The 121,896-nt window shown below is 44.6% G+C and overlaps 2 protein-coding genes across 6 annotated transcripts; one reads left to right on the top strand and one right to left on the bottom strand.

Moving 5' to 3' along the window:
• The first annotated feature begins 232 nt into the window (after positions 1 to 232).
• On the top strand, positions 233 to 17,777 carry POLR2E (RNA polymerase II subunit E). Of its 3 annotated transcripts, none has more exons than XM_033956511.1 (8): positions 233 to 382; positions 3,356 to 3,530; positions 3,641 to 3,756; positions 5,184 to 5,264; positions 11,263 to 11,321; positions 16,773 to 16,851; positions 16,975 to 17,053; positions 17,282 to 17,777. In XM_033956511.1, the coding sequence occupies exons 1-7, from the start codon at positions 326 to 328 to the stop codon at positions 17,038 to 17,040; spliced, it is 633 nt and encodes a 210-aa protein (XP_033812402.1). In that variant the 5' UTR covers positions 233 to 325; the 3' UTR covers positions 17,041 to 17,053; positions 17,282 to 17,777. The 3 variants fall into 3 exon arrangements, with proteins under 3 accessions (XP_033812402.1, XP_033812403.1, XP_033812405.1); XM_033956514.1 differs by lacking the exon at positions 233 to 382 and adding an exon at positions 445 to 746; XM_033956512.1 differs by lacking the exon at positions 5,184 to 5,264.
• Positions 17,778 to 18,753: 976 nt separating this feature from the next.
• ARHGAP45 (Rho GTPase activating protein 45) lies at positions 18,754 to 112,577 on the bottom strand. Of its 3 annotated transcripts, XM_033955161.1 has the most exons (24): positions 112,332 to 112,563; positions 111,553 to 111,691; positions 107,986 to 108,322; positions 97,118 to 97,261; positions 82,972 to 83,056; positions 74,930 to 75,002; positions 71,593 to 71,665; positions 71,312 to 71,449; positions 70,790 to 70,851; positions 70,358 to 70,468; positions 68,502 to 68,582; positions 64,245 to 64,424; positions 64,025 to 64,162; positions 63,280 to 63,470; positions 54,961 to 55,103; positions 51,047 to 51,148; positions 50,233 to 50,334; positions 46,547 to 46,716; positions 44,685 to 44,873; positions 44,374 to 44,511; positions 31,707 to 31,933; positions 31,034 to 31,289; positions 30,530 to 30,638; positions 18,754 to 20,328 (listed from the first exon to the last, which is right to left on the bottom strand). In XM_033955161.1, exons 2-24 carry the CDS (start codon positions 111,682 to 111,684, stop codon positions 19,784 to 19,786), a joined length of 3,726 nt encoding a protein of 1,241 aa, XP_033811052.1. In that variant the 5' UTR covers positions 111,685 to 111,691; positions 112,332 to 112,563; the 3' UTR covers positions 18,754 to 19,783. The 3 variants fall into 3 exon arrangements, with proteins under 3 accessions (XP_033811052.1, XP_033811051.1, XP_033811053.1); XM_033955160.1 differs by lacking the exon at positions 112,332 to 112,563 and having other exon boundaries at positions 111,553 to 112,184; XM_033955162.1 differs by lacking the exon at positions 111,553 to 111,691 and having other exon boundaries at positions 18,755 to 20,328; positions 112,332 to 112,577.
• Between the last annotated feature and the right edge of the window lie 9,319 nt (positions 112,578 to 121,896).

Here is a 121,896-nt window from a genome sequence, read left to right as displayed (position 1 = left end):
ACAGACCTACACCCTCATAGGAGCCAACTTTTCAAAGTGATTGGAAATTACCTTTCCCTGGACTGACACAGTAAAAGTTTGCACAAGCAGCCACATAGCTGGCTCCTGTCCTATGCACACGAAAAAGTTTGTTTTGCAGATGCATGCGCAGACAACCATTGGCCGAAACTAATGGGCTTGTAAGCAGCTAGTCTTTGTGAGACCCGGAGAACACATGCGCAAGCAGTCGTCGTAGTCACGTGCCTGACACTTACGTCGTATTCTGTGGGGCACGTTGCGGACGCATGCGCCGACGATTGTAGGTGCTTGATTTGCTGTGGTCGGCATGGATGATGAGGAAGAGACTTACCGGCTGTGGAAGATTCGCAAAACAATTATGCAGGTGCCTGGGATGCGGAGGGGACATCGCCTTGTGACGCTTTATTAAGTGGTTTTGCTAACGTACCTCGGGGGAAGGAAAGAGAGATGATCCGGGAGTCGGTCGCCGATCTTTGCCTTAAGGCAATGGAGGGTGATCTGACTTTTATAGCATCACAAACAGTGTCTGTGGGAGAAGCAGAATTTGAATCTTGTTTTTCGTGGTTCAAAACCTGCTTACATAACTCCTAGGCTGGAGCAGAATTCCTACTACTTACGAGTATCATTTCTATAGCGCAACTAGACGTACGCGGCGCTGTACATCAAAATATAGAAGAGGCAGTTCCTGCTCAAAAGAGCTTGCAATCTAGTCAAGGCAGACAAACTGGGTAAGAAGGTGCATGTGTGCACAGTGCTCAGGTGGTGGTGGGGGGAATTACAGAGACAATGATGACAGATATTGGTACTTATCAGGTGGGTTAGAGTTTGGAATTGAAAGCAGCTTCAGCGAAGTGGGCTTTGAGTCTGGATTATAATATTGCCAAAGATGGAGCCTGACTAGGTTTACCAGGTGAGTTTTGGAAGGCTCTGAGCTCAGGGCTGCACCTGGAGGGCCTCTGTGCACATGTGGGCATCAATGTGATGATGCACTGAGTCAGGCAATTTGTTCCAAGCATATGGGGCAGCAAAGTAGAAGGGATGGAGTCTGGAGTTGGCAGTAGAGGAGAAAGGTACAGGTAAGAGAGAGATCTGATGAGCCTGGGGGGAGTGTGGGGAGAGAATTCCCAGTTTTGACGATCTACAGGAAAGGGATGTTACCTCAAAGTTCTGTTCTTGGGCCTATTCCTTTCTAACATTTTTATAAGCGATATTGCTGAAGGTATGATTTGCGTCTTTGTAGAGGATACCAAAATCTGCAATAGAGTAGATCCCCCGGATGGTGTGAATAACATGAAGAAAGACCTAGCAAAGCTTGAAGAATGGTCTGAAATTTGTCAGCTAAAATGTAATACTAAGAAATGCAAAGTCATGCATTTAGGCTGCAAACACCCAAAGGAATGGTAAAGTTTAGGGGGTGAAGAACTTATGTGCACGACAGAAGAGTGGGACTTGGGTGTGATAGTATGTGATGATCTTAAGGTGGCCAAACAGGTTGAAAAGGTGACAATGAAAGCTAGAAGGATGCTAGGGTGCATAGGAAGAGGTATGACCAGTAGGAAAAAGGATGTATTGATCCCCTGTATAAGATTCTGGTAAGACCTCATTTAGAATATTGTGTACAATTCTGCAGGCCGCACCTTCAAAAGATATAAAAAGTATGGAGTAGGTCCAGTGGAAGGCTACTAAAATGGTGTGTGGTCTTCGTCATAAGGCGTATGGGGACATACTTAAAGATCTCAATATGTATACTTTTGGAGGAGAGGTGGAAGAGGGGAGATATGATAGAGATGTTTAAATACCTTCATGACATAAATGCACATGAGTTGAGTCTCTTTAATTTGAAAGGAAGCACTGGAATGAGAAGGCATAGGATGAAATTAAGAGGTGATAGGCTCAGGAGTAATCTAAGGAAATACTTTTTAACAGAAAAGGTGGTAGATGCGTGGAACAGTCTCCCGGAAGAGGTGGTGGAGAAAGAGACTGTGTCTTAATTTAAGACAGTGTGGGATAGGCACGTGGGATCTCTTAGAGAGAGATAGAGTCAATGGTTACTGCGGATGGGCCATTTGGCCTTTATAAGTTACAGATTGGAACTTGTTGAGCCAAGACCCTTAGATCCCCACACCTGGATGGCCTTCCCTGAATCTCTGTGATATTTGGGTCATATATTCCCAGTAGTTTTTTAGGACAAGTTACTTTCAGACACTGTTGTTTTTCCCATATCTCCAGTAGGCTTATAATTTGCTTATAACTGAGGCAGTGGAGGATAAAATGACTTATCCAAGGTTATGAGAGGCATCAGTAATTGTTAAAACCTGGCTGTACAGGTTCTTGGCTTGCTACGCCATGTCACTTTGCTTTACTTTGTATTTGTGTACAATATTTGACCACGGTGCAGTATTCATCTAATTATTTTATTAATCCAAAGTATAGTAAGACATTTACACTAAAAATTGTACTCAGAATTTCAACACTCATTACTCCGGAGGTTTAAGAAAAGCCCTCTGCCTCTCTTAGAGGGTCTTTTACTAAAGTGTACTTAGCATGCCTTAACAGCAAGAATTAAAATGCACTAAGTGCAAAGGCTGCAGCGTAATTGTTGGGAATTACTGCACTGAAAATTGCACTAGTGAGAGTGAACCTGATTGTAGTTATCTTGGATGCACTTAGCTCCTCCTATTGAGGAGGCACTATGTGAACCTGTGACAGCGTATAATAAGTACAGTATGTTAACTATGGTATGCAGTCCATGTCCATTTTCTGCCCATGTCCTGTCCAGTTCCCATCCCTTAACACAACATGAGCAAATTTGTTTGTGCAAACTGCCATGGTAATGGTGCACTTGTGCAGAAGTGGTTAATGGGCTAATTCTTACACTAACTGCTTTAGTAAAAGGGCCCTTTACAGTTGTCTTGGGAAAGGGGATGGGATTTTAAATACTACTTTTCTTGATTACAATCAAAACAGTTTACATTTTAAATACATGTATTTGTGTACCTGGGGTAGTGGGACTCTAACCTAGTTCTCCAGGTTCTTGGGCCACTGCACCAATCATTAGACAGCTACTCTACTTTTGTGGTATGGAGAACTCTCTCACTGCTCTGGAAACAAGTTATTGTGTAACTTGATTGGATAAGAGATCTGAATGTGATCTCTCATTTTGCATTTCTGAGACTTTAAAGTTCAGACAGTCCTCGCTGTTGGATGGTAGTTAAAGTCCACTCATTAGTAAACTTGTGGATTCAAGCTTATATTAAGATTGTTTTTTGTCTGCAGCTCAGCTCATGGACGTCTAGCTTTGACTTTAGGGTTTTTAACACAGACTTGTCTTTCCCAGCTCTGCCATGACCGAGGTTATTTAGTAACCCAGGATGAGCTGGATCAAACATTGGATGAGTTTAAAGCTCAGTTTGGGGACAAGCCCAGTGAAGGACGCCCACGACGTACTGACCTCACAGTGCTGGTGGCACACAATGATGACCCAACAGATCAGATGTTTGTCTTTTTTCCAGGTGAGGCAGTTACCCAAAATCTCTCTTAATATGTATTTATGGTTATAGTAAGGAATAGTTAGTCCAGTTTTTTGTGTGAAATAAACTTCTTTGTTGTTTTTCTTTCTCAGAGGAGCCAAAGGTTGGCATTAAAACTATCAAGATGTATTGCCAGAGAATGCAAGAGGAGAACATTACGAGAGCTTTGATTGTTGTGCAGCAGGGCATGACACCTTCAGCAAAACAGGTACCTTGTGCTCAGCTGAGCAGGGGGTGCACTGCTTATTCTGACTGCATTGCTTTGTTCTTCTCATGTGTTTTATAAATATGGTGCCATTCCTTCATAATAAAATGGTTTTCAAATTAAAGTACAAACAAGCACTCAGGGCATAGCCACAAATCAAAACAAGTCTCATACAGAACTAGAACAACAAGCATGAGTAAACAGCTGATACCTCCCCACCCCATACCCAAAGCAGGGAGCATCCTCCAGAATGCGGTACTAAAATACTAAGACAACAGCAAGAAAGTGAACCACATCCCACAGGATAAAGACCCAAAAGGCAGACAAATTAAGAGACACAATGGTGCAGTGCAACAGCAATTCCAACATGAAAAAAAGAAAACCGACATCTCAATGACCCAGACTATAATACCCCCAACCCACCCATTGTCATCGCAAATTGTTATCGTAGCAAAAACTCGGAAAACTACGAGCTCTGCTAGTCTTCCGAGATGCATCTCCCGCATTCCAGAAGTGGGAAGACAAGTAAACCCCAACCCAGATAGAGCAGAGAGAGAGAGATTAAAAAAACCCTCCCCTCATGCACCTCTGACAACCCCACCCACCCTCCTGCACAACCTCAAATTTAAGAAAGAGAATTTAGGACCTCACTGTGTGCCCCTGGGGCTAAGGATTGGATGTAGGGATCCCAGATCTGAAGGAATTGTTTGCGTTTACAACTGGCAAAGGCTACTCTCCGCTCAAAAAGCAAAAGTGTATGAAGTCTATTCCTCCAAGCCCAAAAGGAGGGAGCCGCATCAGTGGTCCATACCGACAGGATGATTTTATTTTTCCCCCAAAACTCCAACCCGCCTCATAAACTGTCGTTGTCCCCTCCTTCTAACAGTGGCCAATCTAGGTCCCAAGTACCTGGCAGAAACCCAAATAGTAGCAACATTCCATCCTACTAATCCCAGGGCAAGTAGTGGCTTCCCCCAGTGACTGCTGCATGGGAGGGATGATTTTAGTTTGTATTTATAGTCCTTGTAATTGTTTATCAAGGATTGTACGAATGTAAAAGTTGGAAAAAAATGACATGGAGGGGCATCTACACATGAATGCGCCAATGTCAACCTTCTGCTAGAATCTTGACTCCAATATGCTTTTATAGAGCTGTCACTAAGCGCATGGCATTGGGGGTTCATAGATGAGGTGCCAGTTTCTAGAATTCTCCTTTTTATCTACTTAAAAGTGAGTAACTCTTGTATAAAATTATAGTGTCCTTATTGTTCAGGACGGTCTGATTTGTGTAGTGGCTTAGTTATGTGAGATTTTGTTATTTTTTTGGATTAAATAAAAGGTAAAAAGAACTCCAATGTAAATGTTTTATTCCCTGCTGTGAATCTTTAATTTCCGCTTCGTAGTGATCTTTCTCTGTTGGTTTGTTTCAGTCACTTGTAGACATGGCTCCAAAATATATCCTTGAGCAATTTCTACAACAGGAGTTACTTATCAATATCACAGAACATGAGGTGAGCATCTCCTGCTTGTATAGTTCTTCTGTTATAGAAAATATGCTGTGTGAATTCCCAGTGCTTTGCTTATCATGAGAAAGCAAAGTATCGTACTGGGCATGTTGTAAACTGAGCTTATCCCAGGACAAGCAGGCATGATATTCTCACATGTGGGTGACGTCATCTACGGAGCCCCGATGCGGAAGCATTTTCAAGCAAACTTGGTTGAAGATTTAAGTTTGCTCTGCTGCTCCACGCATGCGTGCCTTCCTGCTCCACTAGGGGGCGCATCCCCTCGTGGTCTCCAGTTCAAAATTTTCCGCTGAGCCTAGAAGTCGTGTTTTTTCAGGCTCTGCCCCAACTGCCTTCTAGCACCGCAATTTTTTCTTGTTTTTCTCGATTAAGTCGCTGTGCGCGAATTTTTTCCTTTTCAACTTGATTCCTGCTTCGTTTTTGACCGACCCGGAGGCTTCCGGGTCCCCGTGGCCCGTGGCTACTCGAGCCGCGGCCACTTTCGATTCTATGTCCCGGCCTTTGACCGGCTTTAAAAAGTGCACCCGGTGCGAGCGGCTTCTTTCCATCACAGACCCGCATCGCCGGTTCATCCTCTGCCTGGGGGCCGCTCATCCAACCGACTCCTGCCCCCAGTGCGCTACCTTCCAGAACCGGGCGGATCTTTTTGCCCCAGACCAACCCTCTACCTCGGCCTCGAGGTCGGCCCCGGCCTTGACCTCGGCCCCGAATACCTCGGCATCGCCTCGAGACTCGACTCCGAAGTCCTCGAGACAACAGAAAGCCTCGGCTCCGGGTAAGTCCCCTCTTCCCTCTTCAGGTTCTTTACCAGCAAAGAAACCAACCTCGGGGACACCGGCGACGCATGGCGGAAGCCCCATGCTTACAGCCCCGGTGAAGCCCTCCAAGCCTTCGGGCCGTGCCTCCACCACACGGGAATACTCTGATACGAGGTCGCCCCCGGTGGAGTGCACCGAGGCAGTGGACATGCCTTCGATGCTGTCCGTGCCTGTCTTCCAGGACCTACTCCGAGCAATGATCTCGTCGGAGCTGTCCGCTGCAATGGCCCATCTACAACCGGCCTCGACCTCGACCTCGCATGTGCCAGACCAGCCTGAGCCTCGCGTCGAGCCACCTCGGGGAAAAGTGCGCAAGCTTCGCCGCATCTCATCCTCCTCTGACTCCTCGCCGAGGCACCCGAGGCGCTCTCCCTCCACAGACCGCCACAGGGCAAAACGTCGTGCTAAACCGACAGAAACCTCGAACCGCCGTACCTCCAAGAAGGCCCGGAGTTCCCCCACTCTACGAGGCCGTTCCCCTACACCTCGTACGGGACCGCTCAGGGTGGCGGAGTTATCACTCTCCAACCCGCGCATCCTCCGAACTCCCCCTCGGACCGGGGCTCTGATCCGAGGTGTCAGGCTTTCACCGAGGGAGTCCGGGTCGAGGTCACCGATTCGACATCGATCGGTATCCCGAACCCCAGCATCGTCTCCGAGGGGCTCCTCGAGACGTCGGAGATCCCTGACCCCGGAACACTTTCACAGTGCTTCCCCGGTCTCGGAACGTGGATCGGAGCGGGAACCTCGATACTCGAGGGAAGCCTCCCCGTCCTTCTCCACCCGACGGATGTCTCGTTCACCGACCCCACACGGGGCCTCGGGAACATCCCACCCATCCTTCACTCGCTTTGTCCAGGACATGGGCCACGCTTTGAACTTAGACCTCCAGTCCGACTCCAGATACTCAAAGGAGTACCTAGCGGAGCTGGACATGCCATCACTGCCCAGAGAGTCCCTTCGCTTACCGTCTAATCCAGTACTCCAACAGGCTTTCTTCAGGAACCTGGAGACCCCCTACATGGTCACAGCCGTCCCCTCCAAAATGGAGGCCAAGTATCCTACGGTACCCTACCCGGGGTTTGAACAACCGCAGCTCTCCCACCAGTCGCTGCTGGTAGAATCATCCCTGAAAAAGGCTCACCCCTCCCGGGTCTCAGCCACGGTCCCCCCAGGTCGGGAAGGCCGAACCCTGGACAAGTTCGGCAGGAGACTATATCAAAATGCGATGATGGCCTCTAGGGTGCAAAGCTACACTTTCACCTTCACATCCTACCTCAAACACCTCATCGGACTACTGAGAACCTTTGAGACTGACTTACCAGCCTCTCGCCAAGGAGCGTTTAGCCTGCTTGTAGAGTCCCTCTCCAACCTACGCCTCCATCTATTCCACGCGGCCTACGATGGCTTTGAACTCTCCTCCAGAGAGGCAGCCTTTGCTATCGCCATGCGCCGACTAGCTTGGCTGCGCCTGGTCGACATGGACCCCAACTTACAGGACCGGTTGGCTAACCTCCCCTGCGTGGGAAAAGAGCTGTTTGACGACACTATCGAGGTGGCTACAAAACGCCTCTCTGAACATGAACACTCATTTGCCTCCCTTGTCCGGCAAAAGCCAAAACCGCCTGCGTCCAGGCCATTCAGGGCCCCTCCGCGCCGCTACCCGCAAAAATCCACTCCTGCCTTCTCCCAGCCTCCGCCCAGGCGTCCGCAAGCCCACCACCAGGCCTCACCCAAATCCCAACCGCCTGCAACTACCAAACCATCCCCGTCCTTTTGACAGGATACGCGGAAGGGGGCTGACCCCCTCCACCAGAGTTCCAAGCTCCCTGCCTATCGGGGGCCGCCTCAGAGCTTTTTACCCTCACTGGGAACAACTCACGTCGGACGCATGGGTCCTTGGCGTGATCTCATCAGGATACTCTCTCAACTTTCGAGCCATTCCCCCAGACAGCCCCCCAGGGAAGTGCCCTCCCAACCGAACGCTACTACCCCTACTCCTCTCAGAAGCTCGAGATCTGCTTCACCTGCGAGCAGTGGAGGAGGTTCCCCCGACCAACGGGGGAAGGGCTTCTACTCCCATTACTTCCTGAAAACCGGAGACCTACGCCCAATACTAGACTTGAGACGACTCAACAAATTTCTGGTACTGGAAAAATTTCGGATGCTTTCCCTACCGATCCTCTACCCCCTGATCGAAAAAGGCGATTGGCTCTGCTCCCTCGATCTGAAGGAGGCGTACACACATGTTCCAGTGCACCCCGCTCACCGCAAGTTCTTGCGTTTCCAAGTAGGGGACCTGCACCTACAATACTGAGTCCTCCCCTTCGGCCTAGCATCGTCACCCCGGGTCTTCACCAAGTGCCTCGTGGTGGTCGCAGCTGCCTTACGCTCCCAGGGCCTTCAGGTATTCCCCTACCTGGATGACTGGCTGATCAAAGCCCCGTCCAGGGAAGGGGTTATCTCAGCGACCCAACAGACTATTATCTACCTACAGAGTCTGGGGTTCGAGGTAAACTTCCCAAAATCCCAACTGAGCCCCTCACAGTCCCTGCAGTTCATCGGGGCCACGCTGGACACGGTTCGCCTCCGTTCCTTCCCCCCCCTCCACGTCTAGAGGCGTTAGTAAATCTGAGTCGAAGGATCTCACTGCTACCCTCGGTATCAGCTCGACAGATGATGACTCTACTAGGCCACATGGCCTCCACCGTCCACGTCACACCATTCGCCCGTCTCCACCTGAGAATCCCTCAATGGAACCTAGCCTCTCAATGGCGTCAAGATCGGGACTCGATCGATCGCCCCGTGACAGTGACTCCTTCCTTGCAACGATCGCTCCGCTGGTGGGCCGACTCTTCAAATCTTTCCAAAGGTTTGCTCTTCCTCGCCCCCCCACACAACAAGGTGCTCACCATGGACTCATCGGAGTACGCTTGGGGAGCCCATCTGGATGGCCTACGCACTCAAGGGATGTGGTCAGCAGAGGACCGTCGCTGCCACATCAACGTGCTAGAGCTTCGGGCCATCTATCTCGCAGCTGTAGCTTTTCAACATCTGCTCCACGACCGGGTGGTTCTCATCCGAACCGACAACCAGGTAGCAATGTACTACGTAAACAAACAAGGGGGAACAGGGTCTTGGCCCCTCTGCCGGGAAACCCTGCGCCTCTGGAAATGGGCAATCTTCAACAATACCTTCCTTCGAGCGGTGTACATACAAGGAGAACAAAACTGTCTGGCGGACAGACTCAGCCGCCTCCTCCAGCCACACGAGTGGTCACTGCACTCTCAGACCTTACGACAGGTGTTCGAACAGTGGGGGACACCTCAAATAGATCTGTTCGCATCCCCCCACAATCACAAACTGCCTCTCTTCTGCTCCCGGATGTACTCCCCAGACCGGCTCGAGGCCGACGCCTTCCTCCTCGACTGGGAGGGAAGGTTCATGTACGCGTTTCCTCTGATCCTGCGGACGCTTGTCCACCTGAAAACAGTACAAGCCATCCTGATCCTGATTGCTCCTCGCTGGCCACGCCAGCCTTGGTTTTCCCTTCTACTTCAACTCAGTGTCAGAGATCCACTGCCTCTGCCTCGGTTTCCCTCTCTACTATCACAGGGTCAGGGTTCGCTGTTACATCCCAATCTTCAATCTCTTCATCTGAATGCTTGGTTTCTTTCCCCCTGACTTCTCTCCCCGTGTCTCAATCAGTCAAGGAGATATTGGAGGCCTCTAGAAAGACCTCGACGAGAACCTGCTACTCCCAAAAGTGGACCAGATTCTCAACCTGGTGCTCCTCCCACAGCCAGGACCCAGTGTCGGTCCCCGTCCCTCTGGTCCTTGACTATTTACTTCAATTATCTCACTCCGGCCTAAAGACCAACTCCATTCGAGTACACCTCAGTGCAATTGCGGCCTTTCACCAGCCCCTGGAAGGGAAAGCCCTCTCGCTCCATCCCTTAGTCTCTCGCTTCATGAAGGGTCTCCTGAATGTCCACCCTCCTCTCAAACCTCCTCCGGTGGTTTGGGACCTCAACGTGGTTCTGGCTCAACTAATGAAACCTCCATTTGAGCCCCTAGACAAATGCCATCCAAAATTCCTCACTTGGAAGGTAATTTTCCTGCTTGCGCTCACTTCCGCTCGGCGGGTTAGTGAGTTACAGGCTCTGGTAGCGGACCCACCCTTCACGGTATTCCATCACGACAAGGTGGTACTCCGCACTCATCCAAAGTTCTTGCCTAAAGTAGTGTCTGATTTTCACCTCAATCAGTCCATTGTCTTGCCTGTGTTTTTTCCCAAGCCCCACTCTCATCCCGGAGAGATGGCGCTCCACACTCTTGACTGTAAGAGAGCGTTGGCCTTCTACCTCCAACGCACTCAGCCACACCGGAAAGTCCCGCAATTGTTTTTGTCATTCGACCCAAACCAGTTAGGTCACCCAGTTTCCAAGCGCACCTTGTCCAACTGATTGGCCGATTGCATCTCCTTCTGCTACGCTCAGGCTGGTCTCGCGCTGCATGGTCGAGTAACGGGACACAAGGTCCGAGCGATGGCAGCCTCCGTAGCGTTCCTCAGGTCCACACCTATCGAGGAAATCTGCAAGGCTGCCACGTGGTCTTCGGTTCATACTTTCACCTCCCACTACTGTCTGGACTCACTGTCCAGGAGCGATGGCCGATTCGGCCAATCGGTTTTGCGAAATCCATTTGCTTAAATTGCCAACTTCCCTCCATCCCTTTTCAGTTAGCTTGGAGGTCACCCACATGTGAGAATATCATGCCTGCTTGTCCTGGGATAAAGCACAGTTACTTACCGTAACAGGTGTTATCCAGGGACAGCAGGCATATATTCTCACAACCCGCCCACCTCCCCGAGGTTGGCTTCTTTGCTAGTTAAGTGAACTGGAGACCACGAGGGGATGCGCCCCCTAGTGGAGCAGGAAGGCACGCATGCGTGGAGCAGCAGAGCAAACTTAAATCTTCAACCAAGTTTGCTTGAAAATGCTTCCGCATCGGGGCTCCGTAGATGACGTCACCCACATGTGAGAATATATGCCTGCTGTCCCTGGATAACACCTGTTACGGTAAGTAACTGTGCTTTTTCCTAGCATCACTTCAGAAGAATTGGAGCTGATTTCTTTATTGAGCTTTCTTTTCTGTATTTGCAGCTGGTTCCAGAACATGTGGTGATGACAAAAGATGAAGTGACAGAGCTATTGGCCAGATAGTATCCTTTCTGCAGGTTGGTGTGCCTTCTCTGAGGTGGGGAGCAGGTGGTAGTGCCCCAGGTTCAGCAGAAGAGCTTCTCTGGATGCTTCTAGTGTCTTGACATCCTGGATTTAGAAGCTTTCCTACTGGTACTCTGACATGCACTATTCAGCCTTGTTCTTTAATTCATAGCCTGTAATAATTTTAACTAGTCAGAGGCACTCCTAAGAGTCTGGAGCTCATACCATTAGCTTTCTATCTATTTTCAGATTATTACGCTCAATATGTCCATCACAGATTTATTGCTAATTTTATGAGTGACAAGTTCCCTTACCATCTCAGCTTCTACCTTCACAAGTTTAACCAGGTAAGAAAGTGACTGGGATGGGCTTCTAAAATGTAACCAGATAACACAATATCTGCAATATTCAGCTATGTTCTGTGAGGTAGATATCAGGATGAACATAACTGGGTCAGTTTACTTCTAGATCTGTCTACTAGCAAGTTGTGATTTTTTTTTTTTTTTTTTTAATCTAGGTTTTCTGAGGTTTATATTCAATTTGAAACAACTATACCAGTAATCTGAATTTGGCTCAGATGGTTTACTTTTGAGATAAAACCCCAAGTATGAAACTTATTAACAGCCCCAATAATATCATGCTGTCTGGCTATGTTTTAGAAGTATGAAAAGCAGGAAGACCTGATGTTCCAAAGGAAGAGGAGCAATCCAACAACAAAACAAACTGTGGATGAAACACAATGTTCTTGACCTTCCTTTATTTCTTCAATCAATGTTAAAAAAAATATCCATATTAACCGTATTAAAAGCTAACAGACCCGACATGGGTCGTGTTTCGGCTAACAAAGTCTTTCTCAAGGGTCCGGTCGTCAAATAATACACTGGTATTATGGAATTAGTGTCCAAATCGAAAATGCTGTGTGTAGAACAAGGCTGGGCTGACCGCTGATAAACAGAACTGCTCTGTGAAAGTGAAAAGCCCACCGCAGGAACACACTGATCCCAGCTACTTTCTTACCTGGTTAAATTTGTGGAGGTAGTGATTTTACCTGTATAAACTGAGCTGGGTAAAGGAGAAGGTTGAGCACTGACTATCTCAAAAGTTAACCATCTGAACTAAATACATATATTTAGATTTAGTGTTGCATGTGCTAAGTGCTGCAATGACATTATCTTCATCAGTTTTCCTGCTTATGGGAACCATCTTAATTCTCATATTCAGTTGTCACAACATATGAGAAACTTATACAAGGGCAGAATTATCTCATATTGAATATAAACCTCAGAAAACTTAGATCCAAACAAAAATAAAAAAATTACATCTAGCCAGTGGCCAGATCTGTGAGTAAACTGACCCAGTTGTGTTCATTCAAATATTTAGTAGCTATGTCTACCTACATAAAATGTAGCTAGCTAGTGTAAAAAGTAAGTTTATCAGCAAAGAAAATGACCTAGTTATCTGGCATCCATGGGGATTGATGAATACCAGATAACTTATAGCTTCTGGTTGCTTTAGAGTTACTGTAAAAATAGTTTTGCCTCCCCTCCCACCTCCCTCTATCATGCCCCTCCCCCACTTGTAGGTCCAGCATGTGTTTTTCCCTTCTTTCTGGGTCACTTTCTCCCCCCACTCTTATGGGTCCAGCATCCATCCATCTTCCCTCCACCCTGTAGGTCCACTATCCATGTCCCTTCCTCACCCCCCCCCCCACACACTTTTGGTCCACCTTCTCCCCTGGGTCTGCCCTCTCTCCCTCAGCATGAGTCGCCCCCCCCTCCTTACAGCCACAAATCTCCCTCCCTCCTACCTTAAACATTTTATTAAAACAAAAAAATCATTGATTTTTGTCCACCCTGTTTAGATTATTGATAACTTTATGAGCAGTAATCTGGGGCCACAGGCCAAGGACCTAAATGCCTAAATAAGAGCTTGAGAAACCATTTTCTGGATTGGGTGCTGCTTTCCAAGGGGAAGATTTTGTTGGCTATGCCTTCAGCAAGGGAGTTCAGATCAGTAAATATGCTGGAAAGGATATTGGCAAGTTGAGCTCCCTTGGCATGAATAGATTATCAAGGATATTAAGAGTATTATCTCTTCCAAGAAATCGAACAGCTGGTTGTACCTGCTGAGCTAGAATGGATTTCCTTATTGTAGAAGGTAAATAGCTGTTAAAGGATTAGAGTGGTTATATTTAGAGCCCGACTGAATTTCAGTTTCAGCAGTGAAGCTGACACCGACCCCCATTTCCCTTACCCTTATGCCTCACAATCATTCTCCACACTATGTCTCTTCACCCAACCACCCCCATACCCACTCCCATGCCCACCTTTAAACCTGGTGGTCTAATGGGTCTTCAGTAGTGCTGCCTGAGTAGTGCTGCCTGATTCAGGAAAAAAAATTTTGATTTGATTCAGCCTATTGAATTGGTTATTTGATTCTCCTGCCCAATTGGGTGTTTTTTTTCAAACATCCTGGTGGGTTTATTTTATAGCCTCTTCACCCTCTTTGCCTTCTCCTAACCACAAACCTAACAAACAAAAAAGACTTTTCCTCTCTCTGTTAAATCCTAGCTCATGTTTGCGGTCTAACACCTGCTCTGGCAGGATACACGTTTCAAATCTGATATATTGTAATCACAAAACAGAAAATAAAATTAGTTTTTCTACCTTTTGTTGTCTGGTCATTATTCAGATCTTGTTGGTCCCAGGCTCTTGTTGTCTTCTGATAACTTGCTTGAAGGCCTGTCTCCACCCCCCCTTGAAGGCCTGCCCCACCCTCCACCCCAAAGGACTGCTCACCCCCCGGGAAGGCCTGCGTGTTCCCCCTGGCCTCCCTGCACCATTTACCTTAAAGAAGCAGCCTGCAGACAAGATCATGATGCTAGCGATCTTTGCAAACTGCTTCGAAACTGTTTCCTCTTCCGCAGTCCCGCCCCTTCTCTGACGTCAGAGGCGGGATCATGGCAGAGGAAACAGCTCAGAAGCAGTTTGCAAAGATCGCTAGCATTGCGATCTTGTCTGGAGGCTGCTTCTTTAAGGTAAACGGTGCAGGGACGCCAGGGGGGGGGAACCGGACGCCAGGGGGGGAAGCTGGACGCCAGCACTAACCGGCTGACCCTCCCTCCTCGCCTTCTAAAGCAGGTGCGGCAGTTGCTGGCCAGCAAGAGCAGCGCTGCTGCTCCTGCTTTAGGGGGTGAGGGGGGAGGGTCAGCTGAATCGGGAAGCCAATTTTTTTTTTTTTTTTTTTTTGTTTTAAATCGCTTCAAATCAATTCACCCAAAGTGAATCGGTGAACCGATTCGAATCGTGAATCGGGCAGCACTAGTCTTCAGGGCAAGAGTAATCCCCAATTACTCTTGCCTCTGCTGGTTTCACAGTCATAATGGCTGCCTTGCAGGTTTTCTGGGGGGAGGTCCCAGTGGCCATTTTGAGATTGGAAACATCAAAAACAAGAGCAAGAACTGCAAATATTAGTTTTGGTCGAAACCAAGAATCCTGTTTTTTGATCAGCCTCTAATTGTAGTTGCTATTTGGTGAGGGTGGGTAATTTACTTATTTTATTGAGTTGTTTTTTGTTTTTGTTTTTTATTATTTATTCATTTTCACATCAAAGAACAGAAAGCGTTGATACAGAAAATTAAATGTACATCTTAAAAGAAAATAATACCAATGGATAAAAAAGGGGTGAAAACATTCACACCTATTAATAATACCATGAACATAGTCCATAAGAGAAGTTGAACTTAAGAAATTTTTCACGGTCATATATACACATAACCTACAGAAATACAGAGTTCTTTTGGTTTTATACATTTAGGCCTGAGTGGCGGAAATCATGAAGGGGTCTGGAACCGTTATGGCAGCCTTACTTTCCAGAAAACATTGCAATTGATCTAGTTCATAGAAAATATATTTGTTTGCCTGATAAGTAATACAACATTTGCAAGGGAATCTAAGTTGATAGGTTGCTCCTAGGCCCAAAACTGACTGACGAAACGTCAGAAATTTCTTCCGTCTAGCCTGCGTCCACTTTGAAACATCTGGAAAAATGGCAATCTTGTGGTCATAAAATTCAACATTCTCAGTTCTGTAAAAGAGATGAAGAACAGCTTCTTTGTCTTGCATAAAGACAAAGGTCACAAGCAGAGTAGCTCTCGCTGAGATTTCAATCTGTGAGGATTCCAACATCCCAGTAAGATCCAAATCTCCAGGATGTGTAGATGACTTATCTTTTTCTTTCAACAAATTAAGATAATACAATTTCTGCAGCAGTGGCATATTAGTCTCAGAAAATTTCAAAATCGATGTAAAAAAAGAATGGAAAAGTTCTCTAGGCGATTACATTCTAGAAACTCAATTTTCCTAATTAATAGATTTTTGTCTTTCATCTGAAGATTAGAAGCAACTTTTAATTCTGAGACTGAATTATCTACTTGATCCAGTGTACCAGACTGCAGTTGAATTTTTTCCTCACAATTTTTAATCTAAATTGCAGTTTGTTGAATTGAGGTAATAAACTGGGAGCATATCTGATGAAGGCTCTCCATGGCTCCCCACAACGCCTCCATGTCCACCACTGCTGGCTTAATCAGGGGTCTCAGAGGCTGAATTGGAGAGACTGCTCCATTTTCTGCACTCGTCGTACCTTGAGTGCCTCCTCCTCCTACTGCCGCTTGATGGTAACTCGGCAGAAATCGATCTACCTCCAGGGTCAAAGATGATACCGTCGGCTCCGGAGACACACACCCCAACACTTCCTGCTGGGCCAATGGATTCCTCAATATCATCCCGGGACAGGGAGGCATTGCAAGCCCAATCGGGCTCAGCGACAAGTCACTGTCCAACTCCAAGGTCAACTCCCCTTGGAGTGCAGATCCGCTCAATCCAAAAGGGACAGCATAGATAGTAATAGCTGTCTGGCGTGTAACTGAAGAGGCAGAGAAATCACTCCTCTGTTTCCCCCTGCATTTTGGCATTGCAGAGAAGAAAACTCTGCTAAAAAAGCAGGTAGGCAAAAACTTAATAAAGAGAAAAAAACATCGAAAGTGGAGGAGCCTCTTGCAACACGTCTCACCCTGACACCTCCTCAAGCTTACTGGGGTTTTAAAAAAAATTTGAAAGAGATATTTTCCCATGTCTTATTGTAACTTAGCCTGATAAAATCCATCTAGCTGCTAATTTGACAAGGGTCATATTGTGATTGAGGATATGTGGATTTAGATTGAGTAGTCAGGCTTGTATTGTTAGTTTTTTTTTATTATTATTTTTAGTTATATTTTATTATGTTTTGTATTATTGTAACATTTATAAACACTGTTGTAATCTACTTCCAGTCTTTTAGAGGTTGGCTTTAAAGTTTATTTTAAATTAGGGCTGTGCATGTTTAAACCCTGAAAGGGTACAAATCAGTACTGCTATGCTATTGCTCTTTTCCTTACCTGTGCCCCCTAGCAAGCTGAGAGAGTCACAGCTGCCCAGAATTCAAGCAGGAGACCCTGTGGCACGCTATTTTGGGATAAAACGTGGACAGGTGAGCTTGCAGAGCCTAGGCTTTGATTTTCCAAATAAAAGAGCAAATAAGCAATGAATGAAATTGAAGGAGAGCTTAAGTTGTAAACCATACCCATAAACATGTCTGTCTTTCCCACTGTAGGTAGTGAAGATTATTAGACCCAGTGAAACAGCTGGGCGATACATCACTTACAGACTAGTCCAGTAACTGGATCTGCCAGGTAGGGAGACATTACCCCATCCTGCTGCTGTATAAACAATTGGCATATCAGGCTAGGGAAGGAGGCTTGCCCTTGTAAAAATGAATCAGACAGCACACGCTCTTGGTCTGTATGAATATGTTTTGTGAGATTTGCTGTTTACTTATGGATCACCTGTGGTTTCTGGGGTGGGGGATTGAGTTACAACCAGTGATTTTTATTTCTTTATTTAATTTTTTCCCTTTTAAGCATTCAATCTGTTTACATTGAAAATGAAGTGGCTCGTCAAGTTCTTCACTGCTGCTTTTATGGTGGAAGATTTCCCTGGGGCTTAATGTGAGAACGACAGTGGAGCACATCACCGCTGGGACTGTATTTAATCTTACTCCTGATTTTTATTTTACTCTTGTGACTATTTTTCTTTTGGCTCCATTTTTTTCCTGGAATTGTTAAAATAAATTGTGTTTCCCTTGTACTTGTGATGTTTCTGGTCCGAGTTGAGTGATAATAATTATTCGTTGGATCTGGGTCTAGATTTTCTGCAGCTTTACACTCCATACTGTTCATCTGTAATAACTTTTTCCTAATCTACATGCTGATGCTGTTTGAGGGAAGCTGATTTGAAACCACCTCGGGGGACAGGAGCCACGGTCATGCTTTAATCTGAGTAAGGAAGGGTAGGAGTATTATTCATTCCAGCTGCCTTTTCTAGCCATTACTACTACTATTTATTATTTCTATAGTGCTATCAGCGCAGAAAAACTACTTCACCCAACTGTCGTCAAAGGACAAACGCCAAAAAGTGGAGCGGGTATATGATCAAAATTATCAAAAATCAATTCTTCAATAAACTTAATAAATACATTCAAAACCAATAGTTATGTGTTGACTGTAAAATGTCACAATAATATTTCAAGGGGGTGAAAGGACCTCAGACTCCCCTTCCCAACTCACTATAGAACAGCACATGCTGGTCCATTCAATGGGTTATCTTTTCAATTATTGTTCTACCACCCCTTCTCATCATACATTAAATGTGCAACAAATCCAATTCATGAAATGAAAAATCAAAACAGGAACTTAGCTTAAATCAAAGAACTTAAAATCTCCGATTCCGACAGGGCCTGTTCCGCCCTAAGCTTTCTCAATTTGTAGTTCTTATCCCTCTCTTCCCTTATGTTCTTAGTTTTGTTACGTTTGTCAATAGTCTTGTCAGACCTGATTTTTGTTGTTTATTGTATTATTCCCCACATTTTGTAATTTTATTATTATGTACATCGCTTAGAATTATGATTAAGCGATTAATCAAATCTCCATTAAACTTGAAACTTGAAGAGATCAGGTAATAATCATCTGCATACAGCCATGTTGCAGGTAATTCTTAATAGAACAAAAATGTCCACAACGCATACTTAACAGGGTAGAATAAAGCACATCTCTTTCTCCCAGATAATTTGGGCACTAAAACTTTCAAAGCCTCGCAAATACTATCTTATTGCATAAAATCCCATCTTCAATAATGGCTGCCATTATTGAAGATGGGATTTTGTGCAATAAGACAGCATATGGACTAGCATATGCTCTTCTATATAGTGAGTTGGGAAGGGGAGTTTGAGGTCCTTTCACCCCCTTGAAATATTATTGTGACATTTTACAGTCAACCCATATTTTGATGGTTTTGAATGTATTTATTAAGCTTATTGAAGAATTGATTTTTGATAATTTTGACCATATACCTGCTCTACTTTTTGGCGTTTTGTCATTTGATGATAGTTGGGTGGAATAGTTTCATTTTTTTTGTGGTATATATGTGGGAACATCTCTTTGACGTATTTTAAACAATGTACAAAAAATTTTGAACTGAATTCTAGCTTCAACATATGCAGTTTCGGCATATGTGGTGTAATCCTATCTTCTTTTTGCAATCCAAATATAAGCTTAATAGCCGTGTTATGCAAAATTTGTATTTTATGCAATATAAATTTAGGGTCATCCAAAAAAAGTGATAGTACAATAGTCTATTAATATTAAAAACAGAGATTGTACTAACAGAACCAATAGTGATCGAAATACAAAATATGAACATGATTGCATAGGAAGTAGTCCGACCCGTCTGCTTTCTAGTGCATATAAGTATCTGGTTACACACATATAGAACATTAAGCCTTATATACAGACCCTGAGGAAGTTCCTGGCACCAGCAGCATGCACACTTTCAGCTGATAAAAAGAGGACTGGAAAACAGCTGTAGCTGTACCGTATCCTGGCTATGGACATATTTCCTCCCGATTAACAGTGGCATGATCTGCCATGAATTTAGAGTCCAGAAACCAAATTGTCACTCTCTGTTTAGACTGTTTTTAATTGAGGCTGTGTTGCATTTCCTTTCAGTATGTTCTTTGAAGTAATGCAATATCATTCCATACTTATTCATCCAGAGAATTAAGAGCCTTTCTCATATTAGACCCAGTACAGATGTTTCTGACACTTCCAATCAGAAGACACCTTTTGCTACGTGTGTACCTATGTATAAGCATTCTGAAAATAATGAGTGGAAATTTTGTACATTTCAATAAGCAGAACTCCTAATCCTTATAGAGCTGCTGAGGAATCATAGGGCAGTCCTAGTCTTGTGATGACAGCCTGGTTAAGGGTTTTCCCACAAAGTTAGTTTCACTTGTAACATTTCCCTTCTGGGTCTGGGGAGTCTTTGTTTTTTGGATGGGGCAGTATATTGGTTGCTCTAATTTCTCAGTTCTGTTGGACTCTGATGAACTCAGGCTGCCTGCTCTGTACTGTATTTAGCCCAGTGGTTTCATTACACAGAAGAACAGGGGGCAGCTGCAGTCCGCAGCAGTATGGCTTTAGCTGACCCTCAATGAACAGCTGTTTGTTATTTGACTGATTCATGTTATATTGGGAAAGTGAGTTTTCCCTGATCCCAGGCTCAGCATCTAACTGCCCTTCAGAATTCTGTAAGCATTGGGATATAGCAGTGTCCTCCGTCTTTTTGAGCTCTTCTGCAGTCGGCTGTTGGATGCAAGTGAAGACAGCATCTGCTTGGCCCAGGCTGCAGGTGCGGCTTCGCTGCCCCTCACTGCTGTCATCTGCATATGGAATGTCATCTGTACTTGTCTCACTTTCTTGCTTAGTGAGTTGACTTTTTTTTCTAGTTTGTAAAGTCACATCTGTTGATGCTGTCTGATGTTCAGGGACTCCATCACATAGCACATCATCCAGCTCAGAGTCGGAGTCCTCTGAATGGTCTCTGAGTTCTGTAGAATGCAAATAATTTTCTGGAAACAAGAGAATAAACAGCATGAGTGAGATCTATCTCGTGTTCTAGTGCAGTGTTTCTCAACCTGGGGTACACGGACCGCCTGTTGGGGGCATGCGGGCTGGCCGCCAACTGTGATCTCTCCCTGCCTGTCCCCTCGCTGAAACCGCCGCTACCACAACAGCCACCCGACACGCTCCATTCCTACCCCCAACAGCCATCCAACACGCTCCATTCCCACCGTCGCAACAAGACCGGGCCAGGTGTGTGCAGCGACTGCAAGCAGCCACCCCACAAACCTTCCCCCATTGTCAATTCTACCGTCAGAGAGAAGGTTCCGGCCCAGCCAATCCTGGTCTGGAACCTTCTCATTGACGTCAGGAGGAAGGCTTGTGGGCTGGCTGCATGAAGTCGCTGCATGCACCTGACCCATTCCTGTTGCGGCGGTAGCAGGGAGGGTTGGGTGGAAATGGAGTGTGTCAGGTGCCTGTTGCAACGTCGGCAGGGGGAGTGGAAATGGAGCGGGTGGAGAGGCAGGGAGAGAGGAAGAAAAAGTTGGTCTTGTGGAGGGATAGAGAGAGATGTTGGTTGGAGATTGGAATGAGGTCTGGAGGAGAGGAAGCATGCAGGGGGCAGAAAGAAGGGAAGAAATATTGGATGCACAGTCAGAAAGAAGTGCAACCAGAGACTCATGAAATCACCAGACAACAAAGGTAGGAAAAATGATTTTATTTTCAATTTAGTGACCAAAATGTGTCAGTTTTGAGAATTTATATCTGCTGTCTATATTTTGCATTATATTTGTCTATTTTTTCTATAGTTGTCACTGAGGTGACATTGCATATTTTAAAGTCATCTGCCTTAACCTCTTTGAAAAAACTCCAAATATAAAAAATAATTAACATTTTCTCTGCGTACAGTGTGCTTTGTGTTTTTATAATTTTGTGCTTACCATTATGTATTAATAAGATTATATTGTGTATATATGAAAAATGGATGGAAGAAATTATATTACAGTTAGTACTGTTATTATGGGGGTGGAGTCAGGGGCGGCGTTTGGGCGTGGAACTCGGTTGGTATTTGTTAGGCTTAGGGGTATTTGGCTTGAAAAGATTGAGAAACACTGTTCTAGTGCAATAGGTGTATCATTCTGGACAGTAGGATATTCTCCCCATGCTTGTGAGCTGTGCAAAAGGAATCCCTTCTAGGTTTTCAACTCCTCCTCCTCCTTCTCCAGAGGGCTCTGCTGCCCCCTTCAGTTTTTTCTTTTGAATGCGAGTTGGAAGGTGTCTTTCTGAACTGCTCCGTATATTTCTTTATTATTTTCGGTGTTTTACACAGTGTTTACAGCTGTTGGTACACCAGAGCTCTGCCTGCTTGGAGAACAAGCAGACTTGGGTCTGCAGCCGGCAGGTTAATCCCTTGGGGACTTGTTTGGCCAGCCTGTAGAAAACTTTGCAGAGCTCAGAGACCATATCCCTAGAGCAGGGGTATCAAACTCAATGACATAAGGAGCCAAAATCTAAAACACAGGCTAAGTTGTGGGACAAATTTTTTATTAAGATACTTAGTCTTAGTACAAGTATTGGGTTACAACCTCTCCAACCCCATGCCAGCACTGTGCTGATGTCGCCCTCACCTTCTGTCACCCTGAAAAATCTGCCAGCCTTGGCAGTGAATCAGCAATGTTACCCGCAGCTCCCCTTCCTGCTTTCCATCTGCCATAGTCTATCTCCAGTGACGCAACTTCCTGTTTCTGCCTGGGTGGACCAGGCAGATGGATAGCAGAAAGGGGAGTTGCGGGCAACGTTGCTGAATCACTGCCAAGGCTGGCAGGTTTTCAGCGTGACAAGATAAGGATGACATCGGATCGGTGCGGAGAAAAGAGGGAACTACCTAAAGCTTTGGGGCCAGTCTATGAGAAGGAGAAGTTCCCAGACCATGACTCCAAAGCAGGGAGCACTGCCATGGGCCACATAAAATGGCCAGGCGGGCCGGATTCAGCCCGCAAACCTTGTGTTTGATACGTGTCCTAGAGGCTTAGTTTACCTACTGAATAGCAAAGGCTCGAGCATAGGCTGTTAGGCATCTGCAGAGGGCTCAGTGGGGCTCTTCAGGGTGCCAGCTGTGACTTTGCCTCCCCCCTTCATATACGTGGTTCCATGGAGGGTTGAGGATCGGTCCTACTGGCAGCCTAAAGATCTCAGCGTTTGGAGGATTGGCTGATTGAGGCAGAATTTATTCTCCCAAATCCAGCTGCTTCTTAGAGCTGAGGCAGGCTGCAGCACCTTCAGCAACCATATCACAGGCTATTACAGTCTATGGGCAAAATCAGGGAGGGGAGTCTGAAAAACCTATTTTTAAGGTTTCTGCCACATTCCTGAGGGTCCCTCACCTCTAAAATACTGAGGTTTTTAAAAAAACTTTAAGTTAAACTGTTTTTGAGCCGGGGTTTTTTGCGCTAAAACACTGCCGCAGCAGCAATCTTGGATTTCCCAATTTTTTTTTTCAAAGTTCTCCAGATCCTTCAAATCACCTTGTTTTGCCTCAAAACTGGCAAGGATGGAGTCCTCTCCTTACCCCTAATTTATGCCAGATTTGCACTGGATGGACTCCGGAATAGTGCTCTTGCACCACATGCTGTACAGCATGTAAGGGGGGGGGCAGGAGCTTTGGACTTAGCCTCCCTGTTATTCTCTGGGGCTTAGGAGCCCCGGAACAGCAGCATTTCTAAGGGTAAGAAAATGACATCCACAGAGCCAAAGAGATGTAATCTGAGTTACCTAAAGGGCACGCAATGCTGCCTAGTAAAGCTTTTTTTTCCTGAATTTGTTAATTTGATATGGAGAGCTTATTTGTCTAGCCGGGATCAAGGTCTGGCAGTGAGCCAGGGGTTGTGCAAGGGACAAGGTCCAAGGGCGCATCAGGGTCATTGATGACCAGGATCATGTGGACCTTTCTGACAGGGACTCAGAAGGCGAGGGATCAGTCTGTATGCCCTTGCTGTCACAGTGTGAGTCTTTCCTGCTGGGTGATATAGGGTCGGAAGTAGTGGTGGCCTTCAACTAAAGGAGGATCTCACAGTTTGCTGGCTGTTCAATCTTTTGGTGCTATTAGAGTTCATTACTGACAATGCAGGAGTTACAGTTAGACTCTCAGTAGGCCCCTTCCACTCTATGTTCTATCCTGAGCTGAGTAAGGGTGTAGCCAGTGTCTTTTCTTTGGCATCCTGATATGAGTGTTTTAGTCATGAGCACTGGGATGCTTCTGAGGGTTCTTTAGAGGTAGCCAAAACAATGACTTGGCTGTGTCCTGTGCCACAGGAATATCAATAGATGTTCACTCAGCCTAAGGTGGATTCCTTAGTTGCTCAGGTAACCAAGCACACATCCTGGCCAAGTGAAGGAGGCATAGTATTAAAGGATATGCAGGATCACAGAGTGAATGTGGTCCTAAAAAAGCAGTTTGAAGCTGTGGCTGTAGAGACCAAAGCAGCAACAGCAGCCTCCTTTGTGGCACATGCTGGTTATACCAAGATGCATGGGCTCACCCTGGCAACGGACAAGCTGTTGCCCCAGCTCATGCTGGCAGGGGTGGATTAGGTGGCTGACACTCTCCGACATCATCAGAGTCGTGAGCAAAGTTTCAGTTTATTTGATTTCAGCCCACTGAATCCTCTGGATCAGGCAATGGGCAGGAGATTCTACTTCCAAGGCTACTCTCAGCAGACTCCGTTTCAAAGGTCAGATGTTATTCAGAAAGGGTCTGGATGATCTGATAACCAGTGTGTCAGACTGCTGGTCAAAATCTCTGACTGGCAGCAGACTGCAAACTAGAGAGCTGCACGGGAACGGGGATGATGGGAATCGCGCGGGACCCGCGGGTTCCCCCTTCGGGTCGCGGGGATCCCATGGGGATGCCCCCTAGGGTCGCGGGGATCCCGTGGGGACGCCTCCGAGGGTCGCGGGGTTGGATGCGTGGCTCGTCTTCTCCCTACCTGCCCTGCCGCAGCACACAGCCGATCGGAATGGAAGTCTTCCACGATGTCAGCGCTGACGTCGGAGGGAGGGCTTAAGCAAAGCCCTCCCTCCCTCTGATGTCAGCGCTGACATCGGGAAGACTTCTGTTCCGATCGGCTGTGTGCTGCGATCGGCAGTGGTGTACCAAGGGGGGGCGGGGAGGGCGGTCCGCCCCGGGTGCAGCCATAGGGGGGTGCATAGCTGGCCAGGTCCCCTTACCTTTGTGGCGCTTCCTCTGACCGACCGACAACAGGCCCGGTCCGACAAACCTCCCTGCCCTGTAGCCGCAAATCTAAATTACTTTCTTACAGCAGCTTCAATACTCCAGCTGGTGTAAGAAGGTAATTTAGATTCGCGGCTACAGGGCAGGGAGGTTTGTCGGACTGGGCCTGTTCTGTTGTCAGTCGGGCGGGGAAGCGCCACAAAGGTAAGGGGCAGGGAGGGAGAAAGGGAGGAAAGGTGGAGTGGAGAGGAAAAGATGCTTAAGGTAAAACTGAGGGGGAGAAGGACGCTGAAAGCACTGGGGAAGACGGGTGGAGAAGGACACTGAAAGGACATGGGGAAGACGGGTGGGGAGAAGGACACTGAAAGGACATGGGGAAGACAGAGGGGGGAGAAGGATGCTGAAAGCACATGGGGAAGACAAAGGGGTGGAGAAGGACGCTGAAAGGAGATGGGGAGAAGGACGCTGAAAGGACATGGGGAAGACGGAGGGGGAGAAGGACGCTGAAAGGACATGGGGAAGACGGGGGGAGAAGGACGCTGAAAGGACATGGGGAAGACAGGGGGGAGAAGGACACTGAAAGCACATGGGGAAGACAGAGGGGGGAGAAGGACACTGAAAGCACATGGGGAAGACAGAGGGGGGAGAAGGACGCTGACAGGATATGGGGAAGAGGGGGGGGGAGAAGGACGCTGAAAGGACATGGGGAAGAGAGAGTGGGGAGAAGACGCTGGCAGGGAAGAAGACAGAGATGCCAGACTATGGGGGGAGCGGAGGGAAGAAGATGGGTGCCAGACCAATTTGAAAAGGGGGAGAAAGGGAGAGGCACAGTAACAGAGCAAATGGAAGACTCAGAGAGAAGAGAGATAGTGGATGGAAGAAATTGAATGAGAACATGAGGAAAGCAGAAACCAGGCAACAAAGGTAGGAAAAAAATTCTATTTCTTTTTTTTTTTTTTTTGCTTTAGGATAAAGTAGTATATTAGTTGTGTTGATAAAAATTTATAAACATTAGAGGCTCTGGTGAAACCCGTTTACAAAGTATGTATTCTTCCCAATTAATATTTCCAAATTAATAAAGTCTTTTTGCTTATTTGTAAATGGGTTTCTACCAGAGCCTTTAATTCAGTAGCATAATTAAATGAAATAACTATTTCTGTAGTTTATAGGGACGGAGGGGATTCCTCGCGGGGACGGGTGGGGATGGAGGTATTCCTCATGGGGACGAGTTGGATTCCTCATGGGGACAGGTGGGGATATCTGTCCCCGCACAACTCTCTACTGCAAACCTCTAGAAGTTCTGCGTTGTCTAATTTTCATAATTCCAGGCACTTTTCTACTTGGGAGATCCTATTAGGGATCAAGACTCCGGTCCTCATCCCACTTCAACCTCCAAGAAGGTGCAATAATACCAGGGGTGACGACTTCCCATTGAGGATAGGTGAAATGCTCTTGGTGTATGCGGAGATCTGGTAGCAGATCTCATGGTAGCAGATCTCATCAGACCGTTGGGTCCTGGAGATCATTTGGGGAGGATACAAGCTTGAGTTTGCCCATCCCATAACAGACGACTCACTGGTGGGGCGCCCAGAAAAGTCAATGCAGAGTCTTAGCAATAGTACAGAGACTTGTAGAGATTCAGGCCATAGAGCCAGAAGAATTGGACTCGGGCAGATACACCATATACTTCATAGTGCCTAAGAAAGGCTCAGAAGACTGGAGACCCATTCTGTATCTCACACACATCAACAAGACCCTGAAGGTTAAGAACATAATAATTGCCATACTGGGACAGACCTAAGGTCCCTCAAGGCCATAATCCTGTTTTCAGTCATCACAGCCGGTAGCTCCGGGGGTATTTCTAGCTTCCCTAGACTTGACAGAAGCTTACCTGCACATTCCCGTATTTCTGGAACACAGGAGGTTCCTGAGATTCCATGTTCTGGAGAGACATTATCAGTTCTTGGCGTTCCCTTTTGGGTTGGTAGCAGAACCCCTCATGTTCCCCAAGGTGCTGGTGGTGGAAGCAGCATATCTCCGCAGGATTGCAAGTGCATCCATATCTGGATGACTGGCTGATCAGAGCTCCATCATTATCAGAAGGGGAATAAGCAGTGGCTCAAGTGGTTCAGGTCTTTCAGAGTCTGGGCTGGATAGTGAATTTTTGAAAGAGCCAACTAGTTCCGTCCCAATCCCTGGAATACCTGGCAGAATGCAAGCTCTGTCTTCTAGAGCAGTGGTTCCCAACGGAGGTACTACTGCCCACCAGTGGGCGCTGAGAAGTCTAAGGGGGGCATTTTGTGTCCAAGTCATAGTGAGGGGGCGTTGCAGACCAGCCGCCGTCCCCTTGAGCGATTGGCGAATCCAATGGCCACTGATGGCAGCACTGTCGTCTTTGTTTTGATTCTTCAACTTTTGACACCATTGCAACATTTGCGCAACTGCCCCAAAGCTTCTCTGATGCAAGCCGCCCAGGCGGAAACAGGAAGTGTGTCAGAGGAGAAGCTTTAGGGCAGTCACGCAGGACTTAGTGAGAACATTGCCACGTCCGAACACCTCAGAAAGAAAACTAGAGGTGGAAAAAGAGATTGTGTCTGAATTCAAGAGGGCCTGGGATAGATATGTGGGATCTCTCAGAGATAATGGTTACTGCGGATGGGTAGACTAGATGGGCCATTTGGCCTTTATCTGCCATCATGTTTCTATGAAGAGCGCCCGTGAAGGTGAGGGGAGGGAGGAAGGTGGCCCGATGAGGGGAAGAGATTGAGTGGTGCTGAAGGGAAGTGGAGGGATAGGGGGGCAGTGAGGAGGGGAGAGAGAGAGAGAAGCAGACGCTGAAGGGAATTGAAGAGAGAGGAAGGAGCAGACGCTGGATGGAAGTTTCATCACATCAAGCTCAGCTCTCTCACTAATATATTCATTTTTTAAATAACATATACTGTGAGCAATACATTAATATTGTTATTATCTTCTAATAAAATAATTTAAAATATTTGTCCTTGGTTTTCAATATATAGTATGTACAATATAGTTTACCCAAGGGGGACACTATCGAATCATTCACTGAAAAAGTGTACTCTGATTCAAAAAAGGTTGGTAACCTATGTTCTAGAGATACGCAGGCAGAAGTTTTGCATTAGATAATGGACCTGATAGCCAAGCCAGCTCCATCTGCATGACATTACCTCCAAGTACTAGTTTCCAAGTTTATTAAAACTTTCTATCCTGCACATTATGGTTAGACCTAGGCAGCTTATAATTCTAAAAATTTAAAATAGAGGGGGCACAGTGAGGACAAACAACAGAAATATAGTATTTTAAAGAAGAAAACAGGAATTAGGGAAAACAAGGTGATGTGCTAGTTTAGTAGTTTCTCTAATTTACTGAAATGCTCCATGGCAACCACAATACTATAGTTGTGGTCCTATGGACAAAGGCTCACATGCATTCTCTTCAGAATGCACTGCTGTCTCAGTGGTCCCCACAAACAGACTCCGGAATCTGGTCACAGTATGAGCTGATGGCTCTGTTCACAGTCGTTATTATGGAGCATATTGTCCCCCTCCCCCCAATTTCTTAGTGGGTGATTCTCACAATGGATGCCAGCTTGTTCAGATGAGGAGATTATTGCAACAGATGCCCAGTTCAGGGGCAGAGGTTGGCCTCCCAGAGAAAGTGGTCCATCAGCAAATTGAAGCTTCCAGTTATTCGACTGGCGTTACAGAAGCTGGAGCAGAGTCTGGAAGGACAAGCAGTCCAAGCTTTCTCTGACAATGCTACAGCAGTGGCATATGTCAGTCACCAAGGAGGCACCAAGATGTGCAGCTGAACCTGGAAACCCACCTATTGTTCTGGTGAACAGAGCTACACCTACAGGCAATCTCTGTGGTGTATATAGCAGGAGTGAACAACATCCAGGCTAATTACCTCAGCAGGCAGGCCTTAGACCCAGGAGAATGGATATTAATCTACAGCAGTGTTCCAATCCAACATTCTTCAATGGGATCGGCCAACTTTCGATCTAATGACTACAGCAAGGAACAAGAAGGCAGACCATTCTTCAGTTGAAGATCTGAGCCCAAAAGTGAAGGCCTGGACACCCTAGACTAGCCGTGACCAAAGAGCGAGCTCATGTACAAGTTCCCTCTATGGCTCAAGATAGGGCGAATGTTTCACAGAATAGTAGACAACCCAAGAAGAGTGGCCCTTGTAGCACTGGATTGGCCACGCAGGCTGTGGTAAGTGGACTTAATGTGTTTTCAGAGGGACAAGAGTCTCAGACGGCAGGTATAGCCCGTTCTTCTATCTCAGGGCTCAGTGGTCATAGAAGATCCAGAGCACAGAGGATACTAAGAGGTAGTCATTGCTACTCTCCTCAGAACCAAGAAGCTTATGATGGTCTCTGCTTACGTTAAGGCATAGGAGACATTTCAACACATGCATGAAACAGAAAGTGAAGCTATTTAGTGCTCTAATCGTGGTGGTGGTAGCCTTCCTCCAAGCAGATCTCAATATAGGCCTTGTAGTAGCGTCACTCAGGGTCCAAGTGATGGGTCTCTTGTGCTTTAGAGCCTTTGGACTCAAAAGCTTCCTTGGCTCCTTATCCAGATACAGCCAGATTCCTAAAGGAGGCACTAAGGCTTAGACCACCGATAAAACAACAGTTTTATGGAACCTTAACATGGTTTGGCAAGGCCTTGGTTAGGCTCCATATGAGCCTATTCAAGAGGTGTCCTAGACCGTTTCCCTCTTGGCCATTACATCAGCGAGACAAGTCTTGGAGTTGCAGGCCCTGTCATGCTGGGAGCCCTTCCTAAAAGTCATGGAGGCAAGAGTTTCCTTGCATTTGGTCCCATCCTTTTTGCCAAAAGTTGTTTTAGCATTTCATGTTAATCAAGAGTTAAGATTAGCAGTGTTCCAGCTCACAGGGTCTAAGAGATAAAGGACCGGATTCTGATAAAGCTGGATGTGAGGAGAACCCTATATTATCTAGAGGTTACCAATGAGTTCTGATTATTGGACCATCTATTTGTGGTCACCAGTCAGGCTAGACACGGTAGTCCAGCATCTAAGGCTACCATTTAAAGATGGATAACGATGGCATCTTGTCAGCATATATGTGTCGTTCTCCTTGAAAGCATATTCCACAAGAAGCGTGGCTTCTTCGTGGGTGGAAGCATGGACGATTTCACCCGGGGAGATTTGTAGGGCAGCAACCTGGTCCACTCTGCATACGTTCTCCAAATTCTACAGGGTAGATGTGGCAGCATGGGAAGATACCATCTTTGGGTCCTCAGTATAAAAGCAGGCGCAGAGGTCCTACCCTAGATTTCTGGACTTCTTTTTGTATGTCCCTACTGTCCAGAATGATATACCTATTGCAATAGAAAAGGAGATTAGGTTCTTACCTTGCTAATATCTTTTCTAGTAGATAGGTGTCATTCTGGAACCCCGTCCTGTCAGTTATTTACTCTACCTACTTACTTACTGTGTTCATTCAGGAAGTTCAAGTCAAAACAGATTTTGATGTTAGACTTCAAGAGTATGAAGAATAATCTATTGCTATAACACATTGGAGGAAAGTTTAAGCTCCTTAAATGTTTCTGATTGTTATGGTTATTTTGATGTTTTGATTTATTCAATTAAATTGTTTTTAACATGGTTGTTATAATTTCAGATCAGAACAGATTTGTAGTTAGGGGAATCTTCCTCTGCCCCTCCTCCTTATGTGTTCCTATATAGGGCTATTGCCTGCTTTTGTACAAACTGGAGGGAGCAGCAGAGCCTTCTGGAGAAGGATTTAAAAATCTGGAGTGGATTCCTTCTGCATGGCTCATGAACATGGGGAGAGAATACCCTCCTGTTCTGAATGACACAATTATCTACTAGAAAAGATATTAGCAAGGTAAGAACCTAATCTCTTTTTCTAAGCAGCTCAGGCTTTTGAGAAAGGGAAGCTTAGGTCTTTAGTTACACACCTCTAAAGGTCTGGCAGTGCAAATCCACATCTTCTGGCTCGCAGGCCTGCTCCGCTGCTGTTAACTGAAGACACTCCCTGCCATCACCTCTCTGCAGGGAGATACTGTCCTAGAAAGAGAGATTCCACAGACAGCATCAGAACTTTGATTATAATTTTTTGAATAGCACAGATATGAAGGTGTTTGTTTATTTATCACCCGCCCTTATCCAGGGCACGTTACACACTTACAAACAAAATATAACATTATATCTAATATACAAGTCGCATCAACAACAAACATCACTATAGGACAAATTACACACTTACATACAAAATATAAAATTACATATAACATACAAATCACCACAATGACAAACATCATTCCTGGCAAATTCTTCACAAACCTATTTATTAAACCATCAGAGTTTATCACTTTAGTCAGGACTCTGAAACCTATCCTGTATATGCCTACCTTCTGTGTGATTTCCCCATGCCCAGAGCATGGATCTCAAGTTGCCCTTACCTTGCCCAGTTGCTTGGAAATTGCTTCCTTTGGATTCATTGTCCCTAAGCATGACACAAATGTGGTGGTCTCAGTTTCAAAAATAGCATTGTAGAATATTATGAGGATCTCCATGATGCGGGCCTGGTGTGGATAGTCTACTAGAGAGGACAGAGAGATGGTGGCCTCAGTAGGTCGAGGTCGCATTAATGCTGGCCCAAAGACGATTCCCAGATTATTTGGGGTCATTTTGTTATCCTGTTCCAGCTCAGCAATTCTAATGCACAAATGGAAGAGAGAGACTAATTAGCGCCATAGTAGCAGGAGGACATGTTCTTGCTAAGAATCTTCTCCAGCCTCACATTAATTACACTCAAGCCAGTACACAAACATTGAATTTTCAGAGGTGCCTTCTCTAGTCACAGTGGCCAGAATTGTTACTGATGTGATGTTTCCAAACCAACAGCAATGTGAGTTCATTCCTAATGTGGTCCTCTGTACTGAATTTAGATTTTACATTCAATTACGGTACCTATGTTTTCCAAATCAGAACTTGAAGCAAGTTAAAATTGGGTACTCTACCAATTGGGTTAAAATTGGGTACTCTACAAATCCTTAAGCTGGCAAAGAAGTGAACAATAGTGCCAAAACACAGAACTAGGACCAAGTTTATATATATGGCCATTTCTCCCACCTCTTGAGGTGCTGGATTATGTATTGCAGTGTTGCCAGGTTCTCTGCTGGAAGCTCTTGAAGCAAGTCCTTTAGCTTTAGCACTACAGATAGTAGCAGCTTGTCTGTTTCTGATCCTTTATCCACCACTTCAAGTCTTTTACCAGGCTTAGCCCCATCCTGTAGGCTCTCTTTTGCTAGGCCCATCAGCTCATTGTAGAAGCGAAACAGCATTATCGGTTCTGGCAACTGAAAATAGAAAGTAAGGAGAGTGAGCTTTTCGCTTTCTTACCTCAGCATGAGTATGTAGCCATAGAAATTAGATGATATTGAATTATAAATGGTATTTCTAGTGCAATAGGTGTGTCATTCTGGACAAGAGGGTTATATCCCAGTGCTCGCAAGTTTTGCAGAAGGAATCCACACCAGATTTTGAATCCCTCCTACTTCATATAGAGCTCTGCTGCCCCCTACAGTTTTTTCCTTCTGAATGCGAGCCAGAAGGAGTGTTTCTGATGTGCTCTGCTTATTTCTTTATTTTTGTCAGTTTGGGGGGGGGGGGGGCTTTGTGGGGGTTTTGCTTGATTTTGGTGCTAAGAGCTCCCCTAATTGAGGGTCCAGCTTTATCTGCATGGACGAGAAGCAGATTGAGGTCCACAGCTGACAGACCAATCCTTTGTGGTACTTGTTGGCCAGCCTGCAGAGACCTTTTTTGGAGATCGGGGTCCATTCCCCTTGTATATTTGCTTGCCTACTGCATTACAGGGGCTTGAGCATAGGCTGTTAAGTATCCGTAGGGAGCTCTGCTCCATTTTGCCTCCTTCCTTTTTTTATGTGTCCACGTGGATTAGAGGCTCAGTCAGACTAGCAGCCCGAAGATTCAGTGCTAGAATGACACTCCGTTTTGAGGCAGTGATTTCTTCTCCCAGATCAAACTACCTTTGGAACTGAGGTAGGCTGCAGCACATTGCCTGCATAGGTCACAGTGAGTAAGGTTGTTACAGCCTTTGAAGAAAATCGGGGGAGGGGAGTCTATAAATCTTGTTTTTAAAGGTTTCTGCCTGTTCCCTCATGTTCCTCCCCCTCTAAAATCTCTAGTTTTTCATTTTATTTTAGTATTTTGGAGCCATTTTTGGCACCAAAAAAATGCCATGGTGGCCATCTTGTATTTCCTGATTTTGTTTGGTTTTTTAAGTTCTCTAGAAGCTGTAAATCACCTTGTTTTGCCTCAAAACTAGCAGGGATGAAGTCCTCAGGCCCCTTTATCCCTAATTCATGCCAGGTCTGCGCTGGATGGGTACGCAAAGCGCACTTATGTGCCAAGTGCCTTGCAGCACATGAAGGGGGGCTGAAACAGTTGGCTTAGCCTCTCCTTTGCTCTCTGAGGCCAAGAAATGGGCAGACAACCTGTTGGTTCGGGCCATATTCCTTTAAGATCCCTGAAATGGCGGTCATATTGAACACAGGGGAGCAAAGGCCGTGGAACCCCAGAGATGTAAGCTGGAGTCCTCTAAAGGAGACTCTGCACTGCCTTAGATGAGATTTTTTTCTGGAATTTTTAATCTTGTGTGGAGAGCCTTTCAGGATGGCTGAGTTCCACAGGGAGAGTCTGGCAGTGCACCAGGAGGCATGCAAGGGGGTTGGGACTCCCAGAGCGTATCTGCCTCAAGTTCTGAGGACATAGACCACATGAGCCACAGCTTGCTTTTCTTCTGTGAATGATGAAGTTATCATCAGCCAGACATCCAGGTATGGCTGAACTTGTCCAGAATGACACACCTATTTATTTAATTCATTTTCTGTCCCTTTTAGAGAATGATATGGGGACAAATTTTTCCCCGTCCCCGCAGGAATTCAATTTCTCCGTCCCAGCCCCATAAGTTTTGTCGCTCTCCCTGCCCCTGCCCCTGCCCCATTCCTGTAAGCTCTGCCTTAACCGCACAAGCCTTGAACACTTATTATTTTAAAGTGTTTGAGACTTGTGTAGATGAGGACAGAGCTTGCAGGGATAGGAAAAGAACTTGCCGGGAGGGGAAAATAAGTTTCCGCGGGGACAGGGAAAAATTTGCCCCAGTGTCATTCTCTAATCCCGTTCTCCCCAATGAGCTTGGAACAGGTTACAGGTTAACATACATAATATACAGACAAACAATTTACGATTTACTATGTTTATAGTACAGTGCTTTCATCCTATCTTGACATACCTGTATACAGAGGATCTAGTTCAACATATATCTCTTCTTAACCTTACGGCATTAAGATATTAGCAAGGTAAGAACCTAATCTCTTTATTAAATGTAATGAATACATGCATATATTGTATATAATTAAACCAGACATGAGCTCCAGAATAGCTGCTTTAGTCTTTCAAGGGACAAACTCAGCATGTGTTAATGAGGGGGCCCTCTCGATTGTGCTAATGCAGTGATTCCTAAGACAGATTTGTGCCCTGGTAAGTCAGCTGTTGGCAGGAAGAGGAGGGGAAAGGATCAGAACTTCTACTGTCTGATCATGCAGAGATCTGTCCTCCAGTCAGTGGGAGTCTGCGAGCAGTGCTTCTAACCTATACAAGGTCTGATGAGAAGCCTGATGCCCTTGTGTGATGCAGGCCTGCTGAAGGGTTAATCCTATCCTGGTCATTCCCTTGTGACTGATACTGGGGCCATCTCAGCGAGGACTGCACAGATTTGGTCCCATGTTTTGGCCATTGTTTCAAACTTTCACAAGGATTAACATGTGACTTGAGGCAAGAAGGCGGTCCTGGCTAAAACACATTTTTTAAAGACAACAGTGATAGAAAAGGATGCAAGAGAGTCATGTCAATGTAAGAACTGACATTTAGCTGATAAAAAGGGAACCCACAAATTTATCTTAGATTAGAGGAAGGCAAGGTTCCTACAAAAACTAATGTCAAAATGTATTAGTCATCAACCAGTCTTTAACAGGTGATGTTTAAGAAATAGAACCAGCTGATAGTGCCATGAATTGCCTCTGTCTTTATAGAAACAGAGAGAATGACTGTAGATAAAGGCTAAATGGCTAACATGACCATTTATTTTTTTCTTCAAAACAGGACATCTAATTTCTTCAAAACAAGACTAATTTTCAGTCCCGCCCCCAATCCCGCCCTAGCCCTAACCCCCAATTTCTTCCATTAATTTTTCATGTACAGTACACAAGATATCTTATTAATTCATAATGGTAACCATAAAATTAAAAAACCCACACAGCACACTGTATGCAGAGAAAATGTTAATTATTTATATTCAGGGTTTTTTCAAAGAGGTCAAGACAGATGACTTTAAAATATGGAATATCACCTCAGTAACAACTATAGAAAGCCAGAAAAAAAATAGTGCAAAATATAGACAGCAGATATAAATTCTCAAAACTGACACATTTTGATCACTAAATTGAAAATAAAATCATTTTTCCTACCTTTTGCCTGGTGAGTCTCTGGTTGCACTTCCTTCTGAATGTGCATCCGTTCTTTCTGTCTTTCTTTCTTTCTCTCTCCCTGCCCCCTTTCTTTCTTTCTCTCTCCCTGCCCTCCTTTCTTTTTCTCTCCCTGCCCTCTTTCCTTCTTTATCTGTCCCTGCCCCCTTTCTTTCTGTCTTTTTCTCTCTCCTTGCCCCCTTTCTTTCTCTCTCCCTGCCCCCTTCTTTCTTTCTGTCTTTCTCTCTCTTTTCCTGCCTCATCTTTCTTTCTTTCTCTCTCCCTGCCCCCCCCTTTCTTTTTTTCTTGCAAATCACAAATCTCTCCCCTATTGAATCTTTGAAGAACGTTAAGCCCAGAGCAGGGCTGCCAATGGCATTCAGGGCTATCTTTCCTATTTGCAGTGGGCTTGGGCACTTCCCACAGCTGGTTGGCGTCGAGCAGCAGCTCCTCCAGGCTGCAGCTGTAGCGGTAGATCTCATTGAGCACATCCTGCAGGGAGCAGTGCCACTTGTCTACCGACTCCACATGCTGGTTGCAGCGCCAGAGGGGGATGCACTTGAGCATGGCGAAGGCCACCGCCGCCAAAGCCCGGGCTGCTCACATCCAACATGCAGACTGGGCAGGGGAGCCCTCCTCATGCCGCAGCCTAAGCTGGTTCCTCCTCACATCGCAGCCTAAGTCCCCGGGACGAATACTAGGCCAGGGGCAGAGGGAGGGAGGGAAGGATAGGGCGGTCCTGTCGGGGGGAGGGGAGAATGAGGAGAGCGCTTGAGCTGAGGTCCCCAGGGCACTGAGCGCTCCCTGCACATTCTCTCTTGGCTCTCACAGCCAGCCGCTCACGCCAGCAGGGAGAAATCCTTTTGGGCACCCCTGCACTTTGTCCCCAAACACAGCTTCAGGAAGCCAAAATGTCCTGATTTCAGAAAGAGAGCAAGTATACTCTAGGTGCTCTCTTTCTGAAAACGGGACATTTCGGCGTCCTGAAGCTGTGCTTGGGGACAGCGGGACAGGGTACCTAAAAACGGGATGTCCCATTCAAAACGGGACATATGGTCACATTATATATGGCCTTTCTTTGGAGACAAGCAGGGGAGATGCAGGCACACTTGTTGGTGAAGTCCTCAGATTGATCCTGTGTGTCAGTGCTCTCCCATAGCAGTAGTAAATGTTTGGCTTAGTGAGCATTTACAGGAACTCCTCCCTCCGCTTCAGTGGCTCCTCCCCTTGATACTCAGATTTTCATCAGTGAAGCAGTGAACCAGTGCACAACACAGCTGCTCTCTCTTGTTGACATGTCTTTGATACAAGCTCCCACAGCTGCTTCAACAGCTTCCTCCCCCCAGGGCCATGTTTTGGAACCACTGGGGGAGGTAAACTGCCACTCTCCAATGTTGGATAACAGAAGCAAAGAGTCAGGAAACGGTGAGTCATCCTGCAACAAACAGCATACAGAGCCTGCCAACAGAGCCACCCTGGCTTTCACTGCTGGCCAGCACATTGCTGACTTCTGGAGGCTCCTCTCAGCCTAATATTATCCAACCACCAGAATAAAGAGGGAAAGGCTCCTGTGGGCCCAGTTTTGGCCTCTTAGTTCCCTACCCTCCACCAGCAGGCCTCCTTCATCACCAAATAGTAAGACTTTGACGGAAAAAAAAAATCCAGTCATCCCCAACCTGTTCCTGGGGCTTCTGTTGAGGTACAACTTGCAGGTTACCTTCCCCCAGGACTCAAGTTCAGCACAGCAGGGGGAAGTGAAATCAAAATTTCATTCAACATCAGCTTCTACTTATCTCCCACACCTAGTTTTGATGCTGGTGCCAGGGAGCTCAGGTACAGTCAGGTCTACAGCTTAGGGACCACTGCTCTCACCCCATAACACTGAGTCCTTCAACAACTTCTCTTGCAGGCTCATAGAGGTTGGATATTTCTTCAACAGATTGCAAATTTAAATCAACAGGGTATTTCTAGGCCAATGTCTAAAGCAAAGCTTTTTTCAAATTTCCCCTCACCATCACCTTCCTCTTCCAAGTATCTGAGTAGACAGCAGGTAAGGCTACCAAAACAAAGCAATCAAAAAAAGGAACAATAAATCAAGACACTTTTCTCCTGCAACAAATGTGAAAGGATTCTCAGGCAAACTTGGCCTCTTCTCTACCATTCCCTACTCCACGAGCAGGCATAAATAACATTTCTTTCATTTACCACAGTGATTTGTGCAAAACCACTGTAGCCTTGTTGCAACAGTCTCAAGCATCTATATTTTCTGCACAAAATATATTGCCACATGTTCCTCGTCCTCCATATATAATCAGCTGAGTCACATTTAGTGCCTTAGCACTCTGCAGAATGCCTGTTATTGTTAACTAACATTCTTTAGACTTCCTAGCAGCAGGATCCTAGGTAAAACCATACTCAACCAGATCCTCATTTGAGATTTTCATCTCTTTCATTTAATTTTCACCCCTCTAGTTATTATTCTCCTGCAGAGCAATAGTGTTCAGGGTGCGCTGGGCAAGAGCAAGTACTGTATACTGAAGACTATCTGATATCAATAAGTCAAACATATGTGCCGCCTGCCTTGTCCTTGAAATATAGGCCTCTAGCAAAATATTCTTCTTCTCCATGGTTATCCAGGAATTGAGCCAAGGCTGCTGAACGTCTGGGAAGCTCAGTTAGCTCTTAGATATTTTTTTGCAGTCTGCCAGCATCATATCTACACACACCTCTATAGGTTGACCACTTTCCTACATTGACCACCTCCTTAAGTTGACCTAATTTTCAAAGACTGGCATGCACCACATGTACGCAATGGAATACTGCCCTCTATATATTTACTACCTCTGTAAGTTGTATCTTGACCACTTGGATTGTGACACACATTATTAATTTACCCTCTATAACTTGACCATTTGAGTCCCTTCTAACCAAGGGATAGAATGTGTGGGCTTTGCCCCTTAGTTGTATTATTTTTTTTCTTTAGTATAAATTCTTTTTTTAATTCATTCATTTATTTATTTGGTTGGTTGGTTTTATATCCTGTCCTCCCCAAAGAGTTCAGAATAGGTTATAGGATTATAGTCTTGGCATTACAATTCACCTTCACATAGAACAGAGGTGGGCAATTCCAGTCCTCGAGAGCCACAGGCAGGTCAGGTTTTCAGGATGTCCACAATGGATATGTATGAGATATATTTGCATGCACTTGCCTCCTTGAGATGCAAATCTATCTCATGCATATTTATTGTGGATATCCTGAAAACCTGACCAGCCTGTGGCTCTCAAGAACCAGAATTGCCTACCCCTGACATAGAATACTCTTAGATCGGTGCATGTAGAGCCATCTTGTCTTACATAATGATATGATTATGCAAATCTACAGAGTTACAGTAAGATCATACATGGTGATAAGACTAGAATATTACTATATTATTTGGAATATTAATGAGGAAGAAAAGTCAAATTTCTGCAAAGAATAATAAGCTATTACTTATTATGACAAGAGTTGCCATTCAGCAGATTACATTTAATTGGAAAAATTGGAATAGATTAAATTATAGTTTTTGGTGGAATTCATTATGTCATATATACAAGATGGAAAGAATGTTAGCCTTGCAGAAAGGTAATTTTAATAACTTTCAGGAGGTTTGGAGGCCATTAATAGAATATTGTAATGAGTAGTTATTGACTATCATTTTTCCCTAATAGGTATAATTGCAAAGTATGGGTGGTGGGTGGGATTTCTGAACTGATATTAAATGATTAGATTAATAGGACAGAATATATAATATATTATATGATATATGTACTACATATGAATTAGTAGGGTTGGGAGGGAGGGTTTAAATATTACGATTTAAGTTAAATTGATAGAGAATCAAGTGATATTGTATAAGTTTAAATGTTATTTTATGATACACTTGTTGTAAGATGTAAAATGAATAAAGAATAAAAAAAAAAAAAAGACTATTACAGTGTTGGATTAGACCTAACGTCCTATTGTTTATCATGTGTTGAAGATTTTTTCAACGTGGAGTGGGACTGAATTGTAGGTATATCCTACAATTACTGTACATGATTAGGGTTACGGAAAATCTGGACCCATGGCGTCACATGTATGCGTGAATGCCATCCCGACGTCCCTCGTTGCCAGAAGCTTTTCAAAACCCGGACAAAGTGCTGGGTTTTGAAAAGCCGTCTGGATTCCTGGACATATTCTCAAAAGGAGGACATGTCCAGGAAAATCCGGACGTCTGGTAACCCTACACATGATAGCCCAAAGGAAAGAACTCAAAGAGCTGACATTGAAGGAAAAGGTTCATTTTCTACATTTTCTGGAAAGCAGCAGCTAAAGAAAGACGGCGGAACATTTTTGTGTTAGCAAGACCACAGTTGGAAACTTCTGTAGATAGCAGGGGAATGCAGCCACACTTACCTTCCTACCTTCTCCACTCTAAGATATATATGTATTTTTCAGTTAGAGACAAAACTGAGTATCAAGGAGAGGAGCCACTGAAGGTGGGAGTTTCTGCACATGCTCAGTAAGCCAAAAGCTTACTATTGCTATGGGAGAGCACCAACACAGGATCAGTCTGAAGGGTGACAGGTCAAAAGTGTGCAACAACAAACTTCACTTTTTCCCTAAAAAAGAGGGAAAAGTTAAGTTTCCAGTAAATGAGGGGGGTTACAACCCCCCAAACCTCCCACAACACCGGCGCGATCTCTGTTAAGTAAAGTGGAGGGGTTCCCCACCAACACCCCCCGTCGGAGCCCCTTAAAATACTGTTTTTCTTCGGCGCACTTCCGCCTTGCGCTCAGTTGTCTGCGCTGGGTTGTCGGCGTGCCTTTGTCGTCGCGCGCTTTTGTCTATGAACCGTCTGAAGACTTCACCACCAAGTGTGGCTGAATTCCCCTGCTGTCTATGGAGAACTCACATTATAGGTATGCAACTTCCCTTTCTAGTCTGCCCATCCATATCATCTGCTATCTAAAAATCAGAGGAGAAATTAGGCTTTACCTCCTATCTTTTTAAAATTATTTATTTAAGTCTTACCAGACTAATCCAGAATCTGTGGGTTATGTCTGTCAACCAACAGATGGAAAAGGCACAATTGCTGTGACCTGTGCCTTATAAAGGCACCGTGCAGCTGCTCAATATTTTGGCATGATCAGGCATCTTCCACCTCACCCCCATTACCCTTGGGGTAATTCAACATCACCCCTGCCCCATACCATTCTATCTTAAACATAGTCTTTTGTTAGCTTCTGGCAGCAGCAGCTTTGTACATACACTGCCTGCAGCCTGGTCCGAAGCTTTCCTTCTGGCTCATTCCCTCGTCTCTCACATCACTCCTGTTTCTTCATGGGTGGAACAGGACAGGTCTGGAGAGAGAGGTTTAGATCAGGTTGCAGCCAGTGTTTGTGCAAAGCTGCTGCTAGGGACCAATAAAAGACCACTTTTAGACTGTTTCTTTCTATTGTCCTTTATTGCCTCGCGGTCAAGAAACTTTGCAAGCATTGGAAGTGTTTATATGTTGTTTGAGAGAAGAGAGAATGGGGTGGGGGAAGGGGGATGTGACGATTTTAGCTGTTGTTTGTGTCATTGTGGAGGTGTGTTTGCTATTGATGTGTTCACTATTGATTTGTTACTTTGATTATTGATTTGGTAGGTTGTTATCAATAAAGCTATTAATTTTTTTTTTTAATTTTTTTTTTATTCTGCAGGCAACGGTTCCGTTACCCCAATCAAATGAGTTTCTGCTGAGAACGTTCACTTGCATATTTTTCTCTCGGGCAGTACATGCTGTTGAAAAACGACAGTAATAGGTTTTCTGCCCAAATCAGCAGAAAGTGTGCCTCCTTGTTTGTTGATGTAAGCTAGTACCATTGAATTCTCAGAAAATGTCCTCCTTGTCTTCTGTGAAGATGAGCACTAAAATGCATGTAGTGCTGGACAAACTGCCCTCAGTTCTAGACAAATGAAGGGACAAAATGACTGAGACCATCGTGCTACTTGATCCTGGCAGTGAGTTCCCCAGCTTAATAGACTGGCATTGTTATCTAATATAATAAAACGCTAGGCCGCGCATGCGCACTTCCTATGTGTGCGCCGGTTTTCCGTGAGCTGTAGCGACACATAGGAAGTGCGCATGCGCGGCTTACGCTCTGTCCTGTTCCCTGTTGAAAGACGCAGCGTCTCCCTTACACTAACTTTGCCGTCGCCGCCTCTCCGCTCTCTCTCTTCCTCCCCCCCCCGAGGTGGATGGCCAGCGGCTTACGCGTATGCGCTGGCTTGGCGCACCAGAGGGCAAGATGAAGGGGGTGCGGAGCAGCGCTGGCGGCGGCAGTGTCCGGTAGGGAACACGTCCACGAGTCCCCCCTCCCGCATCAACTGCTGCTGCTCCTGTTTGAAGTGGCCTGCTGAGGTTTGCGGCTGGCTGTAGCGAACCTCGCAGGCCACTCTCCACATAGAGCACGTTCCCTCTGACGCGATTGCGTCAGAGGGAACATGCTACCGTATGGAGAGCGGCCTGCGAGGTTCACTACAGCCGTTCGTGAACCTAAGCAGGCCGCTTTGAACAGGAGCGGCAGCGGCGGAAGCAACCATGGGTGGATGGAGGGAGGGGAAGAACGGGAGGGGAAGCGAAAAAGAAGGGCTATGGAGCAGGCAGGAAAGAGGGCCAGACAGCAATCGGGGGGAGGAACAGATGGGGGGCCATGAAGCAGGCAGGCATTGCACAACAGGGGGAAAGGGGACTGCTTTGGGGGGAGAGTTGTGCTGGGGGCAGACAGCAATCGGGGGGAGGGAGGAACAGAAGGGGGGCCACAAAGCAGGCAGGCATTGCACAACAGAGGGAGAGGTGAAAGGGGGCTGCTTTGGCAAGCAGGGGGGGCCAGGGAGACAGACAGAAAGAAAGACGCACAGACAGGGGACCTGGGAGAGACACAGACACAAAGAATGACAGACAGACAGCGTCCAGGGAGAGAGACAAATAAAAAAAACAACAACACACCATACATACAGACATCTACTCTAGCACCCGTTAATGTAACGGGCTTAAAGACTAGTTACTAAATAAACTAATAATTAAGGAGTAAACTCCTTACTTTTCAGCAACAATAATCAACAAATTTGTTTACTATTATTTTGAGGTTAGTGATCCCTCAACAAACACTTATTTTTCAAAACAGGCCTCAAAACTACACAGGGATCCTCATGCATAAAGCTGGATCTATCTCTTAAAGGAGTCCCAGTTATTCTCATTGGCCCCAGAGAAACTGGAAAAGGGTTGGGAAAAAAAACCTAAAAAAAACAAACAAATAAACAGTAAATAATGTAAAGAAAACACAAAAATCACTAACCTCAAAATATGCTACAAAAATTACAAAAATCCACACATGAGCAAAAAGAGAACTTATCTATATCCCTGGATGCTAATTCATCTCATATTTCTGTGTGCTGTATTTCAAACGATGATTGAAATCTATAAAGGTGTTCATACTTTAACATTTCTGATACGCTATTCCTTACACCGGTATTCAGAACATCTCTCCTCTTTTCTTCTCAACAAGGGGCCTTGTTTTGCAATGAGCTGCTTCAGGAGAAGAATCACAATGCCAAAGCTAAAAAATCTAACATGGCCCCCACATGTTATACAGAACACCATTAGAGAGGTTACTCTTATCTCCTGACCAAAGGCAAAAAAGTTCTTAAAGAAACAGTCCCCAAGTGCCACTGCAAAGTACTTCCTATTCTATTGATGCATTTTATTGTACCCAAATGGAAAATAAATCTCTGTTCCATTTGTCTCGGCCATCTCTTTATATTCCCTCCCCGAAATGAAAACTCAAGTTGTTTAACAATCATACATTGCAAACTGTGGAAACTATGATGTCAATTCATAGTGTTTGACAATGGGAGCCTCTACTTTCATTGTGTGAACACATGGCTCAGAAGCTGTCCTAAGAGTACCTGATTACTATTCCATGTATTGTAAAACTGCTTTGGGTGAATCTCTTCATGAAAAGGTGGTTAATAAATTCAAATAAATAAATACTACCCACTTTAAGATCTTCATGATTACCTGCCACCATTTGCTGGAGACAGAGAAATACTAAGGAGTTAAAGCTGCATGATGCTTATATGAGGCAGTAATTACAGCTCTTGTTCTCTGTCTCCATCTGCTGGTTGACAAGCATAAGCCACAGATTCTGATCTGGTGAGGGTGCAAAAAATTAGTCATACAGAAGAAGATCAAAATATTTTATATATAAAGACACCTTTTTAATGTTACACAAGAATCAGCTGCCATAGGCAAGTGTAAGATCAAAGGCCAAGAAATAAACAAAGATAATATTTTTGGGAGTACTTTTCTGGACTATGCTACTGTGCTAGTGACTCAAAGGAAATCTTAAAACAATTCAGGACTGTGAGACTTTTGGAAGTTAAAGTGATCAAACATTTTGGAACTGACAAGAAGGGTCTCAAAAGACCTGGTCTTTCTAACTTCTTATGAGCCATTTCTATTCTACTGTCTGTAACCTGTCTGCATTGGCCTCATTCATAGAGGGACCCCCCTCTCCCACCTGATGAGCCAACCTGACTCAAGCAAAACATAGCTAGCTGAACTCCTCCACAATCTCTGGTAGTCTAGCAGAACCTGGCTGACTTCCCTCAATGCTCACTCACTCACCACATTCACAGTGTACAATGAGAGCCTCTCATGGTTCTGGTTCAGCACCTTTTCTATTGCAGCAAAGAGCTCACAGAATGACACGGGAACATCAAGCACTGCCATTATCCATAGTGGCAGCACCTGACTCGTAGCAGTACATTGTGATCCATCGCAAGAGGTCAGCCTACCAAATAAGGCATTGTACTGACTGCAAAGCAGGTCTAAGGAATATGTCATAAACTGATTTTGCTATATGTGTTAATTTACCAATGGTATGATCCTATGGTATAAGAATAGTTGATTGATTTTCTGTGAAAGTGCTGTTTTTATGAAACTTTATCTTCTTTCAGCGTTCCATTTCATTGTTAGTTTCATATGTTCTAAACATTACAACCTAGGATCAAACAAGAGCAATTGTCTAATTTTTGCCTTGAAGAAACAGTTCTATTTGGCTGAAATTTCAGCTGCTGAAAGACCATTGCTATAGGCTCTATACCTGCAAAGGTCCACCATACTTTTCCTGGGACATCACATGGAAAATCAGTGTGAGAATGAGAGAGAAGGTGTTATAGGGCTTACCTGTCTCAGGTAGAGTTTAAAGACATTACTGAGGTCATGAGGAGAGGCCTGAGATAGTTCCACCAGCTCCTTTCCATTCTCAAAGGCCTGGCACAGTTTTTCCACACGTGTCTTTACCCCATTCACACGATAAATTCCCTGTTTTATGGTGATAGAGGGAGAGCAAAATAATGTTAAAAACTGACTGCAAATATCATTTTAAGCTTTGAATGCTCAAAGATATTTGTCAAGCAACAGTCAGTGATACAAAGTGGACATTTATTTCCTAGAGCTATAAAGGAGAAAAGTGAATGAGGCAGAGGGAGAATCACCTTCATCTTCATGGCGCGCTTCTCAATCTCTGTTATGCACTTCTTGATGATAAAAGGGATGCCATCTGTGCTGTCTTGCACTGCATGTGAGAAATCTCTCCCAAAAAGCAGTAGTTTGCCTTGGAGCTTCTTGTGTCCACACTGGATGGCCAAAGTCTCCAGACACTTTTTGTGGCAGGCCAGATAACACTGCAGGGCAAGAGAGAAGCATTTGCAGCCATAGATACAAGGTGAAGCAGAGAGCAGAAAGTGGAAGTAAATGAACAAGATGAGGTCCCCCTTGTGTTGTAATCTGAATGTGTTGAGACATATCAAACATTTGTTCTAATATGGCCCAAACCACAATTTAAAAACTGCTTTTGGTACGGAGCATCTGATCCTATTTGCCTTTCCAGTTAGAACACAATCCTCTCCCAGGTTGTGGCAAGTTACATTCACATACTATATAGATATTTCCCTTTCCCAGTCTATGGGGTAATGCAGTAAGCTTGCATTCGAGCTGTGTAAAGTAAATAGCATTCAAATTACCGCTGTGTTAAAAGTGTGTATTGTCAGGGAAAACAGAGCATACTACTGTGGTAATATACAGCCATTTGCTACATCGAGTAAAATGTCTCCCTTCCTGTCAGTGTGAGAAGCAGAAATCAGCTCATGCACCAACAGATAGGGTAATATAAAAACAAATGATGCTGCCTCTCTCCAGGTTCCCTCCAGCTCCTCCCCCATTACCCCTAAAAAAATCCCTAGTGGATGCTCCAAATCTACCCCAACCTTTGTACTTCTGTTGCAAGTCAGGAGCAATACCCATTCACTCCTGCTTTTGTTCTGCCATCTTTGAAAATGATGGCGCCTGACCCTGCATGGTGCAACCTGGGATGCACTGCATGGGGTCAGTCTGCCAAATAATGGGATTTTCGCCTTATTTAGCAGAATCCACCCCAGTCTGTCAAATAAGGCAAAACGTTCCTTATTTGGCAGACTAGGGTGGTGCATCCCAAAATGTACCTTGCAAGATCTGGTGCCGTCATTTTGAAAGATGGTGGCGTGGAAGCAGGAGTGAATGGACATCACCTCTGCTTTTTTACTTAAGTAAGGCAGAACGGGCATTCAGGGGAGGGAGGGTCAAGATCTACTAGACCACCAGGAAATTTTATTTTTTGGAGGGGGATTGGAGCTCAAAAGTCATCTCTGGAGTTGGGGGGGGATTGGTAAACTAAGGTACAGTGCTGTAATTTATGGTCAGATCACTGAAGGTCTTAAAAAACAGGAGATACTACCTCCACAAAAGTGAAAGTCGAAAACAAACAATGAAGGTGACTGAAGGCACATTCATATCCTCTGTGCTGCTCTAACTTACATTCAAGCCCTGGCAATTTGCTCAGACTTTTACTTTTCAGGGTAGTTCTCTATATCTGTGCTGAATAGTCAATTAACCTTATTATCATTTTTTAAGGTGTCATGGGTTCAAGGCTTTGTGCATGGTTGGCTTGTACAGAAACCCCCCTTTTCTGCATCATGTAATGAAAAAGAAATTGTTTGCTAAAGCAGTGTTAACCCTGTGCAAAGCTTTAGCACATATTACTGCATTGGTCCCTATGTCTGTACTTGAGAAAATAGAGGGTAAAGTGACTTTCTGGAGATCACAAGGAGCAACTAGGCTTCCCTGGTTCTCAGTCTGCTCCTCTAAGCTTTAGGCTTAGGTGTTGTTTGATCTTATTAGTGAATCAGAAATTATTATTTGCTCTCTCTTCGGTAAATGTGCCAGTGCTTATGGGCCCAGAGCTACACGTGCCATTGCTTAACTCCCTACATTTCATGCTGCATTTCCACAGGAATTAAGACCTTAGGAGTGGATCGTGTACCTCCTCACACTCTGCTCCTTGGAAGTACACATAACTGTTGCATTCCCGGCACTTTGATGGTGTACGTAGCTTCCGGAGCCGGTGGGTCTGGGCAGCTTTGGATAAGCCTATGTTTCGGAAAGGGCCTGTGGGAAGTGGCATTGTAATATCTGAGGCAATGCCATTCATACCTAGAAACAAGAGCAGAAATTGAAGGCTGTCCTGCTTAATGAGTTACTCACGGCCCATTATGTTCTGGGTCTAGGATGATTCCTCGCAGCTGTTTAAGAGACGCTAGTTAAGTGCAGCCCTCTCATCACGTGCAATCAAACAGTGTAGATGGATGATGCAGCAGAGGGAAGGCCACAGTAAGTCTGCCTCTGTTACTGCTGTTCTGGGAGGCCCACAGGTATGTCAGTTCTTATGGTGTGGGGGTTCAGTCAATTGGAGAGAGGCCCTGTGAGGGAGGGGGCATGGATGCTAGGCCACAATGAGGGGGGAGGAAGAGGGAACATGGATGCTAGGCCCATGGGGGGAGTGGAGGAAGAGGAGGGGACATGGATGCTGGACTGCAAGTGGGAGGGGAGGAGGAGGGGACATGGATCCTAGACTACAAGTGGGGAGGAGGAGGGGGACATGGATGCTAAACCAGCAGGGAGAGGAGGAGATATGGATCATGGACCGGTAAATAGAGGGGAAATGGGAAGGAAACCCATGAAATGAGAAGGAAATCCAGGCCAGAAAGGGGGGTGAGAAGGAAGAAATGCTCGATCATAGAGAGAGAGAGATGCCAGACCATGAGGAGTGGGGAAGGGATTCGGGGTGCAAGTGAGAGAGGTGGTGAGTGGGGCGAGGGGACTTGGATGCTGGACCTGAAAGGAAGGGTTGGGAGGTGGTAGAGAGAGAAAGAGAGTGACCAAGACCAGAAATGGTATGGGAAAGGGAGGAAGAGATTCTTAGCCAGAGGAGAGAGGAAGAGACAAGACTCTGTGGACCAAGTAGGGGATTCAGGGTGGGATTTAGAGGAAGACAGAACTGCAGTTGGAATGAGAGAGGGAACTGAGGAGGCTGGAACCTGAGAGGGGAAAAGACAGGAAAGGATTTCAGGCCTCAGGATAGAATTCTACGCAAAATACTACAAATAAACTTTGCAGAATATTGAAATGTGTGCAGAATTTTCAAAATATTTATGCAGAATTCCACCACTGGCCAATGGCTTTCAGGCAACTATTAAGTGGCATGATAACAGTTAACTGTCATCTGCAAATAGTAATAGTATATGTAATTTTATAGCTGTACATACTTTCTCTGTGTGAACTTTTCCAGATTTTTTAATTGAGAGTGTGTGTATATTCTACTTTGAAATTATGGCAGAAAAAATTATTGAAGTGCAGTTTTCTCAGTAAAATAATGCTTAGATACATCATTTTACTGAGTATCAGTAAAATTATACAGTATCATGAATGTATTAACTCAGGGGTGTCAAAGTCCCTCCTCGAGGGCCGCAATCCAGTTGGGTTTTCAGGATTTCTACAATGAATATGCATGAGATCTATTTGCATGCACTGTTTTCATTGTATGCTAATAGATACGTTAGATCAGTGGTTCCCAACCCCGTCCTGAAGGACCACCAGGCCAGTTGGGTTTTGGGGATATCCCTAATGAATATGCATGGAGCAGATTTGCATGCCTGTCACCTCCATTATATGCAAATCTCTCTCATGCATATTCATTAGGGCTATCCCCAAAACATAGAAACATATAGAAACATAGAAGATGACGGCAGAAAAGGGCTACAGCCCATCAAGTCTGCCCACTCTGCTTACCCACCCCCTGTCTATGTCCTAATGACCCAATTTCCTTATCTTGACCCTCATAGGGATCCCACATGGGTATCCCATTTATTCTTAAAGTCTGGCACGCTGTCTGCCTCGATCACCTGCACTGGAAGCTTGTTCCAATGATCAACCACTCTCTCTGTGAAGAAATACTTTCTGGTGTCGCCATGAAATTTTCCGCCCCTGAGTTTGAGCGGGTGCCCTCTTGTGGCCGAGGGTGCCTTGAGAAAGAAAATATCATCTTCCACTTCGACACGTCCCGTGAGGTACTTAAATGTTTCGATCATGTCTCCCCTCTTCCTACGTTCCTCAAGAGTGTAGAGCTGCAATTTGTTCAGTCTCTCTTCGTACGAGAGACCCTTGAGCCCCGAGATCATCCTGGTGGCCTTCCGTTGAACCGATTCAATTCTGCACACATCTTTACTGTAATGTGGCCTCCAGAATTGCACACAGTACTCCAGATGAGGTCTCATCATGGCCCTGTACAACGGCATTATGACTTCAGGCTTTCGGCTGACGAAACTTCTATTGATACAACCCAATATCTGCCTTGCCTTAGATGAAGCCTTCTCCACTTGATTGGCAGTTTTCATGTCTGCACTGATGATTACTCCTAAATCTCGTTCTGCTGAAGTCCTAGTTAAAGTTTCTCCGTTCAAGAAGTACGTCCTGCATGGATTTCCGCTTCCGAGGTGCATGACCTTACATTTCTTAGAATTGAAGCCTAGCTGCCAGGTTAAGGACCAACTTTCCAATGTAAGCAGGTCCTGCGCCATATAATTCTGTAAACTGTATTCACTTACTATATTACATAGTTTGGCGTCATCGGCAAATAGTGTTATTTTACCTTGAAGCCCTTGAGTCAGATCCCCTATGAATATGTTGAAAAGGAGTGGACCCAGGACCGAGCCCTGCGGCACTCCACTGGTCACCTTCGATGTTTTAGAGAGGGTACCATTAACCACCACCCTCTGAAGTCTGCCACTCAGCCAATCATTGACCCATGCAGTTAGTGTCTCTCCTAACCCCATCGATTCCATCTTGCTTAGCACTACGCGACTACTTGCTTAGCAAAACGCGACTGACCTAGTGGTCCTCCAGGACAGGGTTGGGAACCACTGCGTTAGATAGATTGTGAGCCTACCAGGACAGATAGGGAAAATGCTTGAGTACCTAATTGTAAAAAACGCTTAGACAACCTTGATAGGCAGTATATAAAATTCTAATAAACTTGAAACTTGATCTCATGCATATTCATTGAAGAAATTCTGAAAACCCGACTGAATTGTGGCCCTCAAGTAAGGACTTTGACACCCCTGTATTAACTATATCATAAATGTATTACCTATGAAGAGGCAAGAGAGAGATTGCTTAGGTATATCAAAGCACTGACAGTTAATAGGTGAGCCGTTCTACGCGCCGCAGTCCCCCACCCCTCTGACATCAAGACGTCAATGGGCTGCGATGTGGTGAACAGTTCAGCGGGCCGCAGGCCTTCAGCATCACTGACATCATGACATCAACATGTGTGGATGAAAGGGCCCGAATGAAAGGGTGAATGGTTCAGCGCGCCGCAAAGTGTAAATTCTGACGTCAACTAACTTCATCGATGAAAGGTAATAATTGGATGTTGAAGTGTAAATCGTAGAACCGTCAACTCCTTTGAAGCATAAAAGTAGAACTGGCAAGAAAAGGCATACAATTTGAAAGGGCGATGTAGAAGTTTAAAATGACCTTTGCGATGAAACAGTGGCGATGAATCATCCTGCGATGAAAGGGCCGCACTGAACTGGCAGCTCTTAAACAGCCATGATGAATCGTCCCATCCCCCTCTGTCCTCCCCGAAGGGGCACTGTGCCTTGTACTTACTCTGCTCAAAGGAGACAGCATTCCCCTCTTTGGTATCAAGCTCTTCAGTTGAAGACACGGTACCACTGGATGACGTTCTGGGGAGTTTCTTGGAAAAGTCGCCTTAGGAAACAAATTAGCAATAATAAGCACATCTGGAGAAACATTATCATGCCATTTCCTACAGCTAGAACAGGGGTGTCAAAGTCCCTCCTTGAGGTCCCAAATCCAGTCGGGTTTTCAGGATTTCCCCAATGAATATGCATGAGATCTATTAGCATACAATGAAAGCAATGCATATTCATTGGGGAAATCCTGAAAACCCAACTGGATTGCGGCCCTCGAGGAGGGACTTTGACACCTCTAATGTACAATGTTCCTACAGTGCCTCCTGCAGGAAGGGAATGGGGGGTGTGACACCTGCACAGTGCTCATATACCATCCCCTACAGTGCCTCCTGCTTGGAGAGGAAGGAATAGAAAATGACACAGGGACAAATTATTTTCCAGTCCCCGCGAGTTCTTTTCCTGTCCCTGCCCTATTCCTGCAAACTCTGTCCTCATCTGCACAAGCCTCAAACACTTTAATATCATAAGTGTTCGAGGGTTGTGTGGTTAAGGCAGAGCTTGCAGGAATGGGACAGTGACAAAATTCGCAGGGACGGGATGGGGAAACGGGATGGGGAAATTGAGTTCCTGCGGGGACAGGGACAAATTTGTCCCTGTGTCATTCTCTATATGGAACTTTGCTGCAATAGAAAAGGTGCTGAACCAGAACCATCAGAGGCTCTCACTATACACTGTGAATGTGGTGAGATTTTCAGCTCATTTTCTACCTGAATTACTTGATGAGGAGTCCGTGGCATTGCTGCCACCAATACTGTCATTATCACTGGCAGCTGTTGGCCAGGATTTGTGCAGCTGATGCCCTCGTCCTCCTGTGAATTGAAGTATGGCACAAGTTAGGTATGAAGGTTGCAAGTATGTGTTTATAATATTGTTTGTTATTATTTATTAATCAAATGTGTGAATATAAAGAAAATCATAGGGGTAAATGTCTCTCTTTTGAGAGCTCTAAACCTGCAGTGCCTTGATCTGCCTGTTAAAACTCTCACCAAGAGACCAGACTAAGGAGGTGCTCCATGCCTGTGGGTAAGTTACAGTTCACAGAGAACCTGGCTTGGATTCCTCACTCTGCTATTCCCATTCCCTGGGCCAGAGATGCTGCAGCGGTGGTGCTCACAGGCCCTGGAAGTTGGTTCTTTTTAGAGTTGCTAGTGGACAGCCAGGGTTCTGGAAGAGCTTCTAGTGTGTGGACTTCCAGTAGAGGACTGTTCCTGTAATAACTAGATCAGTGTCTCCCAAACTCTGTGCCAAGACACAGTGGTGTGCCCCAAAGAGATTCCAGGTGTGCCATGAGAGATTCCAGACTTTTACTTTTTTATATAAATATTCCCTTCATAAGTACTGTATTTTCACGCATATAATGCGCGCGTTATATACGATTTTACAAACCGAGTATAACCATGCGCGTTATATTCGTGAGCGCGTTGTACAAATTTTTTTTTACATAGTTCCCCCCCCTCCGACGTCCGATTCACCCCGCAGGACCGCTCGCACCCCCACCCCGAAGGACCGCTCGCACTCGCACCCGCACCCCCACCCTGAAGGACCGCTTGCACCCCCACAGCCTCCCCACTCCCCCATCATGGAGAAGCTGCCTACCGTTGTCCTGCTGCTTCCTCTGCCGGGACCACCGGAAGAGGAAGCAGCGCAGACGCAGGGCTCAGAGAAGGGGCGGGACCGCCGGCAGAGGAAGCAGCAGGACAACGGTAGGCAGCTTCTCCATGATGGGGGGGGGGGAGGCTGTGTGGATGTGAGTGGTCCTTCCGGGTGGGGGTGCGGGTGCGAGCGGTCCTTCGGGGTGGGGGTGCGAGCGGTCCTGCGGGGGGGGGGTGAATCGGACATCGGGGGGGGCATCAGGCTTTCAGGGTGGGGACAGGACTTCAAGGGGGGACAGGACTTCAAGGGGGAGAGGAGAGTCAGGGCGGGCGAAAGGAGAGTCGGGACGGCCAGAGGAGAGTCGGGGCGGGTGGCGATGGGAGAGTCGGGGCGGCATGCGCGGTATACAGGTGTGCGCGGTATATAAAAATTTCTCTACATAAATTACAGTTTCCCGCGCGCTATACCGTGTGCGCGTTTTACACGGATGCGCGGTATATGAGTGAAAATACGGTATACCCTAGAATAGATGACATGTAGGTCGTGTATGCAAGAGTCTGTCAATGTTATGAGTGTCTGTGTGGGTAAAGATGCAACCAACATTACAGGAGAGGTTCTTGAAGATAGGAAGTGAGGTAAAATGAACAACTCAAACAGTGTGCAATCCTCACTCAGCAGGATAAACCATTCAAAACAGAACAGACCAACTTGTGACGTTCTTCAATTTTCTTTATTCAAAAACTTTTCTTTTTTCTTATCATTCTTGCTCCAATGCTCAAATGCCCGACGGGACCCGTTTCGCCAAACTGGCTTATCAAGGGTTCCAGCAAGGAGCACTTAATTTGGCTTCCTCTTGCAGGAATGTGTTTTGCTTGTCGACTATCAACCTGTGTTTTGAGTTAATTTGCATTCAAACACAAGCACATCCATCATATTGATTAGCAATTCTATTCTATCTACTTTAGTTTCACAGTTTTTAAAATTACCCATACATAGTTTAAAGAACCTTAAATAAATAACTTTCAGATTTAAATTTTTGTTGGTTTTGCAATTTTATCATTTCAATTTTAATGTACTGCGAAAAACATTTGTTCTGTTTTTAGTGTGCCAGAGCTCAAAAAAGTTTGAGAGACACTGAACTAGATCAAAGTAAGTTGGAAGGAAATGTGAAACAGGAAAATTCTCAGGTACTGTAGATGACAAAGGCTTAAGGTGCCGGATCCCAGTTCTGTACTGTTTTAGTTCATAACTTTGTTTTGGGTTCATAGAAAAAAGCAGAAAACTTAACAAATTACTGGCCTTTCCCCTCTTCGACCCTGTCCCAGCACAAAAGAGCTGCCCCCTCCAGCTTTGGAAAGAGCCTTGTATAGCCACAAAATCTTGTTTGCCTGTCTCTGGTACTTAAGGCCTCTTTTTTGCTTGTGTTTCTTGACTTCTGTGACCCTTTGTTTCCCCTTTTTCCAGGGCTGGGATCTTTAAGGAATCAGAGCCTTGGCTACTTCTTATTTGCTATAACCTGCTGGTTTGTTGTTCTGGGAGAGAGGGGATTGGAGGGGACTTTCTTTTTGTTCCAGGGGGGTGGGACTTAATGTGATGGAGGTGTGGTTAAAAATACCTCTTTTCGCTTTATGCGTTTAGAGGCAGGGGAAAGGCCTAAGCTGGTTTTAGATTCGTCTAGAACCAGCTTTGGTTAGACGATCAGGCTTTTTGATCATCCAAGTACTCATTTGGGCCACTTTTTATACTTTTTTTTTTATTATGAGCCCCTTAGCGTATCTGATAAATGGAACAGATAGGGGAAAACACTTAACATATCTGATAAATTACTTGGTTCTAAATCACATAGATGCCAAATAGTATATATATTGTGGTATATCAAGAAATGCATGAGACATATTTGCACGCCTGTCTCCTCCATGATATGCCAATCTTTTTCATGCATATTCATTAGGGATAGCCTGAAAACCCTACTGGCTGGGGGTCCCCCAGGCCAAGGATAAAAATCACTTCTCTAGTCACTTCCTAAATATTCCTGAGCAGAAGATTTCAAATATTGTCCACAATAGCGCTTATTCATATTATTTCTGGGTAGTGACTCCTAATGTGGAACCTATCACTATGTAGCTATAATTTTGGTTATTTTTTCCAGTGTGCATCACTTTGCACTTCTCCATGTTAAATTCCACCTGCCATTTAGATGCTCAATCTTCCAACAAAGTTAATGTCTTAATAATTTTAGGTGACACTTGGACTCTTCTGTCGTTGATACGTAACTAGACACTGGGATTCTTCTCTGAATTTTGGAGAAGCAGAGAGAAGCACAGGCATGTGTAGGGTTAACAGTCGTCCGGATTTACCTGGACATGTCCTCTTTTTAGAGCAGTGGTTCCCAACCCTGTCCTAGAGGACCACCAGGCCAATCGGGTTTTCAGGATTGCCCTAATGAATATGCATGGAGCGGATTTGCATGCCTCTCACTTCCATTATATGCAAATCTCTCTCATGCATATTCATTAAGGCTAGCCTGAAACCTGATTGGCCTGGTGGTCCTCCAGGACAGGGTTGGGAACCACTGTTTTAGAGGACTCTCCAAGCATCCAGACGGCTTTTCAAAACCCGGCACTTTGTCTGGGTTTTGAAAAGCTTCAAGCTTGGGGCCACATCTGGAGAGCATCTGTGCATGCGTGGGTGCAACGCGTTGATATCACACCTGTGCATGCTCGGAGACCCTCCAAATGCAGCTCTGAGCTAGAGAAGAGGTTTGGGGACGGGACTGGGGATGGGGTCACGTGTCTGGATTTTACAGTCATAAAATCTGGTAACCCTAGGCATATGACCTCAGACAAACTAAGAGTTAATGAAAATGGACATCCTCTCACACACACACACTCAAATAATGAAGTTTACAATGTCAATTTACTCTGAGGCGGCCAGCTGAAACTAATACATATAAGAATATTTCATTGTAGGTGGAATCTTGGTATAATGCACAAAACACACATGTGGGACATAGACAAAACACACTCACCCCTCCTTTCAACAATAGTTCCCCGCTGGTCCTTCAGCGCAGCTCCTGCATCGCAGCTGCCTGTCTCTTTATCCTCAGATCCACTGCTGGATGGAATATCACTGGTATTGAAGCTGGATTTTCTTGACCTGATCCATGGAGACCTGAGGGAGAGAAAGTTCAGTAATCAGAGAAGCTCCTCTGTGTAACTCTATGTTCAGGGTGACAAGCTGACCCAGTCATGGTTTTACCCCCATAGTTTGAATGGGTAATTCTGCTTTGCTTAGAGAACTCAGTAGAGAAATTATAACTACACATTCATGTATTCAGTGAAGAAAAGGCAGTACTGGCCCGCCTTAGCCGCATGTCCAGGAGACATCTAGTTCCCCTGCGTGCCTAGGACTTGTGAAGTAAAATATCTTCTTCTAGCCAGGAATCATTAAATTGACGGCAGATAGGACTGTACCCAACATATATGCTGGAAAAAAAATTGTCAAGTCCTTACATTTTCCATAGCAGGAGTTCTGTTATGGCTGTCTAAAAAGTCACAAAACCGCAAATCCATGAGTTAAGATATGATCTTCCTTTTACTTCACGGTCTGGGATTACACAGGCAGCACACTCGAGCAGATGTGCTTCAACCTATCAGCAAAAGTGCTAGACCTTTATTCATTATTTAGTAAAGAACTGGAGCTGATAGGTAGGTGAAACCATGGTATAGTCCAGGGTTAGGGAACTCCGGTCCTCGAGAGCCGTAATCCAGTCGGGTTTTCAGGATTTCCCCAATGAATATGCATTGATAGCAGGGCATGCAAATACTTCTCATGCATATTCACTGGAGAAATCCTGAAAACCCGACTGGATTACAGCTCTCAAGGACCGGAGTTCCCTACCCCTGCTATAGTCTATAAAAAGCTATTAATTAAGCCATGGAAAGTTATGAAAGTGCAAGGGTGTGATGACAAAGTCCTTTCTTGTTATGGATTCAGAGTTTGCTGATGCTAGGCTTTGTGGTTCTATGGTACATCTATGTGGCCTGTCAGAGAGATTCTGAGGACTTTTTTTATGGGTCACTTCTAATGTTCTAAGACAGGGGTAGGGAACTCTGGTCCTCGAGAGCCGTATTCCAGTCGGGTTTTCAGGATTTCCCCAATGAATATGCATGAGATCTATGTGCATGCACTGCTTTCAATGCATATTCATTGGGGAAATCCTGAAAACCCGACTGGAATACGGCTCTCGAGAACCGGAGTTCCCTACCCCTGTTCTAGGACAAGGATGGGCAACTCCAGTCCTCAAGGGCCGTAATCCCCACTATCGCCCATACTATTCAACCTCTTCATAGCTTCCTTAGGCACTGCTCTAGATGCCCTAAATATAACTTCTTTCAGCTACGCAGATGACATAACCATCATTCTCCCATTTGACTTCCAAGACCCCATCTCTAATTGACGCCTGAAAACAACACTGGAAACTGTAGAAAAATGGATGATGAACCATAAGCTGAAACTGAATGCGGAGAAAACCAAATTCCTACTACTAGAGAAGGAACAAAAGCCATCACTAACAGAACTGGAAGTAAACGCAATCAAATATCCTATACAGAGCACTCTCAAAATTCTAGGAATACAATTAGACAGACGCTGCACTATGCAGACACAGATACACAAAGTCATACAGAAGGCATTCTTCACCATGCGAAACCTAAGAAAAATAAGAAAGTTCTTTACCAAAGAACACTACAAGATCATTGTACAATCCCTCACACTCAGTACCTTGGATTACTGCAACAGCCTCTACCTACCATGCCCAAACAACATGATAAAACAACTACAGACCGTTCAGAACACAGCCATCAGACTCACCTACTGTCTCAGCAAATTTGACCACATCACCCCCGCCTATGTAGACTCTCACTGGCTTCCGATAAAAGCAAGAACTCAATTCAAGTTCTATTGTCTACTATTTAAAGTAGCCCATGGAACTGCCCCCTGTTACCTAAACAACCGCCTATACCGCTACCACTCATCCAGATCAAGGAGAACTCAAAACCTATTCACCTTCCCACCTCATAATGGTACCCGACGTAAGAAACTATACGACAGCCTTCTAGCGACACAGGCAGCGAAAATTGACCCCACCATCACCAAACTAATGATCAACACAACAGACATCAAAGTGTTTCGAAAAGAAATCAAAACATTTCTATTCAAAAAACACGTCCCTACTAACTAATCTCCTCCCCTTTCGCACAAGCTCTCCCTCTCTTGAATACCACATTAGTCAACTCCTAGAACCTTTCCTTCCAAAAATATTCTGATTCCTAAATAAGCATCTACCTCACTATCCAACAAACTTCTCACGTCATTGTTAGGTAACTTCTCGTCCGTATATACTGATATTCTCCACTGTATCCTGTTATCACTTGATTCTCTGCTATGTAATTCTTATAATTGAATCCTCTACCACACCATGTAAAGTACATGAATCACTGTTATGTAATTCTCTAGATAATCTTTGTTATGCAATTCTCTCGGTAATGTCCAGATCTCTTATAATTTGTAATCCGCCTAGAACCGCAAGGCACAGGCGGAATAGAAATCACTAATGTAATGTAATGTAATGAATATGCATTGAAAGCAGTGCATATAAATAGATCTCATGCATATTCATTGGGGAAATCCTGAAAACCCAACTGGATTCTGGCCCTCAAGGACCGGAGTTGCCCAGCCCTGTTCTAGGAGAATGCTCAATAGGGTCTGTTGAGTAAGAGGCTGAGTGTCTCTCCACAAGGAGCCTCAAGCACTGAAGGTAACTACATTACTTCACGCGTTTGTTCATCTTGCTCCTTGTGCTTAGAAGCCACCTGACTTTAGTGTAATAGTCAACATTTTTATAGTGCTCCTGGGTGTGTGGAGTGTGTTACAATGGTGATAAGTATTTGGGTGTGATAACTTAGCCTGCTGCAAAAAGTTTAAAAGATATCAGGCTGTTCCAACTAGATGGAACAGCATCTATAAAATGCTAGTATCAATATGTAAAAACTTAGCACATCTTAAGACATCTGGCAACTGAATTCAATGATTTAAAAAACTGCAGAAGCTGCCTTTGGATTTAAATTAACTACTGTTAAAATGACATAATTTGTGTCTTGTCTGCCTGATGTGGCAACAAGAGTCTTGCACAGTGATCAGACTCTTACCACCTGCAACATCCTTCCATTACATGTCCAGTTGCTCAAGCGTCTTTCTGTTATTGCAACAGTTTCATCCATTGTTGCTGGCATCAAAGAGCATTTCCAACATTTAGTTGACACTTATTTTTTGGTTCATCCACTACACAGTGTTGGTTATCTTCTACACTCATGTCTGAAAGACAATCCAATTATCTTCCCAGATGATGTTAAAACACAGGTAACCGAATCTTTGGGAAGGTTGTACCATAACCAGATCGAAATGGAAGACTCTATTGTGATTTACAAACAACAGTTGTACAGAAAATTGCCCTTTTTTATACTTTAATAGATTTAAATATAAAATCATAAGTGCTCAAGGCTTTTGCAGATGAGGACAGAGCCTATGAGGATGGGGTGGGGTGGGGTTGGGGACAGTTTAGTCCAGGGGTCTCAAAGTCCCTCCTTGAGGGCCGCAATCCAGTCGGGTTTTCAGGATTTCCCCAATGAATATGCATGAGATCCATGTGCATGCACTGCTTTCAATGCATATTCATGGGGGAAATCCTGAAAACCCGACTGGATTGAGGCCCTCAAGGAGGGACTTTGAGATCCCTGGTTTAGTCCCATCCGTATGGGCCCTGTCCCCGCCCCACAGGCACCCATCCCTGTGTTATCCTCTTAATCTGACATTCAACAGTCTTCAATGTGTGCTAGTGGGATTCTCTGCTCTAATCACTAGAATCCTCCTGAACTCCTTTTTGGGGTCCTGACAGATCTTCATTTTCCTTCAGTCTAGGGTTACCCTCCAGTTGTGCTAATGGGCTTGTCATGCCACTGGGGCTTGTGCGCATCTGTGAATCTGAAAGCTCTGCCACTGGTAGTTTCACTTCCAGCAGGGCCTCCCAAGGCAGACAGGTTTCAGTGGAGATGCCAGACTAAAGGTGTACCACCCATCTAGGCATTGTTGGAGGTGGAGGATCAAGATTGATGCAACAACAGCGACATCGAATTTCTACTGCACAGAAGAAAGGCCTGGCAATCTACTTCTGTATTTTGCCACAAAAACCTGATATCATTATTAAGTCACTAGGACTCGAGCATGAGTCGATGACACAGGTGGCAGAAAAGGCTCTTTGCTGAAGTTCTATTTTAAATTTAGATTGTGAGCCCACCTATGTAATATGTAAACGGCTTTAGTTATACCATAGAAAGATGGCAAATCAAGAACTAATAAACACATAAAATGTTGCTGCTTTTTCTGGGCACGATAGATACACTCCCCTCCTCATACCCTGAAGAAAGCCACAGCATGATGGCTGAAACGTTGGTTCTTTCTACACAGATGCGGCGAGACCAGGAAACCTGCTACAATCATGACGCCAGCCGTGGAAGCCTAAGAGAACACACTCCCCTCATGACTCCGAAGCTTTGTTATACAGTAAATCTGGCATGAAATATGAAAGAGCCTTCAGATCACTAGATGAATGATCTTAGCATAAAGACACAGATTTTCAGGGGGAAAAAGAAAAACAGAAAATAGAAGGAATTTAGTGAAAAATGGTGGGAAGAAGGTGCCAGATTTCACAACAGCATATTTCTAACTCATGCTATACATCACTGGTTTCCAGCTAAACTATCTACTAGTGAAGTCTGCCAGAGTGAAAGACAAGAGGCAGGGTTCTGAGTTCAGGGCCCTGTCTACCTGCATTCTTTTCCCAGAATGTCTGAGTTAGTGTTGCCCGATTCAGGAAAAAAAATTTCGATTCGATTTGATTCAGCCTACTGAATTGGTTTTTCAATTCGATTCGATTTTCCTGCCCAATAGGATTTATTATATATCCTCTTCACCCCTTTTATAGCCTCTTCACCCCCCTTTGCCTTCTCCTAACCACACTGGCGCTGTGGTGTAAACAAAATAAAGAAACAAAAAATAAATTTTCCTCTCTCTCTTAAATCCTAGCTCACATTTGCGGTCTAACACCAGCTCTGGCAGGATACACATTTCAAATCTGACATATTGTAATCACAAAATGGAAAATATAATTCGTTTTCACAAGCACAAATTCAATTCAAATTATACTGTCTATTATTCAAAGCAATAAATGGCACAGCCCCCATTTACCTAAACAACCGCCTGAACCATAACCTTATTACTAGACAAAGAAGAACCCAGGCCCCATTTACCTACCCCCCATTCAAAGGCACTCAGCGCAAGAAGATGTTTGACAGCCTACTAGCGAAGCAAGCAGCGAAACTTGACCATACCATCTCTAACTTGCTGATATAAACGAGCGACCTCAAATCTTTTTGAAAAGAAATCAAAACCTTGCTATTCAAAAAATTTATCCAGATGTCTTAACTCTAACCCTGGTTTTCCCCTCCGTGTATTCCACCCCTAATATCTCCTCATCTCCAGTTATTCTTTCTCTTCAAAGCATCAAGCATGTCAACTGCTTCCCAAATTGTAAATCTACTGGAATAGCCCAGTCATCTTTTCTGTATCCTAAACCCTAAATTGTAATTCTCCAATCTTCTTGTAATCCTCCTGGAAATGTCCAGCTGCTTCTTTTGTAATCCACCCAGAACTGCAAGGTACGGGCGGAATAGAAGTCATTAATGTAATGTAGTCATTCAAATCTTGTTGGAAACAGGTTGTTTTCTGATAACTTGCTTGCCAGGGTCTCCTTCTTTCTCTGTTCTAACCATCCACCTGCCATCTCTGTCCTCCCCTTCCATTTCCCTTCCCTCCCCCAGAGGTCTGGCATCTTTCTGGCATCCACAGATCCACCTTTTCTTAACTACACTTTCATCCAGCATCTCTCCTTCCTTCCTCACCACCCCAGGGTCCACCATCTCTCCCTTTCTTTTCCCAACTACCCTCCTATCCAGTATCTCTATCCCCCCTTCCACACCATCCCTTGTGTCCAACTTCTCTCCCTTTCTGTTCCTTCCCTCCCTAAATCCCATTGTCCATCATCTCTCTTCCTCTCCTCTATTTTCAGACCCATTATTTCTTCCCCCCCAAAGTCCGGCATATGCACGTCTCTTTGAACCCCCTCCCTCCCTACGTGTACTTCTACACCAGGGCCCCCCCTCCCCTGGTCTGTCCCCCCCCCCCTTGAAGGTCTGCACCTCCCCGTGAAGGCCTGTCCCCCCTTGAAGGCCTACATCCCCCCGAAGACCTGCCTGCCTGCCTGTCCCCCCTGAAGGCCTGTCCCCCCCTTTGAAGGCTTGCACTCCCCCAAAGGCCTGCCTGCCTGTCCCCCCTCTGAAGGCCTGCATCCCCCCTGAAGGCCTGTCCCCCCCTTTGAAGGCCTGCATCCCCCCAAAGGCCTGCCTGCCTGTCCCCCCTGAAGGCCTGTCCCCCCTTTGAAGGCCTGCATCTCCCCCGAAGACCTACCTGCCTGTCCCCCCCTTTGAAGGCCTGCAACCCCACCCAAAGGCCTGTCTGCCTGCCTGTCCCCCCCCCCCCGTTTGAAGGCCTGCATCCCCCCCAAAGGCCTGTCTGCCTGCCCCCCCCCTTTGAAGGCCTGCATCCCCCCAAAGGCCTGCCTGCCTGTCCCCCCCCTCTGAAGGCCTGTACCCCCCTCCCCCAGAAGGCTGCAAACCTCCCCCCGAAGGACTACACCCCCCCTCCGGAAGGCCTGCTGCTCCCCCTGGCCTCCAGAATCAATCTACCTAACTTCAGCAGCCTGCAATAAGATCTTTGCAAGCTGCTGAATGACTTGGGAGCTTCTTCTCTCTGCCGCGGTCCCGCCCCTTCTCTGACGTCAGAGGGTGCAGGATGGCAGGAGAGATAGTAGGAGAAAGCCTGTACCTGGGGAAGGGGATACAAGAGGTAAGGAAGAGAGAAAGAAGAAGCTGGATATGCGGAGAGCTAAGATGCTGGGTATGAAGGGAGCATAGGAACAGGGACACAAGGGGGACAGTACTGGAGAAGAAAATAGGGACAGGGACAGGGACACAGAAAAGAGATGCTCAATGAAAGGGTAGTTGAGAAAAGGAGAGATGGTGGATCTGGGGATGGTGGGGGGTCCATTGCTGCAGCTGCAGGGGGATGGAGATGAAAAAAAGAAATATGCCAGACCTCCAGGGTAGGAAAGGGAAACAGAAGGGGAGGACAGAGATGGAAGATGGATGGTTAGCACGGAGAAAGAAGAAAGGAGAGCCTGATCAGAAGACAACCAAACCAACATGATTTGAAAAATAACCAGACAAGAAAAGGTAGGAAAAATAATTTTATTTTCTGTTTTGTGATTACAATATGTCAGATTTGAAATGTGTACCCTTCTAGAGCTGGTGTTGGACCGCGAATGTGAGCTAGGAATTAACAGAGAGAGGAAAATTATTATTTTGTTTACACCACAGGACTAGTATGGGTAGGAGAGGGCAAAGGGGGTGAAGAGGCTATAAAATAAACCCACCAGGATGTTTGGAAAAAACCACCCAATTGGGCAGGAAAATTGAATCAAATTGAAAAATCGATTCAACAGGCTGAATCGAATGGACGCAGACATTACTCAGAATCAATAATCCAAAAACCTAAAAAAAACGCTCTGCTTATTCAGATATTATTGGGAATTCATATCTCACATAACATTCAACAAAAATGACAGCACAATCATAGAGACTTGTGATATAGGCTCCAACAGATACTTAAGAGTCTAAGAGCCAATTTTATTGTGGTCTGTTTTTCTCCACTTTTGCCTTTATGATTTTGATATCATTTTTGTGGAATGCTATGTGAATTCTCAATAATATCTGAATAAGCAGAGCGTGGTCTTTTTTTTGGATTACTGATTCTAAGTTCTATCCAGTACATCTGCCAAAACATTTGATTATTCTTGCAGGACATCTAAGTCAATGCCTGCCCAGAGCCCGCTCAAACGCCGCACATAACACTCCTCCCAACACGCCCCTTTGAGGTCTGGATGCACAGTGGCTTAGAAGTCCCACTGGATGGCCAGAATGTTGGTTTTGAAACCTGGCACGTGCGTCTTGTCAATTAGGACATCCAACTTAGGCAGGTTTTTGGACATCTGTTTTAATTATGAGCCCCATAGCCTCTGCAAGTTTTTTTTCCCCCCAGCAAATTACTGATTTTGAAAAATTACCAAGAGGTGGAAAGTTGTTTTAAACATTACTGATCATGTGACACTTCTTACCATGTGATCTGAGGCACATAAGGTTCAAAATCATATTGGGCGTCAGGTTCGTCATCTCTCTGCAAATGTCTGACATAAGAGGCATATTGCTGCCCCAAGTCATACAGCTTGCTGCTCTCACACAAAGTCTGGAAGTGCACTGGAAGCGGCGCCGTCTGCATGTGCATGATTTGGTAGTATGAGATGGTGGCCTGCAGTATGCAGAGAGAGAGTCAGGAGTGTGCATGTTAATGTTTATTTGTATTTAGATACCGCTCTTTGATTATAACATCAGTGTGGTGTATATCAATTTAACAAAAAAGGAAAAAAATGGCAAATAATCATGATACAAAGATAAGAAGAAAAATTAAAAAATAAATAAATACAAATAATAATTATTTAGTTGCTGTATTAAGAAATACCTAATTGAAAATTAAAACCAGATCATAAAAGAAATTAAAACGTACTTAAAATAAAAATAAACAAACTAAGAGGGAAATGCCAATCCAAATAAGCAAGGGGGTCTTTTACTAAGGCGCGTTAGCATTTAACGCGTGCTAAATCAGCTAGCATGCCTTAGTAAAAGACCCCCTAAGTTTTTAGCTTGGCTCTAAATGTAATATAAGTTCACCACGAAGTTCATTAGGAAGTGAGTTCCACAAGAAAGGTGGAATTTTGAGTTGACTTAAGTTGACTTGAGTTGACTTAAGTGCATTTCCCTGGAAGAGACTTAGGTATGAGGGTGTGGATTCAGAGGCTCTCTTACCGACTTGAGAATCTGGTCACTTTGCTTAATCACATCCTGAATCTGTCGGAGCACATTCACTTTTGTATCCTCCAGCTCCTGCTTCTGGGTCTTTGCATCGGCAATGCAGGTACGGTACGTAGCCATCGCTTCCTCCGCCTGCAACGTAAAGGCAACTGTAAGAGCAGAGGCAGCTGTCCCACCGTGTGCCCCCATCTATCCCCACACTTCCTTTCCTCACCTTGTTTTTGGCTTCTTCTTCCAGTTTGCGTTTTTTGTCCAGCGTTTTGGTAGTCGTACTGCTGCTGGCATTCAGCTGTTCCTCTTCTGCCTTCACTGTCACATATTTTGCTTTTTCATACTCTTCACTGCGCTGCATGTATCCCTGCTTTGACTTCCGCAGGTTGGACTCTGCATCTTGCTGAAGGAAACCCATTATAGGCCCAATCAAAAAACCCACACAGTGAAAGCTTAAATGGATTCAAAAGCAAACAAACTGACCTTAATCTCTTAAACTATTACCAACAAAAAACATAAGAAGATAAGAACTGCCATCTCCAGATCAGACCTTCGGTCCATCAAGTCCGGCGATCCGCACACGCGGAGGCCCAGTAATTTTAATCACCCATATCCCTCTATGCCTCTCGTAAGGAGATGTGCATCTAGTTTGCTACAACGGTGGATTCTGCAATAACCTCCTCTGGGAGAGCATTCCAGGTGTCCACCACTCGTTGCGTGAAACAGAACTTCCTGATATTTGTCCTGGACTTGTCCCCCCTTAGCTTCAATCCATGTCTTCTTGTCCGTGTCACATTGGACATTGTAAATAATTTTTTTTCCTGCTCTATTTTGTCGATTCCTTTCAGTATTTTGAAAGTCTCGATCATATCCCCTCACAGTCTCCTTTTCTCAAGGGAGAACAATCCCAGTCTCTTAAGTCGTTCCTCGTATTCTAAGTTCTCCATACCTTTTATTAGCTTCGTTGCTTGTCTCTGCACCCTCTCCAGCAGTTTTATATCCTTCTTTAGGTTGGGAGATCAATACTGGATACAGTATTCCAAGTGTGGTCTGACCATTGCTCTATAAAGCGGCATTATAACTTTCTCTGATCTACTCGTGATTCCTTGATTCCTTTCTTTATCATGCCTAACATTCTATTTGCTTTCTTTGCCGCTGCCGCGCATTGTGCCGACGGTTTCAGGGTCCTATCTATCAGTACACCCAGGTCCTTTTCTTGTTTGCTCTTACCCAGAGTTGCACCTGACATTCTATACTCGTGTTCCTTGTTCTTTCTGCCTAAATGCATTACTTTGCACTTTTCCACATTAAACTTCATCTGTCATTTCTCCGCCCATTTCTCTAACTGACACAAGTCACTCTGGAGTTCCTTGCTATCCTTCACCAAATAAGTTACCGAAGCCTTGGTGCTGCCCCCATTTGTTGTTGGATCATGCCTGTGAAGTCTAGTATTCCACGCCTTCATTTTGTTCCTGGCATCTGTAACATTTTCAGCATCTGCAATGGCCCACCTCTACTTTCTGGTAGCTCATAATGGGGGTCTTTTACTAAGGTGTGCAGGCCGATTTAGTGCACGTTAAATGCTAACACATCCATAGAATATAATGGGCGTGATTTGCATTTAGCGCGTGGTAAATTGGCTAGCGTGCCTTAGTAAAAGGACCCCAGTGAGAGAGCTCTGTGCAACAGAGTAATCGCTATTTGGTTTCAAGGTTTGGGAAAGTTAAAATGTCTTAATCGGTAATGTATCTGCTGTGTGCATTAGGGTTCATAGTCAAGTGCGCGCAAGACAAAAGCGCGCGGACAATTGTGCCAAGACAACTGAGTGCATAACAATAGCGCGCAGGACTTTATGGCGCAAGACAACTGAGCGCAAGATAATAGCACGCAGGACTTTATAGCGCAAGACAATTGAGCGCAAGACAATAGCGCGCAGGACTTTATAGCGCAAGACAACTGAGCACATGACAATAGCACGCAGGACTTTATAGCGTAAGACAACTGAGCACAAGACAATAGCGCGCAGGACTTTATAGCGCAAGACAATAGCGCGCAGGACTTTATAGCGCAAGACAATAGCGCGCAGGATTTTATAGTGCAAGACAACTGAGTGCATGACAATAGCGGCAGGACTTTATAGCGTAAGACAACTGAGCACATGACAATAGCACGCAGGACTTTATAGCGCAAGACAACTGAGCGCAGGACTTTATAGCGCAAGACAATAGCGCGCAGGACTTTATAGCACAAGACAACTGAGCGCAAGACAATAGCACGCAGGACTTTATAGCGCAAGACAACTGAGCACAAGACAATAGCGCGCAGGACTTTATAGCGCAAGACAATAGCGCGCAGGACTTTATAGCGCAAGACAACTGAGCGCAAGACAATAGCGCGCAGGATTTTATAGTGCAAGACAACTGAGTGCATGACAATAGCGGCAGGACTTTATAGCGTAAGACAACTGAGCACATGACAATAGCACGCAGGACTTTATAGCGCAAGACAACTGAGCGCAAGACAATAGCGCGCAGGACTTTATAGCGCAAGACAACTGAGCGCAAGACAATAGCACGCAGGACTTTATAGCGCAAGACAACTGAGCACAAGACAATAGCGCGCAGGACTTTATAGTGCAAGACAACTGAGTGCAAGACAATAGCGCGCAGGACTTTATGGTGCAAGACAACTGAGCGCATGACAATAGCGCGCAGGACTTTATAGCGCAAGACAATAGCGTGCAGGACTTTATAGCGCAAGACAATGAGCGCATGACAATAGCGCACAGAACTTTATAGCGCAAGGTAAATGGGCGCAGGTCTATATTGTGTTTGCAGTATTGTGGTCTGTGTATTGTGGTCTGTTGCCCCTCGTGCCTTCTTCCTATGCCCGCAGTGTCTATTCCTGTGATCCACGTTAACCAGATTCATCCTATATTCTCAGCACCAAGAGAGTAGGTAACCATAGTGATAAAAAGGCACTTGCAAAACACAGTCATGTATGACAATGACGTACCTTACATCCTTACGTCAACGTCTTGCGCATGATTGTGTTGTTAAAATTTCCTGTGCATGTGTTGTAGTTCACTGCGCGCAATTGTCCTGAGCTGTGTTGTCTTGCGCTCAATTGTCTTGCACTGAGTTGTCTTGCACGCATTTGACTTGCCACCGTGTATTAGATACTATCATAGACCGAGTAATTGTGAAATTATACCACTGGATATGGGCAGAATATCAAATTAATATAAATATTCTAGTTTGCTACCATACATTTATACTTTGAATATTGAGAAGACATGCAACTTTGTGATTTATCCCTATGAAACAGAACAGAAAGGAGAAGTGGAAAGAGATAATCTCCTATGTAGATATACTTTGTAGCTGATAACAAACAGTTGGATTATTCCAAAAAGATTCTCTCTTTTGGATATCTGAGGAAGCAGCAGAGCCACGGAGTCAGGTGTTTACTAGGTACACTATTTTTAACCTGTAAATTGAGAGCCTAAACTAAGGTGAGATGTCCTGCAGCCAGTGGCGTAGCGAGGGTGAGAGGTGCCCAGGTGCTGGCGCCCCTCCCCCTCCCTCTTCTCCGTCCACTTCCCCACATTCCTTCCCCGCCCCCTTCTGCCATGTGCAGCCGCTCACCTTCCCCCATACCTCTGTAACGTTCCTGGTGCGAGCAGCAACCCCCAAGCGAGCAGCAACCCCCACGCCAGTGTTGGCTCTTCCTCTGATGTCACTTCCTAGGGGCGGGTTCAAGAAGTGACATCAGAGGAAGAGCTGACGCTGGCACGACAGCAGCTTGGAGGTTGCTTCTTGTGCCAGGGACGTTAGAGGTATAGGGGAAGGGACGTGGCACATATGTGCGGCAGTGGGGGAGCGAGGCAGGGAAGGAGCGGGGGGGTGGTGGTGGAGAGGAGGATGGGTGCCTGCGCCCTCACCAAGACAGTGCCTGGGGAAGACCGTCCCCATACTATGCCACTGCCTGCAGCCTCAAAACATGCTGGTCTCTCCTGTCAAATGCATGCAGGACATTGGCATGCCAACAATTTTACCCTGACATTTGCATGCAGGACAAATGCGTACTGCCAGTACATCGTCAATACTGCGTTCCCATATGCGCTCTGAGGGAGGGTGTCGGGGGAACCCCCCCCACTACACTCATACTACTCGTGCTCTTGTTGAGGGGGGTGTAAGGGGGGAAACCCCCCCACACTTAACTTACAACTAGCCCACGAGCACTTTGCCCTTCCCGTTTCTGCTCTGAGGGGGGGTGAGGGGGAACCCCCTACACACTCACACTCTCGTTCAGGGGCAATGCCAACGTTCTCTTTGCCGCAAACTACCCCCCATACACTTACAATTCCATCGACAATTCCCCTCCCTTCATGCGTGCACTTGTCAATGCACGCATTTGATGAAGTGGAATTGTCAGCATGCCAATGTCCTGCGCACTATTGACGGTGTGCCCTCCTTCATACCAGTTTCCTCTGTGCTCGCTGCCACTGTTCCTTTATCTCCTTCCTTCTCTTCTCGTGCTCCAGGCGCCTCAGGGTCAGTGGCTGAAAGAAGAAAAAGAAAGCATGTCATGATCGAGTAAAGACAAATAATATCATAATGCGTCTTTACTGCTCCATGGTGAGACCACACCTTGAGTATTGTGGGCAATTCTAGTCAGCACATCTAACAAAAAAAAAATAGTGAAACTGGAAAAGGTACAAAGAAGGGCGACCAAAATGATTAAGGATTAGAAGGAAAGGGGGTAGTTCTGCAGGGTACCAGGTGAATCCTATTGATTGGTCCATTAATAATTGAGGATGACTTCCTACTTTTTCTTTACAGTTTTGGGAATATGTATCACTCCTTCTGATGTGTGAAATTGTCTCTCCATTGAGTCTTAAAATTATTTGTCAAACAGATTAATGTTTGGAGTAGTTAAAAAAATTTTATTTTTGTTATGTCAAAATGACAAGGCTCTTGTGTACTTCAATAACTTTATTGTTGAATTATTAAAATAAAATTATTAAAAAAGGAAAAAAAAAAGATTAAGCATAGAACAATTCTGTGAGGAAAAGCTAAAGAGGTTAGGGCTCTTCGGTTTGGAGAAGAGACAGCTAAGGGAGCATAACAAAATCCTGAGTGGAGTACAATGGGTAAATGCAAAGCAATTGTTTACTCTTTCAAAAAGTGCAAAGATTAAGGGATCATGAAGCTACATGGTAGCACAATTAAAACAAATCAGAGAAAATATTTTTTTTCATCCAGCATATAGCTAAGATCTGGAACTCATTGCTAGGACAAGTATGGTGATAAAAAGCAGTTAATGCAGCTGAGTTTAAAAATGATTTGGACAAATTCCTGGAGAAGAAGTCCATAAACAATTATAGTAGACCTGGAGAAAGCCACTGCTTATCCATCTTGCTACTTTTTCAGATCTTGCCCAGGGACTTGTGACTTGGATTGGCCACTGTTGGAAACAGAATTTTAGGTTAGACGTGCCTTTGGTCTAACCCAGAAAGGCAGCTTTTATGTTCTTGTGTTCTAAGATCATTCAACCTGCCTAGTGGAAATTCATTCATTTTGGATAGACACCCAGGGTTAGAAAGGGCAGAAAAGACATTGCAAGAAAGGAGGAAGGGAAAGGATATTGCAGCCACATAAGATCTCTAATGAAGGGAACTTTATATATGAGTTTAATATGCATCAGGATTCAAGCTTCAGCAGCACTAGCTCTGACTGAGCATATCCCAACTGCCTAGTCCAAGGGTAGGCAATTCCGGTCCTCGAAAGCCGGAGCCAGGTCAGGTTTTCAGGATATCCACCATGAATATGTATGAGATAGATTTGCATGCACTGCCTCCTTGAGATGCTAATCTGTCTCATGCATATTTATTGTGGATATCCTGAAAACCCGACCTGGCTCTGGCTCTCGAGGACTGGAATTGCCTACTCCTGGCCTAGTCCCATAGAGCAGTGGTTCCCAACCCTGTCCTGGAGGAACACCAGGCCAATCGGGTTTTCAGGCTAGCCCTAATGAATATGCATAAGAGAGATTTGCATATGATGGAAGTGATAGGCATGCAAATTTGCTTCATGCATATTCATTAGGGCTAGCCTGAAAACCCAATTGGCCTGGTGTTCCTCCAGGACAGGGTTGGGAACCACTGCCATAGGGCACATCTGGAGACAGCCCATGTATTGTCCCACTCAGAGGAGAGTCAAGAGATTTCTACTGGAGTGTCTAACTTAGAGGTGGGTTAGGGACTTTTACCTGGAGGCACATCAAAGAGAGGGGGGGGGGATCATCTCTCCTACAATAAGGAAAGGGGTATCTCACCTGTAGGAAAGTCTGATTTTGCAGGGTGCTTGCTGCCTGCAGGACCCCATGGCCATACTCCGTGTCCTGCTCGAGGGCTAGCGAATAGATGGACAGGAAAGGCATGTGAGGCTGGAGAGACACAGAAAGAGCAGTTAACAGCCAGATTGAGTAAGCGAGTATTTAGAGCACAGGTGTCGAAGTCGGTCCTCGAGGGCCGCAATCCAGTCGGGTTTTCAGGATTTCCCCAATGAATCTGCATGAGATCTATTTGCATGCACTGCTTTCAATGCATATTCATTGGGGAAATCCAGAAAACCCGACTGGATTCCGGCCCTCGAGGATCGACTTTGACACCCCTGATTTAGAGCAATCCTCTGTGTGCTCCTTAGAATCTCTCTCATGAAAATGTTTTTCTATTGATGGGGAGGCAGAAGATAAGGTGCAGTTTACCTCCTGAGTTATTTGCCTGCAGGCATTACCCAGCTTCTGTAGCCCTTTAGCAAACTCCATCTCTGAAAGACAAGGACAAGGAATTTGCAGGGATAAAAACAGATCTCCCAAGCATCCCATGGCTGTCAGCCAGTGGCGTAGTGCAGAGGGTGCGGTCCTCCCTGTGCGCGGTTTTCCTAAGGGTGCGGCAGCACCCCTCCTCCTCTCTGCCCCCCCAAGCGCTTGATCATTTGCCTGCCCATTCGCTTGCCAACTCACTCGCTCCTTGCTTGCCCGCCCGCTCTCCGCTCCTCTCCTTGCCTTCCCCTGTACCTTTTTGAAGCTCTCTCTGATGTCACTTCTGGGACCCATGCCTAGGAAGTGACGTCAAAGGGGGTACGGGGAAAGGGAAGGGGGTGTGCATGCCACTGCTGCAGCACTAAAATCCCACCTATTGCACTGACCCCTATTATTGTCCACTATCCACACTTGCATATCCTCTAGTACCTTGTCATACACACTCTGCTCCCTGCCCCATCTCACCCAGTGTGGTCCTCTTCTCCAGGTAGTAAATGAGATCCTTCATGTACTTTGATATGTTCTTGGAGTACTGCAGGGCAGCATCTACACCACCCTCATAGCGTTGCAGCATGATATCTACTGCCTCTGCAGATGGACTGCCTGAAATAAGTACACAGTAACGTGCTCAACACAGTTTCTATCACCCGTCAGTAAACTGAGCGCCTTTTAGGCTCAATATCTCATTGCTGTCATCTTGTTTATTCTCTCCTTTGTTCACTTCTGAAATGTGAGAAGACACTCACCCAAATCCACATATTCAGGATGAAGTTGTGTATAATCTGGACCTGGGATCCCACTGTAGAGATTCTCCATTGACTGCAGGTTGGAGAGAATAAAACAGAAGGGAGTGCTAATTTTGGGTGTAGATGTCAGAAGGAAAGCTGGAGAATTTTTCCTTCGCTGCTCCTTGTCATCAAGCAAGCCATTCTCCGTTACTAACTCCTAGTTCCACATTCACCACCTCATTGTACTATACGTTTGGAATAGAAAGACTTTTACTGAGACTCCCTCTCTGACTTTATTTAAATCTAGTCTAAAACCACTCCTTGCTGATTTCAACCTTTTATTTCTCTTTTTTTTAATTCTTTATTGATTTTCCAAACTTCAATAGTGCAATACACAAATATATCACATATAATAAGTCAATAAAAGCACATTCAACTTACAAATATACATAACCAACCATTTTCTCCCAGCCACCCACCCAATGATTATTCAATAAAACACAGAAACATAGATTTTCCCAATAACCTTACCCTATTCAAATTAATAATATCCTCCCATCCTCCCACCCACCCTAAGTGTAAATATTCAAAGATCAAAATTAGGACAGAAATAGCCCCCCCCCTTCCCTGTGTATGAAAATAAATACTGACTCACAATGAAAGACCTACTATAGTGAGGTAATATAAGATATCAACGGGCCCCCAAACCAATTTAAATATATTACTGTGCCTCAAACTATCGGCATTCATTTTTTTCATATCTATAGCTGGAGCAAAGATTTGCCCACCAAAAAGGGAAATTTAGACAATCGTAATTCTTCCAATTTCAACCTTTTATTTCTAATAACTTTCCAAAGTCTCTCTTGCTCTGTATGTTTTCTTGGATGTAAACTCTCTATGGTAGGGAATGTCTCATGTATGTATTTGTAGAGTGCTGTTGATATGTCCAGCAGTAGCTTTGCAGTGACTGGTGAATACCATTGTGCTGCAGAAGAGCAGTTTGCCTGAATCTTTCTATATCACTTGTACTGAAATTATGGCAAAACCCAGGCATATCGTAACCTGTTAACTGTATATTATGTAGGTTTAACCTGTAACCCATTCTGAGCTCTTTGGGGACAACGGGACAGAAAAATAAATGAAATAAATACCCCAGAATCATTTACCAACAATAAAGATACCTCTCAGTAAAAGGGTCATGGAGAACCATGACTGGGATATAGTTATACCGGGCTATAATCTGTTCAGGAAAGACAGGGTATGAAGAACAGGAAGGGGGAGTGGCATCATATGTTAAAGATCATATTAAAGCTACACAATTGCAGGATTTGCATGGTAAGGAAGAGACATTGTGGGTCAGTCTGGTGGAAAGAAGGAGTGGAAAATGTATTTATACTGGTGTGATATACAGTGTTCCTCCGCGAATTTGCGGTTCACGAATTGTGGACTCGCTTATTCGCGATTTGCTCCAACCGCCTCTTCCAGTAGTAAAGTCGGGCTATACCAATCAGGAGCTGTGTGTTAAAGCAGCTCCTGATTGGTATAGCCTGACATTACTACAGGAAGAGGCGGTCGGAGCAGACCGCGAGTGATTTTCTTCACCCGCCAGCACTCCAACTGCCCTCTCCTTCCTCCCCTGCCTTTTGACAGTACGTAAATTAATGGAAATGCTTTTAAAACAGAGTAGTGACGTTTCTGGAATCCAGTGGATTACAGGACCCAACATGGATTCACTAAGAGGTAGGTCTTATCAGACAAATCTGATCAATTTCTTTGACTGGGTGACTAGAAAATTGGATAGATGAAGTATGCTAGATGTGGTCTATTTAGATTTTTTTTATTTTTTTAAATTTAAACCAGAAGACTCCACTTCCCAGACTCTCTCTGTGCATGCGCAGTGGGCCAAACATCGAACTGAACAAGAAAAAAAGACCATGGAGCTCTGAAAAGTTCTTCAGAGGACCATTCCATCCAGAGAAACCATCCAAGAGAAGGAGAATCCCCAGCAGGGCCCAGGAAGGCAATGTAGATAGAGGGAGTGTGCTAGATGTGGTCTATTTAGATTTTAGCAAAGCCTTTGACAGTGTCTCACACAGACATCTAATAAATAAACTGGGTGCCCTCTTGATGGGCCCCACAGTGACAGACTGGGTTAGGAACTGTTTGAGTGAAAGGCAACAGAGGGTAGGTGTCAATGGAGATCTCTTTCAGGAAAGGGATGTTACCAGTAGTGTACCTTAAGGTTCAGTTCTTGAGCCTATTCTTTTTAACATTTTTGTAAGCGATATTGCTGAAAGGCTGGCAGGTAAGATCTGCAATAGAGTAGACACCCCTGATGATGTGAATAACATGAAGAAGGACTTAGCAAAGCTTGAAGAATAGTCTGAAATTTGGCAGCTAAGAAATGTAAGGGAATGGTACAGTTTAGGGGGTGAAGAACTTATGTGCACAATAGAAGAACGGCACTTGGGTGTGATAGTATGTGATGATCTTAAGGTGGCCAAACAGGTCGAAAAGGTGACAGCAAAAGAAATGCTAGGTATGGCTAGTAGGAAAAGGAGGTATTGATGCCCCTGTGATACCTCATTTAGAATTGTGTACAATTCTGGAGACCGCACCTTCAAAAAGAAATAAACAGGATGAAATCGGTCAAGAGGAAGGTTACTAAAATAGTCAGTGGTCTTCGTCATAAGGCATATGGGGACAGACTTACAGATCTCAATATGTATACTTTGGAGGAAAGGCAGGAGAGGGTAGATATGATAGAGATATTTAAATACCTACATGGCATAAAAACTCATGAGGCGAGTCTCCATTTGAAAAGAAGCTCCGGAATGAGAGGGTATAGGACGAAATTAAAAGGTGATAGGCTTTGGAGTAGTCTAAGAAAATACTTTTTTACAGAAAGGGTGGCAGAAGCATGGAACAGTCTCCAAGAAGAGGTAGTGGAGACAGAGACTGTGTCTGAATTCAAAAAAGCGTGGGATAGGCATGTGGGATCTCTTAGGGAGAGGACAAGATAATGGATGCTGTGGATGGGCAGACTGGATAGGCCATTTGATCTTTATCTGCCATCATATTTCTGTGTTTCTATTTTACATCCCTTGGTGTAACGATTCAGACCCATCTCTCTCATGAATTTTTCCTGTTCTTCCCCAAGATTTGCGGTGTTACTTGATTCAGCAAACCCCCTCACCCTGTATTCAGGAGAAACTCTACAGACAGAGATAGCTGTCCAGTACTATCAGTTCATACCTGGAAAGAGCTGCCTTTAAAGTGTTCAAGCTGCTTCATTACTCAGACCTTACTAGTCTCAAGTGTGCATTTCACTGCACTGCAATGTGGCAGAACCCACCTGAGTATTGTCTCCTGGAGGCAGAGAAAGGAGTGTGCTGCTGTCCACTTCACCCATGAGCAATTCTGAAATACTGAAAGAGAAGAGACAGCTGAAAAGGGTCCATTACCATTCCAGAAAGCACTGTGAGATGAGGAGGATGCAGATAAAACAATTGTGGATATCCTCAGTGCATGTAATGATCATATAAAAGTAGTTTAAAAGCAGACTGAAAACCTTTTTGATATAGCCTTCAATCCATAACCCTACTCCCATTGCTCTCCAAACCAGCCAGCAGATTAACCGTTCCCCTTATAACTGTATTCATGAGATCCTGTTTGTCTGTCTTGTCTGTTTAGATTGTAGGGACTGTCTTCTTTGTGTAATTAAACTCTGGAATTAGTTGCTGGAGAATGTGGTGAAATCAGTTAGCTTAGTGGGATTCAAAGAAGGCTTGGATAATTTCCTAAAAGAGAAGTCTACAGGCCATTATTGAGATGGCTTGGGGAAATCCACTGCTTATTCCTAGGATAAGCAGAATAAAATCTGTTTTACTAATTAGGATCTAGCTAGGTGCTTGGGATCTGGGTTGGCCACTGTTGGAAACAGGATATTGGGCTTGATGAACCTTTGGTCTGTCCCACTATGGCAATTCTAATCTATCTAATCTTTAGTCTTATATACCGGGTCATTCCGAGAGGGACTCGAACCAGTTAACAAAACATTATCTTAAGACCATAGATAAACAGTCCATAAAAGGAAGAGTCATTAAATATCAACAGAGAGTTGAGTTGTCAGCTAGCAATTCTATCAATTATCAGTAAGATATTTTGTAAATAGATACGTTTTCAAGGTTTTTCTAAAACAAGTCAGCGAAGAGAGAGTTGTAATAACTGATGGAAGCTCATTCCAAATTTTGACCATAGTGAATGGCAGAAAATGTGAACGCCTACCTATACATCTGGTAGCATTATAGAAATAATTAATAGTAGTAGTAGTAAATGAAAGATAATTGTCTACTCTTTCAAAAAGTACAAAGGCTAGGGGAGCTGCCATGAAGTTTTGTGGCTCAGAGATGGTGTTTGAATTGTGCAACAGTAAGTTGTCAGCATACTTGGTCACTGTTACATTTTCAAATAGCGGCAAGAAGAGATGACCTGATGATTTGTGAACCACTGGTATGGGAGAGTTTTTGTGATCTTTAATAAAGACATGAGTCAAAACGGTGTCAGGTCAAAAGCGCGCCGGGACAAAGGCGCGCACAGACAATTGAGTGCAGTGCGGAGGTGCACGCCGCACAAAATTACTGTTTTTACGGCTCCGACGGGGGGGGGGGGCGTGGGGGGGAACCCCCCCACTTTACTTAATAGAGATCGCGCCGCGTTGTGGGGGCATTGTGGGGGGTTGTAACCCCCCACATTTTACAGAAAACTTCACTTTTTCCCTGTTTTTAGGGAAAAAGTTAAGTTTACAGTAAAATGTGGAGGGTTACAACCCCCCAAACCCCCCACAACGCCAGCGCAATCTCTATTAAGTAAACTGGGGGGGGGCTCCCCAACAAAACCCCCTGCCGGAGCCCCTAAAAACTGTAATTTTCTTCGGCGCGCGCCTCCATCTTGCGCTCAGTTATCGGCGCGCCTTTGTCTTTCGCCGACTTGTCTATGAACCAAAAAGTAAGCCATCCATTTGAAGACTTAAATAACCCTACACAGCTGTGTTTTGACGGCTAATAAACTCATATATTTAGTAGACAGACGCATTCTTTCTTTCCTCAGTACATGTACACTGTGCAGTACTGATAGTGTAAATGCAAGTCACTTATCTACTCTTTCAAAAAATACAAAGACTATGGGACTTGCCACAAATGGTAGAAAATATGTTTTCACTTAGTGCATGCAGTAGTTAAGCTTTGGGCCATGACATGGCAAATGAGGTTTAACGTGAATAAGTGTAAGGTGATGCACGTCGGTAACAAAAATCTTATACACGAATACAGGATGTCCGGTGCGGTACTCAGAGAGACCCACCAGGAAAGAGACTTGAGAGTACTGGTCGACAAGTTGATGAAGCCGTCCGTTCAATGTGCGGCAGCAGCGAAAAGGGCAAACAGAATGCTTGGAATGATTAAGAAGGGGATCACGAACAGATCGGAGAAGATTATCATGCTGCTGTACTGGGCCATGGTACACCCCCTGCTGGAATACTGCATCCAGCACTGGTCGCTGTACTTGAAGAAGGACACGGTACTTCTCGAAAGGGTCCAGAGAAGAGCGACTAAAATGGTTAAGGAGCTGGAGAAGTTGCCATACAGTGAGAGATTAGAGAAACTGGGCCTCTTCTCCCTTGAAAAGAGGAGACTGAGAGGGGACATGATCGAAACATTCAAGATAATGAAGGGAATAGACTTAGATAAAGACAGGTTGTTGTTGCTCTTTCTCTTTCAAACGTTGCCGGTCGCAGTCCCACATTTGGTGTTGAAGCAATTACATGCTTTGTTTTTTCGCTTTATTTGGCAGGGGAAATCTCCTCGTATCTCTAGAGCTGCTTTGTGGGCAGCTAGGGATAGAGGGGGACGTGCGGTACCTAATTTATTGTGGTACTACCGGGCTGCACAGCTGCGGCTATTATTGGATTGGGAGATTGCTGATTTTAAGTTGGCGGTGCGTATTGAACAACATTTTGTGGGACGCCCATGTTTGAAACGTTGGCTTTGGTCCTCCTCTATTGATCTTGAGCGACTGGCGGTCCCAGGAAATCCGTTTTTGGAACATCTTCTGAGAGTGTGGGGGGTTACTAAACGGCGTTGGGGGGCTGGGGTAGGCCCCTCGATTCTTGGTGCAGTGCGCGGTGAGCCTATGTTCCCGGCGGGTGGGGAGAGTTCTGTGTTTGTGCGGTGGGAACGGTTGGGGTTGGCTACCTTTCGAGATGTGCTTCAGAAGGGGGTCCTGGTGTCTTTTGAAACCTTCCAGATTAGTGCTGATTTGCCCAGGGGAGACTTTTTGGCTTATTCTCAGATACGTCATTTCCTTCACTCTCAAAAGTGGGATAGGGGACCCATTCAATCTCTAGATCCCTTCGCTCACTTGTGGGTCACTCTTCGGAACTTACCTAAACCCATTTCTGTTCTTTACCAATATATTCGGGGCTCCTTTTCCTTTCCGGCTCTCTATCAACGGGCTTGGGAGGTAGACTTGCACTGTACCTTTTCTGTTGAGGAGTGGTTTAGAATGCATATCGAAGTGGGAAAAGCCTCTTCTTGTGCACTTATTAAGGAAAATGCCTATAAAGTAACCATGCGCTGGTATTACACACCTGCCCGTCTCCATCGTATGTTTCCTACAGTATCTGCCTTATGTTGGAGATGTGGGGTGGATAGGGGGACCTTTTTACATATATGGTGGGATTGTCCAGTTCTAAAGCCCTTTTGGAGGACTGTTGTGGGATGTTTATCACAATTGTTACAGATTTTCTTGCCTTTTTCTCCACAGGGATGTTTATTAGGCCTTTATAATGTTAGTCTGTATTCTTGGCAGACAAAGCTCCGACGTTGGGGTTTGGCGGCAGCAAAATGTTTGATTGCTGCCCATTGGAAACAGGGACTGGCACCTACTCATTTGGATTGGACTTCGAAGCTTCAGTTTATTGTTCAAATGGAATTATCTATTGCAAAGCGGCATGGGTATTATTATACTTACACCAGGACTTGGACGAGAATAATAGAAAAAATCGAATCTTTACACTGAGCTTTTTTTCTGGGGGGGGAGGGATTGTGTCCAGGGGGACTTCCCTGAAGAAACCACAGGGAGTCCCTCTCTGAGGGTAATACAGTTGGTAAGATGGGGGGGGGGTATTGTGGAGTTCTGATTGATGATAAGTATTGGGGGCTGTTTGGGTTCTGTTGGGAGAGATTTCTGCTGTTTGTACTGCTGGGGGAGCATTCTGTGACTTGGGAGCTTTTTGTATGCTTGCTCTCCTATCTGTTGATGTCCCTGATATTTATATTCTGGTTTGTATAATTTTCTCAAAACTTTTTCAATAAACATTTATTGATTAAAAAAAAAGACAGGTTGTTCACCCTCTCCAAGGTAGAGAGAACGAGAGGGCACTCTCTAAAGTTAAAAGGGGATAGATTCCGTACAAATGTAAGGAAGTTCTTCTTCACCCATAGAGTGGTGGAAAACTGGAACGTTCTTCCGGAGGCTGTTATAGGGGAAAACACCCTCCAGGGATTCAAGACAAAGTTAGACAAGTTCCTGCTGAACCAGAATGTACGCAGGTAAGGCTAGACTCAGTTAGGGCACTGGTCTTTGACTTAAGGGCCGCCGTGGGAGCGGACTGCTGGGCACGATGGACCACTGGTGTGACCCAGCAGCAGTAATTCTTATGTTCTTATGGAAGCCTCACCAGAAGATGTGATAGAAGCCGTTTGTGGAGCTGAGTTTAAAAAAGGTTTGGATAAATTTCTGGAACAAATGTCAATAAACTATTATTAAGGCAGATGAGGGAAAAGTAACTGCTTATCCCTGGAGCTAAGTAGCAGGGGTTATACTTTTTGGGGTCCTGCCAGGTACTTGTGACCCAGATTGGCCACTGTTAGAAAGAGGATACTGGACCTGATGGACATTTGGTCTGACCCAATAAGGCAGGTTCTTATGTTGAATGCTATCTGCCATAGACATATGCATACACATAAACCCTTCCACTGATCTTAACCTTTCCTTAAGTGTCCCCCTCTCCCCAGGTTCCATGGCTAGAGGCAGTGGCGTACCTAGCATATGTGACACCCGGGGCCCATCATTTTTTTGACACCCCCCATCTATATGAAAAATATGATTTTTAGTAACAATCCACATATTGCACAACAAGAGTGTACCTAGGAAAAGGCAGCATCTTAAACACTGCAGTGAGCACTAGAACACCAACACATACATTATAAAACTAAACAAGCCAGATCCCGCACAGTTAATTGATCCTATAGTCAATGCCAACTGAAAACTATGTTCTTTTCTTACACACAGAACAGAGATACACCCTCGCCCAATATGGAATAATCACAAACTAAAAATAGAAATATGTAGACAAAAGTTAAACTGAACCGCCAAGAAACCAGACTCTGTATACAATGCAACACCATAACACCACAAAAACAGTAACACGTGTCTTCTAATACTGTGCAAAATATAAAGACAGTAGATGTAAATTTGAAAAAACTGATACATAACAATCACCACTTTACAAATTAACAAATAAAAATAAAACAAATAATGAGAAATAAGAAAATACCATTTTATTGGACTAATCCCCGTAAGCTCGGTCCCCATCCCCGCAAACCACCTGATTCTATCCACACAAGCCTTGAATTGTTTTATATTGAACTTATTATATTAAAGTATAAAAAGAAACAATATTCTGTACAATTGTCAATTTATAAATCAGCGTCTTCTCCCCACTCTCTCTTCCCCATTTCCCTTCAGCGTCCTCAACCCACTCTCTCTCCACTTTCCTTCAGCGCACGCACATAAAAACAAGCAAGTAGAGGGGAACTCTCAGTTACACGTCTTAGCCTTTGCGGATGATATTATGTTGACTTTATCTTCTCCTCAGTCATCCTTGACCAGGGCCTTAGCCATCTTAGATGAGTTTAGTTTATATTCGGGGCTGATTCTAAATACCCAAAAATCAATAGTTCTGCCTTTGTATGGGGAGGTCCCTGGCACCTGGACGGGAGACTTTCCCCTACGGTGGGCGACTGACCATTTGACCTACTTGGGGATTAAGATACCTATGGACCTCACTAGACTGTACACACTGAATGTCTTGCCCCTCCTGACTCTTACACAGCAAAAATTGCAACTTTGGAGGGAATTTCCGTTGTCTCTGATGGGCAGAATTGCTCTGTATAATATGGTTTTGGTGCCTCAGTGGCTTTATGTGCTTCAAATGCTTCCGATCTTGTTGTCTATTAAACATGATAAATTAGTGAGCAAGAGCCTGACATCTTTCTTGTGGAATGGGAGGCGCGCAAGACTGGCGTTACGTGTCTTGATGCTTCCCAGATCACAAGGGGGTTTGGGATTGCAGAACTTGCGCTTGATTTCGCAGGCGTGTCAAATGCGTCACTTGAATGACTGGTTCCGGGGCACTCGCTACTTTTCTGCGACTGCTACGGAGCTCACGCTTTGTGACCCATACCACTTCAGTTATTTGCTTCATACTCGTCACCTTCCGAGTGGGTATGGTGGGGGTATGTTTATTATTCCTCTTCGCCAGGTGTGGAGGAGGTTATGCAAGTCTTTAAACATACCAACTACTGATACGGCTTACCTGCCTTTTCTAGACAATAAGGACTTTCCTCCGGGAACTTCTAGATACCCTCTTTCCATATGGAGAACTACTAATCTTCAATACATTTTTCAGGTGGTTACTTCGCAGGGTGTTGTGCCATCATTTCCAGTGATGCAAGCGGATTATCAATGGAAGCCTGGAGATTGGTTAGCGTATTCTCAGATGGTCTCCTATGTGCGGTCTCTTCAGAGGACAGGTCTTACCAACCAAAGTAGAGAGGCTCTATCGGAGGCCTTATGCTTGTCAGCTCAAGACCAGATTCCATTGCGGTACCATATTCGGTATCTTCGGGAGAGCCTGGGACCTATCTCTTATGATCATTATGCTGCTCTTTGGTCTCGAGATTTATCTTGTGCGATTACTGGACTACAAATACAAACTGGTCTCAAAAGAATATTGGTTCTCACAACATCTGTTGCTTTGATTGAGATGAACTATAAATTTTTTCTTCGACTTCACCGGTCTCCGGTTTATCTTCATAAAGTTAAACTATGCTCTACAGATACTTGTCTCAAATGCCACCACCCTCAGGCATCTTTAGGACATCAATACTGGACTTGCCCTCGAATTCAGGGCTTTTGGATTCAACTACAACGTCATATCACCAACATGTGGCATCATACTTACCTTCAGGGCCCCGAACTGCTCTTCACTTTGGACCATTTACCTAGAGCATCTCCTAAAGGATTTCGGGGTTTTTTGGAGAGGGCCTTGCCGCCGCGGGAGCGGACCGCTGGGCGAGATGGACCTCTGGTCTGCCTCAGCGGAGGCAACTTCTTATGTTCTTATGTTCTTATATAGACAGCATATATAAATTCTCAAAATGGACACATTTTGATCACTAAATTGAAAATAAAATCATTTTTCCTACCTTTGTTTGGTAATTTCATCAGTCTCTGGTTGCATTTCATTCTTCTGACTGTGCATCCAATATTTCTTCCCTTCTTTCAGCCTCCTGTATGCTTCCTCTCCTCCAGACCTCATTCCCTCCAACTTTTTCTTTGTTTCATCCTGCCCTCTTCTTTCTTTCTCTCTCTATGCCACCTTTCTTTCTCTATGTCTGTCTTTCTCTCTCTCTCCATGCCCCATTTCTTTCTTTCTTTCACCCTGCCCCCTTTTTTCTTTCTCTCTCTCTCCATGCCCCCTTTCTTTCTCTATGTCTGTCTTTCTCTCCGTGCCCCATTTCTTTCTTTGTTTCACCCTTCCCCCTTCTTTCTTTCTCTCTCTATGCCCCCTTTCTTTCTCTATGTCTGTCTTTCTCTCTCTCCATGCTCCATTTTTTTTCTTTCACCCTGCCCCCTTCTTTCTTTCTTTCTTTCTCAATGCCACTGCCATTGGGAAATATGCTGCTGCCACCGCCGCCATCGGGAACAGGCTGGTGCCGAGTTCTCCCTCCCTGCTTGTCTTCCCCGTGAGACTGACCAACTCTCGCCGCCCGACGTCAATTCTAACGTCAGAGAGGACGTTCTGGGCCAGCCAGGCAGTGATTGGCTGGCCCAGAATGTCCTCTCCGACGTCAGAATTGACGTCGGGCGGCGAGAGTTGTCGGCCCTGCGGGGAAGACAAGCAGGGAGAGCTTGTTCCCGATGGCAGCAGTGGCAGCCTCCCCGGTGGGTGGCCAGCTGTGCACCCCCTTGTGGCATGCACCCGGGGTGGACCTCCCACCCGTCGCACCCTTGGTACGCCACTGGCTAGAGGATCTCCTCAGGTCTACTTACGTGCTACTGAAGACCACAGCAATGTTCTCAAGAGACTTCTCAAAATCCCTCTTGTCCTGTTCAATATTGGATTCATAATGGAAGCCTAAATTAACAAGAAACAGAGAACCATAAATAACAACCGTTATAGGCCTGGACATGCTAAGAAAGCAGTCCATCACATTCCCTGTGCTGAATACACGGATCCATTGCACAAATCACCCCCTCCATCCTTCAAATGCTTCTTTCTTATCCACTTTACATATCACCATAATTTTGCTTCCTTATAAAACATATGACACATTGAAAGACCAAATGAATAAAGTGCTGTTTGGTTGGAATAACTTTAGGATGCTCTCCAAAGCATTGCCATTGAACACATTGAATCTGGGCAGTTCATCACTGCTTCCCTGTCCAGCTTCCAGTGCAATGACATCTACGGCCTCTTTTACAAAGCTGCACAAGCGGCTGCGCTGCGCTAATGGCACCAAAACACATAAAGATTTAAAGGGCTTCGGGGCTGTTTCCGCGCAGCTTTATAAAAGAGGCTGCTAGTCTCAGACATATCGAGGCATGTGTAGGTACCATGATTCTACCTAGGAAGTGTTCTATAATAACCTATTACCATGGCCTTTCTATTAGATTTAGGAAGTGTTTCATGAGTTTTCAAGAATAAGAGTATACCAGGCCATGTGCACCCTCACCTGGATTACTGCGTACAGCACTGGTCGCCATACATGAAGAAGGACATGGTATTACTCGAAAGGGTCCAGAAAAGAACGACTAAGATGGTTAAGGGGTTGGAGGAGCTGCCATACAGCAAAAGATTAGAGAAACTGGGCCTCTTCTCTCTCAAACAGAGATTGAGAGGGGGCATCATCGAAACATTCAAGGTACTAAAGGGAATAGACTTAGTAGATAAGGACAGGTTTTTCACCCTCACCAAGGTAGGGAGAATGAGAGGGCACTCTCCAGTGGCGTACCTAGCATATGTGACACCCGGGGCCCATCATTTTTTGGCACCCCCCCATCTGTATGAAAAACATGATTTTTAGTAGCAAGCCACACATCACACATGAGTACCTAGGAAAAGGCAACATCTTACATACTGCAGTGAGCAGTACAACATCAATACACCCATTGTAAAACTAAACAAGCCAGACTAGTACAGATCAATCCTACACCGTCAATCCTAACAGAACACCATGTCTTTCGAACACACAGAACACAGAAAATACCTTCTCCTAGTATGGAATATGTCATCACAAACTAACCCCTCCCTCTTTTACAAAACAATAGTGTGGATTTTAGCTACGGTGGTAACAGCTCTGATGCTCATAGAATTCTCAGCATCAGAGCTGCTACCACCACGGCTGGCGCTAAAAAACTCTCCACAGTTTTGTAAAAGGGGGGATAAAATAGAAATACATAGACAAAGGTTAAATTGAACCAACGAGAAGCTGGACTCTGCATACAATGCAACACCACAGAAACAGTGACACATGTCTCCTAAAGCAACAAATAAATAGAAAATTTTTGTTCTACCTTTGTCTCTGTTTTCTGTTTTCCTCATCTTCTTGTTACTCTCTTCCTTACATCCACTGTCTGCCATCTCTCTGCCCCTATGTGGCATCTTCTCTCCTTCTATGCCCCTTCCATCTCTCCTTTCACCCCCATTGGTCTGGCATCTCTCTCCTCTCCTTCCCTCTCCCACACCTCTCTTCTGCAATCCCTTTCTTCCCTCATTTTCCTTTATAATTTATTTTCTGCATCCATCTAGATTACGTTCTTACTACCCTCTCATCAATTTCCTTTTTTACTGTCTACCTACAGCTCGCCACCTCTTTCCCTCACCCCCTCCAGTATTTCCCTAACTCAATCATTTTCCCCCATCATGTGCCCTCCTTTTATTTATCCCCTCCTTCCATCCTCTGCCCTCTTCTCTCTCTCCCTTCTCTCCACTTCCATCATCTGCCCCTTCTCTCTTTCCCCCACTTCCATCATCTGCCCTCTTCTCTCTCCCCACTTCCATCATCTGCCCCTTCTCTCTCTTTCCCCCCACTTCCATCATCTGCCCTCTTCTCTCTCCCCCTTCTCTCCACTTCCATCATCTGCCCCTTCTCTATCTTTCCCCCCTCCTTTCATCATCTGCCCTCTTCTCTCCCCCCACTTCCATCATCTGCCCTCTTCTCTCCCCCCACTTCCATCATCTGCCCCTTCTCTCTCTTTCCCCCACTTCCATCATTTGTCCCCTTCTCTCCATCCACCACAGGCCCATCTTTCTCCCTCACCTTTCCAATTTTGGCAACAAGATCAGCAAGCCCCCCCCCTCCGCGACGGCACTCATCAGCATCAGCGCCCCCCTGCCCTGCGACAGCACTCAAGTTCGGCCTCCTTCTCCCGGCATCAGCAGAACTTCAGATCGGCAACAGGTGCTCAGTCAAAAGCTTCCCCTGACTGAACTGCCTGGGCGGAAACAGGAAGCTGAGTCAGGGGAAGCTTTTGACTGAGCACCTGTTGCCGATCTGAAGTTCTGCTGATGCCGGGAGAAGGAGGCTGAACTTGAGTGCTGTCGCGGGGCAGGGGGGGCGCCGATGCCGCTGAGTGCCGTTGTGGAGGGAGGGTGCACCGATGCCGCTGAGTGCCGTCGCAGCCCAGGAATTTTCCGGACCTGTCCGGCTGTGCACCCCCCCCTAAGGATGCACCCGAGGCAAACCTCCCCCCCCCCTTGGTACGCCACTGGCACTCTCTAAAGTTGAAAGGGGATAGATTCCGTACAAACGTAAGGAAGTTCTTCTTCACCCAGAGAGTGGTAGAAAACTGGAATGATCTTCCGGAGTCTGTCATAGGGAAAAACATCCTCCAGAGATTCAAGACAAAGTTAGACAAGTTCCTGCTGAACAAGGACGTATGCTGGTAGGGCTAGTCTCAGTTAGGGCGCTGGTCTTTGATCAAAAGGCCGCCGCGTGAGCGGACTGCTGAGCACGATGGACCACTGGTCTGACCCAGCAGTGGCAATTCTTATGTTCTTATGACTGTTTTATGCTTCTTGATCAACTCCTTGCTCACCACCTTTCTAAGGGCCTTCCTTAAGGACAAGACATGACATGGGGAATAACCTACATAGAGCAGCAATTGCAACCCTAAACATCTTACCAGGCAGACTGGATGGGCCATTTTGGGTTTTTTGTCTGCTGTCTTATACTATTATGTGACTATGTTACAAAGAGACTGGTGGTATTTTACTGTATGAGGGATCTTCAAAATGTTTCTACACTTTCATAATGCCATCAGAAAAATAATGGTTTTGGTTGAGCATGAAAATATCAAAGTGCGGAAGAACCCTCATATATGCAAACCAATTTATTGAGGCATGAGCTTTTGAGATCAAGAGTCCATTCCATCAACTCTGACTTTGAATACAGCTACTCCCTTGACGTCTTCTCCCTAATCACATCATCCCTTGAGCTCTTGCTATTCAGAGATAAGACAGAGCAATGAGCATGCAGAAGCTGGGAAGCTTTTAGTCTGTTTCCCAAACTTTTTTTTAATAGAGTTAGGGAGAACAAGCCTCTGCATATTTTGGAGATTCCACACTACTACTTTGAAGCACTGCTGTATTAGTTTTCAGGGTTCACATATGTTTTTGGTTTATGAGTCTGCTTTCAAAGGTTCAAGCGACTGTTTGGGGTTTATAGATTCATTCTGATGACCAAGGCATGTTTGTTTGGAAAGTTCACTGATCTGTTTTGGGATTGATTAAAGTATTTGGGGGGGGGGTAGTGTAGATTCACACTCACAAGTACAATTGTGCAGATGTTCAAAGTCAAACGACAAAAAAACAATAATATCAACTTGACAGCACAAGACTACTTTTTTAGTGCATAAGGGGAAAAAGACCTCAGAGATCTTAATTCAGGCAGCGTGACTGCTATAAATATTATAATTGCTGGTCATGGGCTCAATCATCGTTCAAAACCCCAGATGCTTTAATATATGATTATTTTGATAATATCTTTAAATATTTTGTACATTTGAACATAAGATAGCAGCTATTTGAAAGCAGCACTTATCTTAGTCACAAAACACCACTGTTAACATCCCAGTGGCGTTTTGTGACTAAGATAAGTGCTTCTTTCAAATAGCTGCTATCTTATGTTCAAATGTACAAAATATTTAAAGATATTATCAAAATAATCATATATAAAAGCATCTGGGATTTTGAACGATGATTGAGCCCATGACCTGCAATTATAATATTTATAGCAGTCACGCTGCCTGAATTAAGGTCTCTGAGGTCTTTTTCTTCTTATGCACTACAAAAGTAGTCTTGTGGTGTCAAGCTGATGTTATTGATTTTTGTCATTTAGTAGTGTAGATTCATCAGGACTTGCTTTGCTGCCCTTTTGTGCAGTCAGTGAAACTAAGAAGCGGTTAATCGGCCACACTCCTTCCAGCTCGCTATGGAGGAACTTCCTGTAACCATGGCAACCTTGTGGTATCCAGGAAATGAAGGCAGTGACGCACATGCCACCCTTCCCTAACCTCACTATTCAGCAACATCAAAATCTTGCCTAAAATACTAAAACAAACTGCACATCAGCAGGGTAATCTGGTACCTGGGCTGATCCCACTCCTGGATCAGATGTCAGATGCTAAATGCAAGGGATTACTGCCATATGTTTTTCTAGGATTTGAAATGATAGGTGGATTCCCATCTATGAGACCTCACACAAACTTGACAATAAAGTGCCCTGATGAAAAATTTGAGGCCCTCAGAGCCAGGCTAAACCAGCCCTGGTTTCACGTCATGCCATCTGTAGATTTTGAAATGATAGCTCTGTTATTTCAAATAGATATGGAGGCATGAGAGTCACCATACAAGTTGGAAATGATACCTACTCCCAGTGGCGTACCTAGGCCCATCATTTCTTGACACCCCCCCATCTGTATGAAAACAATGATTTTTAGTAACAATCCTCATGTAAACACAAGATTGTACCTAGGAAAAGGCAGCATCTTACATACTGCAGTGAGCAGTACAACATCAATAGACCCATTGTAAAACTAAACAAGCCAGACTAGTACAGATCAATCCTGCACAGTCAATCCTAACAGAAAACCATGTCTTTTGAACACACAGAACACAGAAAACACCTTTGCCTAGTATGGAATATGTAATCACAAACTAACCCCTCCCCCTTTTTACAAAACTGTAGTGTGGTTTTGAGCCATGGTGGTAACAGCTCAGACTCTCATAGAATTCTGAGCATCAGAGCTGTTACCACCATAGCTGGTGCTAAAAAATGCTCTACAGTTTTGTAAAAGGCGGGACAAAATAGAAATACAGAGACAAAAGTTAAATTGAACCACCAAGAAGCTGAACTCTGCATACAATGCAACACCACAGAAACAGCAATGCATCTCCCCTAAAGCAAAAAAATAAATAAAATTTTCTACCTTGTCTTCTCTGGTTTCTGCTTTCCTCATCTTCTTGTCACTCTCTTCCTTTCATCCACTATCTGCCCTCTCGCTGCCCTTTCTATATGGCATCTTCTCTCCTATTTCCCTTCCAGAAAATTTATGCCTCCCCCTTCCATCTCTCCCTTCACCCCCATTGGTCAGGCATCCATCTTCTTCCCTTCCCTCCTCCAATGGTCTGGCATCTCTCTCCTCTCCTCTTCTTCCCTTCCCTCTCCCACAACTCCATGGTCTGGCATTTCACTCTCTCCTCTCCCTTCCCCCCACTTCCATCAGCATTTGCCCCCTTTCTTTCCCTCCAACCCAATTCCATCCAATATCCTTTCCCTGTACACCAATTCCATCAGCATCTACACAACTTCAATTTTTATACAAAAAGCAAGATTATCTTTCTGAATGCAATCAGGTAAAATCAGAGCAGGTTTAGCAGTTAGGCCCATTTTTAAAGGATTTAGGTGCCTAACTTTTGGGGCTTGTCTCTAAATTGTCCCCTTTGAAAATATACTAGAGCTCAGTGACTATAATTTAAGCTCCTAAAAGGTAAATGATTAAGGTGAGGGTAGAGTTAGGGAGGGAAATGTTAACTGCTTAACATTGATTTTCAGCACTAATAACCTAACTTGGAATCCTAAATCTAAATAACTTGCGGGCCTAAATTCAACTGAGTTTTCAGCTGAAGAAAAAATGGCTTTTAGGGTTGTCTTGTCAATTGGTTTCATATTTTCATAATTGCATAAAAATCGCCATACTGGGACAGACTGAAGGTCGATCAAGTCCAGTATCCTGTCTCCAACAGTGGCCAACACAGGTCACAAGTACCTGCAAGATCCCTAATAGTACCCAAGACCATCTTAATAATGGTTTGTGGACTTTTCTTTTAGGAAGATATCCAAATATGTTTTTAAACTTGCTAAGCTAACTGCTTTGCCCAAGAGGTTGGTCCAATCCTGGATATTCCTCATATACAGGACCTCAGTCTTGTTTTTCTTAGGGAATATAATATGGAAATAAGAACAACAAATCCCTACATGGAATTATGATTAACCTAGGATTGGGTCATCCCTATTGAGAAAATCTATAAAGGTTGCAACTTTGATGGTGCCTAATTTAAGATGAATTTAGGAACAGAGCTTTTTATGAGGACTGGGTTTTCAGTGACTGGCTTACTATATAGGGTAGCTATGGGAAGCCTTAGGGGCCTGCCTCCTCCCCCCCCCCCCCCACACACACACCTTGGGCTCAGGCCCCCATCAAACCTGAAGTCCCACCAGACAAAGAAATTTGCTACTGAGCTGCTCTCCTCCTCTTCTTGCTGATGCAGGAAACAGGGAGTCGGTTGTGTACCTTCAGCTGCTGATGCTGGGACTCCTCATACATGCTCAGTTTATACATGAACTGAACATACTTGGGGAGACCTTGTGTCAACAGCTGAAGGCACGCTGCTCACTTCATGTTTCTTGCAGCAGCAAGAGAAAGAGGGAGAGGCCTGGCAGTAAATTTTTTGGGCTGGCAGGGCCTCAGCATCCCCGCCAGCAAAGGTATGTTTAATGCACAGGAGGGGGGGGAGAGGAAATGCACTGCCCCAAGTCCACCCCTTGTTCCCCCCAAAAAAATAAAATCAGAAGGCTGATTACCCCTCTGGTACCTAGTGAGGCCTTCTCCCATATATTAATGTAGTCCATGGCTGTAAATAAAGACCCTTTGCTCCACCCTATAAGAACATAAGAATTGACATTCTGGGACAGCCCAGTATCTTGTTTCCAACAGTGGCCAACCCATATCCCAAACACCTAGCTAGATCCCAAGTAGCAAAACAGATTCTATGCTGCTTATCCTAGGAATAAGCAGTGGATTTTCCCAAGCCATCTCAATAATGGCCTATTGACTTCTATTTTAGGAAGTTCTTCATACCTTTTTTAAACCCCGCTAAGCTAACTGATTTCACCACATTCTCTGGCAACAAATTCCAGAATTTAATTATGCATTGTGTGAAGAAATATTTTCTCCTGTTTGTTTTAAATCTACTACTTAGTAGCTTCATTGCATGTCCCCTAGTCCTAGTATTTTTGGAAAGAGTGAACAAGCGATTCACATCTACCCTTTCCATTCCACTCATTATTTTATAGACCTCTATCATATCACCCCTGAGTCATCTCTTCTCCAAGCTGAAGAGCCCTAGCCACTTTAGCCTTTCCTCATAGGGAAGTCATCCCATCCCTTATATCATTTTGTTGTCCTTCTCTGTACCTTTTCTAATTCCACTATATCTTTTTTGAGATATGTCGATCAGAACTGCACACAGTAGTCGAGGTGCGGCCGTACTATAGAGCGATACAAGGGCATTATAACATTTTCATTTTTGTTTTCCATTCCTTTCCTGATGATTCCTAATTTCTATTTGCTTTCTTAGCAGCCGCTGCACATTGAGCTGAAGGTTTCAACGTATCCTCAACAATGACACCTAGATCCTTTTCCTGGGCAGTGACTCCTAACACAGAACCCAGTATCACGTAGCTATAGTTCAGGTTCCTCTTTCCCAAATGCATCACTTTGCACTTGCTCATATTAAACATCATCTGCCATTTGACGCCCAATGTTCCAGTCTCACAAGGTCCTCTTGCAATTTTACAACTTTGTGTCATCAGCAAATGTAATTATCTCACTAGTTATTCCTATTCTCTGCTCAGACTGTCTCTCAGCCAGACCACCTATATGTATACTGTGTTCTGGATATCTCTCAGCTAACACCAGCTACAGAAAAGGGGAAAAAACTAGAATTGTCAAAAGTTTAGAAGCTGTGCATCAGTGAAAAACTTTAAGATTTATACCTAAAGCACAAACATCCATGAGCCATTTATCAAACAGCAGAAGGACATGCACCACTCACATAGGGGCAAAGTTTAGGAGTAATCATCTGAGAGAAGCTGAAAACTGTCAGCCACAGGGAAGGCTAGGAGAAGGCAATCACCAACAGGAAAAAAAGGAGGCCATGGTCGCCATTGAGATTATTCAGTTCTGGAGACGTGGACAGGATGGAGTTCAAAGAAGGGTTCCCTCAGCGGTGCAAAGCCCGAGGGACAATGATAGAAACAGGCTTCAATTAATTAGTCAAGAAACAGAAGTCATGAGGCAGAGAGGATATACTTTTTACAGAAGGGGTGGCACCATATGCCAGAACAGCCAACAGCAAAGATAGTAGAAAATAAAGCTATGGCAGAATTTAAAACATGTTAGAGATAGGTTTGTTACAAAAAGGAAAGTAAGACAATTTTGTCCAGGTTCCACAGTGGCTCTGCTTCTCTGGCTTCTGTATGGCGGGTGGGCACTGAGAAATGGGTGTATGCTGATTTTAGTGTCAGCTGACCAAACCATTTTTTTCTGTTTTGGCCAAACTTAACCTGTGACCGAATTTTGTTGCTTGGTCTCAGCCGAAATGGAAAACAGAAATGAAACTGTGCTGCACCCCTCCCTTCCTCCCACCCAAACAGAAACAGTCAACCTCCAAGACCCAGCCAGCTCATTTCCAAGGCTCGGGCCCCTCCCAGTACAAAGGCAAGGCCCCCAGGAAAAAGGCACGTCAAGGCTCTCCCCAAATCCCCTCCCCCCCATAGGGCTGGACTCATCTTCCCAGCTTACCTTAAAAACATCATTGGTGGTGCATTTGGGGCAGGAGCAATTCACACTCACCATTGTCCCAGCTGGCTCTGTTGTTTAACACAGCTGCTGGGACTTCAGCAGCAATCTCGTGAGACTGATGACAGAAGTCGTGACAGCCATGTTGAGATCAGAGCCAATACGGATAGTCAAGCAGTCCTAATCATGCAGGCTCCAATCTCAACATAGCTGTCACGACTTCTGGCGACAGTGTTACGAGACTACTGCTTGAAGACCCAGCAGCTGTGTTGGAGTCCAACAGGGGCAGGATCAAATGCAAATCATTCCTGCCCCCACTGCACCACCAATACTTTGAAGGTAAATCTGGGAGTAAGGGGTCCAGGGGAACCTTGGGCCTCGGATGGGAGCTGCTCTGGGTTTGGGAGGAGGGTCTGGTAGGACTTTGGACCTCGGATGGGAGTTGCTTAGGTGGGAGGTAGAGAGGGAGGAGGAGCTGCACCAGAATTTCAGCTTCAACTGAAAATACACTTGAAAATACATTTTTGATGGAAAACAAAAAAGAATCAAATTAGGATTTCGGGTCAGTTTCGGCACCAAAATCAAAATCAAAACTGCTTTTCTTGAATGGAAGGTCTGTGTCATAGAGAAGAGAAATCTATTGGCAAAAGACCAACACGTGCAGTTTTTCTGTTCCTGCGAGCCACTGGCCTCCCTAGAAGTAAACCTATCAGATTGATCACATACTATTCAGTTGACCAGATGCAGATGGAAATAGAAAATACAGCGGTGGGGAGAGAGTGTCTACATAAAATGAAGTCCTGGGATGATACAGTATGACTTTATAAGCAGGTCCTGGTAAATGCATGCTAAAAGACCCTAAAAGTAATTAAAATAAGAAATTTGGTCCTCCGTGAGTTCTCACGGAACTTGTGGCAACCAATCAGCTAGCGGCTCAGCAACGGCAGGAGTGAAGGAAGGTCGCTCCTGTCGCAGTTCACTGCTGGACCACCAGGGATAATAGAGGTACTTGGGGGAGGCAGGAGGGAGGTAAAAATTCTTAGAATCAGTTAGGACAGGAGGCAGGAGAGATCCCTCCTGTCCTGGCCACCGCTGGACCACCAGGTCTTACGGCAGGCCTGGCAGAAGCCTGCAAAAGGTTCAGGAGGGGGGTGGGTCAGCGCTGACCTGAATATAAACTGAGACCCCCATTTTTGGGCCATTTTTTTGGCTCAAAAATCTTGGTTTATGTTTGAGTATATACGGTATTCCATGTATTTTTAAAAAAGAGGAAGGAAAACCAAATGGCAGCTGGCGTAGTTAATGAGTGAGGTGAAAGAAACTATTAGAGCTAAAAGAGAATCCTTCAGAAAGTGGATGAACGATCTGACTGAAAATAATTGTAAACAGCACATGAAATGGCATGTCAAATACAATGCGCTAATAATGAAGGCAAAAAGAGACCTTGAAAAGAAGATTGCACTGGAAGCAAAAACACACAGCAAAAACTTTTTTAGGTATATTAAAATCAAGAAGCCAGGAAAAGAATCAGTTGGACCACTAGGCAACCAAGGGATAAAAGGGGCTCTCAGGGAAGACAAGGCCATAGTGGAGAGATTAAATGAATTCTTTGCTTTGGTCTTCATTGAGGAAGTTATGGGGGTGATACAAGTGTCAGAAGTGGTATTTAATACTGATGAACCAGAGAAACTCAAAGAAATCTCTTTAATACTGGAAGACGTAATGGGTCAATTTGATAAATTGAACAGTAGCAAATCACCTGGACCAGATGGTATACATCCCAGAGTGCTGATATAATTGAAAAATTAACTTGCAGAGCTATTGTTAGTAATTTTTCTTTAAAATCCAGCATAGTACTGGAAGACTGAAGGATAGGAAAGGGAAAGGGATTGAGACTTGTATAGTGCCTTTTTATAGTTTTACAACCACACTCAAAGCAGTTTAAATACAGGTACTTCAAGCATTTTCCCTATCTGTCTCAGTAGGCTTACAGTCTATCTAATGTACTTGGGGCAGTGGAGGATTAAGTGACTTGCCCAAGCTCACAAGGAGCAGCACAGGGTCTGAACCCACAACCTGAGGGTGCTGAGGCTGTAACTCTAACCACTATGCCACACTCGCCTGACCAGGGCCGGCATTAGTGGGGGCAAACAGGGCAGCTACCCGGGGCGCCAAGGCTCTGGGAGGTCCCCTGTGGGCTGACATGTCCTCCTCCTTCTAAGCAAGCCGGTCCGACGTCACCTTCACTCTTTGTTCAACTTCTCCTCCATTTTTGTTGCAAGGAACTAGTGGCTAAGGCAGTGACTCTGAAATGCAGCCTGCAGCCTCCCTCCCTGTTTTCTTTCTGCCGTGGTCCTCCCCCAATGATGCAACTTCCTTGATCCATCTGGGCAGACTGTGGCAAAAGGAAAGAACAAAGGGAGGCCACAGGCTGTGTTTCAGAGTAACTGGCCAGTTCCCTGCAACTAAAATAGATGAGAAGTTGAACGAAGGTGAAGATGACGTCGGACCAGCACACTTAGAAGGGGGAGGACATGCTAAGAAGCACTCTGGAAAAGCTGTGTTTTTAAAAAAGTGGAAGAGGGGGGAGTTTCAAAGAAGTGCCAGACTATGAGTGAGAGGGGTGTAAAGGGGAAGAATTTATAGGGCCAGAAACAGAGGGTACTAGAGAGAGAGATGGTGGGCAGTGGTCTGGAGGGAGAGAAGAGAGAGGGAGAGAAGTTGGACATGGGGTACTGTGAAGGAAAGGGGAAAGAGATTCTTGAAGGAGGACAGTTGGGAAGAGAAAAGCAGAGATGGTTGACCTGGGGGTGGTGTAGAGGGAGGGAGCAATATAGAATATGAGGATAGGATAGTTGGAAAGAGTAAGGGAGAGATGGTGGACCTCGGTGAGGCAGGGAGAGATATGGTATGGGAGGGCAGTTGGGAAAAGAAAGGGAGAAAAATTGGACCTGGGTAGGGAGGGAGGGAGAAATGTTAGGTCTTGGGGTGGAAGGGAAAGAGAGATGCAGCATCTCTTTTTTCTCTCCCTCTCTCACTTTTTTCAGCATCAAGCAGGAAGAGAAGAAGAAGAACAGAAAAGAGAGAGAGAGATGTTGGACCATGGGGATAGAGGGTGAAAGGTGGACCCAAAAGAGGCAAGATAAGAGGTGAGATAAGAAGATGCTAGGGGATGGAGAGAAATGGGCAGTGAGATATAGCCTGACGAGAGAGGAAGGGGGATTCTGAAAGTGCTGAGCTGACAGGATAAGAGAGAGCAGTGAGTACAGTGGTGGTAATGGGGCGTAGATAGAAGGAAACAGGAGGCTGGGAAAGGAGTGAGATGGGAAATGGGAGAGCTACAGAATAAGAAGAGATGGAAAACTGATAGGTAGCTGAAAACCTCCTCCTCTGGTCCAGCAACCCAAAATCTCCAAGCTTTGCAGCTGGTGGCCGTATTCTCAAGCTGCCACTGCTTTCATGCATGTGTGAAAGCCATGGGGTGGAGAGGCAGCAGCAGCAGCTCTGAAATACTGTTGCAAGCTGCAGAACTTGGAAAGTTCTGGTCACTGGACCCGAGGAGAGGGAGGAGGTGGTTATCAGCTGGTGAGGCTTAGGGATCCCCACCAGCTACAACAAGGGAGATATTCATTTGGAGGGGGCCTAAGCTCAAATTGGGAAGCCCAGCCCCCTCTCACGGTTATGCCACTGATTGTGTTTAGTACAAAACAAAGTATTTGCTGAGTTTAACATTTGGGAGGTTTCCAGTTCAGTTTTGGTATTCATATTTCTATTTCTATTTTGTGAAGGTCTGTCTGTGTTTTGTGTGTGAAGAAGCAATTTAAAATTGTTTTATATGTATATGGTAGTAATGGTGCATGTGGAAATTGGGAGAAGGGCAGGTAGAAGAGGGACCCCCCTCCTTAATTTCTGCCCTGGGCACCAGCATGTCTAAAACCAGCCCTGACACTGATTTTTAAAAAGGTGATCTGGGAAATTATAGACCGGTGAGTCTGACATCGGTGCCGGACAAAATAGTACAGATTAATATAAAGAAGAAAATGACAGAACATATACATGAACATGGATTAATAAGAGAAAGCCAACATGGATTTAGTCAAGGAAAATCGTGCCTGACCAATCTACTTTATTTCTTTTAAGAGGTGAATGAACATGTGGATATAGGTGAGCCAGTTGATATTGTGTATTTGGATTTTCAAAAGGCATTTGCCAAAGTATCTCATGAAAGACTTCTGAGAAAATTAGAAAGTCATGGGATAGGAGGTAATGTCTTATTATGGAATAAGAACTGGTTGAAAGATAGAAAACAGATAGTAGGTTTAATTGGTTGATATTCTCAATGGAGAATGGTAAATAATGGGGTTCCCCAGGGGTCTGATTTTTAACATATTTATCAGTGATCTAGAGATAGGAACAACTAGTGAGATAATTAAATTTGCTGATGATGCAAAGTTGTTAAGGATTGTGAAAAATTGCAAGAGGACCTTGTGAGAATGGGAGACTTAGCATCAAAATGGCAGATGACATTTAATGTGAGCAAGTGCAACGTGATGCATGTGGGAAAGAGGAACCCAAAGTTGAAGCTACTAAGTAGTAGATTTAAAACTAACCGGAGAAAATATTTCTTTATTCAACATGTAATTAGACTCTGGACTTTGTTGCCTGAAAATGTGATGAAATCAGTCAGCTTAGCAGGGTTTAAAAAGAGAAGACCCTAGGTCATTATTGAGATGGCTTGGGGAAATCCACTGCTTATTCCCAGGATAAGCAGCATAGAATCTGTTTTATTCCTTGAGATCTTGCCAGGTACCTGTGACATGTGTTGACCATTGTTGGAAACAAGATACTGGGTTTGATGTCCCAGTATGGCAATTCTTATGTTAGTATTAATAAAATTCTCAGCTTTCCCTGTATCAGTTCACTTGAATGAGTGTTGCTTGAGGAAAGAGGCAGAGGGCAAAATATAGCGAGCTTTCTTCATAGATGCTACAAGATAATTGTCTCACTTCAGAATTTCTTTTATAGGAGTTTAAGGTAATATCCGTTTGCTAACCTTTAACTTTAGAGATGAGGGTTCCTGCAGCTGTGAGGGTCTCCACCGTGTTGAGGAGAGGATATCTGTTGATGGCCTGCTTAAGGATTCGCAGTACTTCTCCCAGACACTCATGAGCCAGCGGGCGACGGGAATCTAGATTTTCTGTTCAGACAAAGAAAGCAGAGATTCAATAGCTAAAATAGTCATGAAGAAGCCATGAGTAGAAAACAAGAACATGTTCCAGGGTCCCATCCATCCTTTCTGCCTGCTGTGTGAGCTGAATATTTTTTTCTACTGTTAGCATCTAGGCATGTGCACATCAACCCTTTTTATGACCAAGATCACCCTGTATACAAGATGTCACCTCTTCCCCTACATGAACAGCATTTCTTTTGTGCATTGAAGGTGTCACCTCTCCCCCAAAACCAAAAGAGGGAAGGAATGCCCCATTCAACCTTTCTAGGTACTTGGACAGTATCTCACTCCACTCCCATCTTACAAGTGCTTCTCCATGCTTTGGAAACTGAAAACCATAAAAATATACTTCGACCCTTTATCTTTCAGATTACTGGTACAGTCATTGATACTATCCACCCTAGACTACTGCAACATCATTTATGTGGGTATACCAAAAAAAAAAAAAAAAACGTGAGAAAATTGAGAATAGTTCAAAACACGGCCGTCTGCTTAATATTCGGACTAAAGAAAAGTGATCACATTAGTCCCTTCTACAGATTGCTGCATTGGTTACCAACTGAGGCAAGAATTCTATTCAAATTCTCCTGCTTTTGCTATAAACTGGTGTGGGGAATGGCCCCCAACTACTTACTACCTCATTTTGAATTTTACTCCCCCCATGAGGATAATCAGAAATCACAACCTGTTCGCCTATCCGAAAATCGCAGACTGCAGATATCGAACCTTCCTGGATAGAACATTCAAGTTTCAAGCTGGTAGACAGCAAACTTGGCTAGGCTACTTCATTGATGGCGCCAGGTTGACATACGGCGCCTTTCAGAAAGAATTAAAGACCACTTTGTTTAACAAATTTATTTCCTAACCAGACTTTCTCCCCCCAGATCAAAGCTACCGCTCATCATACTAAATTCATTACTCCTTGTTATCACTACTCTGTATTCTCTGACTGTACAATGTCTTCCTCACAATTTGTGCTCAGTTATGCACTGACTTCTAACCATATGCAATGTAATCTGTCAATATTATATTGTAACCTATGTATATCTTTCTTCTTGCCAATTTGCACTATGCAGTCACTGACCGCTCAATGACCTCTTCTCTATTTGTACATTGTAATTCGCTGACTGTACAGCTATTCTTCATTGTGAACCGCCTAGAAGTCGCAAGATTATGGCGGTTTAGAAAAAATAAAGTTATTATTATTATTATGTCACCTTGCCCAGACACATCTATCTGGTTGGTATTACTCCTGCATCCCCATGTAAAGCATCACCTCCAGGTCCATGTCTTCCTCCCTGCACAATTTCCCACAGACTCATTCTCTCTCCTGTACTGATAGCATCTTTTTGAGTACAGCTCCTGGGCTGGCAGCCAGTCTGGACTTGGTTACTGACAAAAGAGGTTTTGTGTTTTGTTGCACTCCATAACCTAGGGAAGGAGAACTGGAGGAGCAGCTGTGTGCCGTCCTCTGTAAGACTATGACATGGCATTCCATAGGAGCAAGGCTGGTTTCAGGGAAAACAAATGGAGCAATTGCCTGGTAGTGTATCTCAGCACCACCAGGAGCTTCCCTGGTGAAGCTGAATGATGGGCACAATGGGCAGAGCTTCAGGCCATTTGGCATTGTCTGATCTAGGTCCCACTGTGCGCAACATTAATCCTTTATATAGGCAGCATTGGAGGGCACAGGCCAGTACCTCTGAACTTCCCCTTGGCCTTGGTTACCATATGGCTCCAGAAAAATGAGGACGGATTCAGATATCCGGGTTTTACTTCCATTATTTTCAGTGGAAGTAAAACCCGGATGTCTCAATCCATTCTTTTTCTTTAGGTTTATAATATTTCTTGATTTTCCATTAATATATACCAGAACTGAATACATGTGTGTACAAATAACAATTGTTAAAACAGTGGCAAGTCAAATGAACCGTCAAAACGACAGGCAATGTAAAGCTATCCGCGTGAATTCTTCATGGAAGCTTTAAGTAAAATAACAGGTAACAGTGAAAACTAAACAACCCAGCTGCCTCCTACCCTTTCCCAATCCCTGAGAGCTCCAGTGTCATGAATTCAATAGTAGACTTCATGCTCTGTGGAACAAACCATCCCATATTGGTGACCAAATTTCTTTATACTGTTTCCACAATCGAAGTGACCCTCGCTTAACATCCAAATATTCAATTTTTAACAACATAAACATTTAATTTCTCCATAAGGTGAAAGGGAGGGTATCAGATTGTCTCCAATGTAAAAGAATACATCTTCTTGCTAATAATGAAGGTTTACATAGCAATGCATTTCCCCCCTAGACAGACCCAGTGATCTTACATTAGAAAATAACAGTAGATCAGCTCTCACAGGGATCTGTTAAGAACATAAGAATTGCGGCTGCTGGGTCAGACCAGTGGTCTATCACGCCCATCAGTCCACTCACGTGGCGGCCCTTTGGTCAAAAACCAGCGTCCTAACTGAGACTAGCCCTACCAGCGCACATTCTTGTTCAGCAGGAACTTGTCTAACTTTGTCTTGAATCTCTGGAGGGTGTTTTCCCCTTTTAACAGCCTCCAGAAGAGCGTTTCAGTTTTCTACCACTCTTTGGGTGAAGAACTTCCTTACGTTTGTGCGACTCTATCCCCTTTCAACTTTAGAGAGTGCCCTCTTGTTCTCCCTACCTTGGAGAGGGTGAACAACCTGTCCTTATCTACTAAGTCTATCCCCTTCAGTACCTTGAATGTTTCGATCATGTCCCCTCTCAATTTCCTCTATTCAAGGGAAAAGAGGCCCATTTTCTCTAATCTTTCGCTGTACGGCAGCTCCTCCAACCCTTTAACCATCTTAGTTGCTCTTTTCTGGACCCTTTCAAGAAGTACCATGTCGACCAGTATTTGACTGCGGGCATTTGTCTTGTGCGAATTTGACTTGCCACTGTTTACTCAATACAGTCTATAAGTAAAATACAATAAATTACCAGATATCTGGGGTGAGGGTGGTGGTGGATTGGGGGGGGCGCTGGATGGCTGGGGGCATGGCACTGTTGTTTTGTATCTGGGCTTCTTTGTTGTCGGTCCCTAGTTGATTGTATTGTGTTGGTTGTGTATTCTTATTGAAAATAAAATTGTTTACACCTTAAATTACCAGAATGTCTGTATTCTCTCACAGGACCAAAACATATGTATCAAGCCAGCAGGAGTATAATGACATTTAGGATACTCTTCATAAGAAGCTATACCAGAAATATAGGCACAATAAGGTGACACATATAGATAAAGGAGAAACTTATATTGCAGCTCTTGTAAGGTAACTGAGCGTGTCAAGACCTTTAAATGTTTCATGAGACGTATCTGTCTTCTTTTTACTGGAGCCATATGGTAACCCTAGGCATGAAACAACAATTGCAGAAACTTTGACTGAGCAATCGTTCTCATTTACCGGTATACTCCAGCTATAAAGTGAACATACATTACATGGCGGCAGAAAGTTATAGTAGATATAGGATGAAATATTATCAAACATTAATGCACTTGTGTGCTGTGCAGATATGTTAAAAGAGTTACTATATGGCTCCAGAAAAAGGAGGACGGATTGAGACATCTGGGTTGTACTTCTATTTCTTTCAATAGAAGTAAAACCCAGATGTCTCAATCCGTCCTCCTTTTTCAGGAGCCATAGACATGTATCTACACAGGGCTACTGCTGCTGGTTCTGCCCTCCTCTCCCATATGCTCTTCCTATTACTAAGGGCTACCAAGTGAGTGGTGGGGCTTGTCAGCCCATGATTCTGTCTGATGGGCTGTGCTATAATTTGTACCACTATGCAGCCCCTGAAATTCTCTACCAGGTTCAGGAGCGCCCAGCCAAATGAGATAGGAGGAAGTGGAGCTGGGAGGGAACCACAGAGGAAAAGAGGTAAAGGAGGCAAAAGAGACAAAAATGGGCCTGGAGGGAGAGGGGAGAAGGAAAAGAAACTAGCAAGGGAGGAAACCATTATCATGGCCTTTTCCTAGGTTTCTTCCCTGAACCCCATGTAGAACTGACCTGAAGCCTACAAACCTCTGACTCCCAGTGCTGCCGTTATGCGACAGGGTAAATGACTGCTGTTCTTGTTTGAGTACAGATTTTGTACCCATACTGAACATTCCCAGCAGGTCAGTGACTGGAATCCACATCTCTCTTATTAATCATTTGTATGATACTACCAGATGTACACAGCACTCTGCAGACACATACAGAGGGCCATTTACAAAACATTTTCCACAGATAAAGCATGTTCTATGTGTAGAAAAGGGCTCCTATACATTTTGCACAGGTCAACAAGTAGACATACTGAAAGATAGCAGCCCTAGTGCAGGCATTCCCAGGGCATGCTTTGGTATTTTATAAACTACATGAGCACCTCCATAGTGTGCCTGGACACGGATGCACTTTCTGTGCAGCAAGTGTAATTTGTACGTGTGGATTTGTGCATTTTTGGGATAGTGCTAGGTTCTTATTTTATAAAATACAAGGGAACCTTTCTCCAACTTTGATAGTGTTAAGTGCGCGCTATAACCACTAGCACAACTTAGTAAAAGGAGCCTTTAGCTATCATAACAGCACTAACTCCCAGGACTTGAAAAGGAACAAATTTATCCCTGAAAAGGCAGCACTGAAAATTTTACATCAAGCCCTAGAACTTCAATAGATAGGGTTATCAGACATCTAGATTTCCTCGGACGACTTTTCAAAACTCGGCACTTTGTCCAGGTTTTGAAAAGCCTCCTCAAATCACATCGGGCAGGGAGGAAGTCCGCGCATGCACCCGACAAGAGCAGGGGGCGGGTCTAGGGCAGGACTGGGGGTGGGATTAGGGCGGAACTGGGTGGGACTGGGGGGCGGGTCTAGGGGGTCCAGATTTTCTGATTGGAAAATCTGGCAACCCTACCAATAGTCCAGAAAACAAACAGGAGAAACTGCCTTCACAACAGTGAAGGACACAAAAACAACAACGAAGGAGACCAGATGGTGCTCAATCCTTTTATTATAAAACAGACTCCACACGATCGTGTTTTGACCCAAAAAGGCCTGCCTCAGGAGTTTTGTTGTTAAATAATAAAACCCTAGATATATTAATCCATATATCCAAGTATTGAAATAAGTTCTCTTTAAAAGCGCAAAGGTAATGGCTGGAAACGAATGCAGCGAAAACTCATGGTTCCTCTTTAGTACTTCTTTGGTGCCAGCAATTAAATCAGCCAGCCTTGTACCTGTGTCCTGCCTATGTGGAAAACAGGAAATTACATTGGAGTAGGAAGGACATTTCTGAGGAGAGACCCCAATGCGGGTACAATACTGCTTGATTTAATTGCCAGTGCTGGAAAGATAATATGGAGGATACTAGGATGGGTGAGAGTGGGTGAAAGGGAGAGGGAGAGATGTAGGATATAACATCGCCTATTTATCAATTTCCCAAAAGAATATGCGACGTTTACAATTAATGCTAAATGCAGCGGTCAGACTAATCTTCAGGCTAAAGAAATTTGATCATGTGACACCTTACTACCGGCAGTTGCATTGGCTACCGATGGAAGCACGCGTAAAGTTTAAGTTCGCCTGCCTCTGCTTTAAAGTACTATACGGACTAGCCCCTAAATACATAACTGACCTTTACTCCTTCTCAGCCAACAGACACAAAAGAAGCTCACATTCGAACTTCGTTTCCCCCCCCAGTTAGAGGATGTAAACTGAAAAAACACCATGAACACCTTCTCTCACATCAGGCAGTATTATGGGGTAAAGATCTAGAACAATTGCTTTCGCCCACTACTTATGAGGAATTCAGGAAGCGCCTAAAAACATATCTGTTCCTAAAGTGTTTAGACAGCTGACCCATTCATCTTTCTCCTAATAACGGTTCTTTCACCTCTTTTAAGTTCAATCAATTTGTACCTTCCTTTAGTCTTTTGTAAACCGCATAGAACGTCATGGTACTGTGGTATATAAACTGTTATTATTATTATTAGGATTCTTGGGTTGGGAGGGTAGGAAGGAAGGGACAGAGAAATACTGGACTCAAGGATGAATTTGCCATTGGACATTAGGGTGGCTAGTGGGCCTCCTTTAAGCAATCTCATAAGAATCTTGAAGAGATCAGAAGCTAGAAGGCATAAGAACATAAGAATAGCCTTACTGGGTCAGACCAAAGGTCCATCAAGCCCAGTAGCCCTTTCTTACGGTGGCCAATCCAGGTCACTAGTATCTAGCCAAAACCCAAAGAGTAGCAACATTCCATGCTACCTATTCAGGGCAAGCAGTGGTTTGCCCCATGTCTTTCTCAATAACAGACTACTAAAGGATATCTCCCTGTTACACCATTGACGACCCCTGACACAGATATTCTCCCTAGGGCTACCAGATTTTCAGTCTGGAAAATCTGGACCCCCTAGACCCGCCCCCAGGCATGCCCAGTCCTACCCATCCCTGCCCCGTCACGTCCCAGTTCCGTCCTGTCACACTCTCAACCCTGCCATAAGCCCTGCCTCTAATCCTGCCCTCACTGCCTTCTCTCATCGGGCAGGACAACCGCGCATCGCGTCGTATCCGCCCTCCTACACAAAGCTTTTCAAAAGTGCCGGATTTTGAAAAGCCATCTGGACCCCCAGCCATGTCTTCAAAAGGAGGACATGTCCGGGAAACTCCAGACGTCTGGTAACCCTAATTCTACCAAAACATGATCCGTGTTTAGATGTAACACCCACTCTCAGAGGTCTGTTGTGTGTCTTTGCTTTGTTTGGATCTTTGCACTCTGGATTCCCTCTCTTCTGTTATTTTTCTTAATAATTCTTCTCACATCTGGGCGCAAGCACTGTGGGCCGGATTCTGTAACCGGCGTCAATATCGGCGGCCGCTTTATCACGTGTCAATCATGTATTGGCGCCGGTTTCAGAATCGCACCTACAGGAAAGATAGGCACCGGAAATGTAGGCCACCTTAAGGTCATTACATGCAATCACACCCAAGTCCCACTCTTCTGTCGTGCACATAAGTTTTTCACCCCTAAACTGTACCATTCCTTCAGGTTTTTACACCACCACTTAGCATTAAATTCCACTGAAATACATCACTTGCATTTCTGAAATACCTTGCAGTTTAGCTGCCAAATTTCAGACCATTCTTCAAGCTTCGCCAGGTCTTTCTTCATGTTATTCACACCATCCTGGGTGTCTGCTCTAATGCAGCTTTTGTCAGCTGGGAGCAGAGTTAAGCAGCAAGAATCTTAAAATCTACAAGTTCTGAGTTAAATTCAAATCTGACTTAAGAACAGCTTTACAAATGTTCTTAAAGTAAATCACCTGTCTCTATCACAGCTGCAGATACTATGACCAGTCCTAGACGAGCTGCAAGCAGGTCTCTGGAGTAGCCTGGTAGGCAGTGCAGTGGACTGCAGAAAAGGGAACCTGGCCCCCTTATGCCACCCTAACTAGTACACTTCTGGTGGAAAGTGTGAGCCCACCAACATCTCACTGTACTGCCATATAGGTAACAACTGCAGGCATAAGAGCTATTGGGGTTGTAGACAGGCGGGTACAGTAGGTTTTGGGGAGATTTGGAAGGCTCACCATATAATGTATGGGGGCTATGGTGAGATATGTACCTGGCACCCTTATCGTGAAGTTCACCGCAGTGACCCCTTGTGTTCCTCACTACTCTGCTGGCATGTCCGTGTGGCCAGTCCATTAAAAATACTGGCCCCTCCTATATGTTTGTTTTGGAGATTTTTAATTTGGACCTTTTATCGAGAATGGCAAAAAAGTTAGACATCTAACTGGAAAAAAAATCTAGATGGGCCATTTAACCCCCCCCCCCTAAAAAAAGATGTCTTGGGAACAATTTCTATTAAATCTATTCCAATACAAATGGAAACTAAAATAAAACTATTAGGTATCATCTTTGATAGAGATCTTGCTTTCCATGACCACATTAGTTCGGTCATAAAAATCTGCTTCTTTAAACTCCGCATCATTCGATCATTAACTTCTATCCTAGATACCGACTCAATTAATATTCTGATTCATTCCTTAGTTATTTCTCATTTAGATTATTGTAATTCTCTTCTCAACGGTCTCCCCCAAAAAGAAATCCGACGTCTACAATTAATACAAAATACAGCAATAAAACTTATTTACAAAATAGGCAAATTTGAGCATGTCACTCCTCTTTTAAAAGAGGCTCATTGGCTCCCTATCACCCACCGCATCACTTATAAAATCATCTTACTCTCCTTTAAAATAAAACTCTCTCACCAACCCTCATTTCTTGATAAACTTCTCATACCACAATGTTCCCCTCGTACTCTAAGGTCAACTGACCAAAAACTTCTCTTCATTCCCTCCCTAAAAGACTTCTATTATACCCGGAAAACAAATTTCGCAGTAACTGCCCCTACATTATGGAACTCTCTGCCACAACAATTCCGCGACGAACAACAATTAGTCAAATTCAAGACTAGTCTAAAGACTTTCTTATTTCGGGACGCATTCGACTGTACTTAGATCTCCCTTTTTTTTTTTCTCTCCTTTTCTTTTATTATTTTCTCTTTTCTTCAAGCAACTATTTACCTCAACAAAGCGCCCCTACCCTTTACGTTTTATCCCCACCCCACTTTCTCCTTTCTTCTCAATTATGTAACTTTTCCCCCTCCTTCCCTCTTACCCTCACCTTCAAGTTTGTCTAGTCTTTGTCATCTATGTTCACTCTATTTAATTTTTTTAAACAACCTATTATTATTTTCATCTACCTTTTTAAATTTTATTGTTAACCGGCCAGACATTTGTTTGATGGTCGGTATATTAAAAACTAATAAACTTGGAAACTTGTGAGTTTGAAAATGACCAATTCTTCTACCAGATATTTGGACATCTTGCGGGAAATATCCAAAGTCAGACTTAGATATCCTATCAAAAATGGCCCTCTATAGGGCTCATTTTCAAAACTGAAAGGCGACCAAAAATAGCATAAAGTGGTACTTAGACATTTTAATTGCCAAAAATCCAAGTGCTGATTTTTGAAACTGACTTTTTAGACGTCTTGCAGGTTATATGCCCTCCAGTACATCTAAATCTTAAGGGGGTATGTTAGAGGTGTCTTTTGGGCAGGATTAGGGCAGCCTTAAGACTTGGATATTTTGCTGGGATAATTAATCAAACATTTTGAAGACGTTTGGGGTGTCATTTAGATATTTAGAGTTAATCTTCTTGCTCACAAATGCATTTTGCAATCTTGGACTGTTTCTGAACCGACTTGGAGATCTTTGGTACATCATTTGGCCACCTGGGAGGCCTGAGAGGTGGTTGGTCGCCCTTGACGACGGTGCAGTTACCTGCTGATTTGGGGAGCCTATCTGACTTCTTTATCTCCTAGAGGTCGTAGCCTCCTTTTGAATCATCTTGCCTAGCTTCGCTGGTGTTAGTCGGGGGGATGGGTTTTCTATTTTGGCTATTGCTGGAAAACTGTATATTTTTGGATGCTCTTTTCCTTGTTCTTGTATTCTTTTGTTCTTTGTACTTTTTGCATTCGCAATAAAAAAGATTTGAACATAGATATTTAGAGTTAGACCTGTTTTAAAAGCACATAAGGGCCAAAAAGGTACCCAAACTGATCAGATGACCACTGGATGCATGAAGGCATGACGCCCCCCCCCCCCCCACACTCCCCCAATAGTCATTGACCCCTTCCCACTCCCCAAAGATGTGAAAGAAACAGTACATACCAGCCTCAATGACAGTTGCAGATATTGTGAGAAATCCAAGCCTGGAGTAGCCTGGTGGGCGGTGTAGCGAATAATGGAGAGGGGGATTCAGGCCCATACTTCACCCTATCCAATACATTTATGGTGGAAAATGCGAGTCCTTCAAAACTCATGCAAAACCTACTGTGCTGCTATATAGGTGACACCTTCAGCCATAAGGTGTGGTAGGCAGGCGGGTATAGCAGGTTTTGGGGGAGTTTTGGAGGGCTTGCCATACACTATAAGGAGGTTATGATGAAATGTGTACCTGGCATCCTTTATGTGAAGGTCACAGCAGTGCCCCCTACGGTGCCCCACTGCTCTGTTGGCATGTCTGTGTGGCCAGTCCATTAAAATACTGGCTCTTCCTAAGTCCAAATGGGCTTGTTTTGGACATTTTGCATTTGGACGTTTTGATTTTCAAAAATGGATAAAAAAGATAGAGACCTAAGGGCCAGAACGTCTAGACAAGCTATTAAAAAAAAAAAAAAAAGATAGACATCTTGCAGTTTCGAAAATGGTTGTTTTCCTGACCTGATTTTTGGACGCCTTTGATTTCCATCTCCCCTCCCCCCTCCCCTTACTAGAGCCACCGATATCAGTCACACTAAGGCCCAGAACAGAGATTTGCAAGAGGGCTCCAAAGCTTGTCATCAGTTTTGGGCAGGCTTGGGGTCTCAGTGGCACAGGGGTCCAGGGCAATTGTCCTGTTTACACCCCACTAATGCTGGCTTTGCCAGTAACAGAGAAATAAGGACAGAAGAATTCCAATCCCGCTCCCCCTGGTATACCGGTAATTTACCCCTCTTCCCATACACATATTGTAGGAGACAAATGAGGCCCCACTCTCCACTCCCAGTTAAAAGACAGACAGGTCAACAAGCAGTTGAATGTCCCCTATCTCAATTGCTAATAAGTCACTCACCATCTCCCATGACCACATCCCGGAGTTTCTCTAAGCGCTCAGCAAAACGTGCCACATCTGTGAGGAGCTGCTGAATGTCCTCCACCTCAATAAAAGGCCCCTCATTACTCTCCATAGGGCTCGGAGCCACAGGGGCTTTGTGCCCCTTATTGATCCAGGCGTTGGGAGAGGAGAGTGGGATGCCAGCTGCACTAGCATGACGACTCAGGCTGGTGGGTCTCTTTAATGTGCCAGCGAAACTTGAGCTGGGACTGAGTTTGTTTAGAGAAGCTGCTGTCTCTGTCACACTGGGACCTGGGTAGGATAGCGGTTCCAAACCTTCTTTACGGGGCAATTCCTGGAAAAAAAATCAAGTCATGGCATGAATGTGACTGGCAGGAGAAAATATGTCATGAGATGTTCATCTTATGCAGTAAGTTCTATGATCTTCGTGTGTTAGAAAGATGGAATAAAGGAAACATTTTTCAACACATTTCCTGTGAATAGTTAGTTCTCAGTATCGTATCTAAAGAGCCACCACCAGTTTTCCAGCTATGCATCTTGAGATTTGGTGATCCTTTGATTCCACATCAGGGACTCTGTTGCTGAGATGAAGAAGCTCCTCCAGCTGCACACAGGAGAGGTCTGTCTCCGGAAGGGAAGCTAGTTCCATTTGTCAGCTGTGTACTTAGCGCAATTTTTTTCCCTTTCTATCTGTTGTTCCTTTTACTTTTAGGGCCCTTAGCAGGACTTGATGTCTGCCTAAGGTGGCACCAGTGCTGACACAAACACAGCAGTCAGGTCACTAGTGAAGAATCAACAGGGACAGTGTGGGGCCTCAAGCACATGTGAAAGGCCTACCGCATCCTGTGCTTGCAAAACAGGAAGTTTGGAGGTGGCAGGACAGCACATGGCTGACTCAAGGGTAGCTGATGCAATGGAAGGGCGATCCTAAAATTGGAAGGAGGGAGATACTGGTCACCTGGAGAGGGTAGGGAAGGGAAGAGGCTGGCCACTTGGGGGAGAGAGAGAGGAAGAGGACAATCTGGCAACCTGGGAGGGTGATAGAGAGTAGAAGGGATGGGGAAATGCTAGATGATTGGAGAGGGGTTGGGAAGAGGACATGCTGGGCTCTATGTGTAAGCTTCGGGGTGGCCTGGGTGCATGGTTAAAGAACCTTCTAGAGTATCAAATACAAGCCAGCCCTGGCCCAGGTGCTTAGTCTTTGTTATATTTTACCATCCTCTGCATCATGAACATCTAATACCTCTCCATCTCACAAACTGATTGCACTGCACAGAGAAAACATCTGGTGCTGTAGCATAGCCCAGCAGAACCGCCTTCTGCATTATCTGTTGTCTAAGATCTGGCCTAGGCTGGGGATCAGGTAGCACTGAGGAGTCAGATGCATCAACTGGATAGTGCTACTGAGCATTTGGCCTTTCTGCCTTTGGCATGATTTAGGAAGTGTAGGGGTAGACCAGCAGAATAAATCTGGGCGGAGTCAGCAGCTATCTGGTTACCAGCAATTTCAGTTCACTAACTGGATAAGTGTCGGATATCGGATAAAGTTAAGATAGCAAAATGTCTGTCCTAATTTTATCCAGTTATTGATGCAGATACTGGGCTGAATAACCTTGGTACCTGGATAACTACTGGCATCCTGCTTATACCCGGATTTCAGCGCTGGTATCTGGGCATGGCACAGTGCTGAAAATCTGGGTATAAAACAATCCATGCTGGCTGGAATTTAAAAATAATGATGGCCACCCTGTGCTGAATATATAACGCATGCTTCCTTTTTCCTGTGATCACAATATTGGTTTTGGATAATTTCAGAGGAGGACCCACAGTGAATGGTGCAGGAGCACTGATTGGATGCAGAAGGAAAGTGCTTGAATGCAGAGCTTTTCCAAGCAGGAGGTGCTAGAGAGAATATGATATTCCCAGCCCTAGTTGGTTTTGGATAATTTCAGAGGAGGACCCACAGTGAATGGTGCAGGAGCACTGATTGGATGCAGAAGGAAAGTGCTTGAATGCAGAGCTTTTCCAAGCAGGAGGTGCTAGAGAGAATATGATATTCCCAGCCCTAGTTACCGTCTAGAACAGTGTTTTTCAACCTTTTTACACCTATGGACCGGCAGAAATAAAATAATTATTCTGTGGACCGGCATCGGTCCATGGACCGGCGGTTGAAGAACACTGAGCTAAGTCGAGGGCCAGACCCCGCCCATCTCTGCCCAATCTCCACCCCAGACCCCGCCCCCATAATAGTACTAATTGTAACACTATTTTTTCCATTCATTTTTCACAGATACACAATATAATCTTATTAACAACACATAATGGTTAACCACAAAATTAAACTACACAAAGCACACTGACAGCAGATGTAAATTCTCAAAATTTACATTATTCAATCACTAAATTCAAAAATAAAATCATTTCCCCCTACCTTTGTTGTCTCCCTCCCTCCATGCTATGCCTTAACTTCTGGCCTGCTCCCGCCTGGCCATTTTATGCCGCCCCCGGTGTTATCTTCAGGCTGGCTCCCTCTTCCTCACTGATGCAGTGCACAAAGCTGTGGGCAGCGGCTCCTTGCGCGTCCCGTGCCTCATCTGGAAGCCTTCCCTCTGACATTGCAACATCAGAGAGAAGGCTTCCGGTTCAGGTGCAGGATGCGCGTAGGAGCCACTGCTCGTGGCTTTGTGAACTAAATCAGTGAGGAAGAGAGAGCTGGCCCGAAGATAACGCCGTATCAATCGCACTGTGGACTGGCGGTTGAAGAACACTGTTTTGGGTCTGATGCACATGCTGGCCCTGTGGACTGGCAGGAAATTTCCGTGGATCGGCACCGGTCCACGGACCGACCGGTGGTTGAAGAACACTGGTCTAGAAAACATAACCTCCTGCTTTAAAAGAGTCTTTGCTCATAGTGTTACTCTATGCTTCATTTCATGGGAAGGGGCAATTTTCTGTAGACTTTTAAACTGATTAAAAAGAGGCGCTCAGCATATAGCAGGAAACAGTGTGTGGACATGGGATTTCTAAAAACACATCTGCCATGTTACCCCACCTCAGCCACTTGCACAAAGAGCAGTACTTTTTAGCATGCATACTCAATGCTAACTCAAAAGCACTCAGGGAGTTTCCTTTTGAGATTTAGTGACAAGTATGTGCTGTAGAAATGCTCTGTTACTTCAAAACTACATCCAGAATAACCTGTCTTGAAGGGCCAAAATAGCCAGATAAAGCCGTATAGTACAAGGGAGGAGGCTTGTAAAGTTTGAACAGTTCTGGTTGCCCAACACTTCCTACAAGGTTTGGAACAATAAACACACGCAGAAGCTTTCACAAGGTCATATTAGGAACCAACTTTTCCAAAATTATTGGGGGTGCTAAACCCAACAGAAATGACCTCTCCTTGGACATTGTCAAGAAGTTTATTCAAGCACTCTTATGCACAGGGTGAAAACTGAGCAAAGCTTCTGAAAGCAGCATCTCGGTGCTAGCAGCTTCTCACTCTCAGCTCTGTGTAATGTCTGTCACTGCCATTTCCATCCCCCATGCACTTTTCTGTACACCTACCTTCAGCCATACGTTGGACTGCGGAGAGAACCCATCCAGAGTTGGGGTGGCAGACCCACACTTGTCCTTTTTCCTCCTCAACCCCACAGCGTACGGACTATAGCTGCGTCTCCCAAATGAGTGCTTACGCATTGTGTGACTGGAAACCATGAGAGAGGAAAATAGCTGTCTGAACGTCTGTAACCTCAACTATGGATCGTCCGTCTCTGGCTGAGAAAAGCTAATGAATGAGAGAGGCTACAGCGGAATTTCTAACAGGTACTTTTTCCTGACAGGCTTTGAGCGTCATGCCATATTCTTCCCAAGTTTTTCTCTTCTGTCTTTATTGGCACCCAAAAAACTACACTACAAAAAAATATCCTCAGTAGCTGTCTTGCTCCTTAAGTAACATTTAACACCCCATTCCCCACAAACAAAGAAAATAGGACTCTGGCATGGCTCTGTTCCCCCTTAAAGTCCATTATTGTAAACTGAACAAGAAGAATCATCCATCTCTGCCCTGCTCATATTCTTGTATCCCCGAGATCGACATTTGTCTACAACTGAACTTCCTCTAGGCTTGGAGCATTAAAAGCAAACTCCTTTCTCAGTTGATTCTCGCTGCCTTCTTTGATTTTTGATTGTAGCCCTTAAACAGGTGCATCTCTGCTGTGGCAGTGTCCCCCCCCCCCCCCAACCTCCACCCACCCTATGTCCTTCCTCTCCCTTGCCAGCATTAGGCCTTGCTGTAGACAAAATTAATACCAAGAGAGTAAGGGGAAGGGCAGGGTGGAACTTACAGCAGTGCTCTGTGGTATGGGGCTTCCTGCTCTGTTTCTTTTCGATATGGAGGGTGTCTTCTTCAACTCTCTCTTCTTTTTGGAGAACATGGCTTTTAGAAGTCACAGTCCCTGCAGGCCCCCTCTCCCACCCACGCCCCGGCAAAGTCTTAATAAGGTCCCAGCTCCTTGCTGGCAGGAACACCTCGTTGCTCCATCAATTCTCTGGTTGGGGAGGTGCTGACCCCAGGACATGCCTCCCCCCCTCAGGTTCCTTTACTGCGCCCAGCTCAGGCTGGCTGGCCCCTTACACTGAAATACATCACTTATCCTCTGCACTGACAGAAGCAGAGCACGTGACACACACCCCACTTCCTGACTGGCATTCTCACACACCAGAAACCTGCAAAACAACAAAAAAAAAAGTTCACAGGAAAAGGCAGAGATATAAAAAAGAGCAACAAAAATTCTAACAAGAGCTTTTCCTTTCAATGTTACGCACACGAGGACCATGGGCATAAAAATAAAGAGTAACTTCCACTAGTGCCTGGCACCCTGAAATTCTGCCTTTGTCACACCACTCAACCTCACTGAGGAGCAACTGAGCCCCAAGCAATTGTCCTATTTGTGCTAAACCAAACCTTAACGCTTATATACCGCCTCCTCTCTATAAAGATAGAGCTCGGCACAGTTTACTTGAACATTAAAATAAGGAAAAATGCATAATAAGAATTAGTGAATATGGAAAGAGCAGTGAAATTTACAATTTTGAGAATGACAATTGGTACTGCCTGCCTGCATTATACATGGCCTGGTTTCAAGAGGCTTATCTGAATGCGCCTGTTTCACAATTTTAACTTTCAATCTTTTAAAATAAATTTTTTTAATACATAATAAGGAAAATCCATTCATGCCAAAAACTTAAAAAAAATACAAAGAGCTTAGAAAAATCACCATATACATACAGAAAAACAAAGGAAAGAAGATTTTTACCTTATGCCACACATACTGAATTTGGTCTACAATAATCATTCAGTAGTGCCCAATTTTTTCAACATAGAGGAGGAATTATTATATTTAAAGAGTTAAAGATTCTTTATATTTCCATCATTCATATGTATATAGTTGTCTTATCAATCATAATACTTACCCCACCCCTCCCATTTTACAAAATCATAGCACGGTTTTTAGCGGTAACAGCTCCAATGCTCATAGGAATTCTGTGCACGTCAAAGCTGTTACCGCAGTGGCCGGCGCTAAAAACTGTTCTATGGTTTTGTAAAAAAGGGGAGGGAGGGAGGTTACTTAGCATTTTTTTTGAAACATCAGGTTAACCTTGTGAAATAAGTTACCAAGGGCCAGATATTCAAAGGTGGAATTCATTGTGCCATATTTTTAAAATGGAGAAAATATTAGCTATTCAGCAAGGACATTATAAAATATTTATTGATGTTTGGAAGCCATTAACAAATTACTGTAAGGAATGATGATATTTAATAGTTATTTATTCCCCTTATATTTATTGAAGTATAAGATGGGGGGGGAGAGAGGGTTTTAATTTTAAATTATTTTAAATTATAATGTTATATTGGAGGGAGGGAGGGAGGAAGGGAAGAATTATATTGTGATTCAATATATGCGTGATTAAAAAGTGATAATAGCAGAGTGCATAAATTTTTACACAAAATTTAATTAACCTCTTAAATTTGGGAGCACAGAACGTGGATGCCAACAGGGACGGATTTAGGATGGTGAAAAGATGTTACGAGCTGATTTTCAGTGCTAGTAGATCTAGGCAAATTAATGGTATAATTTTTAAGCTCTTAAATTAAGATTAATTTTTAGTCCTAATGATATTATATTTTTTTTTCTTCTCATTTGTTTTCTTTTTTCTTGGATCATGTGGTGGCTTTATTTGCTGCTTCACATTAATGATTTATGCACATTTCTTCTAAGTTTTTCTTTACACATCCAGGGTGGGGGGTGGGGGAGGGAGAAGTAATTGAGAAATTGATATTAATTATTCATATCAATGTAATAAATAAAGATGTCTTGTATTATTAATAATTGATAGAAGGGTGGGTGGGTAAAGTTATGGTTCTATATACTAAGGGGCTCATAATCGAAAGAGAAAAACATCCAAAAACGGCCTGTTGGCACTTGGACAAACATTTCTCAAAAACGTCCAAGCGCCGAAAATAAAAACGGATTTTGGACGTATTTCTAAACGACCTAGGCCTTCATAATGCCGCTCAACATCCAAAGCTAAACAGTGCGTTTTGGGAGGCGTGTCGAGGGCGGGAGTTGGGCGGGACGTGGGCCGGCTTAGACTTAGTCGTACTGCTTGTATAACCAAAAGTTATACAGCCCAGAATCGACGGAACTTGGACGTTATTACTTAGACCAGGTAAGTCACAAAAACCCACCTAAACTAACCAGATAAGCACTGCAAACACATAACACAGACTCCCACACACTATCCCAGTGATCACCAACTCCCTCCCCACCCCCATAGAAATTTTATTCACAACTTTAAATTTCAGCCTCCAGACCATCATTACCTGGCCGCCTGGCATAGGAAAGCCTAATCGTCCAGCCCAGAGGCAGCTTAAGTCATCTTGGGGGTGGGTTATGGACCCATAGAGAGGAGGACCCATGCCCATAAGCCCCTGTAATCACTGCATTGATACTTAAACATGTGCACTGCCCTATACACCCCCAAAACCCTTTTTTACTAGCATATAAGTGGCTCCTGCAGCCATAAGTGCTTCCTAGTTGTGGGAAAAGGACATGTCATCAGAAGGGAGCACAAGCAGCAGGTGGAAGATGCTGCACATGCTGGCAAACATGTCAAGAGATAGGGTGCTCAAGCGGCAGAGAAGAGTGGGGGAGGAATGCTGGGTGCCACTGCCCCAGGGGCCAACCTCCCTCACTGCACCACTTTCTTAGCTTGCCTGTTTCTTTCAGAAAAGGCCTGAAAACATGGCTAGTTTAGAGGGCAATACTGAAAAGGATTTCTGTTGCAGAGAAAAGATGCAGAGTTGGGTCATGCCAGCAAAAGAAATAATTTAAACATCTCCCAACATGCCTCCTTCTTTTCCCTATTCTTTATGCATATACAATGTGCACAGAAAGGACCAGGCGCCGCTCCGTGCAGTTGGCAACCATTAGACATCTTGAAAGAATCCTGCCCAGCAGTACCTTAGAAGTAGGTGTTGGTATATTAGGCCAGGTCTTACCGCTGGCATCTAACTCGGGCCTAGTGATGCCTAACCATGCCTACTTTTCAGGTAGGTGTATTTAGGCATCAGAAGATTTCTCGACTTAAGTATCGCTAGGAGTTGCTCTGAGTTCCACGCAGAAACTTTGAATTAAGTTTTTTTTTAACATTTATCAATTTAGAATATTGTGTACAATTCTGGAGACTGCACCTTCAAAAAGATATAAAAAGGATGGAGTTGGTCCAGAGGAAGGCTACTAAAATGGTGCGTGGTCTTCGTCATAAGGCGTATGGGGACAGACTTAAAGATCTCAATATGTATACTTTAGAGGAAAGGTGGGAGAGGGGAGATATGATAGAGACGTTTAAATACGTACATGGCATAAATGCACATGAGTCGTGTCTCTTTCAGTTGAAAGGAAGTTCTGGAATGAGAAGCTAAGAAGTGATAGGCTCAGGAGTAATCTAAGGAAATACTGTTTTACAGAATGGGTGGTAGATGCATGGAAGAGGTGGTGGAGACAGAGACTGTCTGAATTCAAGAAAGCATGAGACAGGCATGTGGGATCACTTATGGAGAGGAAGAGATAATGGTTACTGCAGATGGGCAGACTGGATGGGCCATTTGGCCTTTATCTGCCATCATGTTTCTATGTTATTTCAATGGCATGGTCAATAACCATCTTGTTGCTTGTTTGCTACTGACTCTCCTGGTTTTTTTTACATATGGTCAATAACCATGACATTTAAGCTAATTAAAACAATTTGGATTGCACATGGATTTTAGACAGGCATCCAGGGCAGGATTAACCAATAGGCCAAGTAGGCACGTGTCTAGGGCCCGAAATGGTCAGGGGGGCCCGATGAAGGAGGGCATCAACATTGTTTTTTCCAAACGGTGATGGATCCCTCCAACATCGATCGCCTCACCCCGATCAGCAACTGCGCTCCCCCCCTTGACAGAAAGTAAGACAAGCAAGCAATGCGGGTAAGAAGGGCAACGGGAACTGTAATTGTGCAAGCGGTGCTGCTTGCCCAAAGCTTCCCTTTGACGCAGCTTCCTGTTTCCGCCTGGGTGCATGGTGGGGCGGGGCAGGGGGGCCCAGTGTACTTGGGTACCTAGGGGCCCTCGACGAATTAATCCTGCCCTGCAGGCATCACTAGACATCCGCGATTAGGGGCGCCTAATATAGGAGTCCTTTTACTAAGGCCGCATCGAGGTGGAAGAAGATATCTTCTTCTTCAAGGGTCCAGCGGCAACAAGGGGGCATCCGTGGAAAATTAGGGGTGGGAAACTGCACGGGGACACCAGGAAATTCTTTTTCACTGAAAGGGTGATTGATCGCTGGGATAGTCTTCCTATACAGGTTATTGAGGCCAGCAGTGTGCCAGATTTTAAGGCCAAATGGGACAGACACGTGGGATCTATCCACAGAGAAAGGTAGGGGAGGGTCTTTGGGGTGGGCAGACTGGATGGGCTGTGGCCCTTATCTGCCGTCTAGTTCTATGTTTCTATGTTTCTATGTAACCAATTTAGCACACCTTAGTAAAAGGACCCCATAGACTTCCTTTATAGAATCTAGCCTAAATTGCCTTCTTACCGCCCCTCTGGGAGCCGAAAAACTGCGATCCAAAGGGGGCATTTTTTAAAAAGGCATTTCCACAAGCAAAACTGTGCACTACCTTGGTGTGATTTGTTCTCATAAGGTGGTTTTGAAATTAATACATTATTATTGTTACAAATCACTGTTATTAATACATACCATCAACATTATTGAAGGAAGACTTTCCAGAGTATGCCAGTTCTTTCATTTTATTCCGGCTGCCACAAAGAAGTGAGTGGGGAGGCAGAAACAAAATCAATTAATGGAAGATCTTTGTTGGCTTGCACAGAAATTGTTTTTACTACAGTTTTGTTGTTTTTTTGTTTTGTTTTTAATCATGGACCATGTTTATGCTTATTGAAACAGTTACTACTAGTCTTTAAGCCCGTTACATTAACGGGTGCTAGAATAGATGTGTCTGTCTGTCTTTCTTTCTGTCTCTCTCTCTCCTTGGCCACTGTCTGTCTGTCTGTCTATCTTTTTTTCTTTGTCTCTCTCTCTTTGGCCGCTGTATGTCTGTCTGTCTCTCTGGCCCCCTATCTGTCTGTAATTCTTTCTGTCTGTGTATCTCCCTGGCCCCCTGTCTGTCTTTCTTTCTCGCTCCTTGGCTGCTGTCTGTCTGTTTCTCTGACCCCCTGTCTGTTTGGCATTCTTTCTGTCTGTGTCTCACCCTGGCACCTTGTCTGTCTGTCTGTCTCTCTTCCTGGCCCCTTGCCTATCTCTCTCTGGCCCCCAGAGCAAACCAAGATTGCTGCCTGCCCCCCAGCACACTCCTCTCCCCAAAGCAGCCCCTTTTCCCTCTCCTCTCCACTTCCCTGTGCAGCAGTAGCAGCCGGACACCTCGCAGCATCTCAAAGGACACCCTCCTGCCGTTGCTCTCGCCGCCGCTCAAACCGACACATGCACCACAAGCTGCCACGCGCCGCAAATCAAACACGGCCACGGAGTCACAAATCACACTGTCAGGGATCACGCCATTGTAAATACGCATGCGCGCTTAGGATTTTATTATAGAGGATACTGCCTTCAACAAAGATACCGAAAGTTTACTGTCTAGAATTTAAATAGTAGAAGAGAATGCCAAAGTTCAAAGGAAAGTAAACACGATAGCACAATAGTTGATCAGAAATGAAGAAACACCAATACCAACAAGAAAAATAAACATGGCATAAGTTGTATAGAAGAAATGTAAATAAATAAGTAAAACAAACAACTTACTTTAAAGATGACATTGCCTAGGACTTTCAATGTGTGGCTCTTATTTACATGCTGAAAAAACTTTTCATAAAATGACTCTATAGTACACAAGTGTATAAGTACAAGCATAAAGAAAACACATCTTGAATTCTGTGTGAATTCTGGTCACTGTATCTAAAAAAATATATATATAGTGGAATGACCCCCTTTTATCAAACTGCACTAGAGGTTTTTAGTATGGGTTGGCAAAGCAAGTGCTCTGACACTCATAGGAATTCTAAGAGTGTTGGAGCATCTACCACTCTGGCTTGCGCTAAAAACCTCTAGCGTAACTTGATAAAAGGGGCCCTTAAAGGTACATAGAAGGGTGACGAAAATGATAAAAGAGATGGAATGACTTTCCTATGAAGAATGCCTAAAGCAGTTAGGGTTCTTCAGCTTGGCTCAGGTGTGATATGATAGAGGTGTATAAAATACTGAGTGGAGTGGAAAGGGTAGATGTGAATCGCTTGTTTGCTTTTTCCAAAAATACTAGAATGCGATGAAGCTACTAAGGGCTAGATTCACTAAGCCCACCGATCGTGTTTGCGATCATGTACCGACTCGATTTCCCTCCGACATGATTCACTAACCTTGGTGCTGATCAACCTCCGATCCGCGCATACAAATGTAGGAAGGCAGCAATTCACTAAACATTTTCAGGCACACCGACTGGGCTGGCCAATCCAAAAACAAGCGACTGCTGAGGACCAGTCGCTTGTGCAAAAACCCTGCTCTCTGCTGACTCTCCTGCTCTTGCCGCCCTGACCTCTGCTCCGACTCCCCTGCTTGTCGCCCTGCTCTCCGGCCTGGCTCTCCTGCTTGCTGCCCTGCTGAGAAAAGCCTCTCGAAAATGCTGTCATTTGTGCTTATGCTGATTTTCTCAAGTGATTTTGCTAACTGATTTTTTTGCTGCCCAACCTCCTGCTCTGCCGCCCTTTGCTGCAGCACGAGCCCGTGGTTTTAACCTGCTGATCACTTTAGATGTGACATCTTTATATAGTCAGATTCCCCAGGTACAAGCATTGGAGGTGATAGAAGAAGTGCTACAACGTAGAAGACCCCCCCAGCGGATTTCCACTGAGTTTTTAATGGAGTTGGCCCATTGGGTTATCCAGTATAATTATTTTAAATACCAAGAACAATCTTTCAACAGATTCAGGGAGTAGCGATGGGGGCTACCTTGGCCCCATCGGTAGCCTCTTTTTATATGGCTAAGTTTGAGGACCGCCATGTATATGGGGCCCCTGGTTATTTTCTGGTTAAATTTTGGGTCCGTTTTCTTGAAGACATGTTCCTTATATGGCAAGGGACAAGGGAACAACTTGATCATTTCTTAAGCTATTTGAACTCGGTGGATCCTAATATAAAATTCACAATGAAATGCCATCAGACATCTATTGAATTTCTGGACATTTCCATCTCTGTAATTAATGGGGGGATTAATACATCTTTATATAGAAAGTCAGTCACACGCAATACATTGCTTCATTTCGATAGCTTCCATCCCCATAAGCTACGGTTTAATCTTCCCATAGCTCAATTTTTGAGGATCCGCCGGGTATTTATATGAATTTAAACGGCAAGCCCATTTACTCACAGAGAGGTTCCAGGTGAGGGGATACCCTATGAAAGCTATTAAGCAAGCTTATATAAGAGCTCGATATGCCCAGTGTGAGCTCCTTTTACGGGAGTCTAATGTTGTGCAGGAGAGGGAGTCTGAGCTTTTGACCTGTGTCCTCCCTTTCTCTCGAGAGGTTTCTCTGTTAATCGATAGTATGAGGAGTCATTGGAAAATAGTGCAGAGACATCAAGCTCTGAGTGAGTTCCCCAGGATTGCATTTTCTAGGGGTGTTACGATAGGTCAACGCTGTAACCTTTTTCAACAGAGAAAGGAGAGGGACTTTGTGGGTCATCATAAATGCTGTGGGAGATGCCAATGGTGTGTGCTCACTATTGAGGGGAGCCATTGGAAAGTCCCGGGGAGGGAGGTGGTTTTGAGATCTACATGTTATACCAACTGTAACTCTACTGATGTAGTATATGTGATCCTATGTCCTTGTGGACTACTATATTTTGGGCGGACGAGTAGGGCGGTTCATGTTAGATTAACTGAACATAAATCCCGGATTGTCAACAAGGTTGCCCAAGCCCCTCTGGTAGAACACTGGGTACGTATGAATCACAAGATTGAAGACATTAGATGGCGTGTAATTGAACAAGTTTTTGGGTGGGATGGTGGAAAGGATTTTAGAAGGTTGAAAGAGAAGGAACAAAGATACATTTTCACGTTTGATACTGTGGAACCTAATGGATTGAATGGGGAGCTGGAATGGGCTTCATTGATTGGTTGATCGGTGGACCAACAGGAGACGGGGTGGTACTTTAACATAAAATTAACTGATATTTAAACATTGGGACTAGACGCCATCGCCATCTTTCTTTCATATATTATAGGGAGTCGGGTGACAGGAGCAGCCTTGGTAAGAACTCTTTGAGGGGGAGGTGGTGAATAAGATACATTTGAGGGATAGGGGTCATTATAGGAAGGCTTTATAACTGTCCCCTTTCTATTTCTATAGGGAGACCCTTGAAAAAGCATAGCAATGTGTGAAACATGTTGGGTCATAACGCTGGCCGAGATAAGTGATTTATGTTTACATTAAAATATTTTTTATACTAATTTAAAAATATTTAAAGCTACGTAACAAAAGAATAAGAAAATATATATAAAAAAATATAATATGTTGAGACCAATGATGAGTTGCACCACGTGATTCTTCCCGCATCAGAATAATTTACAGCGGTGGAGTGGTGGGGCTGAGGTCTCTTCATAGAGATTTATGATATTCGTTAAAACAACTATATCTGGAACTTTGAGTCAGTGGTAGTAGACTCGATATATAGAAACATGACGGCAGATAAAGGCCAAATGGCCCATCTAGTAGGCCCATCCACAGTAACCATTATCTCTTTCTCTCTCTGAGAGATCCCATGTGCCTATCCCAGGCCCCATGTGTCCTTCAATCCCTGGCACCCAGAATCTAATCACGGCACACAGTTTGTGATTCACTGGACTAGGGGAAGATGATTGTGTCCTGAGATAAGGAAGATTGCTTGTATTTATTTGTTGAAAATTAATAAAAATAATGTAATGTAAAAAAAAAATTGCTCTACAGTACATATGTATATGCATGCAGAAAGCCTTTTATAAATTACTCCACAGTATACATACATAAATACACTCAGTGATGAGACAACCTGCATTAATATGTATGTCGTGTGCAGATATTCCTGAAGGGAGCAGGGCAACTTGATATATATGTGTTGCATTGTATTAAATCCATAATTAAAAAATTCTGGTTTAGATCCATCTCTGGCCCTTAACTATTGCCCATTTGCAAATATCCCTTTATTAACGAAGATCTTGGAAACCATTGTCTCAAAGCAATTATCTGACTATCTGGGTAAATTTTCTGTACTCCTTCCATTTCAACATGGTTTTTGATCCAGTCACAGTACAGAA

This window comes from Geotrypetes seraphini, chromosome 8 (assembly GCF_902459505.1).
Source record: "Geotrypetes seraphini chromosome 8, aGeoSer1.1, whole genome shotgun sequence".
NCBI classification, from domain to species: Eukaryota; Metazoa; Chordata; class Amphibia; order Gymnophiona; family Dermophiidae; genus Geotrypetes; species Geotrypetes seraphini.
The sequence above is the reverse complement of the archived record's forward strand: the minus strand, read 5'-3'. Positions and strand labels throughout refer to the sequence as shown.

What these genes read in the sequence shown, in the direction of transcription:
- POLR2E (XM_033956511.1), top strand. Translation starts at nt 326, where the DNA reads ATGGATGATGAGGAAGAGACTTACCGGCTGTGGAAGATTCGCAAAACA. An exon ending in GATGTTTGTCTTTTTTCCAG is followed by an intron (nt 3,531 to 3,640) that starts GTGAGGCAGTTA and finishes TTTCTTTCTCAG; the next exon opens with AGGAGCCAAAGGTTGGCATT. An exon ending in ACAGAGCTATTGGCCAGATA is followed by an intron (nt 11,322 to 16,772) that starts GTATCCTTTCTG and finishes TGTGCCCCCTAG; the next exon opens with CAAGCTGAGAGAGTCACAGC.
- ARHGAP45 (XM_033955160.1), bottom strand. Translation starts at nt 111,702, where the DNA reads ATGGTTTCCAGTCACACAATGCGTAAGCACTCATTTGGGAGACGCAGC. An exon ending in TATGTGCCTCAGATCACATG is followed by an intron (nt 55,104 to 63,279) that starts GTAAGAAGTGTC and finishes TCTCTCCCTCAG; the next exon opens with GTCTCCATGGATCAGGTCAA. An exon ending in AAGGAGCAGAGTGTGAGGAG is followed by an intron (nt 44,874 to 46,546) that starts GTACACGATCCA and finishes CTTGCCCTGCAG; the next exon opens with TGTTATCTGGCCTGCCACAA.